We start from the raw sequence: 141,437 nt of genomic DNA, 5'->3' as shown, positions 1-141,437 counted from the left end.
TGATGGGAATAACGAAGACTACCCTGCTTCCTTTCCCTTCTCTGCTGCTTCATCACATTAGGCAGACCGTGCCTGGAAACACTCTGCTTTGGGCCAGACAAGGGTACGTTCTAGGCAGAGGGGATGTTCCTGAAAAATCTTGATTTCACATACAGGTTGGCTATTCTCTGTGGCCTCCGGCTTCCAGGGCTGTTGCTGACAAATGGCAAGTTGCTAAACATTTGCTCAGGAAATGAAGGATAGAGAATCAGGCACATAAAGAATCTGGTACAGCCTGCCAAGGAATGCAGTTAAATTAGCAAAGGCTGGCCCCGGGGACATGAAGGGACGGGATGGGGACCACTCAACTCACCACATCACCCTCTCGAGAGCTTTTATTTCGCCAGCCTATGATGCAAGGATACAGTTGGCCCGAGGAGAGCTTATTCTTTTTCCTTTTTTACAAGATTTTATTTATTCATTTTTTAGAGAGAGGGGAAGGGAGGGAGAAAGAAGGAGAAAGACGTTGCTATGCAAGAGTAACATCAACCAGCTGCCTCCCACACGCCCCAAACCAGGGACATGGGGATCTGGCCCACAGACCATCCACGTGCCCTGACTGAGAATTCAACCAGAGACCCTTCGATCCACAGAGCAGCGTTCAATCCACTGGGCCACCCCAGCCAGGAGAGCTCATTCTTTTGACACACTCGTCTAGAGGGATAACTGTGTGACAGTCATGGTACTAGGGCCACTGCGGCGATCCAGACAAGATCCCTGCCCTCTCAGAGTTTAGAACCCAGTGGGAGATACGGGTAAGTAACTATGAGGTAGCTTTGAAAGTGTGGGGAGACATATAACTGAGGCTCGAAGGAATCAGTAAGAGTAGCTGGGGTGGAGGGGGGGAGAAACAAAGAAGGGCACACTGTTCAACTTCCCTAGAGCACCAGAAATCAGAGGTGAAGAGTGAGAAGTAGTGCTGGAAAGGAAAGCAGGCAACAGACCAGAAGGAGTGCGTTAGCCAAGGTCAGATCATAAGCCTTATGCATAAGCCTTGATCTTGAGGAGTCGGAGGCCACTGAAGGGTTTTTCCATAAAGGAACTTGATCAGATTGTATTTTTAGAAAGCTCACCCTGGCTGCTGTCTGGGGAGTCCCTCAGAAGGGAGCAGTGGGAGCAGGGAAACCCACTGGGCAGTTGCTGCATGGGCTGCAGGGTGACCCAGATGGCAGCAGTGGAGATGGGAAGGACGAGGATTCGAGAGCTGCTTGGGCAGGAGAGTGGTGGGGGTTGGTGCTGGAATGTGGACTTTGAGGGAGAGAGGAGATGCAGAATGATGTTCGGGGTCCTGGTGTGAGCATTAGGCAAGTGATAGGAGGGAGAACTCGGTGCCTACAGCTTCCTGAAGCAAAGGAGGGCAGGGGGTGATACTACAGAGCCTGGACAGAGCTATAACAAGGATGGGGCAGGAGAAATAAGGCTCAAGGAAACTCAGCGCTATGCGTCTCACTGGCCCCCACTCTCAGAAGGGCCCCGTGCTTGGCTTAATGCTCTGCCAGCCATACTGAAATCTAGAATGGTTTTGTCTTTGAACTTGTGTTTGGTAAGCAAAAACAGTGGAGCCTGCCCATGAGCACTGCAGAGATGAGCAAACTGCGTGTCCTCTGTTCTTTGCTGCTCTGTCACACAGAGCATTGTGGATGACCCAGGAGCTCTCTATTCTGGTGGGCACACATGCGTGGAGGTTCAATGAGATGCAAAATGACTGCAACATAAGCATGTTACGGAAGCTAGCTGCTTTCAGCCTCACTGAGCCCCAGAATTCCCTATGCCTGTCCCATATCAATATGGCTCCCACTGAGTAATTGGGGCACTGACTGCCCTGGGAAACCACACTTTCCACTCAAATCAACTTGCTTTAAATGCAAAAAGAAGGTAGTGATGTTCTAACAGAACCAGCAAGGGACCCTTTTTACCCATGATGCTTCCCTCTATGAGCCAACCATTTATGCTGAAAAGGACAATGGGGCAAAGGGACAGGGCAACGCAGAGTTCCTTTTCTTCTGAGTCTTTTCTTCCTTACTAAATTGAAGGTGGAGAGTGTTGGTTGGATGTGCACATGTCAAATACACTAGAGTTAGTTTTGTCCAATGTTTCTGTGCTTTTGGTAGGAATGAAATATGTGTACATGCACGAGCTGCAAAATACAAATGGTGTAGTATTGGTGATTCTGCATGTGAATAGATGTTCTTCACGTTACATTTAATACTGGCATTGCACAATATAAGATGAACAATAAAATTCAGGCTAATAAAGTTAAAAATTTTCTTTACCTGGAGCAGCATTTATTTTTTTATTCCTTTTAAAGATTTTACCTATTTATTTGTAGACAGAAGGGAAGGGAGGGAGATAGGGAGAGAAAGATTGATCGGTGGTTGCCCTCCACGCACCCCCACAGGGGACCCGGCCCGCAACCTAGGCATGTGCCCTGACCGAGAATCAAACCAGCAACCCCCTGGTTCGCAGGCCAGCACTCAATCCAGTGCTGGAACAGCATTTAATAGCAAATTAAAATACTACAACAGTGGAAATATAAAATGGTGCAGCCACTTTGGAGAACAGTTTGGCAGTTTTTTACAAAACTGAACATAATCTCAGCATATGATCCAGCAGTCACACTCTAGGTTTTTACCCAAATGAGGAGAAAACCTGTGTCCATACAAAAACCACACAAAATGCATGAGCATTTATAGCCGCTTTATTCATATTGCCAAAATTTAGAAGTGACCAAGATATCCTTCAATAGGGAAATAGATTAGTAAACTGTGGCACATCCTACATCCACACAATGGAATATAATTCAGTGATAAAAAGAAATGAGCTCCCAAGCCATGACAAGACATGGAGAAAGCCTAAGTGCGCATTGCTAAGTGAAAGGAGCCAGGCTGAAGAGCCTACATGCTGTGTGAGTCCCACTGCATGACATTCTGGAAGAGACAAAGCTACAGAGTCAGTAAGAAGATCGGTGGTTGGCAGGAGCTGGGAAGCAGCAAGAGAGGGGAGGGATGAGTAAGTGGAATATTTACGGCAGCGAAAACATTCTGTGTGATGCTGCACTGGTGTCTATATGGCATTACATGTTTGTCAAAACTCATAAAATGTACACCACGAAGAGCAAGCCCTAATGGAAACTTTGGGTTTTAGTCAATAATAATGTGTCAGCATTGGCTCATCAATTATAACAAATGCACCGCACAAACGCAAGGGCAGAGAGAGGGTATATGGGAGCTCTCTGTACTTTCTGCCCAGTTTTCCTTTAAAAAATTAAGGTCTGTTACTGAGAAAAATCAAAGAAGGATGAAGAAACCCTGGTCCCACGCCATCCTGACTTGTGGGCTAAGAGGCTACAGGGCTGAGAAAATGATGTTCTCTCTAGAAAAGCCTCTGAATGACCAAGGGGCCTCTTTGCTTTGGCTTGGGTCCCTTTCTTTGTCAACATCAGGGACCCAGTCCTGGGTCAGCTTCTCCACTGGGCACTTCCTGGACTTCAGGTGGACTTGCTGAGAGCTGGCGCTCAGGTGTGCTTTGTGGATGGATGCTCACCCCTACTCTGCCCTGCCTTCCGCTTGCCCCTTTTCAGAATGTAGGAGCCATGTGTGCTCTAAATTAATGGAAGGTAGTGAGTGACATTTCTTCCTGGATAGCCAAATAATTGTCAGCATTATCAGGAAAGAGAGTTAGTATCATCTCTGCTGCTCATTGGGTAACCTTGACCAAGTTGCTTCAACCCTCTGGGACTTCGCTGATCTATGTATAAAAGGGACATGGTGGAGGGAGACAAGTTAGGCCAGTTTCCAATAAATAAGTGGGGCTTCTCTGATTGAAGACAGGGAAAGACAAGAGAGGGATAACCTAAGCCCCAAACCACCACTCACCTGTCCTCTTGACCCACTGGTGAGCTTGAAGCTCCAGAATGTCTAGAAACCTCAGGGCACTGCAGAACACAATTCAAAAATCCCTGTCTGGTCCATCTCTCTCTCGTGTGAGAAATAGAAGAGCAAGGGGCTTGTTCAAGGTCACACAAGGAGTAAGTGGTCATAATGGAATTTGGACCCAGGTCCCCTGACCTCTAGTTCAATGCTCTTTCCTCTCACTGTTTTGCCCCAATCCTGCCGTGGCCACTTTTTTGTTTATCAAGTGGAAAACACCCTACCAGCCCAAACATGAGCTCTGCCCTCTGGAAATGGAAACAGCGGCCCACGCACAAATCATTGCCACCTCCTGTGCAGTGGCACCCACACAGAGTGCCCGCAAGATGATCTCGGCTCTCACGGCTTGTTTATGTTTATAACAAAGTATGAGATTCCCGAGGTACCTAGAGCCTCTGATAACAGTGTGTCAGGGATTTGAATGAGCCGTTCGTTGAGTCTTCAGCAACATTAGCGTTTGTCCTCAGTGTCAGCAGAGAGCTGAGTCATGCAGTCCTGTATTCTTATGGCCTTGTTCTTTCATGAGTATTGGACACATTTCTTCAACTCGGTGCTCCACTCCATAATTAGACATTTCCCTCATACCTATCTTGGTGTTCTGGACTTAGTCAGTGTTTAGTTAACAGTGCTTCATCAATCATGCTTCTTCTCAAGGCCGATGTGTCTTTTTTTCCTGCTCACAAAATGGAAGGAGGAGCAATGTCAGAAGACAGTTCCTGAGGCAGAAAATTTTTGGACCTGTCAGCAAGGACATGGATGCACTGCACTTGGCATGGTATAGGTGAGAAGGAGCTAAGCTGCCCCCAGTCAGAGCTACTACAAAAACACAGCCACCTGTGGGGAGTTGACTGTGTGGCAGGTGCAGTGCTGAGCTCTGCAGTCGCGTGGTCTCCAGGAGTGTGGAAAGCAACCTTGGACGAACTTCTTCCTGTCTCCTTGTCCAGATAAGGGATCTGAGGCTCTGAGAGGGGAAATAACTCAGACAAGGCTTCAGGACTACAACTAAACCTGTGTCTAGTGGACTCCAAAGTTCAAGTTCATAATCGCCACGCCAAGGTGACCAAGGGCAATATAATTGGGTTTTGAAAGTTCCCGTGGGTTGAAAAAAGAGCTTGTGTATCACATATGCCTGGTCTTTGCCCTTCTACGCACCTTGCTGTCTACCCCTGACACAGTCTCTCTTTATTATTGATTTGAGAGAGAGAGAGAGAGACTGATTTGTTGTTCCAGTTACGTATACATTCATTGGTAGATTCCTCCACATACCTCTGACTGGTGATTGAACCCACAGCCCTGGTGTATTGGGATGACACTCTAACCAACTGAACTATCTGGCCAGGGCAGCCTCTTAAGGAATTTAAACAGGACACCAATGGAGACAGCTAGAGAATGTGGAGCCAACAAGTGTGTAAGCCAGACGTATTAACACGGCTCAGAGACCTTTGGGAACAAGGGAAGGGGGTGCTAACTGATACATTAACACAACCAGAGTTGGGGTCGTGAATACATAAAACTGAAAAGTTTATCCCAAAGGTCTTTAAACTGGGAACATTGTGATCCTGCTCAACAGTCCCTCAGGAGCAAACAAGATGAACTCAAGTTTTCCCAGAGTCCCCTGGGGCTCTGAGATTGTAGCGGGTGGTTACTCAGGAATCTCTTGGAGTCAGACAGACATGGCATTCCATCCAAGACCCATATCCTTCACTTAATAGCTGAGGGGTTTGGGGCAAGTTACTTAAGCCTTTAAACTTCAGTTTGCCCTCTGTGTCTTGGGAATCATAATGATGCCTACTTCAGAGGGTTGTAAAATTAAACGAGATTCTTGCCGAGTGCTTAGCACAGTATCTGGCATATTGTAAGCATTCAATAAATAGTTGCAATTATTGTGATTATATATTTAATATTCCCTGGGCTCTCATCAAGTTTAATAAAATTCTTTAGATAGCTGAAGTGACTAAACTCATCCCTTTAGGGACCAAACCAGTGCTTGGTCCAATGCACAACTTTGTTGTTGCTCTCTTTCACACTTACTTTGTAGCGTTGGTGTATCTGGAGGCCTTCCAGATGCCCCTGGTAAAAAGATAATATGTTGGCTCTTTCTAAGGGTGGATTGGGTGGTAGCTCAGAAGGAGAATTATCCAGCCCTGACTGCAGTTGCTCAGTTGGTTGGGTGTTGCCCCACAAAGCAAAAGGTCACCAGTTCAATTCCTGGACAGGGCATATGCCTGCGTTGTGGGTTTGGTCCCCAGGTTTGGTGTTTCTCTCCCTCCTTCTCTCTGTAAAAAAAATTAATAAAGTCTTTTTAAAAATGAAAGAAAATTATTCAGACCCAAGAATCTCTTTTTTTTTAATTGTCACCTGAGGATATGTGGATATGTTCATTGATTTTAGAGAGAGAAGGGGCGGGGGAGAGAGAAACGCTGATGTGAAGGAAAAACATTGGTCGGAGTTGCCTCCTGTATGCACCCTGACTGGGGATCAAACTCGCAACCTAGGTATATGCCCTGACCAGGGATCAAACCCACAACCTAGGTATGTACCCTGACCAGTGAGTGAACCTTCAACCTTCTGGCACATGGGATGATGCTCCAACCAACTGAGCCACCCAGTCAGGGCAGACCCCAGAATCTTTAACTCTCCTGAAAACTACTGAAGTTGCCAGAATATCCAAGACCATAAAATCATCTCTAAAGTCCTCATTCACCTTCCTACAACCATAGACTCAAAGTGTTTGAGCTAGATTACTTTATGGGAACTTGAAGTCATCCAGTCCAACCTCTGCATGTTACAGATCAAAACACTGAGTCCTAGACAGAGGGTGGAACTTTGACTAGAACCACAGATGATCAGGATTGTAAGGCAATCAGCAGCACCATGAAAGGCTGAGAGTGAGACCAGGTCAAGAGATCCTCTGGATCTAGTGACCTCTAGACATCCCGCACATCCACCACTGTGGCATTCAGTTCAGAAAGGCTCTGGGCTGTCAGTTTTTTCCATCTCCATCTCTCTTGGTGGAGCCTTCTCTCTGTCTGTCTGTCTGTCTGTCTCTCTTTTATCCTCACCCAAGGACATGCTTACTGATTTTAGAGAGGGGGGAATGGATGGGGGGGAGAAACATCACTCAGTTACCTGTCCTATGCACCTCGATGACCTCAGGTGGGGGCTGGAATGGCACCCTAGATATATGCTCTGACCAGAAATCAAACATGAAACCTTTCAGTTTATAGGATGAATCTCCGACAAACTGAGCCACATTAGGCAGGGTGAGCCTTCTCTGTTGCATGTGTGGCTCTGGAGCTAATTCTGGCATGGGCTCATGGTCAGAATAAAGTCAACTACTTTTCCACCCTCTTGTGCTCATTGGGCTCAGTGTCCCTGGAAAAGTTAAGTAGTAGCTTCCCCGGGTGAAAACAAGGGAGCTTTATTCCCTGGGCAGTTCTCATAGTTCTGTCAGAGGTGGTTGTTAGGGAAATGTTGAACAAATGAATCAGAATCAGGATGGAGAAAACAGGGATCCAAGTCAGCGAGAGGGGGACAGGTCTGTGGGGGAGGAAGGAAAAGGGCAGGGACCATATCTGCACTATCCACTGTGCTGTCTCTAGTGATCACACCTGGTGCTCAGTAGCTATACACTGCATGAACCAATGAAGGGAGGGAGTGAGGGAGAGATACGCAGCCTATTAGATCTCTTGGAGAACTAGACTAGGCAAGGTAATCTGGTCAAAGCGCCATGTAGGCATGTCCAGGAAAGAGGAAAGTAACTAACACACATGGCACCTCCAAGGTGGACCAGGTCCTGTGCCTGGCCCTTCTATGTGGCGCATCACAGAACCCTCAGTTCCACCCTACCCCACAGGCACTGACCATTTCACAACCAGGGATACTGATGCTCAGAATAACTTTAATGTTTAGACAGAGGGAAAGCCTTCTTGGAAAGAGGTTACACTGATGAACTCTTCTTCTCTAGATTTCTGGTGTGCTGATTCTCTTCCATTTGCCTCCACTCCCTGCCAGATTCATCTCATGCCCCTCTCATCTGCCCCATCACTTGGGATGCTGACTTCTAGGGAGTGTACCATCAAGACTCCCTTGCTCTGGCCTTCTGCTGGGAGGCACTGGTTAGAGATTTGAAGGCAAGTGTGAGAGAGAAGTTGGAGCATTTATTCTCCTGCTTTTTCTCTGCCTTGCAATCCTCTATGGCTACGACTCTTGTCAGGTAGCCCCTCTCTCACCACTTTGGTTCTGCCTGGGTTCTGGTAACACACTCCCTCCACTGCCCCCAGTAGCCCACCATTGCTTTCTCACTGTTGTGAAGTCTAAGATACTTCACTGTCTCTTTGCAGCTCCCTGAACTTTGCCTATATCTCTGTAAACAGTACTTTCATTTAACCCTCTTCAGTTAAACCCTTTTGAATGGCATGCCTTCCCCCTTCTCTGTGCCTTCATTCACTCAGTTTCCAAAATGTGTCATAGAGTCTCCTCCTTCTCTTCCAATCCAGAACTTTCCAAACTCCCACACCACTCCCTCCCCGCCCACCCCCCCCAGTCCTTCAAGAAGTCTTCTCTGACTGTTCCCATGCATCACAATCCCGCTTTTCCCACCTCTAGGCTGACTGCAGCTCAGAAAGCTCCTGTTCTATTGTCCTCGTGGTTCTAGGACCCAGTGACTTGTCACCCTGGTCATCTCTGCAGGATGGATAGTAAGCTTTTCAGCAATCAGAATCATAAAATCACAAACATGTTTTGTTGGCAGGAACCTTAGAGATTATCTCATTCCACTTCTTTATTCTACAGATGAGGAGATGGAAACTCAGACAGGGAAAAGGTCATGTTCATGGTCACATCACATAGAGCCAGCTCCAAAGCCTAGCCATCCGACTACTTCCCCATGTTCTGTTTTTGCATTTAGTAGGGCCTCAATATGCTGTTGACTCATCACTTGATTTTCATTTCTAGCCTAGTTCTTTTCCCAGAACTCCTAATTTGTAAATCTTACTTCCTACTCAACATCTCCACTTAGGGCAAGTAACAGACATCTCTATGTGTCCAAAGTTGAACTTGGAGAAGGTTGGGGCGTGTGAGTGTGTGTGGCTGGTGTCAGGGGCTGGGGAGCAAGTGCTCATCACACGTTAGCTCTCTATTCACTAGAAACGCTGTTCTACCTAATACTTGTGCTACATAGATTGCGTCCCATAAAAGAAGGCATGTGTGCCCTACAGTGTTCTTTTCTCCTTCTGAGGTGTAAAAGGACTTCATCCTACTGACATTGTCCATATGAAAGGATTGAGAAGTGCATCCCTAAGTGGGAGCATTACATATTATTGGCAGAGATCAGGTGTGCACATATGAAATACAAACAACCTTCAGTAATGTCAAATCCTCTCTCCAGCAAAGATAAGCAAGTTCAGCTGCTTTTAAATATGAATATGCGTGCACCAAGTCAGAAAAAACAAAACCAGGTCAATGGCAACAGGACTGTGGGAGCCCTTCAATTTGCTATGGCAGGAAATTACACACCCAGTGTCCTCAATAGCTATTCCAGCTTGTTCGGATGCCGACTCACCAGGGAGGTCCCTGTGATATGCAGTCTTTTCAAGTAATATCTTTGGAATTGGAGATTGCGTTTCTCATGAGACAACTCCTCCCTCTCTGATTTCTGCAACTGAGTTCTCTTGTGCATTACGAAGGAAAAGTGGTGCAATCGGGAACTATGCTGATGTTGTATGTGTCAGCCCCCTAAGCTTCTGTCTGTTGGACCGAAGACGGACCATCAGTTGATGAACAACTCAGAAAGTCTTCATGGCCTTTATCTGTTTTCCTTTATTGATCCTCAGGAAACAGGGTGTGTCAGAACAATTAGATTCTAAACTTCTTTGAATGGAAATCAGAGATGAAGCAGAGAAGAAAAGAAGGAAGGCAGAATGAAGAGTCAGTTTCTTACCGACCAGCTGTCACTACCCACTTTGCTGTCCTGCATTTCACACTGTTGATCATGCTCTCGGGGCAAGGCGTCTTCCTTCCTGAAGACATTTTCCACAGCAGCCTATACAAGTGTTAACTTTTTCTGAGATGAAAACTCTGTTTTTCACATTAGATGTGCTTCCCCTAGACCAGAGGCTAAATGGGATTTTTGCCTCATATCTACATTGTATCCCCACAGAACCTGGGCCAGTGGTGAGCATGGACATAGACAAGAAGACATTGTCTGTTGAACAGAGATAAGGGAAAAAGCCTGAAAGTCTATTCCAGTTTGAGAGAGAAGCTCAAACAATAGAATGTGTAACTAACCATTCTAAAACGTGGTGGCTTATACTCTGCTTTCTCTTCAGATCATATAAATCTTTCGCTTTTTTAAAAATGTAGTGGCTTGCCCTGGCTGGCATAGCTCAGTGGATTGAGTGCGGGCTGCGAAACAAAATGTCGCAGGTTCGATTCCCAGTCAGGGCACATGCCTGGGTTGCAGGCCACAGCCCCCAGCAACTGCACATTGATGTTTCTCTCTCTCTCTTTCTCCCTCTCTGCCCTCTCTAGAAATCAATAAATAAAATCTTTAAAAAAATGTAGTGGCTTAAACCCCAATAAATTCAATTAAAAATAAAAAAATAATAAAATAAAATAAAATAAAATAAAATGTAATGTAGTGGCTTAAAACTAGCAGCACTTATTGGTTCTCCCAGCTCTGTAAGTTTACTGGGTGGGTCTTCTGTTGGTCTTGCAGCAAAGTCCCAGGCAGCTACATTCAGCGGGCAGATCTGCAAAGCCCTGGACTTGGTCACAACAGCAGAAAAGGCTGGGTCCCTCTCTTGATGTCGTCTTCAGTCCTCAAGGAGACTGGTCTATGCTTCTTCACATGCCAATGGCATTACTTTACTCTGTAAAGGTAATACCTGCAAGGTTTCTTAAGAACTAACTAACCAAGAAGTTTTCACAGTATTACTTCTTGTACATTGTATTGGTCAATGCAAGTCATAGTGGCAGCCCAAGTTCAAGGGGTGCGAAAACAAACTAACTCCTGATGGGAACACTGTAAAGTGACACAGCAAAGAGAAATGAGCCCAGGGAAGGCGTGATTCATCAGGGGCCATTGTTGTAGCCATCTACCCCATGTAGCACTTGTCAGGTCCTAGAATGTTGGAGCCAAAAGGGACCAGAATAGGGACCCAGGGCTCTTGACTTCTAATCCAAGCCTCCTGCCACTGAACCAGTTACTCCAAGTAGTCGCTCTCAACGGTCAGGAGATTCGAGTACATCATGATGCTGAATGTGGCTCCCAGCACCGGCCTATCAGATGTGGAGGCCTGCCTTCTCCCCTCAGTGAGTCTGGCTTCCTCCAGCCTTTCCCCAAACTGTGCACACTATTTTTATACATGTTGTAGTCTCAACACATTCTCCATAAATTTTAACAATTGATGAAAGAAATTTTTTTCTGCAAAGACACTGAATAAGAGCAAAGACTTCAGCAGAGGGGGGCGTGTCTGGGAAAGCAGCCATTTTCAAAGAGTACATAAAGTCACAAACAGTCACAGCTAGTTTACTTAGGATGGTCATTCTTGCCTAACTAATTATGAGAACCCCAGGGAAAACATCCACTCTGCATCATGCTCCAGAAACTCACTTTGTAAATGGTCCTCTAAGATGTGCACATTTTGCATAGTTGATGTATGTAATATATATTTTCTTCCCTGCTCACCCAACCCTTAGCCCTACATTTAAACTCCTAGGGGAGAATCCATTTCCTGGTTCTTCTAGACTCTGGTGGCTGCTAGCATTCCTTGACTTGTGGTCATATCACTCCAGTCTTTGCTTTTACGGTCATATTTCCCCTTTTCTTCTGTTTGTGTAGTTTTCCTCCCCCTCCCTCCCATAAGAACATTTGTGGGGGCATTTAAGGCCCACTTGAATTATCCAGGATAATCTCATTGTAAGACCTTCAATTATATCTGCATAAATGCTTTTTTAAAAAAAGTAAATAAAGTAACATCTGCAAGTTCCAGGGACTAAGATGTGAATGACTTTTGAGAGGCCACTTTTCTGCCTGTTGTACCACCTCATTATACACAAGGGAAACCAGAGGCTCTGCAAGGTGAGACACCCCGCCCAGCACTTTGGAGAGAACAGAGGCAGAAGCAGGCTTCCAGCCACAGGGTCTGAACTCAATCCATTGCTCCTTCCGGCCCAGCAAGCTTCACCCCAGACAAAAGCAGGTTGAGAGAAGGACGCTGCTGAGCAGGATGCCCTCACCGAGAGGTTCCTCTTTAGGGAGACAGAGCACAGCATGTCAGCAAAGACTGTGTGGTGAGAGAGCCCTGTTATCATCTGTTGGGGGTGGCATCAGAGATTCATACTTGGAAGAGAGAAATGTGACATGAGTCTCAGACCCAGAGAATCCAAATTTGTTTTGGAAAATGTCTCAGATGCAAAGTCCGGGAGCTGCTGGAATAACTCCATGGTGATTCCACTCAACACAGAGATGGCTGGTTCCAGCGTTCACTCGAGTATAATGAGAGCCTCTAAATGTATTTCAGATGACGAGACCACAGCCGCCCCTCTGTGTCCTCGGGGAAGGGAAAGGGCTATCTCTCTAAACTGCCCCCAGATATGTAATATCAGAAAAGAAGCACTTGCTGCTTGTGAGTTTGGCTGCCCTAACAGAAACACCAAGCCCCAGTGGCTTTGGCATAATAGAAGGTTATTTTTCTTCCACTTAACAGCCTGGGCTCACCTGGGCTTCCCATGGAGCAGTGGGCCCACATTCTTTCCCTCTTACTGCTCCACCATCCCCAGATGTCGCCCTTGTTCACGTGAACCATCGTGTTCACATCCCTCGTTGTGTCCTGTCAGGCTTCTCAGCTCTCCCAGCCAATCCCCCGTGCACACAGTTCCCTACATGAAATTCCCTCCTACTAAGTGTCTAGGAGGTTTCTGCTCTCTTGATTGGATGCTGACTGGCACAGTCTGAGACCTGAAAATGGTGAGAGCTGCGGAGAGAGGAATGGGTAAGGGAGTGCCACCAACACAGCCACTGAGACACACCTCAAGAAGGGAGACAGGACACAGGGCCCTGGGCAGTCAAGGCGTGGATCCAGGAGCCTGGAATGTCTTGCCTGTGTTGCTCATGAGTAGGTCTTTGGAGCTGGGAAAAGCTGCAGAGTTTCAGCTTCGATGGAGGCTGCAGCACTGGGCTCTGAGTGGAGGCTCCCAGCTAGAAGTGGACTCAAGGGCGGTGGGCAGGGCTGAGCTGGGGTGAGGAGGAGGGGGAAGGAGGGTGTGGAGTACTCAGCTGGCTGGCTGGAGGAAACAGGAGTCGAGGCCAGGAAGGATCAAGAAGGGGCAGGCAGTGGGGCACGCAGGAAACCTGCCTGGATACCCAGGACATCGGAAAGAGCGCAGAAGAGCAGCAGAGTCTGTACATTTCGGGGAGTGACAGATGCCTGGGTGCTGAGGTAGGTCAGCAGGAGGCTTTGGTTAAGGTCCCTATTATGGTCTGAACCTCCAAAAGCATCTGTGGGAGTCCTAACCACCAGCATCTCAGAATGTTACTGCATTCGGAGACAGGACCTTCAAAGAGATGATTAAGGTAAAACAAGGTCATTAGTGACTGTTCTAATCCAATCAGCCTATTCCCATTATAAGAAGAGGAGATTGGAACATAGACACACTCAGAGAGAAGACCAGGTTAAGACGCAGTGAGAAGACAACCATCCACAAGCCAAAGAGAGAGGCCTCAGAGGAAACCAGACCTGCCAGCATCTTGATCTCTGACTCCAACTTCCAGAACTGTGAGAAAATAAATTTTTGTTGTTGAAACCTGTTAACATAGTATTTTATTAATGGCAGCCCTGGCAAACCAATATAGTCCCTTATATACCAAAGCATTTTCTCTTCTTTAAAAAAATTTTTTTTAAGATTTTATTTATTTATTTTTAGAGAGAGGGGAAGGGAGAAAGGGAAGGAGAGAGACATCATTGTGTAGTTGCCTCTCACATGCCCCCAGCTGGGGACCGGGCTCGCAACCCAGGCGTGCGCCCTGACTGGCACTCAAACTGGAATCTCCCAGTTCACGGGGCCAGCACTCAATCCGCTGAGCCACACCAGATAGGGCTTCACCAAGCATTTAAAATCCTTCCCAACAACTTTATCTGGGAGGACTTTACCTGATCAAACCTTTCTTTTTCTTTTAAATTTTAAGAAAATTAAGAACTACATAAGCCTGAAGAATATTAGGCCTGGCTGGTGTGGCTCAGTGGATTGATTGCTAGCCTGTGAACCAAAGGGTCACTGGTTCCATTCCCGGTCAGGGCACATGCCTGGGGTGTGAGCCAGGTCTCCAGCATGGGGCGTGTGAGAGGCAACCACACACTGATGTTCCTCTCTTTCTCCCCACCTTCCTCTCTCTCTAAAAATAATTAATTAACCAATTAATTATTTTAATTAAATTATTATTTTAATTAAATTTTAATTAATTAATTATTAACTAACTAGCTAACTAATTATTTTTTAAGTCTCAAGAATATTAAATACCCAGGCTCTCATTATGCAGAATTAGCAACTTTAAAAATATTTTTATTTGTTTCAAGCTTTTTTGATAACCCAGTCAAAATGTTACAAATATGGTGAAAGTCCCTTTTACCACAAGCCTTTCCTCTTCTCCCCTCTTCAGAGCCAATCACCACGAAGGAACTGATGCGCATCCCTTCAACCATGAGCCCATGAGAAACATTTGGAACTGGCTTGTGTGGCTTCTTCATTTTTTGCAGTCACACTACGTGCCTTGTGAACCTTGGCTCTACCGTTTCCTAACCTCATGTTTAGCATGTCCAGAGTGTAACAGGCAAACCAAGGCACAAAAAGTCATGAAAACTGGCACAGGGACCAGCAGGACACACAATACTCTAGAATAAAACAGTGACAGGAATGATTCCCTGTAGACCAGGTCAAAGAGAAGTCTCATGTTGGGGCTACATCTTTAATATTTGCTCCTTTCCCTCTTTAACACAGAGGAAAATACAAGCTCTAAATTGTCAGCATGCAAAGATATCAGGCTAGCTTTTCACACCACTGTCATTTTCCATGAGTTTGTTTTTATGATTACCTTCTATTTAAGGTGTGTGATACTGGTCTTTCATTTATGACACTAGAATAAAGTTATCCTATAAAATAAATTTAAGTGTAAAATGTGGATTTGAAATAAAACATATTAAGCCAGTCATGGTACACATGGCATGTGAATGTAGAACATTAGTGAAGGGTGTTCATGAATAGGGTTTTGGGAAAAGCCCTGAGACATCAATAAGCGCCTCTGTCTCCCATTCATGGAGCACTCGCAGTGTGTCGGGGGCCATGGGATGAGTTCTGTGCATTATTTGTTGTAACCCCACAGCGACCCTCAAGAAGAGGTGATTAGCTGCCCTTTGCAAATTAGGAAACGGAGGCCCAGACCGTATTTGAACTGACTCCAGAACTCATGTGCTTAAGCTGTGCTTACTGCCTTGGAGTTTTGTCTTGACCTGTGCAATGGGGCCTGAAGGTACCTAGTCTGATGGATTCAAGAGGCTGTTGGAGGTCAGGATGAAGGCAGGGATGAGAACATGCTTTGAAGCCTGTGAAATGCTGTCTGGATGCTTCATGGGCTTGTGGCTGGTGTGGAAGGACCCACCCTTGGTTTGATGCTCTACTCTTGCCACCTTGAAATCCTTACCACTTTCACCTGTGCTCATGTTTGTATGTGAAGTCCAGTGGGACAGTGAAGATGCACAGGAGGCCTGGACCTCTGCTTATGTGAGGTCTCCTCTCCACTCTCCAACTTCTGGTTCCTGGCCTTGTCTGGCCTTCTCTCCCCACGCTACCCCACCCCACCCCACCCCACCCCACCCCAGAACGGCTGCTGCCCTCTCCCCAGCATATCAGCGGGCCATGCCCTGCTGCTAATCTGCCCTGGCCTGGGAGGAGGCAAGGAGAGTTGGAGTAGGGAAAACTGGAGACAGCTTGTGTCTCACACAGGGTGAGGTGTGTCTGCCCTCCTGGGCTTGTTTGAACACGGCTGAGCATGGACCCCTCGCTCACCCTCCATGTACAGACCCAGGGTATCCCAGCACCAAGGTTGCAACCCCTGGGGCAGCTGGCCCAAAGCAAGGGGAGATAGACTTCCCCAGCCCTGGCCGGGCCTCATACATTATGTAGCCAACCTTGAGTTTTGAGTAAGTGTAAGGAAGCATTTGATGTGTGTGGCCATGTGGAAAAGCAAGAATCCGAAGATGAATCTAGGAGGGAGGAACAGTATTTATTTAGAGAAGCCTCAAGGGGCAGGAAAATCCACACAGACAGGCAGAGTGCAAGTGAGTCAGGCCAAACCTAACTCCCTGCTCACAGCCATGAAATCCCGATGTGTCCGGGTTTCTGCATTTGTGGAATGAGGAGGCTGGACCAGAGGAGAGGCCTGAGCCCCCTTCTCTTCTCTGGGGATGGAATCCATGGGTCTTCTCCTAGAAAAGTGCCCAGATCTTCAATAGTCTGTGTGACACTTCACAACACCACAGCTTGCGCAGAACCCTGTACATGGACCACAGGGACTCCGGGCGAGGAAGGCCTGCACTGGAGTCTCAGCAGCTCCTGCTAGTTTAGGTCCTGCCCCAGCACCTAAACCAGCAGGAAGGAGCACACTGCCTATGATGGCTCAGGGCACGCGAGGCTGGCTGAGGTTCTCAAGCACCAAATGAGACTGAGAAGAAAAAAACCCTGTAAAAATGGGCAAGAGGTCTGTGAGAAGGGGACAGTAAAGGAGATGGTGGAGTGTGTGCAGGCTACAAAAGCTTCCTGGGAAACCAGTCAGTGAGTTATGAGAGCAAGAGTGAGAGAGAGAGAGAGGAAGGAAGGAGAAAAGAAAGAAAAGAAAAGAAAAAAGAAAAGAAAAGAAAAGAAAAAAGAAAAGAACAGAAAAGAAAGAAACGCAAAGAAAACAGAGCCCATACTCCTAGAGTAGGAATTGATGACTTAGCAGAGACAGGCATGGACAAGACTTGGGGAGGCTGCAGGAAAGAGAATTCTGGAAACGGAGCTGACTCATGAAGTGTTTGCACTAACGGGTCTCTGGGGGGCTTACCTAAATTCCACAGTGGGAGTGACAGTGGCTAGCCTAGTCTCGGATGGGCCACTGATGGGTTTCTGGGGCCAGCTGGCCAAAGAACTGGAAAGACAGAGTGGGTACACACTGTCTCCAAAGAAAGCAACTCCAGGGCCTTGGGGAAAAGGAAAGAGGAGGAGGCGAAGAGACAGTGGAAGTGAGCGGAGCAGCCAAAGGCATGGCAGATATGCTCCAACTCATAAAGGGAGACCAGGGTCCAGGACGATGGGCAGAGGGCTGACGCATCCAGCGGGGAAGCCGGCGCCCACGGAGAGGGCAGAAAGAAAAATGGGAATTTCTGATGTTCACGATGGAGGTGATAAATGAACGGCTTTGTTTGTGGCAGAAGATGTAAACACTTGAGTTACCCATTTCACAATTTAATTGCATCATTTGTCAAAAATTAACAACCCGTACAAAACAAGACCGAATGTTATTCATGGACACCGGGGTTGAAAAAGAAGGCTCTTCGAGGAGCTGACCAGGCTGAACCCACGAGTGGAATTCCTTTTCCAGCGTGTGGGACCCCTGGGGGCGAGAACCACAGGCCTGGAAGAGCATTTAGAATCAGACCTGGGTTTAAGTCTATACTCTGCCACTATTAGCTCTGTGATTGCAGTGATTTAAGTTGTTTAAATTCCAGTTTCATTATTTGTTAAAGAAGAAAGTAACGTTTGTGGCGCCTGTGCACAGGGCGGTTTACTGGCTCTATGGAAAAAATGTGTGCGGAATAGCTCTGTAAACTGCAGACCACTTCCAATAGAAGAGTCTGTTTCTTTGTTCATTTATTTGTTTATTACTCATCCAATTACACCATTACCCCAGCTAAACAATAAGTGTTTGCACAAAGTTAAGGTCAAAATGCTATAATAATTCAGGCCACATTGTCCTTCGCTTTATTGCTGTTATCAGCGAAACAAGGGCTGGAACAAAGCCTCGCCCAGCCGTTCTTTCACTTGCTGATTCTTTTGTTGGATCCAGCCTTCATTCTACACGTGGTGGGGGGACTCTGCCGAGGGCCACACACCTTACAAGGCACCTGGTGACTGCATGTGGCATTTTCTGTCTCTAGGAAGCTCAGTGGAAGAAGAAACTTTCCCCACCTTCCTTGACCTCTGTTCACATTGGAACTCATCTAAGTTCAAGTTTTGACGAGCCACAGCGGGTTCTAGAGATTAATTTGAGTTCTGCCTGGGCCACTGCTGGCTTTCCTGGGACCCTTCTTTGTCTTCTGCTTAGGGTGTAAATTAACCTCATCCTTGGAAAAACCACCTTTTTGGTTAAATTTTTCACAGTTATAGACTATGATGCCTTCTCCTTGAGCTGCAAACTCCTGAAAGACGAAAGGGCCTTTGTCCCAAATTAACTTAGACTCTAAATCTCAGGCTTCCACGTGTGTGATGTGCTGGCCACAGAGGTCTGTCATCCCCCAGGGGGCGCACAGGGCATCAACGTTTCTCCCGAACCCTGCTCCTTCCTCTGGGCCACTGCCAGCGCCCACAAGTGAAAAGCTGAGGGAAGATCACAGTTGTGGGGTGGGTCGTGCCTTTTGGAGCTTGGTCACAGCTGGGAGGGGAAGGTCACAATGGGGGGAGGAACAGAGAAGTGAAGAGTGAGGACCTCTATCCCTGTGAGACATGAGTGCCACCTGCTGCGGAGACAACACTTAATCGCTCTTAATCGCGAAGTCTCGACGTTCCCTCCAAGCCTGGGAACTCCTTGCCAGGTCCTCCCCAGGGAGCACCTCATCCAACTCAGTCGTCCACTGCTCCGCAGTGCGGTTCCTCGCCCTTCCTAATCCTCCCATCACACCACATCGAGGCCTGACTGTGCTTTATTTCTAAGCCAAAGCTCTCCTGTGTCTGGTGCCTTCTGCAAGCAGCTCATGCCCATCTGCATATGCTTCAGCTTACCCCAAACAGGCTTGTCTCAGGGGCTCTCTCTCCCCTCTTTCCGAGACGGGACAACTGGTTTATGGCTTTTGCACAGCCTTTGCACTTGGGTTAGTGGCTTGCTCACACCACTAAATGTCACAGAGGCCACAAGCAGGAGAACGACAGTGTGGGACCAGGACTGAAGCACTCCACCCTTAGCATAGAGACGACGTACGCTAAGTGGTGATGGACCAGTTCCAAGCATGACTGTCATGTGACACCACGTGGGTAGTGTTTCACTCTGCCCCCATGCTTACGTGCTCCTCCGATCCCAGGCTAGAGACAAACCTGTTAGAGAGTCAGACTTGTGTCTTCTCGTCATGTCTTAACAGTGCAGGAACTTGTAGAAAGGGCACGTGGGCTTCTGGGATCCTGTAGAACTGAGCAGGTCAGCTTTCAAGACTCATGGGCCTTAGGCTTATTCTTAACAGAATGATCTTCATGTTTACTGTGTCTAACCAAACAAATTCCTCACCCTTTAGCGATCTACCTATTGCTTTGGTCTATGGCACTATCAAGGGGTGGTTTGTTGAAAGCAGGGATCTCATTCTCTGTAATCTTCACCAATACCTCCCCCAAATCTAAGGAAAAAGCATTGTTTTCTTTGCAAACACAGCTGTAAGATACATGGACAAGATCCCCTTCCCCCAGACTGCCCCCACACTCCCAGATGAGAGTGCCGGAGCCATGCTGCCCTGACGGCAAAGCCGCACCATCCCCTTCCACTCCCCCCTGGAGAGTGGCAGCGCCCACCGGGCCGCTGCCCCAGCTCCAGCCAGGCTCTGATTGCACTGTCTACCTGCTCTCTTCCCTCCATCTGCTGTTCCAACCTTTTATAACCGCTGGGATCCGTCTCAAGGGCAAGCAGCCCAAGGCCATGGTGGTGCATGTGGGAGGTAATCCTGGCACTGAAATTCTCTAGCTATGCCATGATTAGCTTGTCCAAGTCACGTCCCCTCTCTGTTCCTCTCAGCCCCTTCATCGGTTGAATGAGGGCAGTGAAGTCACTATCTTTTCATTTCCAGCTCTTGAGGTGACCAGGGGCGTTTGCTTTGTGTCTCCATATCATACCTAGATGCTGCAATGACCAGCCCTTTGCTGGGTCTCCAGCACACAGAGTGTTTTCATCCCCTGACTTTCTGCTGCACCCTTTTCTGCCTCTGCCTGGCCTGAGCTGATCCTGACTACCTGCATTCCCTGGTCTCATCTCTCAGAGAGTGAAGGGTTTCTGGAATCTGATGAGGTCCCAAGTTCTGCTTGGTTAGATCCTTACAGATTCACGCTCTTGAATCTGAGCTGAGTCTCGCTGTTGCAAAGAACTGCATTAATGTATCCTTAAAGAACCACTATTGCACACCTCACTCTGTCTCTTTCACACATTTCTTCTCCTTACCACAAGTTCCTGTCTCTAGCAGATGTTCTTGGTGCGGGAACCATATCTTCTCAGCTGGTATACTTTCCAGGCATGCTTCCAAAGGCCTGCACATCTGCTGATGGTGCCTTGTGGTCCAAACCCATTGATCGTTGCTTGTTCTTGTCATATTTTTCCTACTGTTCCTCTGCAGCCAGAGCCTGCTCTGCCCTCTTTGCCAGTGGACAGTGCCAGTGTGTGTGGCACTGTCCACTGAAGTGCCTGTAGGATGCATCCCTTGGAAAGAGCCCTAAACCAATGACTGAAAGAAGCTGGTACATAAATCCCCAGGCTCCCTCATTTCTCTTGCAGGATAATTCTGAGAACTGTGCCCTCCTGATGTTTCCCAGGGTTCTCCACTGCGTGAAGCTCCCACAGTGACCCTTGGCTGGAGAATGCATCCATTCCTGGCTACCTTTGCTTCCCCGTCTCACGTATCTGCTTCTTTACTGCCGTTTCCTGGAATCAGCTCCCAAGTAAACTACTTGTCTCAGATTCTGTCTCAGAATCTGCTTCTTGGAATTCCAACACCAAAACACCATCTCTCCTCCATCTACCTCCCTCATACCTGATCATCTCAAATCCTATCGTTTGGAGAACATGGAGGCCAGCTGAGTGTATCTGTGTACAGAGCTGTATAACCTCATCCACTTATCCCTATATGCAAACATTAACTCTTCCAAATCTATCCCTATACTTTAGCTTTGGACAGGAGAGGGTGAGGGAAAGTCCGGGTAAGCCCTGCCTACCTTTTTTGGGGAGTCCTTTCCACCAGAGTTCTTCTTCTAGTGCCCTTCTTCCTTCTCTCTACTGACTTCTTTCTGTCTTTAGCCTACTGGGAACAATAATACAACTCCCCTTGAACCTGTCCCATAACCTATTGACCTTCCCTTCACCCTGAAGCTTCTCATTAGGATTATAATACTCTTCATTTTCATTTCAGCACTGCCTACTTTTCCTCCCTGCTCTGGGACCTGGTTTCCACCTAGGTCACTGTGGGATGCCACTGCATGGTCATTGATGGTGCCTTGTGGTCCAAACCCATTGATCGTTGTTTGTCCTTGTCATATTTTTCCTACTGTTCCTCTTTTCTCGACTGTAACCTGTTTGTCCTACTTAGCTCCAGGTAATGTTGTAAAGCCCTGCTGGGATCACATTACTCCCTCCTCAAAATTATTTGAGGATAAAAAGATAAAAACATGTTTTCTAACTCTTATACCTCAAGTCTTCCACAACTGGCCTCTAACTTTTCAACTTATCTTGCAAATCCTCCACTATAGGCAACTGGCCTACTACTTAGCTCCAAAACAGGTTCATTTATGTCCATTATTGCCTTCCAGGATTTTCTCGGTCCAAGATGCTTCATTTCCTCTCCTTTCATACATGCGCCATTCCTTGAGTTTCAGACAGGGCCATTCCATTCTCATTTATAGAGTCTTTCTCATTTTTTCCCAGTCCTGCTGCTTTATCTAAAATCCCATCAGCATTGGCTTGTGCTTCCTTACTTGGCCCTTTCTCTCATGTGTTTGCCTTGTCTGTCCAGTGAGGCAGAGACTGTGATAAATGGCATTCCGTGAATGCTTGCTGGTGTTGACAACGATGAAACAATGTCTGAGTCAGTCCTAAAGACGTCATCTGCTTGCCGTCCTGGGCCTCCTTCTCTGGCAGACGGATGATTGCAGGTGCTTTACCACGGAGAGGGCCAGCACACTGTGTGGGACCTCCTCCCTCGTCCCTCGATGGGCACCCTAGGTTCCTGCCCGAGGTTTATTCCAGCAGAGTCTTGTCTCAGCCTATGTTTGAGGACACTCCTCTGGGGACTATGGGGACCCCAGTGGGAGCACTATGTTATCTCTTGATAGGTAAGCACAGGAAGGTCTTGAGAGGAAAGGCAAGGCCACCACGCTGATAAATGGCAGAGTCAGGATGAGAATTCATGTCTTCTACATCCTAATTTAGGATACATCCTTGCAGGGCCCTGGGTAAAAACTCCACTTGAACCCACACAGCAGGAAATGGGAGACCACCCATCATCTAGGAAAAGTCCAAAGCTTTGGAGGCACCTGGGTCTTTCACTTACTAACTCTTTGATCTTAGCCAAATCATTCAATTTTTTAAAAAACTAGTTTCCTCATCTATAAAAATAGGCACATTAGCATCTCTCTCAAAGAGTTACCATAAGAATAAAATTAGATGCTATATAGAATGTGGCATTGGGAATAGATATAGTGTAGTGTTGAGGGCAGAGGCTCGACTTTGAATCCCGACTGTAATTTCTGGGCTATATGATGGGGGGCAGAGAGGGTGGAGGATGAGGGGTTTGACAGGGACAGTTACTTGACCCCTGAGCTGAGGACCCTGACTTTCCTACGTGTAAAATGAGGGTAGTAACTGTGCTTGCTTCATAGGAGGATTAAAGGAACATACGCAGGTATGGAGCTCAGCAGTGTCTGGCATGCGGTGAGCCTTCTGCTGTTACAGGCGGTGCTCCTGCATCTGGCGCTCACCAGGCATCCAATGAATGGGCTTCCTTCTTTCCTTCACAAGCAAATACTATAAACATGATAATGGGAACCACATTTTAACTATGAGAGAGAAAGAGAGAGAGAATTGTTTCCTGGGACTTTAGAACATTTTAGGCAACCACCATTAGGAATTATCAGCCCTGTTCTGTTGCTGATGTTTGTGTTTCTCTTCTGCACTAACCTGTGAGCAGGTCCAGGGTGGGGTCCTGTGTTTTCCCCAAACAGAGGACAGTATTGGGTGCATAGTAGGTGATCAGAAATGTTTGCTGAATCCCATTGTTCATAGCAGCATTATTTACAATAGCCAAGTGCTGGAAACAACCGAAGTGCCCATCAGTAAATGAGTGGATCAGAAAACTGGTACACTTAGCCCTGCCTGGTGTAGCTTAGTGGATTGAGCTTGGGCTGTGAACCAAAGGGTTGCCAGTTCAATTCCCAGTCAGGGAGCATGCCTGGGTTGCAGGCCAGGTCTTCAGTGTGAGCCATGTGAGAGGCAACCACACATTGACTTTTCCTTCCCTCTCTTTCTCCCTCCCTCCCTCTCTCTCTAAATAAATAAATAAAATCTTAAAAAAAAAGAGTTGGAAAATTAAAAAAACGCCCCACAAACTGGTACATTTACACAATGGAATAATGTGCAGCAGAAAGAAAGAACTCCTATCCTTCACAGCAGCATGGATGGAACTGGAGGGCATTATGCTAAGTGAGATAAGCCAGGCAGTGAAAGACAAATAGCATATGATCTCACCTGTAAGTGGAACCTAATGAACAAAATAAAACAAATGAGCAAAATAGAACCAGAGACATGGAAACAGAGAACAAACCGGCAGTGAGGAGAGGGGAGGGGAGGAGAGGTAATGGGGGAAAGAAGTGGAAGGAAGGGTCAAGGCAAGGAACATATATAAAGGGCCCGTGGACAAAGACAATGGGGTGGGGGGTGGGGGGAGATTGAATGTGGGGGGTGGGTAGGTCAAGGGAGAGTAATAGGGGGGAAATGAGGACAACTGTAATTGAATAAAAAAATTTTTTTTAATGTTTGCTGAATCATTGTCACAAAGTATTTCTTTTAGGGAGAAAAAAATTGAAGCATTGCTTGGAAAAGGCAGTACAAAGTGGGATGAATATTTACTTGATGGGATAGAAATATAAAATAGTAAAATCCCAGGGTAGGTTCTGTGTCAGGTACTGTTTGTTCTATGCATACGATGATGTGTTTAGTGGTTGCCATGAGCTTTGTGAGCTGTGTACTATTATCATGCCCCTTTGATGGAGGAAGAAACTGAGGCCCAGAGAGGTTAAGAAACTTGCTGGATGTTCTCTAACTATCATATCATTAGTAGAATCAGCCCCCGGGCTTAGAATCTGTGAAACTTGGCTATAGAGTTTAGTTTTCCATCAGCTCTTCTCCCCTCCCCTGAGGGGCTGCGGTGAGGATCAAATGAATATAAAGAGGGATGCCCCCACTCAGCAGATGTCCCGTGACTCTCAGTTCCTTACCAGCCCCACCCACTCACAGAGCTCAGACCGTCAGAGGTCTATGCTTGGCAAGCTAGTAAAACAAGAGAGATTGCTTTTGTCAGAAGTGTTTGCAATAGTAATAGAATTTCCTTTTTTAAAAAAGCATTTTTTGCTGACTAATTAACTGAACTCCCCTTGCACCTTCTATTTCCTTCTCTGTGACCTTGACCTGCATGGATTGTGGGGCTTTGTTCTTTGCATCCACATGGGTCTCCCTGGCTGGTGGTTGAGCTACTTGAGAAAAGACCTGACCTGCTTCTTAAATGTCACCACTTCCTGCCGTGCCTAGGACAGTGCCTGGCACAGGACAAGCGTTCCATAAATAGTTGTGGAATTTTTGAACTAAATTAAGTTTTTACAGTGGAAAAACAAGAATGAAACAGTCCATGAAAAAGCAGTAATGTGTACCATCGTGGTGCAGTTGATTTGTAAGATTTTATGCCTCTTTTTCATTAGGCAAAAAATACATGTTCCTGGTGGAAAAATGAGAAATTATAGACAAGCAAAGAGATCAAATTGCCTATGATTCTATGATTAACATTATAATTTGTCCCTTCTACTCTCCTTTGTGCTTTGTCTGTATCTGCTCCTAATCTTACATACAGACAGTTTGTGTGGCAAGGGTGAGTGTAAATGACCTATCTTCTGGGCTTTTTTACACCTCATCTCAATTTTATATAGGTTTTACTTTGCACCTACTTTTTAATGGGGCATTTTTACTATTAATATTTATTATAGAAATTTTGGAGAGTTAAAAAGCTGGGAATAAAAAAAGAAATAAAACTTAATCTCAGCAGCCAGAGTTAAAGTCTGGGTTCTCTCTCTCTCTCTCTTTCATACACATACACACACACATACACTAAAATTGAAATTATATACACGCTTTTATATCCTTTTTTTAAAACAAATCTTTAACATTTATTCAGTGAATATTTGTTTTCTGATGGTTTCCAGTGTTCCTCAAAAGCATGAATCTCCATGGTTGTTATTCCATCAGTTGGATGTTACCTTATGTATTTTTAAAATGCTGTGAGCTACATAATGATAGGCAAACTCTTAAAAGCTTCAAGTTCAAATGATAATTCTCTTATGGGAAATTTTTTAAAAAACTGTATTGCAATAAGGTTTACATTCCATTACGTTCACTCCCTAGTTGATTCAATGACCTAGAACATTTGTGAAGTATGCAGCCATCCTCGCAATCCAGCTTTCAAATGTTTCCATCCCTCCAGGAGGAAAGTTTAAGCACTTTAGATGGGCTTAATTGGAGAGAGTTCTGGGAACTGAAACTATCCTGCTGCATATCCAAATCCAACAAAGGTCGTCACCCCTCTTCCCCGTGCCCTAGAGTAGGGCACTGTTGCCGAGATTGGGAGTCAGGGAACCTGGTTGGTTGTTGGATGTCCTTAGAAGTGGCTGTACCACCTCTCTTCCTACATCTTTCTGGGTCCCCATCAGGGAGACAGAATTTCCCATGCCCTGATTTGTCAGATAATTTTAATTTTTCCATCTGGCATTCATTTCTTTTCTCTCTCCTCTTTCTTATCCTTCAGCCACCTCCCATCCACCAAGACCAAGACAGGTCACAGCTGCTCATCTATCAGACATCTCTGGGCGTCTTGTCCCTTAGATACCAGCTCCAGCTTTCCTACTCCGGCCTCTCTGCTGTCCGGTCTTCACCCTGCAACCGGACAGATGTTGGTCTGTAACTAACCAGAGCGGGTTGCTCCCCTGCTCAAAACCCTGCTGTGGCCCATTCTTCTCAGCACCCTGGTTTTGCTGCTCCTAGAACACGCAACACGTGTTTCCACCCCAGAGCCTTTGCACTTGCTGTTCCTCCTTCCTCACTTCCTCACTTCCTCATTGTACTTAGTCTCTGTTCGGACATCACCTCCTTGGAGGGCTCTTTCCTGCTCTCCTCCCCACATCACTCCTTATCCCTTTGACTTGGTTGCTCTGTTTCTCGTTTTGGCTTGACTTGCAGTTATATTTTTAAGTGCAGACAGCCATTAAATGAATGAATGATTAACTAACACACAAGTAACTTTGACCTATAGAGACATCTCTATAACAAGTATGACCTAGAGGATTTGCATATGTGATTAAACGTATAAGAAGAAAGCTGGGAGTCCTGTTGGGAGAGGTGGTCCCTGGTGTCCCATTGTTTGGCTTCGGATTTATTATCTATTAGCTATTTTCATCATTAATTAGGGCCTATTTACAATGTCTTCCTTTGATGCCTCCGTGGATGCCTTTGATACCTAAAGGTCTTAATATGTATAAAGTACTTACCACATGTAGGACTTGTTCTGAGAAATTAGGTTGTTATTTTCATCACCATCACCACCTTCATCATATCATCATCATCATCATCATCATCATCATCATCACCATCACTCTACTTATCTAGAATACTGACAATGCCTCATGAGAAGCTGCTGCAACATCACCCAAGAGGTTGTTAGAAATTCAGTTCTGGCCCTGTCCAGGTAGCTCACTTGGTTGGAGTGATTCACCAAGCTTGTGGGTTCCGTCGTTGGTCAGAGCGTACCAACCAATGAAAAATCCACCAATGAACACATAAATGGGAGGAACAACAAACCTATCACTTAACCCAAAGCCTGCTTCCTTCTGTTCCTGCTCCTTGCTGTGATTATAAAGGCCAAACCTGCTTCCTTGCTGGCCCCTCTTCTCCTGCCGGTCCCGGGGGCTGCCCACATGTGTAGGCTACTCTGTTGCCTTCCACTTGTCTGGCACCCAGAGCACCTTCCTGGTATCCTGCTGTGGAAGGACCTGTAAAGGAGGGGAGGGCCACTTGGGGATCGGGGAGGGGGAGGAAGCCCAGGTCTCTGGAGTAGCAAGGAGCAAGGGAAGAGAAAGGAACGGGTGAATATATGTGTAAAGAAGAAAGTAAGCGGTGTTTGTTTGGGGGTCACAGGAGGACAGGTGTTGAAAAACATGAGGGTTGAATTTATGAGGAATGCGATTTAATCTAAAGCGTGGTTTCAACGTTTTTTGACCATGACCCACAGTAAGGAATACATTTTACAACTCTACATAGCACACACACTCACACACACACCCATTCAGCCCTTCACACACAACCGAAACCCTGGTTTTACCGGACTATACCCTTATTACATGTGGCATACTAATAGTTTCTATTTTCCTTCTTTTTTGTACATACTTGTTTTTGTTGTTAGGTTATAATAAAGTGCTGTTGTGGTTGGTGGAAATCAGGCTCTTCCATGGGATTGTGAGGAAGGCATTGCAAGGACCCATGCACAGGAGACTGCAATGTAGCAAGGTTTATTCAGGTGGAAATAGAAGCTGACCCCTGGGTTTCCAATGTCCCATCTCTGCCCATCATGCCATGAAAAAAATCCAACCGTGTCCTCAGCAAGGCCAAAACAAAAGCCAGTGCCCAGTTTCTGCTTCATATTAAAGCTTAGTCTTTGGAGCCCACGCCATCTGCTGCAGGCCTGCCTGGTAGCTGCTAGACACACATGGTGTGTGTTTCCGGGTGAGAGGGCTAGAGCGAGAGCTTCTTTGTTCCCCTGGGATTGTATCAGCTGGGGTTGGGATGGACCAGGTGCTTTTTCAAAATAACCAATCAACTTCCCAAGCTTTTGTGGGCTTTTGATAGGCCCACCCCCTAGTCAGACTGGCAGGACTCTGTGGTCATGCGATCTCTCCCTTCACCCCGCGACAGACTGGTACCTGAGCGGGGAAGGGAGGAGTGTAAATCCCCTTGGCGGAGCAATGCTATGATCCGCCGGGGTGTGAGGCTGTAGCTTCCTGGTGAAGCAAACAGGCTCATGCTCCCCAGTTCATTAAACTCCATGTCTAATTCCCTTTGCTGTGTTTCCTATGAATAACTAGTTAACTATGTACAGTGACACTGTGATATTGCAATTTATAAGAAATATACATTTGGTCATTCAGATAAATATATTTCTCATATGTATTTAGTCTTCTGGCTTACAGCTCCAGAAATCCTAGGAATTTCCCAAGTGAGAACAGGGATAAAGGTGACTCTTGGTATGCAAATGAGGTAGGGAACTACCTAAGGATGAGAGCTGGTTCTGAGGAGAACCAACCACATAATTCAAGAGGTGAAACTTCTAGTCTTGCCCCCTTCCACACACACACACACACCTCTGAGAAGGGGAGGAAAGCTAGAGACTGAATCACTCACCCAGGGCCAGTGATTGAATCGATCGTGTCCAGGTCACGCATCCTCCAGAAGAACCCAGGAGAGTGGGTTGAGAGCTCCTGGGTTGGTGAGAACGTGGAGGTGCTGGAGGCAGCGTGCCTGGAGAGGGCATGGGAGCTCCACACCCCTTTGGCCTACCTCGCCCTATGCGTCTCTTCATCTGGCTGTTCTTGAGCTATACCCTTTTCCAGTAAGCCAGTGGTCTAATAGGTGACATGCTTCTCTGAATTCTGTGAGCCATTGTAGCACATTAATCAAACCCAAGAAGGGGGTCGTAAGAACCTCTATTCGTAGACAGTTGTTCAGAAGGACAGGTAATGACCTGGACTTGTGATTGGCTTTCTGAGTGGGATGGGCTCACTGCAACCTCTGGTCTGTAGCTGCTGAGTCAGAGGCACAGGTGAGAGCCTGGGCTTGCAGCTGGTGCCTGAAGCATGTGTGCCGGAGGGGGGAGGGGGGAGAGTGAAGGACTGAACCCTTGACTTGAGGAGTCTGATGCTATCTCCAGGTAGATAGTGTCAGAACTGAACTGTGTTCTTGGGTGCCTTGCTGGTGCCCTAGAATTGTCCGTTAGTGTGGGGGTCCCACATGTTGGAATAGGGTCCAGGAAACCCTTTCCAAATGCATAATATTACACCTATTACACTGACTTCACGACACACTCATTGTTTATAACCCATAGATTGTAAAACAATGACCTGAAGATAGGCAGTTTTCTCTCAATTTTGAGAGAAAATTTATTATTGGTTTCTAAATCTGTGAAGGGCAATTAATGAATAATGACAATAAATAATAATAGCTAACGGGCACAGGTCTAAGCACTTTTATAGGCATTGTCTTATTCAGCCTTACAAATCCACGAAGGTACTATTATTTCCATTTTACGAATAAAGAAATGGACACACTGAGAGTTTACATAACTTCATTCAAGCTGGTTATTGGCAGAGCGAGGATTCAACCCTGGCAGCCTGACGCTGAAACTGGAAGAGACGCTGGTGTTGGGGCTGCCTGTCACTACCAGACCCAGTGAGCAGAGACAGAGGCTGGATCCTTATGGGCACTTTATACCGATGGCCGGTGTTCTGAGAAGACAGCGGGTTCATACCCTGACAGACCATCTTCCATTGTCTTTCCAGGCCAGACTTTTATAACAGAGAACAAAGTGTGGTGAGAGGTTTTGAAATTCAGGGGAAATTAGATAAAAAAAAAAACTGCAGTAACCTCGCCCTGGGCAGTTAGCTGTTCCCAGGGGCAGGTGGTTGTCTGTCTGTTTGTCTGTCTGTCTGTCTCTCGCTAGAACACAATGGCTGGAACACAAAGGCCCAGATGCCTCCATCGTCCCCAGGAGGTATCTTTAACAGTGCCCCAGGAGGCCGGCTGTCTCTCCCAGGAGCCAGAATGGGCCTTATCTGTAGTTTCTGAAACAAAAGCTGTAACATATGCATGACTTACTAGGTTTGTAACAATTTACCTTAAACTAAAACTTTCGAACTCTTGAGTCCCCTATTAACGCCAGAAGCACGTGCCAATTTTCTGCTACTTCTGCCCAGGGTGAGGGGTAGATGTACGAGTCACCGGTTCATAGCTTCAGGCTCAGTGCTCTAGGGTCACAAGTGACTGGATGCAGCTCCTGTCAGTTTGGGGGGAGGGATGGTCAGAGGTGATCCCATGTGAAACAGAGAAGTACTGACATGACGGGACAGGAGGAGTCACAGAGCAGAGGCAGAGGTCACTAAGGGCAGACGCTTGCTTCACTACGGGGCTCTGAGGCCCCAGGACCCACAGAGCTGGTGGCAGAGCTTGGTAGGGAACCAAGAGCTCCGGGCAACTAAATCCGCTCTGTCCCTCCATCGGCCTCCCTGCGGGGGTATGAGAAGCCAAGACAAGTGAGCAAATATTTGTGGTTGCCTCTGGGGATTTCTGTGGGCGACCTCATGAGTTCCTGGAGAAGGAAGGGGGCATGTGTCCAGTTGCATTCTGCAGTCCCCCAGCACCAGGCTGGGCACACTCTACACCTCCTGGAGGTATCCCCTACCAAAGGGGTCCAACCTGCGGCCTGCGGGCTGTGTGCAGCCCAGGAAGGTTATGAATGCGGCCCAACACCAAATGGTAAATTTACTTAAAACCTTTGTTTCGCTCATCTGTTTTCATTAGTGTTTATGTATGAATGTGTGGCCCAAGACAACTCTCCTTTCTTCAGTGTGGCCCAGAGACGCCAAAACGTTGGACACTGCAATAAGACCATCCATTTCGTATTCATTGTGAGCTGCCTTGCCATTTCTCTGCTAGCCTTGTTTCACGTTTGTCATTTACATCTGTGTTTTGTTTAATTTTCATTGAATCTTATACCCACCCTCCCCCCGCAACCAACCAGAACGATAGGCACCTTGAGAATGTGGAACGTGTCTGTTGAAATTACTACCGTACACTTGCCTGTCTCACAAGAAGATGTTGGGTGTGGGTATGAATAGATGGGGGTGGGGGGCAGCTGCAAGGCGGGAACCACAGCCTTCACTTCCTGAATCACTCCGTCTTGACTCCTCGCTTGAAGAGGAGCACGAACATGCTCCCCCGTCTGCCGCCTTAGCAGCGTGCAGCAACTCCTCACCCCGTGGACCGGGAGAGCGAGAGCGGGGAGTTCAGAACAGGCCTCCCCGAGGTGTGCCACTGTGGCACGTGGACTATTTTGACCTGAAGGCAACTGAGACCCTGTGGGTTCAAAAAACTTTTACCTGTCCCTTCAAAAATTTAAACTGGGAGTAAGGAGAAGGAACACACTTTCCGCTACGCTCAAGCTTCTGCTGGCTAGTCTGAAATGGAATAGACACAAGACAGATTAACAAGAGAAAATAACCAAGTTTGATGCATACGTATACACGGGAACCTCACATACATGAGAGGTTCAGAGATAGAAAGGGAACATGGGTAGACAAGACACCCTGAGCTGGGCAGGGATGAGGGGCGGTGCCTTGGGGGCTTCAACAGGTGTTGCAGGATGTTAAGAAGAGCAGGCCTTTAGTAAATAGAAGTTTGCCCTGCTATTCAGGTGGGTGGAAAAGGTTATCGCTGATCATTTCTCATGGGTGAGGCCTCCGATTCAGATTCTTCTAGGCTCTTCCAGGAGGTGAAGGGTGGGTGGCAGAAGTTTCTCCTGAGCCTGCGGCTAAATTTGCCTTTAGCGCCAAACAATCCGCATACCACAGAGGCGCACTTTGGAGTGACTTGTTCTGGGCTCTCTCAGGAGCTCTGCCCATAATAAGAGTTCTTACGAAAAAGTACATTTTTATGACCTGTGTTTGCAAGGCAAACATCGAATTGCTGAACTTCTGCTCTTCTTATTCTATGAATGGCCCTCCTCCCCTCTGAAGTCACAGGTGCCTCACCTCACTCCTTAGCTCAGAATGCCGTAGACACTTCATTTTACCTGCCTCTGAACCTCTCGTGTATGTGGGCTCTCTGACTTTCTCACGCACGTGGGGACCCTGTGTGTGTGTGCATGTGTGTGTGTGTGTGTGTGTATACATATATAAAATTAAATTTGGTTATTTTATCTCGTTAGTCTGTCTCATGTTGATTTAATCATTAGACAAGCCAGCAACACCTATAACAGTAGAGGAAACTTTCTTCTGCCCCAGCAAGAGCAAGGACTTTTGGAGGGAGGGGACTTGATTGAGTCTTGGGACTTCATTTCAGCCCAGGGTCATCGGGGCCGGCAAGTCTGGCCATCCTGTGTCATTTAAAATAACTGCATATTTGCTCTTGGGTCTTTTCCCTGCCCTTCCATCTTTCTTCTCCTTTCCTCTTTCTTTCTTTCTCTCTTTTCTTGCTTCCTTCCTTTCTCTCTCCCTCCCTTCCTTTCTTCTCTCTCTTTCTTCATAATGCTTCATTGTTTATGTTGTTACAGTTATCCCAATGACTCCCCTTTTGTCTCCCTGTCACCTCCCAACAGCCCATCCTGCCCCCCATTTCCACAGTCAGTCTGCACGCCGTTGTCCATTTCCAGGGGTCCTTCAAACATGTTTCTTGACTAACTCCATCACCTCCTTGGTTTGCCCTCTGGCTTCTAGCAGCTCTGGCTGGTGAGAGGACCTGGTGGGTCTTTGGAGGGGGGAGGGGGGCGGAGCCAGACATGTCCCCTGTGTTCCCTCCAGTGTGTGCTGTGTCCCCAGCAGCAGCAGCAGCAGCAGCAGCAGCAAACCCTGTCACCTCCGTGGCCCCAGACCCTTCTGAGCAAGCCCCTGATGTTCAAGCTCCTGCTGGGTGTAGGGCGGCCAGATTTAATAAACAAAACACAGAACACTGGTTAAATTTGAATTTCCAATAAATGAAAGAAAACATTATATTCCATTTTTATTATGGTAAAATACAAATAGCAGAATTTATCATTCGTATCACTTTAAAAAGTGCAATTCTCTGGCTAAATGTAACACATTATATACTAAATTTTTATACCAAAAACTGTATAGTTATCTAAAATTCAAATTCAACCAGCGTCTTTCATTTTATGTGGCAACCTGGTGGGAGGAGAATCCTTGCTCCTAAGCGTCCCTGGCTCCCTCTAGCCCAAAGGAGCTCTCCGAGACCTCTGTAACGGATTTCCTTCTTTTCGAATAAAAGACCTAGAATGCGTCCTTCCCCTCCCCCCCCCCCCCCCCCCCGTCCTGCTGAAATACTATGAGAAATGTCCACCCACCCCCGCCCTCAGTCACCAAGGGATCAGAGTACGGTTCCCAGGAGAGTTCGCCGAGCAGTTATTAGAGGGTCCTCACATCTCACCCAGCCCTGCTGTATCATCACCCTCATTTTCCTCAGCAGCTCTTAATCCTCCTGTGTTCCAGAAACTGCCAGGTGTTTTTTTTTAATTCTCACGTGCACCCCCACCCCATTGCCCGGGGTAATTGGATCCTTGCATCAGCCTTTGTCACACGGCCCCTCCCCCGCCCCTCCGCCGGGCGGCGCCTGCCACCCGCCCACCTGCCTTTCTTCCTCACAGTCTCCATCTCGCGGGGGCCCTTCCTGTGGCACGTAGGGCACGTCCCCTGCGTCTGCAGGCTGTCCTGCTCCCGCCCTGCCCCCTTTCAGGGCATGACAAAGGAAAGAAAAGAGTGGCTATTGTTGCATTCACCACTTTATTAATGAGTGCACGAACAAAACCAGCTGTGCCTGCAAACATTTCTGCTGAGCTGGGGTGTTGCAAAAGAAGGCGGAATCCTCGTGTTTCAGTTTTGGAGGGGCCTTTGGAGCTAATTAATTTCACTCTTGTACAACACAGGGGACCTCCCCCTAAATCACCCAAACCAGGAACACAGTGCTCTCAGGAATCCTTAATGCTGGGGTGAGCCTCGGAGGTTAACCGTTCAGACTTTGGAGTTCAGACAAGTGCATTTTTTTTCCCAGTGCCCAGCCCCGTCCTTCACATCCTCAGGCCTGAGGAAGGCTGGTGAAGTGGATCATTGCCACGCAGTGCAAGTGTGACCCCTGCTGCACTGCACCTGACCGGATTGATACAGAAACTGAGAATAAGCGTGTTGAAACCTTTAGAACAATTCTGCATTACTGTGCCATACAAGCACACGATCGTTTTTCTAGTGGTTGATTTTATTATATTTTACCAAAGTGGTGGCCTGTGATGAGTCGGGAGGGGGTGGTGAACCAGTCTGTCACTGAGATGATTCGAGAGACACTCTTTCTGTGTTCCACCTCCTGGACTCTGGGTGGGAAATGAGGTCACCTGTCCTAAGGCACATGGCTTCACCCTCCGTGTGTCTCTCCATCTCTGCTCCGTAACTGGGGATAACAGCCGCTGCTGCCTTGTGCAATTGTTGGGGAAGTTCCGTAAGTTCTGGATAGGAGGACTGGGGAATGAGTGCCTGGCACCGTGAGCGCTGGCATAGGGACTCTCTCATCCTTGGGGGCGTACTGCTTTGAGTTGGCTGAACCACCGTCTCTGTCCACTGACCCTCTTTCTGGAGGTCTCTGAGGACGTACCTTCTCTTCCTACGCTTCATTTGCTATTAGAGTAATTACTGATATTACAGTTCTCTCCCTAAGTGTGGAGCCATTCCCATGCCCACTGCCTATCTTAAATCATGGGCTACGTGATGAAACCTGGGGTTGCAGGGCCAGACCCAAGCAGTGGGTCAGCCCTGGGGACGGCCTGGGAGGTCAGGATGGCGTGGAGGAGGAAAGCCGAGGGCAGTTTCCGGGGTCTGAAGAGGAAGGGTCAGGCTGGGAGTGGGGATTACAGAGCCCCAGTCGCAGAACAGGGACTGGACAGGGAACTCTGCAAGGGCAGCAAGGGTTGGAATGGGAGCCGGTGGGTGTGACTCCAGCAGACACTCCACCAACTCACAGCTACCTTTCAGGTGCTGAGCATGTAGCTTCCAGCTTGAGCTTCTGGAATGCTAAAGGTGTTCTTGATGCCTGACAGCCCCTGCTCCCACCTCAACAGCTCTCGCTGGCGCCAGGAGGGGGTGTCCTGGCAGGTCCCGTCACTTGGTGGGGAGGGAATATCACCACACCTGTTCTGTCCCTCAGATGGTGCGTTTTCTTCTGCCAGCAGGCTGGCAAGTCTCTGCGACGCTGCGTCTTTGGTCCCGGCTGCACTTCCGTGCGCCAGCCTGGTTCTCCCTCTCCTTCGTGTGACTCAGCTGCTGGAAGCAGCCTCGGCGGGAGCCCTCCCGTCGCCAGCCCTCAGCTCCCATCTAAGCTCACAGGTGTGCTGCTTGCATTCTGTACCACGTTTTTCTTTTCTTTGCTAAACTTTGAATCAGTTGCCAACATTTTCAAATGGGCCGAATTCATGCAAAAGTCTGGAGAACTGGTTTTACTCTGACAGTCACCCAGTCTGGCGACCTTGAGTCCTCATTCTTCAAGGCCACAGTCCTCTGGAGCAGAGCAGAGACTGGCCTGTCCTGACGGCATGTGCCTTGCCACCGTCCCCACCACTCACACTGGCCTTTTGCCTGTTTCACTTACTTACGTTTGCCTTCTGGTGCACACGAAGCAGTTGGGCAGATAAACCCTGGTCTAAACTGGGGACTCTCACAAAGCCCCCAATTAAAATCTTCCCTTAACAAATCGTTGGAACATTGTCTTTGTCATTTCCACTCTCTACTCTATCCCCTCCTCCATTCCTCACCCCTAATCTCAGCTCAGCTGGCATTAGTACATCTGCACAGCATTGCCAAGACAGATCCTGCCTAGAGGGTCCCAGGGCCTCCAAGCTGGCACTCATCTGGGCCCCCTACCTACCTGGATGAATGTTAAAACTTAGAGTTATGTAGAAAAGGCTCTCCAGAGTGTCTGGCATGAAGAAGGAGTTCAGAAAATGGAAACTTTCATTACTGCTTTTATCCTACTCGAGCTCTCTGGGTGCAGATTCCTGAATCTTTCTTGAATCCCTCCTCCCTTTGCCTCCCCTACAACTCAAGACCATGCTCTCGTCTTATCTCCATGGACATGGCCCACAGCTTTCTAACTGGCTTCTCTGCCCTTCCTTGGTCCCTTTCAAACCCTCTTTCCCCCACCTCGGCATCTATCTAAAATGTAGTTTTGTCCATGTTACTCCTCTGATTAAAACCTTCAGTGCAGGCTCACTCTTTCAACAGGAAAGGGTTCAACGCTCTTCGTAGGACTCGCTCCAAGACCAGGCCCCTCCCTACTGCTCCAGCTCCATTCCCGCCCTTCCCAGTCTTACACATGCCCTCCCAGCAACACTAACAGGTAGTGGTCCTGTAGCACCCCTGGCTTGTCTACCTCCATACCTTTGTCTGTGCTGACACAATAGCCTAGGAAGCCCTTTCCAACCCAACCGACTCTTACCTGTCTCTAAACTTAGTTCTAAGTCTCACCCTCCAAGAATCCCTTCTCCTGCTGAGGTTAGTGCCCTGCAACATTGCCCCAGAGACCTTCACTTAAATTTGTTTTATTTTATTGATTCCAGAAAGAGGGGATGGGAAGGAGGGAGAGAGGGAGAGACATATTGATGTGAGAGAGAAACATTGATCGGTTACCTCTTGTACATGCCCCGACTGGGGACCGAACCTGTAACTCAGGCATGTGCCCTGACTGGGAATCGAACCCATGACCTTTCAGACAATGCCCAACCAACTGAGCTACACCAGCCAGGGGAGCCCGGGAGATCTTTAGCACAGCACTGCCCCCATACCCCTCATCCCACAGCCTGCCTGCTTTGTTAGTGTGGCAGGACTCAGGACAAGAACTGCAGAGTCTAGTTCATTCTCATATCCCCAAAGCACGGTAGGGGTTCCCTCAATGTCTGCTGAATGGATGAGTAAATGAAGGAATGCCTCTCATGCCTCCAATCAGAGAGTAACTTGTGCAGCGCAGTCTTGCGCATTTCCAATGAACAGGTGAGTAGGTGACAGGGAGCAGAGCTCTCAGGGGCACAACTCCCAGCTCTGTGGGGCTGGAGGGTTTCTGCTCAGCATTTTTCTAGAAACAGGATTGGCTAGTGAACTCACCTCGTACCCATTTCCTCTCCAGGATTTCACTTTGCAGTGGCTGTTTTCAACACAGGCGCAGTGATTATACGACCTGGACTGAGGTCGAACATTTCGTCTTTGTCCTTGTTGTATGCACCCATGGTTCTCAGTTTGAGGTTTAGGTGCCAAGGGCACCCTGCCCACAGCTCTCGATCCCCTGGCCTTTCACCTTTTAGAAAAGGGAGGTTCACACAGGTCAGATGAGGAGATCATTAGAAGGAAGGGGTGCAGGGGTGGTGGTGTGAAAGTCACTCATTCAGCAAACGGTGTTGGGCCAGGCCCTGCAGAGGCCCTGAGCACACAGTGGTGAGCGCTGCAGTCAGTCCTTGTGCAAGGAGCTTGGGGAGCTTGTTAGAGAGAGAATGAGGCGGGAGAGGCGCAGAGAGCCCATGTAGATCCTGGAAGGCAGGTCTGAAGCTTTGGGTCTTCATCCTAAAAACAAAAGGGAAGCCGCTGAAAGGTTTTGAGTGGAATCTGAGTTGAGCATATTTGTGTTTGGAGGGAATCCTCTCTGGGTGCTATGTGGATTGCAGACTGGAGCTCAGTGGAGCTTTCTTAAGAGGAAAGCTCTGAGTGGAAAGCTCTTTCGGTGTCTGCCAGTCATTCCTGCGTTCCCTCCCCTGGAAGCTCCACCGGGGCAGGTAGACTTGTCAGTGTCCTTCACTGATCCATCCCAAACAGTGCCTGGCACGTAGCAAGTGCCCCCCAAATTCCTGAGTGCCTCCAAACTCCCCAGGTGCTTCAGGGAAGGTTGAAGTCTATTTCAGATTCTTTTCTGGCTAAAAAAGGTATCATCTATCTGAACTTATCTGACCAACTTGTCCTGGGGCCCAGCACACGCTGGTGCCAAGGACACAAAGGGTCCTCGCAGTGACTCAAAGGGAAGAGAGACAAGCACCAAGAACGTGGACATGGCAGGATGATAAGGGCTGGGCTGTCTACAGCACAGAAGGGTGAGTTTCTCAAAAATGAGCTTGTTGGGCCCTGGCTGGTGTGGCTCAGTGGGTTGGGCACTGTTCCACAAAAGGAAAGGGCGCTGGTTTGATTTCTGGTCAGGATGCATGTCTCAGTTGAGGGTTCGGTCCCTGGTCGGGTGCGTATAAGAGGCAACTGATCGATATTTCTCTCGCGTGGATGTTTCTCTCCTTCTCCTTCTCTCTCTGTTCCCCTCTCTCTAAAAGTAAAATAAATAAAATCTTTTTTTTTTTTAAACGGACCTGTTCGAATTCCTTTGATCAAGCTGTATGACCTTGGGCAAGTTGCTTTCCCCTCTCAGAACCTCGCTTCCCTTGCTAGGGTTGCCGTGAGAATGAACTAAGATAATTCAACGAGATTATTTTTGCAAGTGGCTTTGCTAAGAGACTGGCACAGAGCAGACCGCCCAGCTACGCCACTGCTCTCCCGCTCCTCCTTCCTTCTCCTTCTCTTCCCTTTGCTTCCTCCTCTCTTGTTGTTATTATTATTGGCTGGCCGGCCTGCCTGGTGTCTCTCCAGAAAACCATTAACCACGTTTAAATAAATCACTCCCTGCTTCTACTCCCTCATAATTACATAGAGCTGCCCACTTGTGAAGCAGCTCAATTGCAACCCTGACAGCAGGTCCTCATGACTTGGGTTTGGGGCTTTATTTGAAACAGGTTTGTTTTCTCTGTCTTCAATGGCTTCCTGAGTGCAGCATGTCCCGCCTCCTGGGATGTCGCTCCGGCCTCCCACTGCATCCCATGCAGAGCTGCACAGGAGGGTGGCTCCCTATCCAGGCCTCGGGGGTGACTTCCTGTCCAGGCCACTTCAAAGGAAATTTTGCATCCCCCTCAAAACCTGTATTTTAAGTCAAATCTTTTGAAAGAAGCCCTCCAGACCAGGTGGAAAATTTCTCCAGGCATTTTTATGTGAAGTGGAAACAGGAAATCTTATTTTTATTAAAAAAAAATAGACCATTCCAGAACCTTGCACTCTCATGGGGAAGGCTGGGGTCAGCTCAGGATGCGTGCTGCAGAAAAGGCCTGCAGGGACAGGAGTCCAGGCTGCCGGCTGCCCGGAAGGTCACGTTAAATTCTCATCTAGCATCCCCGGCCCAGGGGGCTGAGAGCACCTTTAGGGACACGTGAGGCCTGACCGTGTCCTCACCGAGGCAGTTCGGGTGAGGAACAAGACGGACCGAGGTTGAAATACACCCACCCCCTGCCTCCCACTGTGGCCCTGAGGGACTGGGACCCAGTGGGATGGGGCCGAGTCATAAACATCTCCACTGGCTACACGACACTGTGCTTATCTCCACAAATATTGACTCTAGAGGATCAAACGGGTGTCCCAAAAACAATAATATTTTCCCTCAGAGAGAAGGTCCTGTTCCAGAAGGCCAGGACCAAGTAGGCAGACAGGCAGTGGCAGGTAGTACACCTGCAAGGTGAAGGTCTCCCGCAGGGGCACTGCTGTGGCTCGGTGGGTCCCTCAGCCCGGGAGGAGGGCTGGGGTTCAGGTGCCGACAGGTGTTCCTGAAGAATCTCGGGCACCTCCTATTCTGGGCTAGAGTTTTTCAAAGTCTGAGGGCCGGTCTGAGAGACCAGAGTCCCACAGGGAAAACCCAGCTCGGGGTCAGTGGACTTTGACTTGAACCCCTTCTTTTTCTTCTTCTTCTTTTTAAAGATTGATTCATTTATTTTTAGAGAGGGAAGGGAGGGGGGGGAGAGAGAAAGAGAGAGACATCAATGTGCAGTTGCTGGGGGCCGTGGCCTGCAACCCAGGCATGTACCCTGGCTGGGAATCAAACCTGCGACACTTTGGTTCGCAGCCCGCGCTCAATCCACTGAGCCACGCCAGCCAGGGGGTTGGCTGAACCCCTTCCTCGGACCAGACATCCCTCCAGAGACCTTCATGAGTGATTCCACTGGACCCTCATAGCAGCCTCCTGAGCTAGGTATTCTTTCTCCGTCTTGCAGAGGGGGAAACAAAGCTCCAAGCAGTTTGGAGATTTTCAAAGAGTCACCACCTCGTGGGTTCGAGGAAAAGCTGGCATTGGGACCCCCAAATAACTGCCTTAAAATATGTTGTCCTCATGCTGGTCGTTTCAAGCGCTGAAGTCCTCAGTGCTACAACTCGAACGTCCCTTTATGCACTGGAGGTCCAGAGACCAGGGTTCGGGACCAAGAGCAGGCGCTGAGGTCATCCACTTGGCAGAGCCTCAGGGTTGTTTACTGTTTTGTCGAGGTCTGGATGGAAAAAATAATAATTTTTTTTACATTTCATATTTTTAACATTTTTTCCATTGCATTTTACACTCAATATTCTTTTGTATTAGTTCCAGGTGTACCGCATAGTGGTTAGTCAATCATACACCTTCAAAGGTGTTCCCCCTGATATTTCTGGTGCCCACCTGTCACCATACATGGTTATTGCAACATTCCTGATGTATTCCCCATGCTGTACTTTACATCCCCGTGACTATTTTATAACTGCCAATCCGTACTGCTCAATCCCTTCACCTTCCTCACCCAGTCCCCAAATCCCCTCCCCTCGGGCAGCCACCACTCTGTTCTCCGTGTCTGTGAATCTGTTTCTGTTTTGTTTGTTCATTTATTTTGTGTTTGAGGTTCCACGTATAAATGAAATCCTATGGTATTTGTCTTTCTCTGGTGGACTTATTTCATTTAGTATAACACCCTCTAAGTCTGTCCAAGCTATTGCAAAAGATAAGATTTCCTTCTTTTTTATGGCCGAGTAATATTCCACGTACATATGTACCACAGCTTTTTGATTGGATGGAAATGATGGCTGATTCGTCATTCTGGCTTGTAGCCAAAGGCACAGTTTGGAGATTATTGGCCAGGTGCCCAGTGCTGCACCACGGCCATGAGTGTGTACATGTGCACACATGTGACGGTGAGGGAGGGCTCGCTGTGGCTCTTAACACTCCCTTCTCCCCAAACGCAATGACACCTTTGAGTCCTGTGGCCTCCTGCCATGAAGCAGAGTCCTCAGGACCCTTTTCTGTAGAAGGAAAGGGCTGGGGCAAAGAAAGAGGCTTCTAGCTGGGGGTGGCCTGGAGATAAAAAGATAATATCCCTCATGAAGACAACAATGATGGAGAAAAAGGGGCAGAAAATGCACAGAGAAAGTGGAGAAGAGACCTACCCGAGGAAAGCCACACTGTGACAGAGAACAGCAACAAAACAGAGGGTAGAAACAACTGCACCGTGAGGAACTGCAGAGAGGAGGGAGGAATACTCTGCAGACAGAGAGGAAGCCTGGAGGGGGCAGGCAGACAGGACCCCATGGGCAGAACACGCACACGGAGGCTCTGGGCCTCGAGAGGAGGTAAATGGGGGCCTGTGGAAGGGACTCAGAGTAGCAGAGGGTGCTGAGTGCTGGGAGACGCCCCAGAGAGACGGGTGCGCTGTCTCTGATGGCCCCGATGCCGTACTCTACTGACTACCAGTCCCCAGAAAAGCAATCTCCACCAGGTAGGTACCTGCTGTCCACAGCCGAAACCCAAGGGGAATGTAGAGGCGAGATGTGGGAGGGGGGAAAAGAAACACTCTCACACCAAGGAGCCAGAGCTCTGACGTGTAACACCATCTCCAGGAAGCCTTCCCACTCCACTGTTAAGGCTGCTCAGCTCCCCGAGAGCCATTCAGAGGCTCATGGTCCCCTTGCTTTGCCTGTACAGCGGAACAGAATTATAATCGGAGCTATAATTCCCATAGGCTCTCTTATTTGTGTATTTCATGTGGGTGGGTATTGTTTCTTTTAATAGACTGTACATTTCTCTGCTGTTTCTGTTACATCTTTGCAGTACCTGGTGCAGGGCTCCTGTTCTTCTGAGTTCTACTCCTTCATCTTTCAGTAACTTACACTTAAAAAAAAAAAACAAAACCCATGCTTACTCAACGTTATGCCATTGCTCCTGGCCATGTCTTCTATTAAAAATTCCCTTTCTGCTTGTTAGCTCTTTAAACTGCCCATCGTCTTTCATGTCCCTCGTGGGGCTTTATTATGTCACGAAGGTAGAGCAGGCATTTTGTTCCCGTTTTGTCGGGGAGGGGACTGAACCTCGGGGACGTGCCTAAAATACTGAACTTGCAAGAGATGAAAAAACTTTGTACATTTTGTAATGGCACATAAGCCGATGCTAGGTGCTATGCCAAAGGTCATCTTTTATTTGACAAGTTATGTATTTTGTTGTCGTGTGTAAAGAAAAAGTAGTATATTAAACAGGGGCTTTCAGACACATTCTTGCTTGCAATATTTTATTTAAATAAAGCGAGTGAGTCAGTCTAAAGATAAATATTAAGGAAATAATCACGCAGGTGGTTCAAAGATACAGCAAAAATGAGAAGCAGGTTCCTGCATGACTGACGTTTGGGAAATGCCGCTGGGAGGGCCCTCGGTCTGCGGGGTTTTGCTGCCTGCCCACAGCTCGGGTTAAGAGCAGGGAGTGTCAGGTGGAGTGACCAGCGCTCTGAGTGTGAAATCATAGGTTTTTCCAATGACCTTGAGCAAAGAGGAGCTTTGTTTCTTCAGGCCCAAGTCCTTCCGTTTGTGCGAAGAGGACTCATGAGGTTGTCCACAGGCAGGCACGTCGGGGAGTCCGGTCATCTCTGAGTGCTGTGGGCAGAGCCAGGCCGAAGCCCGGTGTGTGAGCCGGGAGGGGGCCCCGCCCTCACCCAGCTTTGGGGGTCACGGGGAGTGACGGAGCTGGATGGAGGACACACAAAAGAAACACAGAGCAGTATAAGCTGAGACCTCAGGACAGTTTGCACAGAGCTCCATCCTGGGTGGTGGAGTCAGGAGCCACGGATGGGGACACAGGAGGTGTGCCTCACCTCCAGACAGGTGCTCCACCAGGAGAGAAGCAAGAAAGGTATTAGAAGAGAGGCTCCCAGTGATGGGGAGCCTCCTTCACCCTCACCCTGGTGTGCAAAGAATCTCCACATTGAGGGTCACATCCTCTTCCTCTCAGGGACAGACTCTTTGATGCTGCCCCCTCACCCCAGTGACTTAGTTTCCAAATGGGATGACCTCGTCATCTCCTCCCATACTCGGGTCTGTCTCCCTTCCTCCTCGGTCTGGGCAGAGTACTGCAGTCTCCCTGGCTGGCTTCTGATTGGAGGGGGGAGGCCGAGTCTTAACTCCAGAGCAAAGGAGAAACAGGGCTGCCTGTGAACCTGTGGTGTGCGGTCGATCCCCACGCTACAGCCTTCCCCGGGGGGTGGGGGTGGGGGGGGAAAGAGGTGGGGATGCAGGAGGGTGCTGTGCAAACCCACTTTTTACCACCACCACCAGGCAGCAATTTTGCAGGAGACCCAACTGCCTACGTGCCTACAGCAACTTCTTGCTCTCCCCAAGTCTCTGCTGAAACAACACATTTCCTGCAAAGGGGCGTTAGTTAGGGCAATAATGTATGTGTGCCTTGGAAGGAAAGGAGTGAGAGGATGGGGAGGGGGGCGCTCTGTGTGCTCAGCTGGACACACAGATCCTGGAGCCTGCATTGCAGAACGCCTGTGCAGGGGACTTGGGTTTCACCTGTAGGAAGGGTTGGCTTTTTTTTTGTTCTTGGGACTCTGGGGGGAGGCTGGTGCCCCTGGGGCGTAGGAGGCAAGCTGAACCAGCGAGCTTGTGATCTCACGTTGCCAGTGCCTTGCAAAAGCTGGCTGGGTCTCTTCCCGTCCTTTATTTGTTTGTCTTTGCCTGCTTCTCAGTGGCCTCAAGGGGATGAGGGTGGGGGGAATGGGGAGATGAGATAATTGTGGGGGCCTGAGCAAGTTTGCTCAGACAGTATTGTGTGCCTGAGATCCATTGAGCAAGCAAGAGAGAGCGAGAGAGACCCCCTGGGAGGAAAGGGGAGAGAGGGAGAAAAACCAAGTGCAGCAATTCTAAAAGTGAACCAAAAGTCACCAGAAGGAGACTCAAAACCAAGAGTCTGGAGAAAGGGGCCTGCGGTGTCAAGTGGGAGCTGTTGGTCTCCCCCAGCGGAGGGCCAGGGAGTGGGGCCAGCGGGGATCTCCTGGGGGGTGGGGGTGCCTGCAGACAGATTTAGGATTAAGAAGTCCGCTGTTGCAGGGGTTCCCCCTTCAGAATAAGATGGGCCATTGTTTGCCAGGGTCTGAAAGGTTTATTTAACAATTCCAGATAGAGCATCGCCAAACAGATGTAGTCTTGTTCCTAGAAAGAAAGAAAGCAAGCCTCAGCAGGGAGGGGTGGGGGGCAGACCCGTCCAGTGGGGGCAGCAGCCCCACTCGGATCTTCCACAGATGCTGTGCCCCGCTTGAGACCTCTTCAGGAAACAGCCAGTTCTCTCCGCTCTGATCCGCAGCATCTGCCTAGCCTTCTTGCGCCTGCCTCCTCCCCTGCCTTCCTTCCCCAAGGACTCTCGGGAAGTGCCCTGTCAGGCTCTGCGTCTGGTCCAGAAGCACCAGGAGGGTCTGCTGGGACCTGGCCAAATGCTGGGTTGAGACTGTCTACTGGTGACACTGGGGACCCAGACACTTCACTGTACCGAGAGGGAAGCCGTGGAGGCTGGGGCACTCCTGTTTATGAGGCTGGCCTTTCCAACGGGCATTCTGTTGCTCCCTCGAGGTCACGTGTGGGGATGCTAAGATAAGTGGCCAGTTGGATGCAGGCTGGGAGGTCATCCTCCAGGGTCTGTGTTATCTCCTGGGCCTGAGGGTCTTTGCAAGCCTGCTCTCTATAATTGAGGAGGCCCCAGTGTGGGGGTCGGCCCATGGCAAACCTCGGGCCAGTTCTGGCCTCCATCTGTTCTTGGAAGTGAAATGTTATTGGAACGCAGCCTCGCTCGTTTGTTTGAGTATCAGCCTCAGCCGCTCTGAGGCTGTGCAGACAGAGCGAGGGGTCGTGACAGAGACCCCGTGAAGCTCACAAGACCTAGACCTCTGACTGAACGGATGTGCCAACCCCTCATCTGGAGAATTCCAGCGGAGGGATATTCTTTGTTTAACACTCTTCCTTCAGAGGCAAGGAGTCCCAGGGTCTTGGACCCCTCAAGGATTTCCACAGCACCTTAACCTCAACCACCTTTCAAAAGGGGAGGGGGAAATGGGTGATGTGTTTAATGGTTAGCCCCTCCACCCCAGGCCTGAAGTGCTTTGTAAAACTGAGGCTCAGAGGCTGGGAGGGAGTGGGTGACCCAGTGGAGGGAAGAGGGTTCATTTATTTCATTCCTGCCGGCCTGCCTTGGAGGGCAGCAGACACCAGGGGCTCCCCAGGGCAGGGCCAGCAGTCTGAATGGTGATGGCCTGGCCTGTATACAGGCGTTCTCACCGAGGCTGTGCCGATCGTGCCGTCCAGAGGTGGCCTCTGCAGCATCTTCTGACCCCTACGCCGCTTCTGCACCCCCGTGAAGACGGGCTGGCCTGGTGACTGTCTGGCCGGTAGAGGGGAAGTGATGCTGCGGGAGTTTTTTCTGGATGCCAAGGAGCCTTGCCACTTCCACCTGGCCTCCTGGGACACTCCTGGTGCTCCCTCTCCAAACCCTCCACCAGGCTCTGAGAAACCCGGCTGTGAGGAGGAGCCGCAGGGTGCCATTGTTGGCCCGGCTCAGCAGATAGCCGGCACCCGGCAGCCAGTCTCAACTGCTGGCCAAGGGAATGAGCAACGCTCTTGGGTATTGAGCTAAGTCAGGTCTTCAGATGACCCAAGTCCCTGTCTACTATGACCACATGGAAGAGTCTGTGTGAAAATTACCCAGCTGAGCCCAGTCCGTCCACAGAACCACGAAAAATGATACAGATGGTGGCTTCAAGACATAAGCTTTGGGATGGTTACCCAGCGAGAGATAAGCAGAACAAGGTCAATGGCAGTGTGGGCCACGAGGGACACGGGGGACACACAACTGTGGCCACACACCTGGAAGTCAGCGGCAGGTCTTGAACTAGAGCTCTGCTCCCTTGGCTCCCCTGGGGTGGTGGCAAGGGCAGGGGTTGACATCTGACTGTGTAACATACTTGTGGGCAACCTCCCTACCCTCATTTGACACTTACCAGTATTCCATGAAACACCACTCGTGAAAGTGTTTGCACAGACTTACTGCTCTTAGCATGGTTCCTTTTTTCCTCTTGTTATTGCCCTCGGCTGCCTGTTGCTATGGCCACCGCATCAGTTGGAGCTCCTTATAGCAGGGAGAGGTTCTGGACCCCCGTGGCCAGTTCTAGGCCTCTGAGGGCCACTGTGCTCTGATGTCTTCTCCTGTGTCTTCTCTGATCACCTTCAGTGCAGTTCCCCGAGGCTCCGTGTACCCAGTCCTCCCCTTTCTGTTTCACCACGCACAGGGGAACAACTCTCTGCCCTTCCCGTCCAGCTTGGTGAAGTCCTCCTCCTGCAAACACCTTCCCGGCTTCATTAGAGGAAGGGCTGGCTGTGGTGCTCTCCTGACCTCCATCGGAGGTGCGCAGCCTCACGCTCGCCTCGTGCACTGAGCCACAGCGCACGGGCTGCGTGCCAGGCAGCGTGCTAAGGCCTTTACCTTGATAGTTTCATTTACTCCTCCCAGCAACCTTCTAAAATAGCTGCCATTATTATCCTCCTCTCCTCCAAGATGGGGAAACGAGGCCCGAAGTCCCTTGACCCAAATGCCACAGCCAGTGAGCCGAGAAAGCCGACGCGGATCCGACTGCTGGCCTCCACGCCCTTTCTCTGAAGTCCTCCGCCGGCCCGCGGAGCTCACGTTCTCGTTGCGATCCTTTCTGTGTTGTCTCTGCTGGGTCACTGTGGAGTCGTTCAAACGGATTCAGTAACTGCTGGAGGGCAGGGCCACGCAGAAGCCCCAGCTAGCATCTGGGATGAGGCATTTGGTGGAGACGTTCTGGAGACGGAAGAGGGCGATGGGTCAAGCTGCTGGCCCGGCACTTGAGGCTTGTTGGAGACATCAGCCCGAAGCCCGCAGCCCTAACCTCTTAGTTACTCCGGAGCCTGTTCTTCATCTTTTCCATGATTATGTTCCTCGGATTTTCATTACGGAGTTTCCAAATAAGGAATCAGATCACAAGAGCCAGAGGCCCTCGCGCCTGTTTATTTTGCTTCAGGACTCAGCGAGGAGGAGGTGGGTGGGGGCGATCCCAGGGGCGCGGGCCGAGAGAGGAGAGCACTCTGCCCTGGTCCAGCAACACTCATTCTTTCCACCTCTTCCCATCTTCCTGAGACACCGACGAACGAAAACAGAACCCCCGTAATATATTTTAGGTGTTACTCAACAAGCTTAATCAGGATACAAGGGCATGATGTTATATAACATTATATGACATGATTCCCTTTTAAAACTCCTCCTCTTCTGTCTTTCAGAAGGCGCTCACTTCGACAGTCATCAGGGAAATAAAAAATGAAGCCACAATAAGATACAACTACACATCCATCAGAATGGGTACACTGCAAAAGAATGGAAAATGCCAAGTGTTGGCAAGAACAGGGAGCAAGTGGAACTCTCTGCAGGGATTCAGAACCAGGCCCCCCAAGATGTGCCTCTGTGGTATATGGATTATTTTGAGCTAGGCCTTTGGGCTTAAGACAGACTCCCCCCACCACCACCCCCTTCCTTAACTACTTAGAAGAATTTAAATTAGGGGCCTTGTCCATAATAAGAGTTATTACCAGAAATAACTTTTTATGAACTATTTATAGGGCAGGGCAGACATCTAATTACTGAGCATCTGCTTTCTTATAGTTCTTAGTGAATTACCTCATTTTAATTATTCAAGCAGTCCAAAGAACCAGAGGAAGGAAGGGGGGCAGTTCCCCTCCCCAGCACCTCATATATTGTGATACGAGTGTAGATTCCTACATCCACTTGGCAAAAACTGTCTGACTGCCTCTCCTGAAGCTGAACACACGCAGGCCCCATGGCCCAGAAATTCCCCGTCTAGGTACAGACCCAATGGAAGTGGCACGCACGTGCTCTATGAAGGACGCCCTCCGGGAAGTTCATGGCAGCTGTGCTCCACAGCGTCAAAACCCGGACACCCCGCCAGTGGTGAACAAGGATGAGCAAGCTGTGGCGGAGCCCCACCTCGGGCCGCTACCCACCAGCGAGAAGGAACCCACAACTACATGCAAGAATATGGCTGAGTGGCACAAGCCTAACGGTGAGCAAAGAAAGCCAGAGAGAAAAAGACTGCACGCTGTAGGTTCTCACTGATCTGAAATGCAGCAACAGGCAAAATGCACCCCCGCTGTGGAAGTCTGGCCACGGTGGTCATCCGGTCGGGGGGCGGGTCACGACTGCACAGGGGGCAGGAGAGGGGCTTCTGAGCGTGCTGAGGTTCTTTCTTCATCTGGGTTCTGGTGGTGTGGGATGGCCCGCTCGGGACATTGATCAAGTTTACAGCATGTGTACTTTTTGTCGTGTATGTCATATTTCACTAAGATGTTTTCAAAACGATTCCTCTCCTTCTGATGGTGTCATGGAGAAAATCTCAGCTGGGGTCTGGCTTGCCTTACTGCCTCCCTGAGACTGGCCCATCTCTTGGGGACCAGGGAGAGGGAGTGTGCCAGGCTCAGGCACTTCAGTAAGCCTCACGCTGAATGACTTTTGTTTCCTTGTGTTTATTTTTATGGAGGCTATCTATATATGGCCATCAGTACAGGTTTGCCATTTATGGTAGTGATATAAAGTTTCTTTTAAAAGTAGCTTTAAGAAACAAAGAAATGAACTGACTTACATTAAAACATTGTGTAAATAACAGTGCAGGTGGTACTTAGTTACAGTAAACCTTGGGAGGGTGGAGTTGGTGAAACACTTTTCAAGTGGGGCAGGCAGGGGTTAGGGGGAGGGGGGGGGAAACCAGTTTCGGCCTGTCTCCATCTTTCAATGAGTCCTCCGTGCACAGCACAGACAGACTCTCAGGCCTAAGGACATGCATGAACTTTACAGAGGACTCATGAGGAATGTAAAGCAAGGTGTGCTCTGGGATCAGGAGCAGAGAACCTCGGTTCACTCAACAAAGCTCCACCGAGCCCCTGGGTCCCAGGCACTGCTGCTCCAGGCCACCAGAAGGGACCTGGCTGGGGGCCTTGGTTGAGCCCCGCCACCTCTCTAAGCTTCCGCTGATAGAGGGTGTGCTGTGATTCGAGCCTTTCTGGAGTAGAGCTCTGAGCTGCGTGGCACTTAGAAAAGAACTTAAAAAGGTGAGGCTGTCGGTGGTGGTGGTGTGTATGTGTGTGAGACTATTAACCGGGAAGCTAGGAGAATAGACCTGGGGAGTGGTCTTCAGCCTCATTGACAAGAGAAAGCCCACTGAAACTTTGCATCGGTCAAGCTAGCCTCACTTTGCCTGCTTATCTGCAGGGTCCCTGGCTAAGAGGTCAAGAACTTTATACAAAGGTGGAGGGAGAATCTCAAAAGTTACGTGAGGAGCTGAATGAACAAATGTCTATCCTGTCCTCACAATGCATTCATTACAACTTCTCACCCCCAGCTGCTGGGCATTGCCATGGAGACTGAGAGTGAAGGGCCCTGCCAGGAGTGTTTTCGGAGATGCTACTTTTCATTCATCGATTCACTCACTCAGCACAGGTAGTGAGTGCCTACTAAGTGCCAGGCACTTCATTTTAGACCCGAGCCCCATCTAATGTGGTAGCTACTGGCCACATGTGGCCACGGAGCGTTTGAATTTGGGCTAGTTCAACCTGAAATGTGTTGTAAGTATGAAATATCCATCAGAGCTTCAGGATCCAGTATTTTTAAAGAAAGAAGGTTAAATCTCTCAGTAATAATTTTTAACATTGATTCCACATTGAAATGATAATAATCAACTATATTGGGTTAAATGAAGTATATTATTAAAATGGGTTCCGTCTATTTCTCTTTAAAAAAAAAAGATTTCATTTATTCATTTTTCAGAGAGAAGGGGAGGGAGGGAGAAAGAGAGGGAGAAACATCAATGTGTGGTTGCCTCTCATGCACCCCCTACTGGAGACCTGGCCTGCAACCCAGGCATGTGCCCTGACTGGGACTCGAACCAGAGACCCTTTGGTTCACAGGCTGGCACTCAATCCACTGAGCTACACCAGTCAGGGCTGTCTATTTCTCTTTTCATCTATTTTAGTGTGGCTGCTGGAAAATGGAAAATTGCACATGGGGCTCACCTTTGTGGTTTGCACTAGGTTTCCACTGGGGTGTCATGCTGGCCACTGTCCTACTCTGAAGGTGCTCAGACTCCAGGGGGTGAGGCCAACAGGAACAAATGTCACCAGGCAGGCACAAGGGCACACCAAAGAGGAGGTACCAGCAACTTCCCCGTGCCGGCCAATTTTCACTGCTCTCAGATCTGCACTGGACACTGCCCTAGTGGTTTGCAGAAGTCCAGCTCCGCCTGTTTCACTACTCGCCCATGGACGCTGTACCCCTCTGCCCACCAGGTGAAGCCAGACCTCCACACAAGTCCACTGGATTCTGCTCCGCAGCATTCTGCTTCCTTTTCCAATCTCACTTTCCTGCTTTCACGTCCCGGCTCTGGCTGGTCTTCCTGTTTGGAGTGCCCTCGCTATCCCGACATTTCTCCCGGGAGACTTCCAAGCTTCAGTTTCAAGTCCGATTTCCCCATGACCCCCCATCGCATCTCCACCTAGACATTTCTCCTCCTCAAAGCCTCTGACAACCAGTTATTTGTTCATTTTATTACATTCTCCCCCATAACATCGTCAGTTTCTGAAGATCAGGAGCTTGCCTTCCTGAGCACCTAGCCCATCGTCAGGGCCAGGGGGCCACCTGGTAAGTAGCTGGTGAGTTGAATCACTTGGTTCTGGGCTAGAAAATGCTCGCCCTCTGGAGTGGAGGGCTCTGGTGGGGGGAGTGCGGTGCAGAGGTGAGTCCCTGCTGAGCGACAGGGATCCATTCTGAGAAACATGTCATTGGGTGATTTCTTCATTGTGGGACCCTCACAGGGTGCACTTAACCTGCTGCTACTATTGCACAAGCCTGTATGGCATGTCACTGCACAAAACAACACAAGACATAACAAAGCCCGAGAGAAAAGGAGGCAACCAAGACGCTCGGTGAGCAGGAGATGGGTGAGGCCGCTGCCAGCGGAGCACCACGTGTTGTTGCACAGAACACTCTACACCGACGGTAAAAGGTAGTGTAATAAACACATGCACCAGTACCAGTTGTTTACCGCCATTCTCCTGTGTTACGAGCGATGCTTTTGCACAGCTGGCAGCCGAGGTTTGTTTATGCCCAGATCGCCACAAACACATGAGTAATGTGTTGGGCAACGAAATTATAATGGCTATGACATCACTAGGTGATAGGAGTGTTTCAGCTCCATTATAATTTTAGGGAACTGCTTCCGTACATGCAGTGCCTGGCTGACAGCAATGTCCTTATGTGGTGCATGACCGTACTGAGAAATTAAACCTGGGCTGGAGGCAGCTTAATGGTCCATCCCTCACCGAGAGAATCTCCCTGACCAGGGGGGTCTCTCTGATAGCGTCACCACCCTGGGAGACGGCGGGCCCAGCCCGGAATGCTGGGAGGTTGGGGACAACTTGGACAGACGACTCAGTAAATCAAACAGAACAAGGAAGGGGGGCCCTCCTTCCCCATCGGTCTGCATTCCTGGAGAGGACGATAGCTGACCTCACTCCAGGGGGTTCTCTCACACCTGGAAGGCTGATCTGACCTCCCCCCGACCCCTGAAGGTTGTTCTGGGATCAGCCCTGCAGCAAATGCCTCCAGATTTACGGGTGGGGGTCCCTGGTGGCTAAGGGATTAGTTTTATGGAGGGAGGTGGGCAGAGCAGGTGGCGAGGAAGGGAGCAGGTTTCTCCGTGCCCGGTAACTGCATTTCCGGTCCTTACATGTTACCATGTGCTCTGCAGGGCTGGGAAACTGACATGGTTGCTAAGGGGGGCTAGGCTGGTCTAGAGGATGTGAACCTCCTCCCGAGTCTCTCAACACCGAAATTATTGTCCCAATCAACTTATCAGCGGGTTGTGAAAACTGAGGATGAAGGGAGTCCTTGGGGTTGGGAGTGAAATCTACTTGAAGGTCAAGACCATGCCTTTTGTTTTCTGCATTCCCCCAGCAGTCAGCCCAGTGCCAGCCACATGGGAAGCGCGCAAATGAACTCACTGTGGACTGAACCGAAAAGGTTCAGGAGGGAAAAAGCACCCCCTCTTCCTCACTCCTACTCCGATCCCACTCAAGCCCCCGAGTGATTCTTACTTTCCAGGAGTGAGGGAGCCCGGGCTGAAGGGTGGGGGAGAGGCGGGGTGGGCGGGTAGAGGACTTACAGAACCGAGAACAAAGTGAGGGTGGACAAGTGGGCGTGCGCGCACGCACTGGCCGGCGCGCGGGAGTGTTGGGGAAAGGGGGTGGTCTCCAAAAGGGGGAGGGGAGAAGGCAGGGGGCGGGGAGAAGCAGGGCCCTTTAGGACCCGGCTGCAGCGGCTGGGGAGGAGAAAGCCCAGGAGGCGGCTCCTGAGCTCTCAAGGCAGTGCCACCTGCCCGCTCTCTTCGCTCCGGTCGCGCTCCCCATCGCCAGCATGCTGCCGAGACTGAGCGGCCCCGCGCTGCTGCTGCTCCTGCCGCCGCTGCTGCTGCTGCTGGACGCTGGCGTATGCGCCGAGGTGCTGTTCCGCTGCCCGCCCTGCACGCCGGATCGCCTGGCCTCCTGCCGGACCCCGTCGGCCGGGTCCGGGCGGCCCTGCGCCGAGCTGGTCCGGGAGCCGGGCTGCGGCTGCTGCTCCGTGTGCGCCCGTCTGGAGGGCGAGACGTGCGGCGTCTACACCCCACGCTGCGCCCAGGGGCTGCGCTGCTATCCCAACCCGGGCTCCGAGCTGCCCCTGCAGGCACTGGTCCAGGGCGCAGGCACTTGCGAGAAGCGCCGCGACTCCGACAATCCGGAACAGGCTGCAGGTACGGGCGGGCTGGGACGACTAGTTGGGAGAAACTTGGAGGGCGGGCAGCGCGGGGCCTGGCGGGCGGCTGTTCTGCGGGGAAGGCGTGTGCGGCAGGACCTCAGAGACGCTGTTAGCGGAACCTTGGCCAGCTTCGGGATACTGCTGGGAGGAGGACGCAAAAGTCAAGCCTGCGAGTGGGCTGGAGTTAGAGCGCGTGGAGGAGCCTGGCTACTTAAGGTGGGGATACATGGGGAGAGGGAAGACACCCCTGTCACCACGGTTTCCCCGGGTGGAACTTACCCTGACTTACAGTTCGGAGGGAGTGTTACTGGGGTGCAGCGGGTGGTCAGATCTGTGGGAGTAGGCACCGAAGGGTCTTGGGAAGGTCCTGGTGGAGGGCGCTGTGGGGGGGGGGCGGAGGTGGCGGGTGCTGGTGACACTGGGGACTGCTGGTGAAAAAAAAGGGGTGCAAGGAAAAGGCAGCGGCGCGTTGAGGGACTCTTTCCCTGGGATTGTGAGGTGAGAAGAAAGGACTCGTTGGTACCGGCAGGGTGGGCTGCTTAGGGAAAAAATAAAAACAGACGCCGCTGCTTTTTTTTTTTTTTTTAAACATAGAGGATGGAAAAGGATCTTGCTATTACGTGGGATGGAAAAATAAATAAAAGAGGGGTATTTGGGAGGCAAGGAAGAGACCCCAGGAGTTGAGTCAGTGTCACGCACGCTGGGTCGCCGGCTGCAGCAGTCCTGGGGCAGCCTCTGGGCCCCAGGACGGAAGCTGGAGATGCCTGGGCGCTGGACGCCGCTCCCCTGGCGGGACGAGGTGTATCCTCCTGCCCCATCTTAATTTGAGGGAACTCTTCCTATCCGACAGAATGGAGACCCTGAGATCCTTCGTAAGGGACCTTTATCCCCTCCTCCTCCCCCCCAAAGTTTTTTGAGGAACACAGCCAAACTGTAAGGACCTCACTTGTTTTTCGTATTGTTGTAAAATGACAAAAGCCTCCTGTCTCAGTGGTCTGGAGGAGGCTGTGATTGTTTTCTTTCCTCTTGGAGACAGGGGTGAAATGTGTCCGCTGCCTGCCGTTGTTTAAAAAGTGAGTCTGACCAAGTTTCTCAAACTTGGACGAAAAAAGGAAGGGAGAAAGAAAAGAAAAAGCGAGACCACTCTGGCTTCTCAGCTTCTGTGGTCATTGTACAGCCAACCCCCAGACGCCCCGACACCCCCTCTCTCTACCTGTTCATGTTTTTTCCCTGTTCTCCTTGAGAATGGAATTAAGGGTGCGAGTTGCCGTCTTTTTCTGTTTCTCCAGCACATTCTGACCTTGAGTACAGAGCAAGTTAGGGCTTCCTCGGAGCAGCAGACTCGGAGCGGGGACACCTCGAGTCCAGCGTTCTGCCTCCTGCTGGCTGCGCCCACCCCACCCCCAGCCTGCCTCCGAGTTAACCCTACCATCCTGCTTCTCCTAGAAAGTAGTGCTCAGGCTGCCAGTCCCTTAGCCCACGTCCCTCCCCCATCGCCCCCTGGAACCCTCTGGTCCACCAGGGAGACTCTGCGGTTTCCGAGCTGAACTCTGACACACTAAACATCTTCCTCAGCAGGGTGCACTTTTCAAAAGGCCTCCAGCTTCACAGGTCATTTGGATGTTGATGGTTTGTAATGAAGTACGTGGTATGCGGCCTTCCTAAATGTTTTACAACTTTTTTTTTTTACTCTTCATACCTCTCCCTGTGGGCCGGAAAACCAGCTGCCCTGCTTCCGGAACCCCAGCGGCAGGTTAGGGTCCTCAGAAGAGAACGTACTCAGAGGTTCCCCGTGCTCGCCGTCCTGGGGCCAGAAAGGGGGGTTGTCGGGGGAGCCTGGGGACAATGGGGCCAGTTCACGAGAAGAATGCCACTCAGGCTTTTCTTCCTGATTATGGGGCTTCGTTCCACCCGCTAGCCCCAGCTGCCTCCTGAGCTTTTGGCACTTCTCTCTTGTGCTCCTGACTGGTAAGAGGGAACAGCAAGGTGGGGTGGGGTGGAAGTTCAATGTGGAAGCCTAGTGAGCATATTGGAAAGCAGTGACCCCAAGCAGGGTGCCTGAGGCATGAGCAGGGTGGGGGGTGGGTGCAGTTGCACTGTGGAGAGAAGCCTGGGCTTTTGGGGTGTCAGGAGGGAAGAGGCAAGCTTTGAGGCTTCTGTGCAGAAGAGGGTCTTGGGCTGGAGCAGGGAGGGGGTGCTGCATGGAGATTGCTGGGGTCAAAATTGGGCGGGGGCAGGGACTGACCCAGGCCCAGAAGAGACCTTAGCACTGAGTAGTCCTGCCTCCTACTCCTCTCCTATCCCTTCTCCTCCCTGCTCTGAAGAGTGAGCCTCCACCCCTCCACCCCCCATCTCAGCCTGCATTCCTCTTTGAGCAGGTTGCTTTTGAGAATTTTAAACATACCCTCTCATTTCGAGGCAGCAAACCCCAGCAGTTCCGGCTTCACTGTTAGCTCTTTTGTCTTTGTTCCCAGGGCTCAGGGGCTGTGTCGCTGGCTTCCTGGGGATGGCTGGGATGCAGGGGGGTGGGGTGGGCACTTCGGCCGGTGCTAAACCCGCATCCCCTGGGGGTGGTGGGCTGGGACTTGTCGCCAGTTCCAAGAAACCCAGAAGTCAGCCTGGAGGTTGGAGTGGGTGGGTCTGGAAGAAAGATGAGAGGAAGACTGAGGTCTGCGTGTGAAGTGTGGACCTGCAAAGTGTGTGGCTGTGTCTGGTGGTGGAGTGGGCAGTAAGTGCCTAGAAATGTTGGGGAAGAGGATTTGGGCCAGTTTGGGTCTTTTCAGAATTCAGGGCCTCCCTGAGCAGTGTGCTGCTTCCTTCTCTGCCATGTGTAATGCCTGGGATTATGCAGGGGGGATGGGAGGGGGTCAGACAGAGCTGCCCAAGTGGTGTCTGGCCCGCTGCACATATAAAGGTACTATAGGACTGTGCAGTTATTCAAAGTGCCAGGGCAAGCAGGCAGGCCGGCAGGCGGGTAGGCTGGTGGGGTGCACAGGCTTTGCTTCTGCAGTTGCTGGGGGGAGGAGGAAGGGGGCAGAGGCAAGCACTGATTTACAGTGGTTCAGTGCAGTTTCAAAAAAAAAGGGGAGAAAAGCAATGGGACTTCTGGCTCAAAGTGCTGCTTTGCATCTTGTCTTGCATAAATTTGCATACTGAGTTCAAAGTCATAAAATAGACTTGGGGAATGAGTGGGACCCACTCTCACGGATAACTAGCACCACTATCTTCCGCTCCCTCCCCTTTTCTGGACAGAACATGCAGAACTCACGCTGCTAAGCTGCTTCCCCTGAGTCACCGCCCCATTGGAAGGACATGGGGGAGCTGAGGGCTGCTGCTTCTGGATCCCCTTTCTCGGAGACTCGGCATTTCCTTGACTCTGGAGACCTAGCAGGGGTGGCTCTGTGCAATCTGGCCATGGAGTGGGGCTCATCTGCAGGGTGTGGCTCCATAGGTCCTGAACCTGCTAGGCAGGCAGTGGCCTGGGGCTGTCATTCTGCTGGACGCCTGAGATTGGAGGAAGTTGCAGAATCAGGGTCTTTGCCTGCAGTCCCACTACCCACCTTACACCTTTGTCCAAAGTGTTCAAGGAAGGCAGTTCCCTTCGTGTGGTAACAATGACCCCATCCATTCCCTTGACTAGGTATTTCAGGAAGCTTTGAGAAAAAAAGCAAATCCTGTATAACAATATCAAAAGACTTTGCAAAAACAAAAACGGGGCTAAGGACCCTAAGTTAGAATAGGTGACAGAGTCTTGGGGGAAAGAAGGAGTCATCTGGTGTGGTCACATGAAGATCTATCTATGCAGTGGTTCTTGGCCAAATTGGACTACCGAGCTCCCTGGCGGGCAAAGGGAAAAGGAAGAGTTTACTTTAGCATTGAGCTTTAAAATAAAAATTTCAGGCAAATCAGTCCTTTGGATGACAGGGGGCAACATGGAAATTAGTTCTATAAACGTGCCCTTGGGTTGCCTGCAAGCAGAAGCATTTTCAGTCACCCACTGTCAAACATTTGAGGGCTTGTTTGAGAGCATCACTGTTCTCTAGCCAGTGTCAGGTTGGATTCTAGCTGGCTCTCAGATTAGGTGTTCTCTGCCATAGAAAACGGGACACACAACTCGTAAGTTTTGATATGAGGAAGTTCCGAAAATTCTTGGCTCTAAAGAAAGGCAGAATAGAAACTTCATTTTCAGTGGAGGGAGGTGGGTGGACGGTGGTGGCCGGGCAGGCCAGGGGCTGCTAACGGGAAGGAGCAGAAAATAAACAGGTTATGCCCACGTTTGGTTTGGTTGTTGGCTCTCTTCACGTTCTATAACACGGTACAAAGAAGTTATTGTTGTTATTATTTTTAAAGAGACTCCATATCCAGGGACTACATTTAGTTCCAATCTGTCCTCCGTGTCCCCAGCTGCCGTTTTCCTCCCCTGCTTTCTCCATCCCGTCTTCTCAATGGCCTCTTGACCCTCGTCTCCCACTGGGACCTGGTCTAGGTCACCTGGCTGGATGTGGAAAATGGCATGGAAAATGTATATGCCCCGGCCTTCCTGAGGGATCCAATTAGAGGGAGACCACATAGGTGATTGGAGACTGGAATGTTTGAAACAAATCTAATCCTTAAATGAGGCGGGTGGTTGGCAGGCAGTGCTGGGGCCAGCCTTGGTCGGTGGGGGGCATGGCCATTGCTCCCTAAAAGAGTGTTAGTCCTAGGGCTGCTTCTGCTGAAACCAAGGCTCAGAGGAGTGAGGTTATCCTTGCGATTCACCAGAGGAGCTGGTGATCTGGTTGGCAGGTATTCTGGGCCCCTCTGCGTCTCCTTGCTATCTCTGGCCAGCATTGTGCTGAGGTGGCAGGCGGCCGCCGGGAGATGGGTCGTCCTCCCCTCTGTCCTTATCCTGTTGTGAACCGGCTTCTTTGCCTGTTTTGTCTTCTGTCTACGACATCCCTGAGAGGGAGGCTTTTTGCCTCCATTTCATAGATGTGAACTTGGGCTTTGTCAAGGGACATTTTAGCTGGTAAGTAAAGTATGAGAGACTCACCTGGCTGGACACATGAGGGAGTGGAATGTTGGCAGAAGAAGCCTTTGGTCCTACCAGCCAGAAAGGTTTGTTCCTGGACACCTGGTGATGTAGGTTCACGTTCAGTTATTTGCGTTCCCTCTCCTCCTTTGAGATGCCCAAGTCCTGGGGCTTGGGGACTTCCATTCAGAGATGGAAGTGGCCAGGGTGCAGCAGACAGGAGAGACAGTGCGTCCCCGGGCAGGGCTTCTGGAGCCGAGAAGCAGAGGGCGCCAGGGGACTGAGCAGAGACGAAGGTGGAAGCAGCCTCGCCTCCACCGTCCGCAGACCTGGGTTCCAGTGCAGGCCTGTCTCTGGGCACCTGAGTGGTGATGGCGTGAGCGTAGGTCTTTTTTTCCCCATTTTAAAATTTCTATTTGAAACATTTATGCTTAGAGATAGTCACTTGCTTACCCCAACTTTTTTTTTTAACTTTTCCATTACAGATTACCTTCAATATTATGTCGTGTTGGCCTCAGGTGTGCGGCACAGTGGTGAGCCAGCCGCACACTGTGCGGTGTGCTCCCCCGTGTTTCCAGCACCCACCCGGCCCCGTACTTAGTTACCACAATGTCATTGACTGTATTGTGTCCCTCAGATGGGGTGCGTGTGAGGGCCACTGTGGTCATGGGGAGCAGCTTCTTGTACATGGTGTTGCCTTAGTCTTGGTGATGTCTCCTTTCCGGTCCTTAGCTAGCTGGCCTGAAGAAAGAAGGCAGAAAGGGCAGACACTATGTCAGGCAAGCTGCCCCTCTCCAAGGTTTTATTACCATGGTGTGTAGGAGCCTCATCAGAAATATATTTTCTCTGAGCCTCCGTGTCCACATCTGCAAATCAGGAATTGACAGAAGCAGCTCCATGCGGTTGTGCCCACACACATGTGTGCATGTGTGTGCGTGTGTAAAAAGAGAGAATGCATATAAAACTTAAGCATTTGGTTTTTTTCCTGTTTAGTAATAGGTCACTGATTTCTATCTCTTCACCTATAACATGGAAATGTCCATACCTCTGACCTACTTTCACAGGCGCTGGTGAAGCCCTTTGCAGAAAGGGTAAGGAAACTACTTTAAATGCAGTATGAACCCAGCTGGCAATAGACAATGGTCTGAAGTCAGCAGGCCGGTACCCTCAATGCATGAGTGAGGCAGTGCTCTTTGGGGGTGATGTTCTGATGTCTGGGACTGGCCATTCTTGGTATGGGGGCTTTACTCTGTTGTGCCTAGATGGGGGTGTAGGACTGGGGGTCAGAGGGGGCCCCAGAGTTGGGGTACTGGATACTTGTGCTGGTGGCCCTGTGGCTCACAGGGGACAAAGGGCTGAGTCCTGCCTGCCTTCACCTGGCCAGCCAACCTGTAAGACCCAGCCCTCCAGCTGCGTGTGTTAGGAGGACTGGAGGATTGCTGAGGCCACATCTTGAGTAAGAAGCCCCTTCCTCCATGGGTGACTCTCCACGGGAAACCTGCGGGGACCCGGACTTCAGAACAGTGGGGTCCTGCTCGGACGCAGCCGGCCCTAACACACTTAGGACACGGGGCGTGTGCGAGGGGGAACTTTTTTTTTGAGTTGTCAGAACCAGCAAAGACCCCATGGTGCCCGTTTCCTGCTTCAGGAAAATGGGCTTTCAGATCCATCCTGTCTGAGCCGAGGGAGCCAGAAAGTTGAACGTGATCCTGGCAAAGAAGCTGGATGTTCCATCCAAAAAAAGTGACGTTTCCTTGCTGTGGGCCTCCAGAGTTTACCTCACTCTTAGCGGGGAGCAGCATTGCCTTTCCCGGGGCGGGGGGGTGGGGTGGGGGCGGTGAAGAGTCTCCACAGGCGCGCTGGAGTTTTTCCTGGTGCCTGATTGCATCTGTGGTCCCAGGGAGCCCTTGGAGTGACAGCCCGTCTGCGCACAGCGGCGACTGTTCTCAGGCATCGGATGCAGCTGAGGCCTCAGGAAGCAGAGCAGATGGGTGCTCGAGCCTTCATGGTCAGCACAGGCTTGCGGGGAGACCCGGGGCAGTGGGTCAAAGCACAGGATTTGCCGCTGGGAAGCTGGGGTGGCTGGCCCCTTTAGACTCTGGGCCTCCCTGGTGTGCGCGGTGGGGCAGCAAAGCCCATGCTACAGGTGGGTAGTCAGTACAGAGAAATTCTTGCCTTTCAGGTTCCAGAGTAACTGCCCCCGCCCTCACCTCACCTCCACTATGAGTAGAGTGTATGGACTGTGGGCGATTTTTTCTTTCTGCTGGAAAACGGACCCTCCCCCTATGCCTCTCTGCCTACTTGGCTCCTAACCCTCGACCCACTCCTGCTCCTTCACAAAGCCAGGGAAGATCTGGGCTGGCGCAGCTCCTGCGTGTCAGTCAGCATGCAGGGGGAAACCTTGCTTAGAAAGCTGCTCCTCCGGAAAGAAATACAAAGTGGACTGTAGTCAGGAATTGCTTCCCTTCCCCCTACCCCCCCCCCTTTTTTTTTGCAGCGGGGGAGGGGAACTTTTGGCAGCCCTTTGGCCCCTTCTGGCCGCCGGCCCCACATCTCTTCCTGGCTTTGGGGAGGCGAGCGGGAGTGAAGGTTGGGGAGTAGGGGGCAGGGGCTGGCAGGCCTCCAGCTGCTGGGCAGGAGAACTGGCCCACAGGCTCTGATTAAGTTGGCCCGAGAAGAGCCTGGGGAGGTTTCTAATTAGTGGACGGGTGTAGGTGTGTCAGCCTGTGTTCATTCAAGGAACTGAGCTCCCGGGAGCCAGGAGGCCGAGGAGGGGAGGGCACTGAGCCCAGGAAGGCCTTGGTGATGTGGGCAGGTGGGGGTGGAGGCGAGGCCAGAGGGGGATGCTCCACGTGGTCCCATCCTGACAGGACTTGAAGAGATGGGGACCTTCCGGCTGGAGGGGTCCGAGTCGGATTGTGGGGGTGCAGTGAGCAAAGGGGCAACCTCAAAGGGTAAACGATGAAACAACGGTAACGAAAACTGTTTTATTTTTTCCAGGACACTGTCCATCTCTACCAAAGTGCCTGTAGGGTTTTTTTGTTTGTTTGTTTGTTTGGTTGGTTTTTAGTTTTCATCTCTGTTTTAGTCCCAGGATTCTCCCCACTTGACAGGTAAAGGAATTAGGGCTGCATTCGTGTTCAAACGCCAAGGCAAGCACAGACCGTAATGGATGGCCCAGAATGGAGTCCGGCTCTCCAGCTCCTCATTCCAGGGCTCCAGTCCATCAGACACACGCATGCAAAGAAGCAGTGAATTATATACTGCTGCTTGGAAAAGCTCCTTTTCCCTGGGAGGTAGTAATTAAGGCATAACTTCTCAAAAATGTTCCTTTATGCAACTTCCCAGGAAACTTCTTTCAGGTCTATTGTCTTGACTTCTGGGTGGTGGTGCCAAGTTGCCTCTGGAGGGTGACCTTGCTTTTCTAAGTGCCTGAGGCCAAGATAAAATGCAAATGGAAATTCTTTTGTGCCCTGCCCCAGTCATTGCCTGATAAGGCTGGGTAGTTTCTATAGCAACAGTGGCAGGGGGCGGGTGGGGCAGGAGAAAGCTGGGTGGGGGTGGGATGGGCTGACTAGATCCTAAGGGCTTTTGAGGTGGGTAAGGGACAGCCTCCTTCCCGGGAAGGTGGGGGTACTCTGGAGATGGGGTGGGGGCGCAGTGAGGGGGAACCGAAGAACGGAAGTGCTGGGGTTAAAAGGCCTGGTTGAGAGTCTTTCTTGAGGAGATGCCAGTCACCAGATGCTGTTGGGGGTGGGTAAGTGCTGTGAGGCTAAACACCCCGGGCTTGGTTTTTGGCTCTGCCATTGCCTACGTGACTTTGTACAAGTGGCCTCAGACCCCATGGCTTCTTTGTCGTGTGTGAGAGGGGATAAGAAATTATCAACCTCGTGTGATTGATATTAAAGCAAAGTTATGTACACAAACCACTCAACACGGAAACTGGGTGTTGGTGCCTTGGGTAGTCAGATGTGTCCATGCGGGTTCTGGTCCCCTCCTTCCTTCTCCCCCTGGTCTGGGCACCCAAGGTAGGAGGCGAATGGCAAATGCCTGGTTTCAGATGTTTTCTGATTGTCCAAGTTTACTGAGAAGAGATATTTAAGAATCCTGTTCGGGCGCGGCTTACCTGGACGGCCGCCCTTTGCTTGCAAGTCCGGACTGAAGTCGGAGGGGGGGAGTTCTCCAGTGGGCAGACGTGGCCTTTGCCCTGGTCAGTCGTCACGGTTCTCCCGGCCGCGGCCGTGGCCCACGTGTGCCCCAGAGGCGAGGAGTCTCACCTGGCTCTGCTGGTTGTCTCTGGTCCAGTTTGCTGCCTCCAAACCAGGAGAGGATAACCAGGGGAGACAGCTGATGGAACGCAGCATTATATCAGACAAAATTAGTGAACTTTTAGTTGAAGCAAAAGAAAAGCATGGTGACCCATTTAAAGATACTTATTTATATTCAGGACGCTTCTTGTGCTGGTTTGAGACTGTGGCCGGCAATCCTGGGCATCTCTGCAGGTTTTTAGTGTTTTTTTTTTCTTTTTTCTTTTTATCCTCGGAGTTCAGTTTGTCAGTATCTGAGAACAGTCTTATTGGCATGGAGAACAGGTGGCCGGAAGAGGAAGGGTGGGAGCGGAGAGATGAGTAGGGCCCAGCCTTTATTCCTCTGTGAGAGCTGGTTTGCTGGGTCACGTCATTGAAACTGAGCGGAGGGACAGTCACTTGTGTCCCAGCAGAGGGAAGTGTCCTTCCTGCCCCAGCCCTTGCTTCCGTTGGCTAGCTGCATTTCTGTACTCCTAACCACTTCTGCTGCTCTGGGGCCTCGATGGTACGGGCAATGGCCAGGAATGTGAGACAAAGAAGTGATACAATGTGAGACTCCAGGTGGGAGGTGGTGAGATGCTCTCTGGATAGTCCGCTTTCCCAGTGTCTTGAGCACATTCGTGTGCCAGCTCTGAGACTAACTACACGAAAAAGCAGCTGTTGGTACCACCTGTGACACATGCTTTTTGACCCTCGAGGGGAGCAGGAAAAGTGCTGGAAAAAGTCGAATACTGTCTAAAAAGAAACCAAATAAGTGGAGATGCATATAAAAAGCTAATGCAAACAAATGGGTGGCTCCTTCTGCCACCTTTCAGCCAGGACGTCTGTGCACTTCGTCACTTGCTTTGGTTCTTTCCCCTGAAACTCTCGGGTGGCTTCTGACCTGGATCGCTCTTGTCTCAGTGTAAGGCTGCTTTCTCGCTTGTCCTCCAGGAACCCAATGGGTGTCTCCCTTCTATTGGGCAAGACTGGCCCTTGGGTGCCCCCACCAGTCGGCCCCTGTGGGCACCCCAGAGCCCTTCTGTGCTGCACCAGGAAGAGCCTGTCCCTCTGTTTTCCATTCTTTGGCCTGGCCTCTTGATTCCTTCATCTTCCCCTCCTTGACCTCGTGACTGTGTTCCGTTGTCTTCAGTCTTTCCTCTGACTCATTTCCCAGTTCTTCGTGCCACACGGACCTGACCAGGAGCCATGTTCCGGGTCTGACTGGCAGCACCGGCCTCTGAGGGTACAGCCAAGTTGGCCATGTTACTGTTGTTGGGTCTTCTTCCAGTCAGTGGGGTGCCAAGTGCACCCCAAGGTTACTAGTACACCTTGACAAGGAGGGTGAGGAATGGATGGAGTGAGAGGTGACTTTTTAAAAGCAAATGATAAAGAATGCAGAAAAGTACCAAGAGTAGTATAATAACACCAATTTACCACCCAGAACTGGGAGTGGTTGATATTTTCTCATATTTGTTTCAAGGGGTTTTTTTTTATTCATTCAAATATTTCTTGAACAGTTAGGGAGATATAAAGGCATTTAATACACTGTCAGAGAGGTGAGGCAAATGAACAAATAGAAAAGTCCGCTGAATCACAGCATTCAAAAGAAAATGCGATCAGAGACCGAGGGTGCCTCCAGCCCAGAAGGGGGCGTGGGTGAGCGGTCCATGGGGACAGGGGACTGAGATGAAGACAGAAGGCACCCCCTGGACTGCTGACGGTCCTCAGGAAGGACTAGGTTTGTGGCTCCTCTCCCTCTTTCCTCCTCTGTGGGCTTTGTTCCTCACTTGTGCCCAGGATGTGCAATGCACTTTTTCTGTACCTGCTTGCAATTTCGCTTCAATGTCTCCTACAGAATGAGGTCCTTTCGGTGTTTCAGGAGTTTTTTTCTGTTATTTGAAGGACTCCTGACCTTTTGATTTTTGTATTGATGGTTTTTCCATTCTGGTTTGATGTTTGTGCATTTTTGGCCGGAGTGTCTCGTTAGATCTCTTCACTGGAGCTTTTTCCTCAGTTTCCTCATCCTCAAAATTGTCATCATTGTCATCCTCTTCCTCTTCATCTTCATCATCATCATCGTCCCCCTCAGCAGCAAGTTTTACTTTCTTCTGCGGACACTTGCTATACCACTTCCAGGGGCAGAAGGCTTTCCAGACACACTTAGGAGTTTCACCTCCTCCTCCTCATCTCCTGACCCTGCGTCTTCCTGCACAGTGACGAAGGGCTGTCCACTGATACACACAGGCCCTGAACCACACTTCGACCGGAAGAGCACTAGTGGTGTTATTTCAAAGCCACCAGTGGCAACCGTTGCTGTACGGACATTTTCAGAGTTGCCAGTGTCACTTAAGGTGGACTGCCTTTGTGGTTCATGGCCTCTGCTTCAACATGGCACTGTTCATCTTTTGTAACAGCCCCTGAACTGACCATTTGTAAAGACCATGGGCGCTCATTTTCATCACTGTCCACCTTAAAGAGATGATCTTTGTTGGCTTTTGGTTCACAGCCGTCCTGGAGGCTGGGAGTCCAAGATCAGCGGGCCGGCGTGGTCAGGTGAGGGCTGTCCCCCCGGGCTGCAGACTGCCTGGTTGTCTCCTCACAGGGTGGGAGGGGCTCTTCATGTCTTTTTGTTTTTAAAGATTTTTAAAAAAGATTTTATTTACTTATATTTAGAGAGGGAAGGGAGGGAGAAAGAGAGAGAGAGGGAAACATCAATGTGAGGTTGCTGGGGGCCATGGCCTGCAACCCAGGCATGTGCCCTGACTGGGAATCGAACTTGTGACACTTTGGTTCGAAGCCCGCACTCAATCCACTGAGCTACGCTAGCCAGGGCCATGTCTTATTTTTTAAAGCTTCCCCTGATGGGCCTCCCTACCAGCCTCCTGTTTGCTGTCCCTTCTCCCCAGAGGTGACCACCCACGTGCATTCTTTAATGTTTCTCTTTCTTATCTAAACAGATTTGGTAATGGGTGGGCCTTGTTAGGCTTGTTCTCTGAAAGCAAATTGCAAATGTACATAAAAACTTCCATTCGGCAGCTTTTCTTCCCTGTCAGCCTCAGGTTTTTGAGATCGATTCATGTTGAGTGGATCGCAGGAGTGAGCACAGGTCAGAGTTGTCCTTTCTAACTGCTGTATATCATTCCAGCATATTATTCTACAGATTTACGTATCCGCTCACCTACTGAGGGATGTTTGCTTCCAGTTGCTGGTAGTTTTTTTTATCAGTGTGAATAATGCTGTGGTGGACACTGTGGTGTGTGTGCCCTTGCACACACGTCGCAGAGAAGCAGAATTGCTGGATCAGGCACATTCTCCCGCTCCCACAGCCCCTGGTCCAAGTTTGCATCAAAGGAAGCGCTACATTCATTCCCTTGGGCCTTCGGCAGATAGGTCGCCTTGCTGGGTGCATGGATGGCTTTAGTTGAACCGGAGGAGAAGTGTTTGGGGATTGTGGAAAGGAGAAAGCCGACAGTGCTGTTTGCCATCTTGGTATCAATTTCTCTGGCTCTTCAAGGGCAGCCTGGCTCACAGAGTCCCAGAGGACCTTGGCTGAATTTGAGCTTGTTTTTGTTTTTTCAAACTGTCTGCCTTAGCCCTGACCCTCCTCAGGCCTCTGTGATTCCAGGAATGACCCTAGTGTTTATAGAGCAGCGCTTTGAGAGTGCTTAGGCAGCGAGGCCCTGGAGGGGCTGTGGTGCCGTTTCTGCTCACTCAGGAGACGGCAACGTGCGGGCTCACTCCAGAAACTGCCACGAGGCCTGGCCAAGAAAGCCTCCCCCGTGTGCATCCAAGCACGCGTGTGTCTGTTTGTGAACCCATGCGTTGAGTGGGAAGAGCTTACTCAACCGCACCTTCACATAGTGGACACGTGAAGCTGTATCTCTTGAAAAGAAGAGGCATCTTTTTCCCATCGCCAAGAAGTTCTTCAAGAAACTGAGTCAGGAGAGAGGACCACATAGGGATAGGGCCCTAGAAATGCCCAAGCTTGAAGGGGATTGTTAAAAATACAGATCCTTTGACCTTTGTCCAGACTGCTGTCTTTGAACTTCTGGGGCTGGAGTTCAGGATGTTATTTTTAGAGAGCTTTTCAGTTGGTTTCCAGTGAACAGCTATGTTTGCGAACCAGTCACCTGGTCGAACTCCCCTGATTTACAGATGAGCACACTGAAGCTTACACATCTGAGCTTCCTGCTGGCCTCGCTCAGAGCCTGGGGCCGTAGCATCAGGATCAGGGCCTTGGGCCTCCAGGCCAGCGCCGATCTTCCTGCCACCCTAGAACCAGCTGGCCAAGGCTTTTGAGTCCAAGAGCTGGTGTTCCAAAGGAAACTTAGGAAGGATTCAGGGTGCCTTGGCAGGCAGTCGGCTCTCTGCCCTGTATGATGGCGGGGGCCTCTGTCTACTGGCCATTCCACTCCGAGTTCACTGAGCTCTTCAACACTTGGCTGGGTGACAGGCCTGTCATAGCTGCGGTACAGAGAGATGATCCCCAGATGGGAAAGGCCAGTTCCTGTCCTTATGTGGTGTGACCTGGAGGACTTGGGAATCGGAAAGGTCTGAAGAAGGCTGCCTGTGGCCATTGCCTCCCACGAGGGGAATTCAGAGAGAAGGAGCCACCTTTTTTTGTTTGAAAACAATGCTGAGGGGCCACTGGTCTGTTCCCACATGATTTCTCCAGATCATGGTGGCATCTGAGAGATGCCAGGTTTGCTTAGCTGGCTCCCTTGCGGGGAGCAGGGGCTCAGAGTGGGAGAGAAGGGGAAGGGAGTTTGGGAGGAAGCTGGCTGTCGGCAGGGGGTGGATGGACCGAGCTGGAGAGCGCAGTGAAGTAAGCTGGGCTGTGTCCTTGGTGCCAGCCGGCCCCTATGTGCACGCACTGTTTATGCCCCGCCACCTGCTGCCTCTGACCTTCTGAAAACCAGGTGTCACTCACCCAGAGACACTGAGGACCTCAGGTTCAACTTTAGCGGAAAAATAACAAATAGGCCCCCCTGCCCACCCATTTCTGACTTCTGCCTCCCTTTCCACCTCCCAGCGTGGCCCTAAATATCCGCCCAGCCTCCTGGTGGGCTGTGTCATTGAACATAGTGGCCACACGCGAGAAAGAGTTAGGTGACCACAGTCAGCCGTCCAAAGAGCCTGGCTTCAAATTCTCTCCAACAAAAGCCGTTTCCCTTGAGTGTCGGTGAGTTTACTTTGAGCCCTGTCCCCACTGTGCATGCACGGCAGTTGTGAGCCACCACCCGCCCCCTGCCTCCCAGACTCTTTCCCTCCTTCCCCCCTTCCTTTCCTCTAAATTCTGTCCACAAAGTTAATTTAGGCAAATCCATACTTGCCCAAAGACTTCCATCAAATGGCAGAGATTTAGCAACATACAGGATTTATATCATCAGTAAAATCAGGGTTTAGAAGAAATAAGCAAATAGGCAGAACTCTCTTATAGCTTTTTTCCTCATTCATTCGGTCATTTTACAGAGCCCATACCACCCCCCACGGCCCGCCCACCCGCTGTCTGTCAAATATAGCTTTCCTTTACCCATCCAAGAAATAGCGTACTTCTCCTAAAGCTTGATTGTTTCCACATTGAGAGTTTGGGTGATAATCATTTTGCATCCTATTTAAGTAGCAGCCTTCACTTTATGTAGGATTTATTATTCCCATTTTCCAGACTTGAGAAATAAGAGCTCAGGAAAGTTACAGGGTTTGGCCAGAATGACCGTTGGTGTATAAGTGGCCAAACCAGGACTGGAATTCCGGGCTCTTGACTCGTAGAGCTCTTGGCGCCATTGGGTTTGTTAATGGATGTCCACCGCCATGGGCGTCGATAGAGAAGTTGTCCCGCAGGGAGGAAGAGAATGATAGTTTCATTCTTTTGCTCCACATACGTTAAGGGTAAGTGCTTTCTTTGGGAGAAATCACCAAGGAAGGCTGGGACCAGGAAGGCAGCCAGCACGCTCCTGGCCTATCAGCTGGAACCCATTGGCGAAGGGCTGTTGCCTGTTGAAGGAGATAAATCCATTGGAGGGAATGGGAGATGCGTGGCTGGATTAGGTCATCTCTCTGGTGCCCCCAGCTCTTGGATTTCCAAGCAACCGTGAGATAGACTAAGGAGGAGGTTAGAAGATGACCAGGGTTTTTTTCAGAAGAAAGGAGACGCATTAACTTGTTGTGAAGATGCGTGGTGGTTCTGGAAAAAGGCCCCCCTTTCTCACCAGGCTGGAACAGGGACGGATGCCTTACACTCTAAGCAGGAAGGACCCTGAGGTGTCTCCTTTAGGTCAGGAGTCGCCAGCCCTCCGATGGAGCACAGAGGTCAGAGTGTCGCATGAGGAGAAAATGAAGTTTCATGAGTGCAAGGATCTGCTGGACACAAGAGTTTTCATTCACTGAGGAAGGTTGTCAGGCTACAATGAAAAAGATCACAGCTGGGGGTGGGGAGGGCTAGGCTGAAATGAAGTAATAAAACCAGGGTAAGATGTGAGTGCATGGAAGTACACCAAGCTCTTGAACCTGGAGTGTCAGCTCCCAGCTGCCCTGCTCAGCTAGATTAGCAAAGCTGGGTCAGAGGATGATGTGGGGACCACATGCCACTTGGGAAGCATCTGGTGGTGGCAGAGAGGTCGTGTGTGCTCCTGTACACCCCGATGGTGGTCCTTCCGGGTTTGCTGTCTATAAAATGGGACCCTTTGTCCATTTCCTGTCATCCCACCACCCTTTCAGGATGGGACTCCTGCCAGCTCTCCCTGCCCTCCCCAGAGGAGACTGGTGCTCTCCACTCTCCTCTGATGTCTTTGGAAAAGCTTGACCTTCTGCATATAACCAAGAAGCGCCCTGCTTCAGCATCAACCCATTTCCTGGGTCTCTACGCAGAGAACAGCTAATGCTTCCTAATCTTCAGGAACATCTCTTCCCAGGCCTTGGAGGTCCCCAGCGGTCATCTCCAAGCCCGAAGCCTTTTCCAGCTATGTGATTTGGCTTTAAGCACTGTGACTTGGAGTGACTTTTGTACTGCATCCCACGGAGCTGCATACATAAGCGGTTGCTTAATAAATATTATTCTGAACCTAACTCTCTTAGGCAGAAAAAATGCATCTTGGTATTTTTGTCCTGAGGGTAAATTCCATCTCTAGCTGGAGTTCTACATCTGGAATGTTCCCCTGAGGATGGCTTCTGTCACCTCATGTGACAGATGTGTGGGAGGGACGCGCCAATGTGCGATCAGGCCCTGTCTGACTGAGTGTGAGGGGCTGTGGGGGTCCTCCCTCCCCTGGAGGGGGGGAGGGAGGAAGCCACTGACCGTCTGCTGGAATCCCCCTGGCCATCGATGGGAGGTGGCTGCTGTTTGTCCGTTTGCACGGTGCAGATGGGCAACGGAGGCACCGAGAGCCTAAGCCACGTATCGAGCGCAGCACAGCTACGGGGTGAGGCGGGGATCCAGTCAGGGGTGAGACTCGGGAGCCTGAAGTCTTGCACCTCTTTGGTGGGGGATAGTAACGGTCAAGGAGCCAAGGCTTCTCCCAGCCGACAGCCCTGTCTGACCTCCACCCCATGAATGACTTCCTTCCCCTGCCCGGGGCTTTACTTTGGCACGTGGAGTGCCAGCAACCCAGGCCCGTGGGTTTCCTCACCTGATGGGCATGCTCGTGGCAGTGACGACATCAATAAAGGAGTGGAATGAAATGCATCTTTGAATCCGGGTGGCCTCCATGTGGGTGGACAAACTGACCTTCACCTCAGACAGGTCGGGGGCATCTCGGGACAGGAAGCCAGCTTCTCCTGGAAGAAGCCTGCCTGAGAAACCCCCGTCTCCTGTGCCTGGATCGGAGCTTCGTTACTAACTTTTGGGGGCCCCTTCCTCGGTCAAAAAAATATTCTAAAATCCTATTTTATGACTGGGCCTTATAACTGGGAAGCTATCAGTCTTTGTACAGTACGTTAAGACAGCTTCTGGGACCTCATTTTTCCTTCTGCTTTTACAAGAAGTCGAGACATTTTGCTAGACCCCTCGGCACAGAGCCTGCCGTGCCAGGGGAAGGAGCGCCCGGCCCAGCCCGGAGCCCGCAGGCCCGGCTCCCACTCGTCCCTGTGCCTCTCTTTTCCGTCCGACCTGTGTCCAGGGCTTGTGGAGGGCCTCGCCTTGCTCTGAGCACTGACCTCTAGGGCTCGGCCGAGGAGGGCACCTTGGGCTCCGTCAGGGGTACGTGTGTCCATGGGAGAGCTCAGAGAAGAGGGGGCAGCAGGCCGGGCCCTCTGGGGTGCCCGGGGGAGGTCCCACCCACACCAAGAAGGCAGATGGGTGGGCCAGGGCTGAAGCGGCGGGGTCCCGGCTGCGGGTGGGGAGCAGAGTGGAGCCCAGATCTGCTCCGTGTGGGGCCTGGGGTCTGCAGCCCTGGGCTGGAACATTTTTAGGCCTCCGGATGAAGTTGAACTCCTCCACAGTGGTTATTCACCTGGGCAGTTTTTCCTCCCAGGGGCCGCGGGACAGCGTAGGGAGACGTTTTCGATTGTTACAACGAGGGAGGGTGCTGCTGGAGCATGGTGGGTACAGGCCCAGGAGGCTGCTCAGTGTCCTGCAATGCACAGGGCAGCCCCTGTGAAGAGTCATCTGGCCCCAGCATCAGTAGTGATGGGTCGGGAGACCCTGGTCCAGAGGGTGTTCCAGGCATTGGGTTCAGGCGAGTGGAGCCTCCCCTTCTTCAACCAGAGAATGTGTGATCACAGCCACAGTGAAGACCAGCAGTCCTCACTGGGCCTGGGGGCGGGCAGGCAAGCCTCCCCCGCAAAAGAGAGGAGCCAGGTGTGCTTCTGAGAGTCACAGGTTTCTGAGAGCAGAGTGGATGGTTCCAGAAATGGTGGCAGTGTGTTGTACCAGCCGAGTCCCAGAGCCGTGTCTTGTCTGATTTCCACATGAGCAGAACACAAGGTCTCGAGTGCTGCATGTGGTGTTGAGGTCTCTGGAAATTCTCTTTGCCACTGTCGGCAGGAAGCCAGCTGGTCAGGGGGCCGTGAGGATGGGGTCGTGCCAAGGGTGGCCTCAGGTACAGGGGTTCGGGCAACCAGGAGGTTCCCACTGGATCCTGGGTGGTTCCAGTGCAGAGTGGAGAAAGGATTTTCTGGGTACCTGCCTGTCCTCATTCTGTGATCCCTGGGCCAGCGCCTGCAGGGATGGGGACAGGAAGCCTGAGACTGTCACACCAGGTCCAGTGCAGAGAAGGCTGTGAATGGCAGGGGAACTGAGATGGTGGGAATGGGGTGGACCACCCCCCTTACTTGTGCCAACAACTGGCTTGTGATTTAAAGATTAGTGTGAAGGAGGGGAGTTACTGAGTCAGACCATCATACTTATTTTCCAAGTTGTTCTCAGACTCACCCAAGCCTCTGTCCCCCAGCCTCCTGCCCTCCACCTCTGTTATCTGAAGGGAGAAGGGGGACAGTCTTCTTTGCGGTTGGCCCCACCTGCCTCACCAGCCCCAGAGGACACCCCTGTGCAGACCCAGTGGGGCAGAGAAAGCCTGTGCAGCCAGGCAGGGCTCCTCCGTGTCTCCATGCCGGTGGGCAGCTGAGCACAGGAACCGTGACCACTCCTGTGGCCTCTGGATTTCTGCCGTTCTAGCTGCGGGGAGCCGAGAGGGGAGGGCGCGGTGGGAGAGGAAAGTTGGGATGGATTGATGGGCCTGGTTGATTGGGAGGGAACAGGACTCACGCCCGGTTTGGTGGCAATTGCTTCAAACCAGCCTTCCCCTGCGTGTGGTGTTGGGACTTTTGGAACAGGATTTAGTCTGTGCTTGGTTTGTGTATGGTAAAACCCAGGCTACCCAGAGCCCCTGGGGAAATAGCCATTCTAAAGAGAAAAGTTTTCCAGGTTTCAGGGGACTTATTTAAATATTTCAATTTTTATTTTTCTAAAGTTTAATGATTTTGGTGTAGAAATCTTTTTTTTTTTAATGTTGAATTTTTTAGCATGTTAACCCCTTTCCCATTTTGGACACTATTACAAGGTCATCGTCATCATCATCATCATCATCATCATCATCACGACTCTGGTTGGGGGCTACACAGTATGGACATCCTCAGGGTCACGATGGGTGCAGAGTTGTTGGCTATGCCCTAGATGTCCCTGAAGTTCTTACGTTTCTTTTTTTTAAGTGTGGGTGTGTCCCCTTTCCTCCCTGCCATCTGATACTTCTTGCCTCCATCTGCGTGCCTTGCTTTTTTCCCTCCTTTTAATTTTGTTGATTTTATTCTGCGGTGGCCTCAGAAACGGGGCTGTGGCTGGGAACCGTCGGGCCTGGCACCCACTCGTTCCCCCGAGTCTTGTGAGGGAGGCACCCCCACACCCCCTCCCGATGAGGCACGACGTGGTGATGGCTCTTCTGCTGCTCAGAGGCTTATCCTCTGCTTCCCGGACTTGGTCGGGTTCCACATTGTGTAGGCAGCGAGAATTGAGGCCGTTGTCCTCTTCATCATCATCACCGTCATCATCATCATCGTCGTCGTCAATGTGGTCTCTACCACCAACCTGACGTAGAGCCACTGTGTTCCAGGCCGTAGCTTAACTTCTTTATCAATAACACAGGCTCAACCGTTCCGAGAAGTAGGAACTGTTGTTATCTATGAATGCATGGTCAAGAAAACAGGCATGGTGAGGTTCTGCGCAGGAGAAATGCTGCTGGTACAGACAGTGGCAGGGCTGGCTTGTCACCCGAGGGTGCCCACTTCCCTAGCGCATCTAGTCTGGAGGTAATGGGCCAGCCTGGAAAGGAATCTGTGGGAGCTGGTGGGCTCCGACCCGGCATCGGGCCCTGAGCAGAGGAACGAGGTGGGAGCCAACCTCTACTGGACGTTCTGTGTGCTGGTGCCTGGTCCCTGGAATCAAGTGCCAGCTCCCCCTGGCACGGAGGCAGGCCCCATCCCTTAGCTCGTGAGCGAGTGGATGCCACCACCCACAACAACCTTGTCCTTTACACGAAGGGGCTGGCTCCTCCCACCACCCACAACACTGCCCCAGGCAGTGCCCACCTGAGCCCCCCACACTGTGCCTGAATTCTAAAGGGACTGCCCCACACTGGGAACTTAGCCTGAAACCTGTGTGTAGAGACACTTCAAGAGCCACTCAGTTGTGTTTGGGGCTGTGAGTTTCTGAAGGTGTGTAGAAAGGGAAGAGGAAATGTGCTCACTCTGCACCCCCGGGTCTTGTTGGGACCTGCGGGGTGGCTGCTCTGGGCGGGTTGGTCTGAGGCCATGTTTACTCTGCTGTGTTTACAAGGGGCCGTTTGAATCCCTGCCCTCTTAGCGTTCAGGGGACTTGTCTCCCCGGTTCCCACCCGTGCACAGCATTCTGATCTTCTGGCTCATGGCCGTCTGGACGTGCCTGAGCCAGTGGGAGACCTCAGGAGCTGGGGGCTGCTCTCAGGCCCCCCCCCACCCCCGAGCTGTGCACACAATAGGAGTGCACACTTTTCCCTTGTTATTGACTTACTGATGGTTTTAGAAGGTCAAAGGAGCTCTGACCAGTGTGGCTCAGTGAGTTGGGCATCATTTTTCAAAGGGAAAGGTCACTGGTTCGATTCCCATTAGGGCATATGCCTGGGTTGTGGGTTCAGTCCCCAGTTGAGGTACGTGCGAGAGGCAACCAATTGATGTTTCTCTCAGTCTATTTCTCCCTCCTTTCCCTGCTCTCTAAAAATAAATAAGTAAATATTAGAAGAGACTTCATGGGTGTTCTTGGGCCAAATGTCTAGATGTGATAAGATGAAACTTCGAAGTTGAACAGGTCACCATTCCCGTTCTTGGGGTTCCTGGTGTCCTAGGGTTGTCAGTGGGATGCATAGCAGCCGTGGGGACAAGTCTGGTCACCGGGGTAGTGCTGCAGTGGCCGAAGGGGAACTCGAGAAGGGGCAGACGGGCAAATGAAGCGTCACAGCAGGGGGTGCTGGGAACTGTAGGTTCTGGTGGCGACGTGCCTCCCCACCTTCTTCATGTTTTAAAATTTCACCCAACCCATGCCTTTTCAGACCACGAATGATGAGTCCCTTAAACTGCGGGTTAGTGGCGGGCGACGCTGGGAGGTCCTCCTAGGGGGAGAGTGAAGGACCCCAGAAGGGACTTACTCCCATTGCAGGGTGAGGGCCTGCAGGCAGACAGAGTCACCCTCTGCTCCTCTGCTCAGCTCCCCACTCCTGGGATGGAGGCAGAATGAGCAGGCGCCCCAGGCAGGCATCTAAGGGGGGGTGCAGACAGGGCCCCCTAAGAGCTGCCGTGAAACTGACACTGCCAAGCCACGCATGTCACCCCCAGGATTGCTTAGATGCTAGTTGTCTCCGTCGTCCTCCCTATCAGAGGCCCAGACAGTCCCTGGAGGGCCCATCTCTCTGGAATTCCTTCGCTTCTTCCCCACAGACAATGGCGATGACCGTGCTGAGGTGGATGACCACGGGGACGGGACCGTCCTGGGAGGTGGAGGCAGTGCTGGCCGGAAGGCCTTCACGTCAGGCATGAAGGAGATGGCCGTGTTACGGGAGAAGGTCACTGACCAGCAGCGCCAGATGGGCAAAGGTGGCAAGCATCAACCCGGCGCCGAGGACTCCAAGAAGCTTCGGCCGCCGTCTGCCAGGGTCAGAGGGGGTCGGGTCCAGCTGGAGGGGGGTGGGAGGACACGCGGAGGGAGTCTTACAGTGGGGGAGGGCACCCCCCCCATAGGATGCACGTGAAGGCAAAGCACTTTCCGGGTTTGCCCTCAACATATTCAGTGACCTGGAGGCCAAACAGACAATGAGCATCTCTTCTGGGGGTCCGCAGTGTCTCTGGCTGCGAAGTGCACTGGACATTTGGTTTCTTGCAGTGCTTTCCTTCCATGGCCTCCGAGTTTCTGCTCGGCTTTGGAACCAGGCGCTAGCCATGGAGACGGAGCCACTGATGCTGCCCACTCGGGCTGCGATGCGCTCCCCCTCCTTGGCTTCCCCTCTTCCTCTCCCCAGCCTGCCTCCGCTGTCTTGGGTCTTGGCCCCAGCTGGGTTTATGGAAGAGAGTGGAGCTTGGGCCATGTGGCCGGGGTAGGGATATCCAGAGACAACCACTTGAATTCAGGATTTGCAAGTGGATTCTGTCTTGACCCCTGAAAGCCATCAGCACAGCAAGGAGAGGAGTGAAAACTCGCAGCCATATGACCTTCTTCTGGGGGGGGGGGGCACACTGACAGGGTAGTGAGCCCACTGGGCTGGGGGTCAGAAGTCCCTCGTTCCACCAGCTACTGTTTTTTAAAGGTAGCCCCTTAAAAAATATTTTAATTAATTTACTGTTTGAGAGAAGGGAAGGGAAGGAGAAGGAGGGAGAGAAACATTGATGTGCGAGAGAAACATCGATTGGCTGCCTCTTGCACACCTCCAATCGGGGACCTGGCCGGCAGCCCAGGCCTGTGCCCTGACCAGGAAGCAAACCAGCAACCTTTCCATCCCACCTTTGGGTTTGTGGGACGATGCCTAGCCCACTGACCCACACCAGTCAGGGCTGAGTTCTCCCTGGGGTTGTTCCCACGGCCACTCTCCCAGCATTCTCTGTGCCTGTCTGTGCCCACAGACCCCCTGCCAGCAGGAACTGGACCAGGTCCTGGAGCGGATCTCCACCATGCGCCTTCCGGATGAGCGGGGCCCTCTGGAGCACCTCTATTCCTTGCACATCCCCAACTGTGACAAGAACGGCCTGTACAACCTCAAACAGGTGAGAGGGGATCTACCTGGGCCCCTGGGATGTGTTGTTCCTGCCCCGCCCACCCGTAACCGCCAGAGGTCTGAGAGCTGCATGCTGGGGAGCTAGGCTTCCCTTCCTGGCTGCAAGCCTGGCAGGGGCTGATTCCACTGGCCCAGCCACCCGCCAGTGGGGGCGGTTGGTGCCCAGGTTGGGAGGGAGCCTCCTGGAGAAGAGATGGGGGCTGACACCAACTAGTGCGTCTCGGCCTTCACTGAGCGTTAGAATCACCTGGAGCTCATCCCCAAGGCTGACCCCCAGAGACTGCCATTCAGAAGGTTGGGTGGGACCAAGTGTTGGCATTTCCAGCATGCTCCCAGGGCATGCTGATGGCCCCTGGGCCACGCTTCCAGAATCACTGATTTAAACCACTGACCAGCTGCTCTGGGTTCCCAGGATCTCAGGGGAGGGAGGATCTGAGAAGCAGAGAAAGGCCACTTAAAATAGTTGTAGAAGACGCTACTGGAACAGCACCATAAGGCCACTAGAGAGCATGAGGGAAGTGTAAGTGAACCACCCAGAAACCACCCCCCCAACTCTGTTCCAGTGCCTTCTGATCATCAGTGTGTACGGGCACTATTTCCCTTTAACAGCATCAGTGTTTTCACACGGCCACGTGGAGTTTGCAGTGATGGTTGGCTGTTCAGTGCTGGTCACTTGTCTTTTGAGCAGCCCACCCCTCACCTCCTCCCACTCGTTGGCTGCATCGGAGGGCAAGCGTATGCAAATAAATGCCTTTCACTTAAAGCGGAGCGAGGGCCTGGGAGGGAGAAAGGGGCGAGGAGTGTGGGTCCCCCGACATCCTGTTTTCAGGCAGCGGCTGCACATGGGAACCCGTGGGGCGGCTTTAACTGTCACGGATGCCAGGGCTGCACCCGGGGAGTTTCAGTTTATGAGTCCGGGCGGTTGCCGGGCACTGGGATTTTCAGAGTTCCCCTGGTGGGCCCAGCGGGCGGTCAGGGTGGAGGTAGAAGGTGGGCTTGCGGAGCCGGAGGTGGGGGGCGGGGCTCTGCTGATCCTGGGGCAGAGGTGTCTCTCTTCCCCACGTCCTTCACAGCGCACCTTGCCCCTCTTGATGTACGTCTAGCAGTAAAGGCTGTTTGTGCACGTGCCCTCTGAACATAAGCCAGCTACCTTATTTGGAGCTCAAAAGGGGAAATAGTGATCTTTTCTAATACAGACAAACCAGCAGACCAACAGCATGGGCTGTGTGCCGTATCACACGGGTAACTAAAGGGGTTTGCGAGAGTCATTTGTTTATGCGTAGAGCAGGCACCTGGGAGGGGTGGGCATCTCAGCTCTGGCTCTTCCTGTCTGTGGGACACTGGGCAGGTTACTAAAGCCACCTACCTGTGCTGCTGTGTCACCCTCTATAAAGTGGTGACAGAATGGGAATTCCCAAGGTGGCCGCGAGGGTTAAAGGAATGTGAGTGTTAGATATAAATTGTAACCAAGCGGCATATAGATTGCTCACATAGTGCCTGGCCCATGGTAACACCTGTGCTAGTGTTGGCTTTTACCATTACGTGCATTTTTCGTCTCATGCTGTGACTGAACTCCAGTGTGCCCGGTCCCCACTGGCTGGGACCCCCTGCAGCTGGCGGCTGAGTCTTTTCATCTTCGGGCACCTCCACAGCGGGTGCACATCAGAGTGTGTGTGGTCCCTGGCCAGCAGCTTCAGGGTTAACTGTGCCCAGTTCCAGGCTCACCCCTGACCCACTGACGGGAATCTGACTTTTAGCAAGTTCCCCTGGCACACGTTTAGGGCTGAGAGGCGCCGCCCTGCAGCCCTGGCTCAGTGCGCGGGGCGCTGCTCAGGAAACGCTTGGGTTGATGGCGGAACGAAAGCAGGCAGCTGCCGGGTGGCTTCCACGGTCTCTTCTTCTCTCCCTCCAGTGCAAGATGGCTGTGAATGGGCAGCGCGGGGAGTGCTGGTGTGTGAACCCCAACACCGGGAAGCTGCTTCAGGGATCCCCGACAGTCCGTGGGGACCCGGAGTGCCATCGCTTCTACAATGAGCGGATGCAGTAAACCACAGCTGGCCGGTGCCTGGCACCCCCCCACCACCTCTCCAAACATGGGCAGGGAGAGGAGAGAGCTTGTGTGGTGGGCGGGGGAGGATTTCCCAGGAGTTCTGACACATGTATTTATATTTGGAAAGAGACCAGCACCGAGCTCCGCACACCCGCCGCCTTGCCCCTCCCCGCGGGAGAGGCCACACCCCCCTTCTGGAGTCCCTGCTGGGAGGGAGGGGTGCATGCAGATGCAGAGGCAGGGCTGGGGTCCAGGTTTGGGAGGGGGAAAAAGAAATTTTATTTTTAAACCCCTGTGTCTCTTTTGCTTAAAATTAAAGAAAGGAAAAATAAAGTGTGTGTCTTGCCTGAGTCTTTGGGGTCCCCCTGACTCCCCCGGAAGCGGGAAAGGCACAGCCTCGGCTTTCCGTCCTGAAATAGGAAGGAGACGGAGGGGGCAGGAGGAAGGCAGATCTCCCTCCAGTGGCCTTGGCCGGTGGGAACTTGAGGTCCCTGATCCAGGTGGGACCTTCCCTCGCAGCCCAGAACCTGGTGTCTCCAGCCTGGACCCCTAGCCAAGGCCCCGGCCTCCACCAGCGCCCCGCGGGGTGGGGTGGGGGGGACACTGGAGAAGACGGGGAGGGGACCCCCCGTCTCACCCACTTTCAGGTGATACTCCAAAGGGAGACACACAGGGATCGGGGGCCTCTCGCCCCTGAAAGAAAAGCTTCCTTCTGTGCAGGGAGACGTCCACTCAGCCCCCAAGGACAGGGAGTGGGGCTGCTGAGGGCCGGTGTGCTCCCGGAGGTGCGGCCTCAGACTTGCGGGGCGGGGCTCTGAGGGCCCAGGTCTCTGGGCCCAGAACAGTCAGCATTACAGGGACTGGAAGGCCGCGAGGCTGCACAGGTGCGTTTGCCGCTTCCGAAGCCGAATTCCGTGCAAGAGCTCTCCCCCCTGTGTTCCGCGGGGCCCTCAACCCCTGGTGAATTACAGGGGCTCAGGAGTTTGCAATGGGTCACCGGGGGAGGAAGGCTCACTGTCCACCCTCTTCCCCTCTTCCCCTCGCCAACAGGAGGTGCAGAGCCCCACCTATCGTGACACCCCCCTCTTCTGTGTCAGGAGTCTGAATCCTTCCTGCCACAGGACACCTGGGGGAGAGGAGCTTCTCTCCTGGGAGTAGAAGAAAACTAGGTCCCCAGAAACAGACAGCCCCCTGCCCACCTGTGGCCCCTTAGCTAGTGGCCGGCCACCTGGGAAGTACATTAATTCAGTCAGTCTTCATGAATCCACACACGAGGTGTTATTACTAGCTCCACTTTACAGATGAGGAGAAGGCCTCTGTAGCAGTGCCCAAACTCCAGCCCGCGCCTGGAAGCCCCTAGCCTCAGAGTGTGGGTGCTGCTCAGCCTTAAGTTAAACCACCCCTGTGAGATGAATGGAGAGGCTGCAGTGCTCTGGGCCCCCGGCTTGGATCTCCGGGTCTGATTTTCTTTTCTCCACTGCGGGGTGCTCTGCGCCCCTCTCCTGTCCGCTTAGCTGTAGTCAGCTGCTGTCCTGGGGTGGGGCGGCCCCTGCTGGCTCTCCGGGGAAGTGCAGGGCTCAGCCTTGACTGACATTCGAGTGAATAACCGAGGGCACTGAAAAAAAAAAAAAAAGAAAAGAAAAAAGTACGCCCTAGCCTCACATTTAAATATTCTCACCTGATTGGTCTGGAGTGGAGCCCAGAAGGGGGTTTTATTTTTTTAAAGTTTTCCCAGGTGATTTTAATGCAGAGCCAGAGGGGAGGCAAGAAGAACACTGGAGTCAGGATGCCTGGATTTGAATCCAGTCTCTGTCACTTTTTATGCCAGTACTCTGCAGCTCTGTCACCTACCTTCTCTGAGCCTCAGTTTCCTTCATCTGTCCAATGGGGATGATTTCAGCCTCAAATAACAGGGTGGTATCAATGTGAGGTGGTGGATGTGAACGTGCTGTGCACACTGGAGGGCTGTATAAAATGGAAGGGATTGTCACGGGGTTATCGCTGGGGTCAGCCCTCCCGCCAGCCCCTACACCCCGTGGTTGCCCGCTTGCTCGGGCCATTTCTGGAACACTTTTGTAGAATGCTCCTGAGGATGCCGCGCTCTGCCTGCCCAGTTCTGTGTCACTTGCCGGGTCTCCAGGTAGATGCTCTGAACCCTGGGCAGAAAGGGATTTTATGGGTGGGTGAGCAGCATCGCCGCGGCGGCTCTAGCTACAGGAGTCACACTGATGTGTGAATGACTAGAAGCCTTTGCTGAGGGAAAGCATAATCGCCCCCATGTAGCAAGATGGTTGACTGGGCAGGGATCTTGGAGATGTCAAGCCTATTGCTCGCCTTCTCGAACTACCTACCTTCTAAAAGTTTAAAACCTGGCAGTTGACATACTGGGGTTATACTGCCCCTGTGTGGCACCACAGGAAACTGCAGCTGAGCTTCCGTGGCCTCAGTCTATTTTGCTTAAGATGTGGTCCCAGGGGTCCAGAATGAGTCAGCTGGGAACGCTTGTTAAACTTGGGGAATTATAGGACCTATACCAGGGCTAGCACCTTAGGGAGGGACTGGGAAATATGCGTTAAAATCTGCTTCCTGGGTGATTCTAATTTGTAGACTCACCTGACTTCTAGGTGACCTCATTTGCAGGATTCAGGGTACACTGAAAATCCAGAGTCCCTCATTCAGAAAGTGTCATGAATTTGAAGACAGCAACAGCAGAGCATTAAGTAAAGCACAGGCCCTGGGTGACTGCACAGGTTGTGTGCCCAGGAAGCTGGCCCTGGGCTGGTGCTCTCTGAATGCAGGGACTCTTTCCTGTTGTGACCACATTTGTCTGATGTATCTTGAAAATTAGCTACGTATGATGTGGTAGTTGAGAGCATCGGCTTGGAGGGGAGGTGTTCTTGGAACAGAACTTGGACTCTTGTGTAACTCCACATTGACCACAGGTGTAATGGAGGTGTGCCCAGGTGCAAGTAGGAAGACTAGCTGTGCCTCAGAGGGGTGCAAAGACAGAGTTGTAAGGAGGAAGTAGGAATTCAGGGAAAGGAGGTGTGTGTGTGTATGTATGTGTATGTGTGCACGAGCGCGAGTGGGCGTGTGTGTGTGGGGGGGAGCTTAGGCAGAGGGAAGAGCATGAGCTATGCCATGAACACGACCACCATGAGCCTGTGGTGAAGGGAGGGTGCACGTAGAGGAGGAGCTAGAGAGGGGGCCAGCGGAAAGCTCACCAGGAAGGACATTGGATGTCTACCTGAGTGGCTTCAAATTTGGCTCGAAAGTTCTCAAGAGCCAAGGAAGGAGTTGAGGCTGAGGATGGGCATGATGGGATCTGGTTTAGACAGTGAACTCCAGCTTTGGCAGTACTTTTGCGACTGACGTTTCCCCAAAGCACAATTATTGCTAACTGAAAAAGAAAAGAAAAGGAAAGAAAAGAAAGTGAGCTCCAACTGAGATGTCTAGGCTGGAAGCTAAGATGCAGAAAGGGAAGGGACAGAAGGTCCGGGCAGGAGGAAATTGCTGTGGTCCAGGTGAGGAGTGACTGTGGTCCGACCAGGCGGGGGAGGTGGAGAGAAGGGTCACGTTCCAGAGGTGTCAGTGAGGCAGCTTATTCCTGGGACTCACTGGACGTAGGGGGTAAATGGAGGCAAGAATAATGTCTGGGACAGCCCTGGCTGGGTCTCAGATGGTTAGAGCGTCATTCTGCTACACCAAGGCTGTGGGTTCGGTCCCCATCAGGGCACATACAAGAATCAACCAATGAACGCACATATCAGTTAATCGATGGTTGCCTCTCTCTCTCTCCCCCCTTTTCTTCCTCTTTCTCTCTAAAATCAACAAAGGAAAACTAAAAATGTTTTTAGAAAGAATGGTGGCTGAGGGTCAGGCTGTGGTGACTGCATGGTTGGTGGCACCTTTCCCTGGGACAGCAAATAGAGGAGGAAGATGAAGACCGGGGTTGGAGGAGGAGGAGGAGGAGAAGGGAGATGGAGTGGGGATGGTTTAGGGGAAGGAAGAGCTCAAATTTCTCTTTGTTGTTGAACTTGCACTCCTAAGGGTAAGATATAATGATAAGACAGGCAAAGTACCTGAGCTTAAGGGATGAGCCCAGGTCGGGCCTGCTGGGTGTGGGTTGCCTGGGTTTTGGGTGGAGAAGACATCCTGACTTCCTGCTCATCCTGATCCCGACACCCAGCCGCCGGGAGAGTCCCATTGGCTCCACCTCCGGGACATTGTTCATAGCCTCCCCCTTCTCTCCCTCTCCTTTGCCACCTGCAGAGTGAGAGAGGAGATGGCTGGCTGACGGAGGAGGTGGGGGAGCAGCAGGTGGGGGGAGCAAAGGAAGGGAGCTGTCCTTGGAAACAGGGGGGCTGGCTGGGGAGGGAAGGGGACGTGATGGCGGTTTTGCAGCTAACTCTGGGGGATCTGGGAGGGGAGGATGAGGGGGGTCTCACAGGCAGCTCTTGGTTTTCTCTGACGGGGGAAGGCAGTGTGGGGAGAAGCATGTGGGTGTGCTGTAGACCTGAGGGGAGCATGGGAGGGAGACAGTGCAGGTAGGGGTCCCAGGTGGGTTCCCCAGGCGGATGTTGAGGCTCGGGTGCTGGGGTGGTGTCTGCTCACAGGACGGTGGGACGACTTTCTCATCAGGACTCCACAGGGCTGTGCAGGGGCCACAAGGTTGGCTGGTGAGGTGTACCCAGGGCATGGGAGACCCAGACATGTGGCAGCTGTCAGTGGGGCCATGGGCCCGGTCTCGGGGAAGGAAGCAGAGCCAGAGAGGGTTGATGGATCAAAACTCGGCATGGCGAGACCAAAGACTCCATTGTCCCTTCCGTAAAATGCCGATGTTGCTGCCCCATCACTCTGTTCCGGTCGCTGTGATAGTAACTGTGAGTGGAACAGGAGAGTGGGCTTTTCCGATTGTCCCCGTGGGAACGTTGGGTCCTAGGGCTCAGAGTGTGGCTTTGATGGACACAGAGAGACTCGGTCGAGCTGGCGAGTGGAATAGAACAGTGTTTCTGAAAGTGTCCTAAAAGTGACACGAAACTCCAGCCCGTCTTACTGGACCCCAGAGACCGCAGTGAATGCGTGATCACTAAGGTGCTCTGTGGGTTCCAGGGTAGGGGTGGGACAAAAGGGTGGGGCAGCTGCGAGCCAGAATCCTGAGTGTTTAGGTGAGGGATGTGGGTGTGGGGGGAGGCTCGGGGGGCACAGGAACACGGTGGGGTGGGGGCGGAGGAGCCCTGAAGGAGGAGCAGCAGGTGAAGAGAGTCCTGCTCACACCCCCTTCAGGCGGAGTGTGCGTGACACAGGGTGGGTGAGCCGCCGCGGGTGGAGAGGCCAGCAGACGGTCCCAGGGCAGGCGGTGTCCTGTGGGCTGACGTGGCCCAACAAGGCCTTCCTGCATGGCACGGCACTCTTCTTGTCCCCTCGGCGCCCCCACCCCTGCAAAAGGAGGTGGGCAAGGCACCCAGCCCCTCTGCGCCTCCTGGCAATGCTTTCACATCCTCCACTGTTGTCTTCGCTGCGTAAGATTGCACGTTTGCAGCGCTGTGCACAGACAGGGGAGAGGTCTCAGGGAAGTTTCAGTGACCCAGGGACCCTTCGGAAGGAGTGTGCCCGATGACTGGCCAAGCCCCTGGCCAGGCGGGGGCTTTCCCAACTAGTCCAATGACCCGCAGGGGGCCGGGCGGAGAGGAGATGCCGCCAGCTCTGCCTCCCGGCTGTGCCCACGGGCTGGGGGGACCTCATAAGGTACGCTCACAAGGACGCATAAAGGACAGTGTGCTGCTGTGGGCCCCCCAAAGGAAGCGGGGACACGGGGATTGGGAGAAGAGCCCGAGAGAAGAGGCTGAGGATGCACTGCAGCGGAGTGACTGAGGCAGAAAGGACAATGTGGGAACCGGGCTCTTTAAGCCCCTGAAAGCTTAAACCCAGAGTCACCAGCTGTTTCATCACTTCCATCCTCACTGGGCAGACACAGCAGAGGGGCTGGGTAGTTTGCAGGAGGTAGTTTGCCCTGGCCAGAGGTTCCCAGCAGTGACTGAGGAACATTCTAGAAGTGTCTTCCATAAAATCCTCTCCAAAGAGAAGAGAGCCATCATTTGCTTAAGGGTAGATTAAGGCCACTTTATTTAATAGCAGGGGCTGAGGTTAAATGATAAGAATATAACAGTAATAACAGTAGCTGAACATGCATTGACTACTCGCTGTTCTAAGCACACGGTGTACATGAGCTCACTGACAGTTCTGAAGGGATGGAGAAGGGGGCACCCAAGTTCTGGATGGGAGGGCAGGTTTGGGGGGTCCCCTGGGCCCAGCCTCCACCTTGACCTTTGTCCTTCCCTCTGGAGCGTGGCCTGAGGAGGGTCCTGGGTCCAGGAGGAAGCTGACGCAGGCTAACTGAACGCATAACTTTATTAAATAAAGGCTTTGTCATGACACAAGACAAAGATCAAGGAGTAACATAAATTATACGTTGAATAAATAGTATACAGAAATCTTCACCTTTTTAATAAAACGTGAGATCCTCTGTATTTTTTTTCTCGTTTTTATTTCTGTAGGTACAAAATGCTAAACAGGAGGCGAGTTCTTCCGCATTCGGGTGATTTTTTTCCCCCCGCATTTTTTTTTTTTACCACAAACTGGTTTTGTTTGCTGGTTTGCTTATCCATCCTTTTTTACCAGTAAAGATTATGAGCATTTATTTTCTTTAAAAAAGTTGAAAACAAAAAAGAGGAGAAAATAGAGCTATGGTATGTAGGTATGTATGTATGTATGTATGTATGCAAAACTATCAAGAACTACAGTAATATGTGCTGTGGTTATTGCTGTCTTAAAAAGAAAAAAAACCAAAAACACAAACCGGTAGGCAACTCGGAATCTGAAGGATCTTGTCTGACAACTGTCTATCCATGTGGGCTACTGTGTGACGGCGGCGGTGGCGGCGGCGGGAGGTGAGACTCAGGCTGGCGTCCGGGGACCAGAGACCTGGGGGGGGAGGGTGGGCGCAGGCAGGGAGGTGGCCCTCCCACCTCCCTTTCCCCTCCGGAAGGAGTTAAGGAGAGGAGGCCAGAGTCTGTGGAGATGGCTAAACTATATACTCCATTAGAAAACCAAGAAAGTATGTTTAAAAAAAGACACAAAAACCGAAGAGAAAGAAAAAGCGGAGAAAAGTGCAAGACACGCCTTGCGCTTCAGTGGTTTCAAAAACAGACAGCACGACGCCCGGGCTGCTGGCAGGTCGGGCCCCACCCCTCGTCCCACCAAGCCCTGAAGCTTAGCCTCCTCTCTCTCGGAAGCCCAGGGTCCTCGCTGAGGCCAGAGGGCTGTTGCTTCTCCTGGGCCTGCTCCTCTCTGACGTTCCCACTCTGGGCTGGAGCCCTCTGGGCAGCTGAGCAGATGGAGAGGGAGAACAGTGCCCACTCCTAGGGGGCTGGGCAGTTGCCATGGCAGCCCTGTGGCTGCGAGAGAAGGGAGGTTGAGGCCCGCCTCCCGCAGACCTTAGAGGAGGCTGACCCTGCAGGGGTTACCGTGGAGACCACCAAGGTAGTAATGGGAAAATGGGCGAGGGGAGGAGGGGGGACCCTGTAGGGCCTCCCAGGCCTCCCTTCCTTCCCGCTGTGAGGGTTGGATGTCTCCAGGCCTGCCTGTCCAGGCCTGGCTGTCTGAGAAAGTCTGGATTCTCTTCCTCCCCAAACACCCTCCCTTGCCGGGGCGGGCAGGGCAGCTCCTGGGGGGAGGAGTGGGATCGGTCCTGGCTGGGCCTGCCTCCGTCACTGGGCAGCGGTCGTGGGCCACACAGCTGGAGTGAGGCGCGAGTCAAAAGGGAGATGAGGAGAGACCTCCTGTCGAGGGCTGCAACACTGAGACTGGAGGCCACGGAACGGTGGGAGCCTGAGGCCTCCAGGTGAGCAGTCGGTGGCCAGCGGGAAGCCTGGGGGCCAGGAGAAGCTGGCCGGGACTTCGCTGCCAACAGCACCCCACCCCTGCCCAGGGCCTGGGCCCCGTTGCCCCCCGCGACTCTCTCCCCATGGTCTCTCCACTCTGGGTTCAGGCCAGACCTCCCCTTGGAGAGGTTTAGTTCCACCTGTCATGAAGGTCCAGTGTCCTCTAGGGAGTGGCCAGGTGACCAGAATCACCCCCTGCAAGCACTGGAGACTCACAGGTATGCATTAGTTGCCACGAACTCTGGGAATCTGAAGAGACTGGTGGAGTTACAGGCCCTGGCCCCCGTCTCGTGGCTGACAGCAAAGAGTCAGTGTAAGGGGCAGAGGCCCATTCAAAGTCCAGTAAACATCGGCGGGGCGTGGAGAGAACCCCTCTCAGGAGCCAGGTCCAAGCCTGGGGAGGGGTAGGGGTGGGGTATGCAGTGCCTGGCTCAGTCTTTTCTTAGGGGGAATGGTACCCCAGTATCCACCTGGCAGGTCCCAGTTAGATGGCTGCTCAAGATCCAAAGGGAGCGTGGGCAGAAAGGGGCAAGCGGGGAAGGTTCACGATACTGGCCTATGGCGTTGAATGGGGGCTGGGGGCTGGGGGCTATTGCACAGAGAGACGGGGCAGGTCCAGTGAGTCCTTGCGGTTGCCATTCCATTCCCATCAGGCCCTTTGTCCTGTGAAAATCCACCACCTCTCCCATCCCCAGCCAACCGTCCTGTCTCGGGGAGCAGAAGCCATCCCCCAAGTTCCGCAGCTGCAAATTTTCTGCTAGCTGGAAGAGATCTGCTTCTTCGTTGCCCCTCTTCATTGCCCCCAGTTCAGTGTTGGAGGGGTCTCCACGGTGCCGTGCCGTCGAGAGAGCGTAGAGAGAGCTGGGTTCACAGTGAGAAAGGGTCTCCTTGCCAGTGTCCAAACCCCCTTTCCTGGCGGGCCATCTCCAGCCTCAGGGGGCAGCCCCAAAGCCACCCATTTGTCGAGGAAAGTCAGTGGAGAATGGGAGTCTCCTGGGGTCAAAGTGTGGCTGCCAAAGGACAGCACTTCCGAGCATCCGTTTCCTGGTTGGCCTGGGCCTTTCTTCCATCCCCCACCCCAGGGAGGGAGCCTGAACTGGCCAGAGTTCACTCAGGAAGAGCTTAGAAGACTCTCTGACCTCAGCCCCTCACTGCAGGGGGAAGACGGGCGTCTGAGCACAAAGTCTCGTCCCTTCAAAACATGGCCAGTCTCCGTGGATCCTCTCTCTGGGCTAGCTGCTGAGTCTAGAGCCCACCTAAGTGACCCACCTTCCCTGGCTCTAAGGCCTGGAGTTAGCTCATTTCTCTGTTACAACCTGTCCCTGCATTTTCCTCTCTACTTCTTCTCGAATCCCAGAGGGGTTATCGGGTGGGAAGCCACGGACGTGGCCCTTGGCTTTGTCCCCTTTTCTTTTGCTTTGCTTCAAGGCTAGAGTGGGGCTGTCCACCCCCATTCCCCTAGCCCCCTGTCACCTCCCTCCATCTCTCTGGCCTGAACAATCACCTTTACTGCCTCCCTGCTCTGCAACCTGTTCGCCTCTATCTCCCTCTCCACCACCTCTCATGTCCGGCTCTCTCCTGCTTTGCCAGCGTGAAGAGTAAGAGAGGCGTTCAAAGCACAGGCTCTGCCCGGGTGACGTGGAAAGGCTGCATGGGAGCGCTAGGTCACACCTGGGCCTGTCGGGCTCTCAGTGTGGGCTCCGGAGACGGTTACTTCCGGAGGGTCTGCAGGGACCTGCTGGGAGAGCACGGCCACCCGGCTGGGACGTGTGTGTGAACACGTGTGCCTGTGGGAAATCAGGAAAAAGTCCAACACTGTGCCCCACAAAGGGGGCCGCTGCTCACGGGAGGCAGGCAACTCTGGTGTTATGGGTCGTGTTAGGAGAATGTGAATTTTCTTGGTTTTCCCAGAATGAGGAAGCTCCTCAATGCCCCCATAAGAACTACTTTAGAAAGTTAATGCAAACCTTTGAAAGGAAGGAAGGAAGGAAGGAACAAAAGAAAAAAATAGATTTATATGCCTATATATGACTACATGGAGCCTTGTAGATAAATACAAGCCCACTTTTTTTTCAGCCTATCCTCCCCCACAGAGGCTGTGCTAGGTGCGAATTGAATGCGTGGAGGGGCCGAGACCGCACGCTTCCTTGCGCGTCTCAGTCTCCCCGGAGGAACGAGTCCTCCCACTGCTGGGGTCTGTGCTGATTCCTAAGAGTTTGCACAGGGAAATCTGCACACACATTGAACACTTATGTGTCTGCTTAGGAAATCCTATCTATCTAATATCCCTCGGTTGTTCATTTGTTTTGTTTCGAGAGGAATGGAATGCATTTAGTGTCTATAAATTTGGGGGGAGAGAACACTCTACTGGGGTGGACAGAGGAAGGAGGGTTCGAGCCACCCACATTGCTGGCTGGAGGAGGAGATAGATACAGGAGAGGCAATGACACCCTTTTGTCTAGTCCTTTCTCCCCTTGTGACCAATCTAAACTGCAAACTGCGAAAGCTCCAAGCGTGCCATCAAATACAGGTTGGGCCACAACTTCTAGTGCCCAACGTGTCCCCAGCTCGGGCCGGGGCTGCTCGTGGAAGGTGGATCCAGCCACGGTGCCTGGTCTTTCCTTCCTGCCCACATGCCTCCTGCCTTTTCCTGACCCTGTTCATCGTTCCCTCTCTCCTACACCCATGCCTCTTCCCTTCGCTTCCTCCTGTGCTTCCTCTCTTCCTTTCCTCGTTCATTCAACTTGCTTCAAAAAGAAAACCATTTAAAGGGGGGGGGGTCTCCTTAGCTTTTTTCATCTCCGCTGTTGCCATTTTCAAAGTTGAGACCTTGCTAGAGATTCCGAGGTCCTCAGTTTCCTCAATTAGATAGATATATGCATTTTTTCCCTTAAATGAGATGAAATGAGTGGCGTCCTAGGGTGGAGGGAGGCACTGGCTGGAGTTGGGGCTGGGGGTGGGAGGGGGTGCGGGAAGGGTGGGGAGGGGACGCATCACTCAACGTTGCTGCTGTCGAAGGTGTGGCACTGAAAGTCCCCGTCGACATACTCCATGCTGGGCAGCTTCATGCCGTACTTGTCCACGCACCAGCAGATGCCACGTTTGCGGCCACGGGAAGGCTTGCACTGTGGTGGGGAGAGAGACAGGTGGTGAGGATGGCCGTGCCCCGAGCAGGCTCTGCTCTGGCCTGGCCCTTCGTCTTCCCTCCCGAAGACAGACTCTCACCCCCAGGGAGCTGAGGGGGCTGTATCCAGCCCTTGGGGTTCTGGTGTCCCCACAGCACGGGAGGGCCTGGGGAAAAGGTAATTTAGGCAGCCTGCCCTTGGCTACCTCCTATAACTTCTGTTTTATGCCACCCCTGCAGGATCTTCCAACTTGGTATTCTCTGAAGAGCTTCATGATTTAATGATATAATAATAATAATAATAATAATAATAATAAATAGCAGGCATCACTTCTGCAGTTTATGTCAATAATAATAATAAATAGGAGGCATCATTTCTGCTATTTAATACTTACAGTATAGTAGGTACTGTTCTAAGTGCTTTACAGAGATTAACCCATTCTTCTTCATAATTGCATGAAAATAATAAGTATGACCATTCTCCATTTGACATGAGAAACTGGAGACGGAGACATTAAATAACCGGGGCAATAGGACACAGCTAGTAAGTGGCAGAGCCAAGCATTGACCCAAGGCCACCTGGCTCTTGACCTCTAACTTGGATGAGGATGCCCTCATGGAGCATGGGGTCACATGGGAGGGAACTTGTTAGAAAAGCAAAATTCTCAGAGTCTACCCGTACCCACCCATCAGACACTCTGGGGAGTGGGTGGGGAAAGTAATTAGTGTTTTAAGAAGCCTGCTGGGTGATTCTGATGCCCCAGGGAGGCTGAAGACCAGTGCCTGAAGGTAACGCAGACCCAGTTTAACAGCCAAGTACCACCAGTTAACCCACAGTGGGGCTGCCCAGAAGGAAGTCTGGCTGTGAATGGGACCCAAAACGGCTTCAGGTGGTGCATGGTGAAAATCTGTTTTAAAGACATATATATGTGTGTGTATTCCTGTGTATCAGAAAGTAGCATACAACACACGTTGTCACACAGAGATATACATTTTCCTTTCAAAATTCATGTAAATAAGGTAAATCATTAAAACTTAAGTGGATTGGCATAGTATAGCAAGGGATGGGAAAAATCACAATTGTGGTAAGGATATGTGAGGTTCGAGAAACATCATTGTTAATAACAGAAATTTTAGGCATTTAGAGCTAGAGGTTCCCTGGTAGAGGTTTTCCTTTGAACTTGGGGGCATGGGACAGGGGCGTACCTGCTTTCTCTTGTAGAATCCTTTGCGGTCACAGTTGGGCAGGTACACGGCACGAGGCACCATGCGAGGGCTGGCTTTGAGCTCCTGCAGGGAAGCCTCCATGTGTCTGCGGCAGGGGCCCTGCGGGTGGACAGGAGGGGTGAGTGGCGTGGCGGGATCCAGGGGGAAGCCACCTACCTGTGCAGAACGTGTGGCCCCAGGGTGGGGGGACTAAAGGGTCTGCGGGAAAAGGGGTCCACCTTTTGTTCCAATTAGTTGCTACCAAAGATCTTTCCTCTTTTTTCCTCGTTATGCAACCTGGGCATATAAAGTGTGCAAGGCGTGCATTGTGACCAGGTCCAGAGGCACGCTGTCCCCCCTGTCTCTATACGACCCACCGACGTTTCCATGACGCTGAGTAGTTGCGCCCAGGGGTGGGCTCTGCGGGTGCTCTAGGGCAGTGGTGTTCAAGTGTCGTGCGCAAGAATTTCTAAAACACGCGACGCCTGCCTGTTCAGTCAGGGGCACCGGCCTCTTTTCCCTTGATGGTCAAATAAAAAAGCGGCAACAGCCATCTGGTGTGAATGAATCAAAATTATACCCACTTTTTGGTCAGAGAGGCAACAATTATATATTTTTTGGCATGCCACAGTATTTTAGTGATTCATTTATGTGTGCCATGAGATAGGTGAAAAAGGTGGAAAATCGCTGCTGTGGGAGCATGTCCAGCGTCTGCCCCAGTGAGGACGCAGCTCCAGGGCGGGGGTGCTCGCTGCGGCTGCTGGCACTTCCGGCGAGAGCCGGCACCTCCCTCGAGCGCTGCCTTTGCTCCTGCTGCTGCTCAGACAGGCCCTCGGCCCTGACGACTGCAGGCTCTCCAAACTCTCCACTGCCAGCGGCAGGTCCTGCACTAGGTCTACCCCAAGCACCTCCCGCTGCCACGAATGCTCATTTAGACGCAAATCAGGGTGGCGGCAGAGGCTGCGGCGTGTGGGTGCAGAGGGAGGCAGAGGAGAACCCTCGGGACTCACCTGCTCGGATTCCTGTCTCATCTCAGGCGCAGAGATGACCCGGGGGTGGGCGGTGTTCTCCGCTCCTCCCACAAACTTGGACTGGGTCAGCTTCTTCCTGCGGTCCTTCTTCACGGCCTCGGCCTTCAGCTCGGAGATGCGAGTGTGCTTGGGCCGGAAGATCTTGGGGGAGTAGGTCTCCTCTGCCATCTCGGAGGTGGTGGGGTCCTCGTGCTCCTGGGAGTCTCGCTCTGCGGGGAGAAGGGAGCGGAGGGTCAGCCTCTGCAGCCGAGACACGGATGTGCAGAGCCCGAGGCTCTGAGGTTGGGGTGCAGAGACGGGGGTCTCTGCCCTCCTGGAGCTGAAATAAGGACCAGGGCCCGAGTCAAACTCACAGAAGTAGTAGGAAGTTGCTGGAAGGATCGGAGTCCTGCGGAGTGAAGCTAGGATGACTTCATGGAGTTGGGGGATGTTGAAAAAGTCAGGCTGATAAGCGAGAGAAGTTTGGCAGGAGGGAGAAGACATTCTGGGGGCAGGAAAGGGGAAGTGGGGGGGAAGTGGGAGCGAAGTGGCCTGTGGGAGGACTCGAGGTCAAGGGCTTGCTCACTGGGGCGGGATAAGCAGTGGCTGGGGGTGCAGCTCTGATGTAAGCACACAACCTGGAGATCTTGGTTGTTGGTGGAAAACAAGGGCAGCAGGGTGTGGACAGGGGGGCCCCCCGTCTAACCTCTTGTGAAGTATTTGGATTTGGGGCACTGGGTGGGCAGGAGGGCCCTGGGGGTCTGAACTAGCCGGGTGTGGGGAGCCATCGTGAAGAACGGGAGGAGGGGACCTGGGAAGCCCGAGATGTGGGGCTTGGAGGGGACCGGTGTTGGCAGGTCGCTGTGGGGGATGAGGAACCCCAAGGCCGGACTCCCAGCTCTGGCTCAGAGCCGGCTCTGTGCTCTGGGCCCTGGGCGGGCTGCAGCTCTGGGCGAGAGAGGCTGACAGCTGGCTGGGGCTGGCACAGTTATATATAGGGGCGACATGGTGACAGTCTATACTTAGCTGACTTATGACCTTTGAAGAAGTAGGACCTTGTTCATTTATTTGTTGATCTGTTAATTCTGCCCGCCCGGCCTTTTCTCGGCCCACAGAATTTCCATTTACTTCTGATCCCACAGGCACCCTCCTGGGTCGCTGTTTCTCCTCTCAGCTCTGTGGCCCCACCCGTGGACGCACAGCCAGATCGGGGAGGTCTGGGCTGCCCTGCCCTGCCCAGGGGGCAGGGTGTGGCCAGGATGCCCATGGAGAGACCAGGTGCCTGGGTCGGGGCAGGGAGGCCCTGTCTTCGTTGCTCTCTTTTCAAATTCCAGAGAAAGAAAACAGGGCCTGGAGGGGACCCCAAATAACTCACATGGCGTGCAGGGGGAAGCTATTCTGCACCCATTTGGCTGTCGCTGGGCGACCGGGGAGCGAGGTGCTCTGGTGGGAAGGAGAAGGAAAGGCTTAGGCAGCAGGTGGGAAAGGGGGGCGCAGGGAGAGGGAATCTGGGTGAGAAGATGCTGTTTTGTGTCCCCGGGGCGGCCGCTCTGGGCCCAGGAGAAGTTACAGGTGTGTGTTAAGGAAGGCGTCCAAACCCGGTCAGGGTGGCAGGTGTCAGGAAGCGCCCGAGCACCTGCTTGTCTGTTGGCTCTGGATTTGTCACTTTTCCTTGAACAGGCATCCGGCCTTTAAGACCCTGGCAGGGAAGTTCCCGGCCCTGAAGAAGCCTCCACAGGTTTGCAAGGCTCTGCAGTGGGGGTGGGGGGGTGGGGTGGGGTGTTGATTTGGGTTATTTATCCACAGCAGAGGAAGGGATGTAGCCCCGGGAGGGGAAGATGACAGGGAGAGAGCAAGGAGCCAAGCCAGAGGCACGCTCTCTCTGAACCCGGTTCAACACCAGGCTGGGGAGGGGGGCAGTGGGAGGGAAATGGAGACTACGGCACTCAATGATTCACACACACACACTCGCACACACACTCGCACACACACACACACACACACACACACACACACACACACACACACACACGCCCCAGGATCCCCACTCTCTACTCTTGGCCTTTCACTCTGTCTTCCCACCGTGACCTGACTCACTGCTCCGACTCCACTTATCGGGACCTGCTGTGTTGACTCATCCACACGTGATGTGCCTGGACTGTGGAATGTGGCCTTCTAGGAATTAGCTCATAGAGTGGTGCTTTGTGGTAAACCTACTTTTCTTTTCTTTCTTTTTTTAAAAAAATTTTTAAAGGATTTTATTTGTATTTAGAGAGAGGGGAAGGGAGAAAGAGAGGGAGAAAAAAAGCCAATGTGTGGATGCCTCTTGTGTGCCCCCTACTGGGGACCTGGCTCACAACCTAGGCATGTGTCCTGACTGGGAATTGAACTGGCGACCCCTTGGTTCGCAGGCTGGCACCCAAACCACTGAGACACACCAGCCAGCACTAACCCTACTTTTCTTGGTTGTGGGATGAGCTAGAATGGGGCTGGGATGCAGGGACATGCATAGCTCGTTTGGGGGGACTCTGTGCAAGCTGAGAAGCTAGGGCTCTGTTATCTAGTGACTCACGCCCAAACCCGACACTGGGGGTGTGTGGTGGAGGGAAAGTGGTGGGGAGAGGAAAAGCCGACCATGGCGAGGGCGGGTTGCTGAGCCCGTCTTCCTGAGCGACTTGAGACTTTTCACTCAGCCTCTGTGGGCATCACCAAGCACTCTAATTCTCAAAAAGCATTTGACCACCGGGATAGGGCACAGAGCGGGACATGGTTGCCCCTGAAAGGCTGGGGGCATTGTGGGGGTGCATGGCCATACCCCTCTCCCACTTCCCCAATCAGGATTGGAACCAGATGAAGTGAGGGGAGGTGGGAGAGGGGGCCGGGGGCTGACCTGTGCAGGGAAGACAGATGAGTGTTTCCTTCAGGGCCTGCTCTGGCTTGGCCTGGAGGGCCAGCAAACTGTCCTCAGGGACACCTGTGAACCCAGGTGGCAGCAGTTGCCTGGCCAGTGGGAGAAACCCCATGAAGCTGCTCCCCTCCGGGGGTCTGGCCCAGCCCCTGGCGTCCTTCCAACAGACCACCTAGTGCCTCCCCTGTGTCCGAGCGGAAATAAGTGCATGCACCTACCCCAATGGTCCTTTTTCTACCTCTTAAAGCCATCTGGGATGGGTATGCCTCCCCTCCTTCTCTGGCCACCTGTTCTGGGGGGACCCCTCTGGTCCCTTTGGTCAGAGGGTGTCATCTGCCGGGTGTCATTTCACAGGGCATTTCCCTCTGGTCTTGGTGGACATAGAAGCCCATTGGCTCACAGCCCTGAGTGCTGTCAACAGCTCTTCTCAAGTCTCCTCACTTGTAGCTTCTTCTGAGAAGGGCTCCCCCTTCCTGGGAGTAGGGTGGGGCTGTTAATGGTTTGAAAAAACTCCGGGGCAAACTAACCTTGACGTTTCTCAGACTTTTCTCTGAAAGCGTTCAAGTATCGCCTTGGGGCTAAGCAACGATGACCTTGGGAAACAAAATGTCGATTCCCGTACCCTCTCCCCTTCCCTTCCCTTCCCTAGCGGTAGCAGGGCGGGGCTCCTGAGGGTACACCCTCCCCAGGCTACCGGCTCTTTGGCTGCTCTGACGAGAAGACTTAGAACTTTGATGCGCCCCCTGGTTTTTGGTGCCACTTAACCCCATGGGACCTATTACTTAGGCGGGGTCGGGGGGCGGTGGTGAGTCAAGTATCAAAGATACTGATCAGGGTCTTGTGGTCACCTGTAGGCTCCAGAGAGACAGTGGAAACTTGGAACAAAGCCAGGGCAGAGCCACTGAGATTAAAGGGCTGGAATGCTACAGCCAGCAAGCCCTACTCAGCTGCTTTGTGGATGAGTCATAAATAGGCTTTCGATTTGGGAAGGGTTTAAGTTTGGTATAAAACTAGAAGGCACCAGTAGACTAGCAGCTCCTGAGCTATTTGATCGCGGGAAAGTGGACCGAGGTGGTGGGAGGGATTTAAGTGAAACTGAAGGGAGGACCTCCCCCTTAGGTTGCCTGGTACACAAACAACCACTGAAGGAACAGAACAGCGCAGGGGGTTCTGGAACCTGTTCAACAGACAGGTCAATACCTCCCCATGGCCAGTAGGTGGCGTAGGAGACTGATGACCATGCAAGGTGTCCCTGGTGCTTATTGCTAGGGGCTGTAAGTCATTTTAAAATCTGGAATTTGTGCGCCTGTTTCTCTGACAACCACTCAAACCCTCTCCTTTTCTCTGTGTGTCTGCAGCATGTGGAGAGTCAGGGAGCTGGACAAGGGAAGGCTGGAAAGGACCCACAGGAGGGGAGGGTGGAGAAGGCAGGTGTGGGAACTGGAGGTGAGGGGAGAGGGCAAGGCTTTATCAGTGCATAACCATGCCGTTCCCAGCCCCCCCCGAGCTGTTTCTCTCATCTGCAATTAAACAATGGTCAGGGAAAGAAGTGAAGCATATCCAGAACCTCCTTTCCCATCTCCAGGTGCCATTTTGAAAGGATTCTGCAGGGGATGGAAAATGTGGACGGTTCACTATCATTTCCTCCCCCTTTAATTCTGTGATCCTGCCTGACGGCCGGCTGAGGCTGGGGGAGCGAGAGCCCTCACACTGTCCTGACCGTCACCTCTGGGGCGAGTTGTTATTCTGCTCTGGCTCCTATCCCCCTCCCCACCAGCCCTGCCGGGTCATGCGGGCCAGCTCAGCTCCCCCTTCCTTCCCAAGGGCTGCCCGTCCACACTGGTGCAGTAACATTCACTGAGGCACAGACGGGTACACGAGCCTTCCCCGCGCCAACGTGCACACCTGCTGGAGGACTGTACCCTTCTCATGTCCCAGCAAACACAGAGAACCCAGGGGCACCGCAGGGTGGGCGGACCCACTCACGGTGCAGGTGCACAATGCATACCCGCCACCCAGGCTCCACCACCATTTCCCACACGCCCTCTCGCTGCTGCTGTTGTCCTGCAGGGGCAGGAAGCTTTAGCAACAGTAACAGGCAAAACAGGCACGTGCTCTTAAGAAACGTTTGATCCCACCCTGCTCCCCAGTTACAGAGACAGATGGATGGGTCCAGCCAGGGACCTGCTGCTCCCTGCACTCTGACCTCCCACCCCTGGGTTCTGGGTCCCACCCTGGCGCCATTAACAGCCCGCTCGTGGGCGGTTGGTAGGTCTCATTCTTTCTTAACCTCATAATCAAACCTCAGAGGAAACTGGGTGGCCCAGGTCTTGTGACTCTGCGTACGACGGAAACGGAAGAAACCGAGGCGTCCTTGGAATTCGCAGCTCAGGAAGCATGGAGGGCTGCGCCAGGCCACCTGGACCTGGAGAGAGGAAAGTCTCTTTTTCTAGCCAGAAGACAAGATGGCTTTGCCCAGAACCTCTGTACAGGAATGAAAAAGGGAGCTGGGTTTCCACTGGCTCTCATTCTAGCTCCCTGTGTGGAATTTAAACACTAATCTTCTTAAGGGCAAAGGCTCCTTATTTATCTTTGTCTCTGTGATGCAGGGTACTCAGCGAACACTTTTTAAATGCAGAGATGCATGGATCTACACAGGAGACAAAGTGAAGTGGGTCTGGGGGCTTTTCTGGTCCTAACCTGGGGTCCCGTGGTGCTCAGTGGGTGCCCCCAGAGGTCAGCTCACTGGTGCCACTGTCTTTGAGCATAGTGGCTGCCACAGAGGGAGCAAGGAAGCAGAGGAATGAGCCCCACAGGACAGGGACAGAAGGAGGAAGGGTCCTCTGGATTTGCTGGGCTTCTCTTTGATCTGAGGCTTTACTGTCCAACACAGTAGCCACTAGCCACACATGGCTATTTAAATTAATGAACAATAAATCAAATTACAAATTCAACTCTAGCCACATTTCAAGTACTTAATAGCCACATCTGTCACTGCGGAAAATTCTGCTGGACAGCTGGTCAGAGGGCACGGATCCGTGCCGGGGTGTGGCTGGATGCCTCATGTCCTCTGTCCACCTTGCCATGTTTCCTAGCCAGCCTGCAGCCTCCTCCTCTTTGCACAACACAGGGCTCATAGGAGAAGGATGGGCTGGCGCTCCCTGTTTAAGAAACCATAAGGCACGTCTCAGTCTCTTGAAGTCTGACGGTTCCCCAGCTGTAGACGCCAAATGACTCAATTACACTGCGTGTGCGTGCGTGCCTTTGCAGGGAGAGCCGGGGCTGGCGCGGCAGGGAGGGGCTGCGGGGCCTTCCAGGGGAGGTGCAGCGTCCCTCCTCTGGCCCATCCCACCCCCCAGCCAGCGTCTGCCTTGTCCCGGTCTCTCTCGGAAGACACTGTTTTCGTTTCCTCTGTGGTCAGTCACAGACGTGCCTGCTCTGGGTTCTTTTTAACCCGAATTATGGGCTGAGAAGGAAAAAAAGTAGACTTTCCAAGAGGAAAACAAACCCAAACAATCATCATCCTCAGCTGCAAGATGGGAAGAGTTGCAAGAACACACAGAAGGGGAGTCCTGCTGTCTTGGGGTGAGTGGCGGAGGAAGGGGCAAGTTCAGGGTCGGTGACGAGACAGTGAGGGCAACAGGCTTACCCTGCTGAGCTCCTTGCCAGCCCCCACCCCAATCCAGGCCAAGAGAACTAATGTGGTTAGGCGCCGTAACCCAACAGCAAAGTTGGCCAATGTAGCCATGTCGCGTCTCTATTCTGAGCAGAGACATAAAAACATCATCTAGCAAAGTAAACAAATATAGCCAGACCACCCACCCATGACCTTCAGTTACCCTTCTTGGGAGGAAGATGGGGCTGCTGACAATGGTTCAATAAACCTCGGTGCAGGTTTCCTCTGACAACACTTAGTCTCTTCCTCCCCTCTCTTTGCCTCGGTTTTCTCATCTGAGTTACGGGAGGATGACAACAGCCCCTTTCCTGCAGGGTTCTTAAGGGCACTGAGTTGACGTGTGAATTACCTCCCAGCACAGGTCTCTGTTGCCTCTCACCTTGCTCGCTCCGATCATCAACTAAAAATTTGGTTGCTTGGCACCTGATTGACAGATATGGACATGTACGTCACAAGATCTAAGGCTCCCTGGACGCAGAAAGTTCTGCTGGAGATGGCTCTCTCCTTGTCTCTGGGGAGCCTGTCTGCCAGCCCCGGGTGAGAGGGACTTTGCACAAGTGCTTCTGGGAAGCGGTTCCCACAGAGAGAACTCACCCTGCAGTTCTTCCCTCAGTCTAACCCCATTCCTTCACGCTGCATGCACGAAGGCAGCTGGTCTCCTTCCCTACGGATGGAGAGAGAAAAGGTGGCCAAACCGTGATTCAGGGCCGTGACCCTGGTACATATTTCTTGACCCCGGGGAGACAGTCGGTAATCAATTGGCACATAAATACACACTGATGCAGAACTCCCAAGATGAGTGTCTCCAGCCAGGTTTCTCTGGAGGTGGGGAAAGCGAGCAGGCTCAGTAGAAATGTCTTCTTCCCTAACACCCCAAACCAGAAAGTAACGGAGGGGCTAGGTAGGAAGCAGCCTCTGAATGGAAGAATGGGAGATGAGGACGTGGCGGAAGCTCTGGTCCATTTTCCTGAGCTGGCAACACTCCCACTCATGACTCATCACAGCCCATTCAGAACGTTACAATCAGGCAGCCACATTCCCTGCATGACCAGCATGACCAGAAGGGGGCGATAGGGAGCACGTGGTTTGAAATCTTCCCTGGTCCCCTTGAGAAGAGAGGCCCTGGTATGAGCCAAAGAAGGGAACCATCTCCTGTGTGGCAATCCAAGCTCAGACTCTTTTTCCTCTTGATGCTTTGGGTGCAGGAGGAGAGAGTGGAGATGGCAGTCCCCTCTCAGTGTGGGAGGGGCTCGCTGGTGGCCACCTGCCACCTGTGGCTCTTGACACTTGAAAGGTGGTCGTGGGTCTGGATTTAAAAAATTTATTTCACTGACAATGAATTTAAATTTAAACACTGACGCTTGATTTGGTTATTGGGCCATTTTTGAGTACGTGTGGAACCACGCCAGCACACACATCGACTTTTCAGCTAAACGGCCAGTCAAGTGTTCCCAGTGACACTTCGGTGTCTGAAGGGAGAGGTGCTGTACATGTAAAAGGCACCTCGGGGTTCAGAGACTGCAGATGGGAGAAATCATGCAACATGTCTTATAATTGTTTATTTTGGGTATATTACGATAGATGACTAGAATTAATGTCACCTGCTTCTCTTTACCTTTTTAAGAGATGTGGCTGCTAGAGAACTTGACAGATGGAGTTTGGTTATGGTTCAGTTGGGCGGTGCTATTGTTCTAGAGGGCCGGGGGTGAGTGTCGCCTCCACAGGGGTGACAGACAGACATTACAGCTGTGATGAAACGATCCAGGCTCAGTATGCCTGCAGCCCACGTAAAACCCTGGGCAGCTGGCAGGGGTCCTACGGGGCTCGGTTCTGAGTGCAGGGTCCATCTAGGTCTTGTTTTAGGCTTTGGCAAGGGAAAGCGTGAGCCATCAAAAATGAGATGGCCTTTATTTTAGGAATCCCCGTGGGCTCACCTGGCGGTCTAACCTGCTGCAAATCGGGGTGTGTCTTATTGGCCTCCTTCTTGAAGATCCCTCGGGGGAGCAGCTGCCAGGGCCTCCAGGGTGCGTCAGGAGGCTCTTAGAAATAGCTCAGATCAACTCCAATAACCTGGAAGCCTCTCTCTTCTACTGCAAGATCTCCTACAAGTCTGAATGCGTTCAAAAGCCCTGTGGCCCTCTTGCCCTCTTCCTTATCAGCTCTGTGGTGTGCATTTTTCTGTTTTTCCTGACGTAGAAATCTCCCAACCACTCTCTCATCCCACCCTGGCCCACCCCAGCTCAGTTCTCATCATCCCCTTGCCTGGCTCCATGAAAGGCCTGCGCTGGCGGAGGCTGCTGGCCCCGAGAAGCAGGCCACTCTGTGCAACGTTCTCCCGAGAGACCACTGCCCGGCCAAGGCGCAGCGAGGGCCTGCCTGCCTTCCCACATCAGGAGCGTCCCCAGGGGAGTGAGGTTTGGCACATGAACCTGAAGTCCCTTCCTTCCCCGCTGCCCCCTGTCCCTCACCAGATCACTGGCCGAAGCCAGCCTTTTTTGCACGACTGGGTAGAAAAAGGGACGGAACAGAGAGTGATGGAAAAATAACAGGGGTGTTGCATTCTCTACGTTGGGGCTATTTTGCCTCTTCCCCTAAAATGGAGCACACTCCCCCTCCCCCCAAGTTCTGAGCTCTTATTTCATCTTCACAAGCCTCGCTGTGGGATGAGAGCATCAGGTGATATTTTGCCAAAAACCTCATCGCAAGTTAGACTGGACCCAGGCAAGAGTCCTGGTGACTAGTGAAGAGAGCCAGGACTAGCAGCAGCATGGAGCCCTACACTCAAGAGGGAAGTGCTGAGTTCTAGTCCCGGTTCTGCCACTAACCCTGCATCTGATTTCGGGCAAGTGACTCTGCACTCTGGGCCTCAGTATCCCCATCCGTAACAGGAGGGCCCTGACCTCACGATTGCAGGGGTCCCTTTCAGCTTTAGCATTCTTGGGCCAATCCCCGGACAATTCCTGGAGAGATGTCAGGGCCTTGTTAAGCCAAGTGGCCAGGCAGGAAAGACCACTTTGCCCTTTACAGAGATCTCCAGTCACTCCTTTGAATTAAAAAAAAAAAAAGACATTGTAACAGAACTCATGGACAGAAATGGAACTGGAAAAATGAGGGGGATTCTTTGGATATAGAGGAAAGGGGAGTAGAAGCTTAGAACTGGCTTCCTTGTTTATTTGCTTATTTATTTTTGCAAGTATTGAATAAATCGTTGTTTTGAAAAACTTATCCAGATGAAAAACAGTTCTCTGGGGATCGCAACTTCTGGACCAACTGTAGTAAAAATGCAAAACAAAAACTCAGACAAAACCCCTTCAAATGGTCTCCTTGTCTCTCGCCACAACCATCCTACTTCTTGGTCTGTTCCTCCTTGGTACCTGGACCCTGTAGGGTGTTCTTCCAGTTTCTGGATGCAGTGGGCCCGGAGTGTGGTGATCTCATCTTCAAAGTTTTATTTTTCTCACATTAAATAACTCCAAGTTTCAAAGGTATTGCTCAGGTACAAAGTAAAATCTTTAGACAAAAGTCACCTTTTCTTCCCCCTATTCCCTCCCCCCCCCACCTCCCCCCATTAAGGGGACCAGGGCTTCTGCTGGGATTCCTGCTCCCATGCCCTTTGCCATAACCCTCATGATGACCTCTGGCTCCCGGGGTCGGGCCTGACCTCCCCGTACAGCTGCAAGCCCACCTGCCCGCTCGAATCCGGCCCAAGCCCTGGACTAACACACAGCTGCTCTGACTTAAAAACTCAAGCCCTCAGGGGACGCCTTGGCAGTTGGGGGGGGGTGTGGTGGGGAAAGGGAGGGAGGGACAATGTGGGGGAAAATTTAAATGGAAAGAAAATGGGGCCAACTGTGCTGGCTCTCGCAGCCTGAGCTGACGCAGAGGACAGGGGCAGGCTGTGGGTGGGGTTGGGGGGGGTGGGGGGTGGTGGTGGTGAGGGGGCAGGAAGAAAAGTCAAGGTAAAAGCATCATCGCTTGTCTTCCCACCTCGGTTTTGGTTGGCACAGGGTGCAGCCAGCCTCTCAAAGACCCATTTCAAAGGGAGGGCGTGCGGGTGGGAACAGCATCTGCCCCCTTCAGTTTTCCATGATCTTGTTCAACCCAGACACAAATTTGGCCACTAAACCTAACTCTGGAACTTGACTTCAACATGGCATTTGGACCAGGTCTGGAGTGGAAGCCAGGGTTGATGGAGGCCAAACCCCTAAAAGAGGCAAAGGCCGGATTCATTTTTATTGAGGTACTGTTTTCCTTTCTTTCCCAGAGCACATTTTGACTTTCTTTCTCTCTTTATTTTTCAATGAAACGGCACTGAAGCCCAGAAGCCACTTCTCCCTGCATCCCCAGCTGAACGTCTCCCAGGCACCGGAGAGACTTCCCAGACTAGGGCAAAGATGCGGGCTCTGCTGCCCTCCCGCCCACAAAGCCACAAGGCTGCTGCAAACAATGCCCAGAGCAAAGCAGGGAGCTTCCACGGCTTGATCCAGCTCACCGATCTTTATTGGGCTTGGTCCAATAAATAACTCGTCTCCCGCCTCCTTCCAGTCTCCTGCGCACTGCCCTCTGTTTCTATATCTATCTTGGCCCCTGAACTCGCCGAAATAAAATGCAGGGCCCCGCGCTCTCCCAGTCCCAAGCTCTCTGGCCGACTCCCTCTCCTGTTGCGCAGCAACGCGCACAGCAAAACACCAGCCTCAGCCTGCCCTCCCGCCCTCCGCCCTTCTTCCCAGAAGCTTTGGCTGCCTGCCACCTCACAATCCTCAGCTCCCCAATACCAATTCAAATGCATTCCTTTTTGGGGGGATTGAAAAAAGATATTGATCTATCTCTACGTATGCACATATATTTTGTGTGTGTGTGTGTGTGATCTATACCTGTAGTACCTATGCTGATATGGAAACCGCGGTAGAGAGAGCACACCCAAGTTCACACTGCTGGTTTTGGTGGGTGGGTGGGGTGGTGAGTGTGTGTTGGGGAACAGGAATTTTGGTTAAAGGAGCTGACACTCTCCTCCACTCTCTGTTCAATTTCCACTCCTTGAGAAGTGCCTCTGTGCCATCTTCAACTTTTGGGGTGCCCACTGAACGGTTTTCGAGTTGAAAAACTATAGTCAGGAATGCCCACTCCCATCCTATCTGTCCTGGAGAAAGGCTTCAGCCCTGGCCACCGGTGGAGCGTAGCCGTCGGTGACTGCAGATGGTTAGGCACCTGCCTAAGGCGGAGTGGAATCCAAGAGCAGGACTGGGGCCGGAGAGGGGAGGGGACGGAGAGGCCGCTAGGTATTGGCCCAGAGGTACCTTGAAGGCTGAGGTTGAGGAAAGGGCTGCAGAGAAATCTAAAGGGCACGTTGCTTGGGACAAAAGCTGCTCTGTGTGTGTGTGTGTGTGTGTGTGTGTGTGTGTGTGTGTGTGTGTGGGTTGAACTGGAAAGTTGGATGCGCCTGTGGTAGTTTGCTCTACCACCAATTGCGCACGCGCGCGCACACACACACACACACACACACACACACACACAGACACGCACACACCCTACACCTACCACATCACACCAACCACACAGTTGGGCAAATAAAAGCGGGGCCGGAATGTGGCTGATACCTGGCGTACTTTCGATGTGACCGGATTCTTAATCAGAGCGCTCGCTCTTCCAAGCCAGGAAATCGATTCATACCTCTTACCCGCTCCACGCACCCACACCCCCCCCCCAACTTTTTCCAAATCCACAACCCCCACGACGAAAGCGGGCGGGACTGCTTTTAAAAAGTGATTCTTAATAAAAATAACACACTGGCCTCTGGGGCCTCCGGGGTCTGCACGTTGCTCTCCGTCTCTTTTTTGCAGGCAGCGATCTGGAGTGAGACTACCTCTTGCAAAGCCGGAGGGGCGGCCGCCTGTAAGAGGCAAAACCTGCAGGTTTTGGGACATCTAGTTTGAACCTAGAACAACTCTCCTGGCTCTTCTTAGGCGCCAACACACTTCTCTCTACGTGGTAGTTCTGTAGTTTGCAGTTTTAAGACAACTCAGGTTGGGGTGCTCACAGTGGGAGGGGATAGGAGAGAAGAGCATTGTCCCAGGAGGTGACTACGGAGAGTAAACATTTATTTAGCCAACTCTTAATGCCTTTTGAAAAGAATCAACAACCAGTTTGACGTTTCGGAATGCAGATTTGTATGTATAGTTCTTTAAACCATTAAAAAAATTTTAAGATCAGTTACCTCTAAAAAGAAACCCCGTCTAAAGGGGGCAGAACTGTTCTCATGAAACACGTAGCTCAGTCAACCTTTTAAACCCGGACTCCCGGCGCTGAGAATTTGGGGGCAGGGCAGCCTGGGGGCGGGGCTACTTGGAGGCGGTTGCGGAGCAACGGGGCGTGGCTTTTCCAGCCTCGTCCCCTTTATTTTGTGTTTCCAGGGCTTCTTTTACAGTTATACCACACCCACTTGTGATCAGGTTTGAGAGATGCGGGCGCGAGGGTGGGGGCGGGGATTAGTACTGAGGGGGAAGTCTTGAGGTCTGAATTTCACATCCCCTCGTGCCTCCCAACCCTATATATCCACCTTTCGCCCTAGGTAAAGATCTGAATTGGGGCGGGGGAAAAAGTAATTAAGTTCAGGGATGAACATCCAACACAGAACACCAAACCCTTCTTTCCTACGCACCCCCCCCCCCCGCCCCCACCACTACCCGACTGACCTCCCCTCCTCCGCCGTGCGTGTCTAAAGTAATCTTTCCCTTCCAGGGAGAAAAAAAGGGTATTTTGCATTCTAATCTGTTTTACCGTCTACCACAATCAATCATATCGAGTCAAAAGTAATGGGTGTGCACGTGGGAGGGGCATGGAAGCCCGCACCCAAAAGGCAATAGCTACCAAGGGTGCGTGCCGGTGTGTGTGTGTGTGCGCGCGCGCGCGTGCGCGAGTGTGTTGGGGTAGATGAATAGAAACATCAGAAGGGACGGGTACCGCGTCAGGGTCTGGGAGGGACAAAGGTGGAAAGAGCACAGAAAGCCCCTCTTTCCAGGTCCCCAGTTAAAGCAATATTTTAACAAAGAGATTTATTTTTTCAAGTTCAGGAAAAAAATAAAATCGTGTTGGGTCGCTAGGAGGTGGTGGAGGAGGGAGTTGATAAGGAAACATGCACCCTTTCAGACTGGAGATTGAGTACCTGGGGACTTGGACCTTGAGACTGAATAGGAGCTCGGAGTCAGTATTCGGACGAGGGGGGAGGGGCGGGGTGGAGTAGGGTGGGGGCGGGGGCGAGGAGCAGAAGGGAAGACCCCGAGAGACTCCGAGAGACAGCAGCCTAGGGTAGCTGGATCAGCCTGGGTAAAGACCCTCCCCGCCCCCGCTCCCGTCACCCCGGGTTGCATCACGGCTTTAAGCCGCTTTCTGGGCAAAGCGCGCTTGGCCGGCCTGTCCCCTGTCCCCTGTCCCCTGCCCGTGCGCCGTGTAACTGGCACACTGAGCGCGCTCACCGATCTTGACTTGCTCGCGGTAGCTCTTTTCGTTCAGGCAAACCCCGCGGCCGTGCAGCAGGGCGTGCAGCGGTTTCTCCTCATCCTGCCGCGGGAGGCAGCGCAGCCCCTGGGCGCAGCGCTCGGTGTAGACGCCGCACGACTGCCCCTCCGCCAGGGCGCAAGTCATGCAGCAGCCGCAGCCCGGCTCCTTGACTAGCTCGCAGCCCAGGGGGCTGGGGGGGCACATGGACAGGGCTTTCTCGTCGCAGGGCTCGCAGTGCACGAAGGAGCCCAGGCCCTGGGCCGGTCCCGCACAGGCGGCCAGCAGCAGTAGGACCGCGGTGAGCACCATCTTCTCCGAGTCTCTCCCTTTACCTTGGGGCGGGGCAGGAGAGTGAGAGTGCAGGGACAAAGGGGCCAGGAGGGTGCCGGAGAAAATTAAAAAAAAAATTTTTTTTTTCTGGCAGGTAGAGCAGGTGCCCTTCCCCAGACAATTGCAAAATGTGGGGAGAGTTGGAGGGCTGGGGTGCTTGCAAGCAAGTCCCAGTTACCAGGACTAAAGATTTGCAACAGGTTGGGGGGAAAGAGCAGCGCCAGGTGCACGCACTGGGACTGGGGCTGGACAAACAACCCCCAAGCCCGACCTGGTCAGAAGTGCAGGGGGACAAGCCAAAAACTGTCCACCCCAAAGCAACCACCGGAATAGAGAGCTCGGAGGCTGTGGGGAAGACGGGGTGGGTGGAGAAAAATGGATTTGTCTTCAAAAATTTTGTTTAAAATCTAAAGTACACCCTACTCCTTTCTAACCCTCAGCTGCTAGCGGCGCGCGGCTGCGCGGAACAGGTAGGAGGCGGCGGCTGCAGCCGCAAGGGTAAGGGAAAATGTTGAAATCAAGAAATAAAAAAAAAAAGATCCAAAACCCTAACACCTCTTTTCTCCCGCTCTGCAACCACCTCTTCGAAATTCGCAGGTTCTGCGTGAAGTCGGGAGAAGGGTGCAAACGGAAGAGAGGGTAATTAGAAGGAGCGAAAAAGAGGAAAAGCCCCACACCGCTTTGCAGCTCTTCCTAGCTCTTTCCCCGCAGAAGTTTCCAAAGAGACTACCGGCTCTGGTCGAACAGGCGCTTTTAAATAGACGGCCCTGGCTGCCAGCCAGTTTGTAGCTGCAATTTGAGCTCCCCAACACCCAACCCAGGCAAGGATGCCAAGGAGCTTTGCAGTACGAACTCACACGGGGTGGGGGTGGGGAGAGGCCTTCGAGACACACGGGGGCTCCCCTTCGCTCCGTGAACAGCGCCCTCCTCCCCCCGGAATGTAAGAGAGGGGCATGGGGGACTGGGCTGGGGCTGCACGAGGGAGGAGGTGGTCGGGGGCGTGTGGACGAGGGAGTTCTTCGATGCACGGTGGACACAATGAGGAGTAACTCAGTCTCCCCCTCCCTCCCACCCCTTAACTAGCCCAGGCCCAGGCTGGAGGCAGAAGCTTTTTCTTAATTGCCAACTGGATATATACAGTGCCCAAGAAATTCTTCCCAAGCTTTGGGAAATGGCTGTCTGCTGGTGTCTCAGTTACCATGTAAGGTGTGTGTGTGTGTGTGTGTGTGTGTGTGTGCACACGCGCGCTTGGGGGGGGGGTGTTAGTGTGGGATGGCCAGAGATGGATGGTGAACTGAATTAAAAAGAAAGAGAAGAAAAACTGGATTCACTGCCAAAAGCCCGGGGAAGGGGATTTAATCAAGAGTTTCTGTTGCTGGTGGAGTGGCTCTCTACGGGCACATGGTGAAGAGAGGGTGGCAGCTTTCTCCCAGGTACACTGTTGACCCTGGGGGTGAGGGGGGTGTGTGTGTGTCAGTGTTGCGTGTAATCGCAGAAGGAACACTCAGACCACGGCATTGTAGGGACAGTGAGACAGACACTGGCAGTTGGAGGAAGCGCTCAGTCTGAAAACCTCGCCTGGCCATCTCTGATGTCCTGGGGTGGGACTTTCAAATGGAAGGAAGGCAGGTTGGACTAATACTTTTCCTTCATGTTCTTTTGAAGGGACATTTCTATTGGGCAGGTCCACATCTTTGGAGGGAACGGATGGGAGTCCAGAAGGACACCCAGTTATCAGGTTAATTGTCACACACAGGTACACCCCAAGGGTCTAAGCTGGCTGACAGCTCCTGGGGCTGGCCGTGAAGAGATTCTGACCAGGAACATGATTACCCCATCTGAAACCTCAGATAATCTAGTCAGACACTGTGGACTCCTTTTCTCCTTAGAAATTAAAAGAAAGCTCAAGTCTTAAGAGAAGGAAAGTGACGATTTTATTTTTTTTTCCTGAAATTGACAGGACGGGCTGTGGCCCTCACAGCTGGGTCGGAGAGACATGACCGGTCTCTGCTGACCTATTTGGGAGAAACGGGGGTGGCACTGTTACCTCTTACATTTCCCTTCGTCCCCTTGGAAATGCTCTAACTGCCTTGGGAGCAGGGGCTGCATTTCACGAAGTTTGCCACTAGACTGCACCCTTATCTATGATAAGAATTCTTTCTGCAGCACTGCTTTGGAGAAAATGTTTCTCTTGCTGGTTTGGTTCAGGAGTGATTCTCTCTACGCTGTTAACACTCCCTGATTCTGATCTGTCCTCTCACTTATCTACTTGCTGAAAGGCACATCTTTGAAAAAAAAATGAGTTTAAAGTCCTGCTTTTGCTTGTATTGCCAGAGGTGTTGGCTGGGAGAGGGAGGAGGAGCTGTGTGTAATGATGGAAAGAAAAAAAAAAAGGAGCGAGGCTCCTCATCGTTTCTTCTCCCCTCTGTCTGGGGCTTGGTAAGTTAGGGGGCGAAATTAATATTTAAAAAATCTCGTTGAAGTGTCTGAGGAGTGAGGGTGATCGTGTGTTATTTTCTCCTTTGTGTCAAGTTCAGACCAGAAGAGTGGCCGGACAGTGTGCCCTGTGTGCTCCGGCCCCTGCTCCTGTTTCTGCACCAGCCCAGCAGCCCGGCCGACCCCAGGCACGCTGGGAGCCTGTGGGATGAATGGGGAGATTGTGGTGCTCCTTCCAGAGAAACACGAGTTGCCTGGTTCCAGCCACTCTCCATTCTGAGAGAGACGGCCTCCAGTGACATGTCTTTTTGTCCAGCTGACTTCCAGTGGCTGGAAAGTAGAATGTATGAGGACAGGTAAAAGGGAGCGGGGATGATTCATAGGGAAGACGGAAAGGGTAGGGAGACAGCGGAAGGGGAGGTTGTGGCAGGAGCCCCCCCTTGGGGTAGGGGGCGCTGCAGAGGGGGCCTCGGAGAGAGGGGACGCTGCAGGAATGTAAATCAGGGACCCGCTCTCTTCCTGCTTAGAAATGGGCTTAGTCACTAGGGGTGGAGAGCGGGTGGGGTATGAGTTGCCCTCCAGGGGGCCCTCAGGTGGGCTCCCTGGAAGGGCATGGGAAAGAATTCTCAGTTGCCTGGGGTTGTCTAAAGTAATTGTGTCCAGAGATGGGGATACTGGCCAGACGGGTTCGCCTCTACAAGTCCCTAGTGAATGGTTGATGGTGGTGGAGAGGAAGTTCTGTTCTGGGAAGCTGGATCAGGGGGCTGCCCATGAGCTTTTCCTGATTCCATCCCCCACTTCCATTCCGAAGGCCTAGATCGGTTCACAGTCACCCGCAGAAGATTGCATCTGGAAAAAAAACACAAAAAAACAACAACAAAAAAACCCCAAAAAACACATTAGCTCTGGTGAACGTAATTGGGAAGGGCTCATTTATTCCTGCCGGATGGATACATGCGTCTGAGGCCAGGTTCGCTTCCCCTCTTTATGGCCACGAGCTTCTCCACCCTCTGCTTCTTAACTCAACTTTTGATGCCTTTCAACCACATCCTTCTTGGAGGAGTAAGAAGTTAAATATCATCTGCTTGTGTGCCGTTCCCCAGAGATTACCCCTCCCCATTCCTTTGAAAGATTAACTGGATATCAAAACCAAATTTCAAGAAATGCAACCAAGTAAAAATTGATGCTTTTACATGCACAACGTTTCGAAGGGTGCGTGGCACTTGTGCTTTATAAAGCTTGCAGCCTTCCCTCTGATCATTGTCAAGGCAAGGGTGATGCCTGACACCATGGGTTGGGAACGTTAGACATTTAGTAGTTCATAAAATATCATGAATTTCTCCGGTTGGAAAGGAAAAATGTCAGCAACGGATCTTGTCTTCATTTGCTCTTGTCTTCATTGCTCTTACCATGCTCTCAGGCATTTGCCTACCGTTTTCCACAGCGAGTAACTGTTCTGGTTTAAAGACCCTATGAGACCGACATCAGTCCCTTTCTCAGAAGCCAGGACACACCAGGCATACTAATGCTGCCGCCGCATCCTGGTGTGGTGACCTTCAAGAAATCAAGTACCTAGCCTCTCAGGTCCCTCCGCAGACCAGGGAAATTCAGCGAGATTGAGAGAGAAGCAGTTGGAGGCAGCTTGGTTGCAGTGGCGCGGCTGAAGGCTAGGTGGCAGAATGGATACATCATTTAAAACACGCCTCTTTTGCAAAAGGGCTGGGAGCCGAGACTGATGGAAGTCTAACAACGGGGGTGGGGTGTGGGAGCAAACGCTGGGATGGAGGGCCACTTCCACGCTCTGTGGGTCCACTGTGTGCACCCCCAGCCCGGTCACTGCCCTTGGCCATGATGGCACCAATCCAGCGGGCGGTGCAGGGCCTCCGAGGACCACCAAGTGGCTTTATTCATGGCCACTTCCCCTGCGAGTTGAGGCCTGGCCAGGTCACAACGCCATCACTTTGGGTTCATCTTAGAATGCCCTAAAGCTTCTCTGATAAATAATTAGGACATGAACTTTGCCACAATGCATAAGCAAATGACCTTTTTACATTTCAAAATATAAATTATGGAATATTTCAAACCTTCAAAGAGCAGAAGATAACAAAATAGATATCCTCTACTCACCACACACATTCGACACATGTTAACATTTTGCCCTTCTTGTTTGAGATTTTGTTAAAAAGAAACACAGGGGTGCAGGGAACGGCTCACGTCCTGCTCAGGCCCCTGCTCCGCCTCCCTCCGCGGGGGGAGGGGGCTTTGCGTCCTTTCTGCACAACCTGTTGGGAGATTTCGCATGAAGCTTCTCACAGAACAGAGTTAGGACCGTTTTGAGGGTGAAACCACACGCTACTTGAGAGTTAATTTTGTAGTGGTGCTTGCTATGGTGGCAATTTAATTAGAGTCTAAATTGACCCTCTGGCTGACTTTTGAAGGAGCCGGAGCCAACTATGACTCAGAGTGATTTATATTTCTGTGTGAGCAATATATAAGTTAATCGTTTTAAGAACTGATGTTTAGGAGGCTTCTGGAGCCGTTCCAGGGAGATATGGCAGGATAGGGGTGGGCGGGGGAAGGCTCTAGAAATAGTTTCTGGTTGCAGGCTTCCTTATCTTCTTGGTTCATGGGATTCTGGGGTCTTTCAAACCCCAGAGGTGTGTTTGAACTTTGAAGAAATAAGATGAACCAGGAAAAAGGATTCCCTGTGACTTAGAGGAAGTGTTGGTAGAACCCTATCTAGGAGGAGAGCGACAGGCCAGGTGGGGAAGGTGGAAGCGCACGGGAGAGGGGAAAATAGAAAGCGTTAACCGCTTGGAGTAGGTTTAACAGAATGCAGTGGAGCCCTGAAGAAGCCAAGGACAGTTACGGCGCATGGCTGGAGTCTAGGTTTCGTTACGGTTCAGGAGGGAGAGGCGGTGAGAGCCAGCTCGCCGCCTCTAGCCCTTAGGGCAAATCTGTGTGAACAGGAAACGGTGCCCTTCCTCAAGACTCTTTACTTCTAATCGCCAGACAATGGTTGTAAAATACAGATTTTGTCAGAACAAAACACTTGACTGCCCCTTCCAGGAAACGGCCCTCCTGCACGTGCGTGCCCCCCGATGCGTGCCGTGTGACAGTGCCACTCAGAGGTGGCTTTCCCTGTGCGGTGCACCACCTGCCCAGCTCTGCGTGCCCGCCTGGTCTGAAAGAGTTGAGCCTGGTTTTCCGAGCCACCAGGAAACGCTGCTTTTCTGCTTACGTGGAAAGGATTCGCCCAGGGACAGGGTTTGATTCATCACCAGGGTTGAGGGATGGGCTTGAGCCCCTTCAAAGCAGCCAGCTCTGGCCACGTTCGCAGCCGGGTTGATCTACACCTTCGTGCCACTCTTTAGAGAAACCGTGCTCTTCCATGCCCCCACGTCTTTGCACGTATTGTTTATTCTGATAGGAATGCCTTTCCCCTTTGCGCCAACTAGTGAACTCAGGCATCCTTCAAGACCCAAATGAAATCATGCCTACTTTGGGAGGGCTTCCTAACTCCCATGTGTGATTCTCTGAGGTCACGTAGCTGGGTAGCTGCATTTATCCCACGTGGTCCTCTGTGTCCTCATCAGTAAAGTAACGGATGAGTTGTTTACTGCATAGTGGTGTTGTGAGCCTTGAATGAGGCAGTCTAGGTGAACCTCATTGGTGCTTAATCAGTTTTACCTACTGTAGCCCTACCTTCCCATTCAACTGAAAGTCTTGAAGGACCCAAGATCTTACTTACTCTCTTGGGATCTTATTTCCACTTTTCCTTCTTTCCCTACCTCTTGCCCATGAGTCCTTGGTACAGTTCCTAGCACAGAAGGCACTTAAGTTATTTTTGACTGAAAAACATTTACCATCCCCTAAGCAACCCAACATCTTCCTGAACACCCAGTTATTTTCCTGCATCCTTCCGACTGGTGGTAATGTCCACACTGATGCGTTTCTATTTTGTCCCTTTATGTACTAGTCTGGTCAACCCTTTATGTTTCAAATGTAAGTATTTATAGACTCTTTTAAAGTAACAGTAAATTCCAATATAGTCCTATTGTCGGACTTAAAATATGTTAATTGTAGTGTAACCTAAAAATGTACAAACATATTAAGGTATAAACTCCATAAACTTATCTCGGTGTAAAATTCAACAAGTACATAAATAAATTCAATGAAAACTACAAACCCAACAAAATGCAAAATGACAATATTCACTTAGTGTGTTGGTTGATGTTGGGCTGCTGTTTTACTGGAAAGAAATCACTACTCATGTTGTGATTATGGTTTAACTATTACAGTGCAAGTTTTGTGAGCTGGCATGTACGTTTGATGTCCTGTTTGATGAATTCATTCCTCCACTATTTTTTTTAAACTACAGCAGAGTCATGGCTTATACAGTGGTTAAAGCCAGATTGAAATACAAAAATTAAGTATAATCAAAATTACCCCTGAAAACCCCTTAAATCACAGCAAAACAAAACAGCACTGCAAAACCTTCACTTTTGCCACATAGCATCATGTCGTCCAGCTTTCGCTCAGCTCCCACATGTTGTCTCAGGATCAAGTCCATGTCTACTCTTTAGACCATTTGCAAATGACAACGAAAATTGTGTTACTTGGACCCCATGTCTTTGAAAATGGAAAATGTCTTCTAGACCTAGACAGAAGGCTGAGACAAGGAACTTGCATACAACTGAGTGACAAGTCTTGGACAAAACCACAAATGAAGCAAATGGATAACATGGACAGTCTGTACTGTTATGGCTGGCGTTTGCATGTGTGTGTCTGATTGTGTAAATGTCTGATTGTGTGTGTGTTTGGGGGTGTACTGGAGGTTGCTGACAGAGATGGCATGAGTCCGGGAGAGTTGGCTCCCACTCTGCTGGTGAATGAAGAGGTAGGAATTAGATACTGCATACAGCATGACCACCACAACTCACTGGTCCTGCTGCTTGTGTAGACCTACCAAGAAAAGGCGCCAATTTGACCTCCAAACACGGAATGGAAGCATTTTAACCATAAGCCAACCACAGGCAACCTCTGTTCAAAGCAAGGTTTGAAATTCTGAGTGGACATAGATGTGGGATTTACCCTGTGAGGATCGACTGGACACGGAGGGCAGGTGCCTCTGAGCCCCGGGCTTTGAATACCACTGCCCTTTCCCATGAAAGCAGCTTCACCTTGAGCAAGTCGCTTAGCCTTCCTCAGGTCCAATGTATTCTTCTGTAAAATGGACTGCGGTACCTTTCAATGGGTAGTTGTGAGACTTAAATGAGATAATTTGTGTAAATCACTTAGCACAGCACCTAGTAGGTAGTGTGTTACTTTGCTAGGGCTGTTGGAACAAAGAACCATACACTGAGAGGCTTACACAACAGAAATGTATTGTTTCACAGCTTGGAGGCGGGAAGTCTGAGATCAAGGTGCCGGCGAGCCCCAGCGCAGCCTGGTCCAGGCCTCTCTCCCAGCTCCCGGTCGTTCCTTGGCTGTGGCAGCGAAACCCAGTCTTCACACCGTGTTCTCTCTGAGTGTGAGTCTGTCTCCAGTTCTTTTTTTTTTTTTTTAAGGGTGTGGTCCTACTGGATTCAGGGTATACTCTACTCCAGTATGACCTCATCTTAACTAATTATGTCTTCAATGACCCAATTTCCAAATAAGATCCCATTGGGGAAGGGGCCGGGGGGCAATTAGGACTTCAACCTATGGATTTTGGAGGGACACAGTTCAATTCCAACAACACTCAAGTGGTAGCTATTGTGATTCATAATACCTTCTTCAGTTGCCTTTCAGTGGGATGTGTTCATAGCCAGAATGGTCAGAGCCCTATTCTCATTGTCCTTCCAGGCCTGTTTCTGTCTAGAAAGAAAGTGCCGCGAGAGCCAGAGCCTTCATGTTGGGCTCACAGTCCTTTCCCGGTTCCTGGAACAGCAGTGGCCACACAGCCGACGCTCCGTGAGTGACTGTGGATAAATGAACAAAGCCTATTTCTTTCTTCCTTTCCCCTTTCTATTTTTTCCTTTTTGATTTCTCAGTAGCCAGCCTCTCTACCTCATTATCTTTTCTAGATTGCCAAAGTATTAAAGGCACAAGAAATAAAACCACACAAATTGTAATTTCCTTTGTTGATCATTATTCAATTCTTCCCAAGCACTCGCTCCTGCAGCCAGTTAGAGACTCAGGCAGATGGCAAAGGGCAGAGCGAGGGGAGCTGCTGGTGGGGGTTGGGGTGAAGGGGCTTGTGTGGGAGATCGCCGGAGCCCACTCCCGACGTTTTCTGGGGCCTAGCCAAGGCTAGGACTTCGGAGTGAATGGGACCCAATTCTGCTCTGAGACACTGGGAAGACACCAGTGAGGTCAATATTGATCTAGAAGTTGAAAGCCAAATTCTAAAGGAGGAGCCGCAGACCTGGGAAGATACAAGGACTTTGTTGGGTCCTCAGAAAAGTGTGATGCATGCGTCTTTCATTTGGCGTGACAGTCCCTGGTCCACAAACCACACATGCAGGCCCCCAAAATGTGACTACCTTCATCATAGAGCTCCTGGTTTGAAAACAAGTCACAAGTTGTAGCGATCTTGGGCCTGGGCAGGGATGGGAGAGTGAAAAATATGGAGACAGTGCTCTGTGTTCTAGGGACCCACGACTGAATTGTTATTGACTAAAAAGAAAGGACTGCAAATAGGAAACACACTTGTAATTTACCGATTGACTGGTATCATCTATGTACATATGTGTCTGTGTATCTGCCAATACTTAGCTATTTTCTCACAGCTGTAGAACAGACGCTACACACGCACAGCCCCTGAAAAGACAGGAAGGATGCGGGCCAGTGGGCGCTGGGGAGAGACGTGGGTTCAAGAGGGGCAGTAACAATTTACTTTCAGCCTAATGTTACTATCGGGACTATGAAAACCATGTCGGCTCACCCTCATCTGAACTTTTCTTTCTCTCTCTCTCTCTTTTCCTTCCTTCCTTCCTCCCTTCCTTCCTTCTTTTTTTTTTTTTAAAGATCTGATTGGATATCTATTTAATTTTATTAAAAACCCTTTTTTTGTGTGTGGAGAATACTCTCAAACATACATAAAAGTAGGCAGAATAGTACCATAACTTCTTATATATGAGGGGGGATCCCAAGAAAACCAGAATTTATTTATAAAATATTGTGCATTTATTCTTACATGTTCAAACTTCAGTCACTTTCAAAGTACTCTCCATTTGATGCAATATATCTATTGATACCTTTTCCGCTGCTCAAAACAGTTTTTGAGCTCGTCAGTTTTGATGCCTTTTAAGGTGCTTCTGCTGTTTTTTGTTTTGCCTCTTCCACATCAGCAAAATGTTTCTCTCTGAGGACTTTTTTCATCGGGGTAAACAAAAAAAGTCTCTCGGGATGAGATCTGGTGAATAGGGAGGGTGAGTATGGGGGCCATGCTGTTTCTGGTCAAAAATTGCTGAACACTCAGTGCAAAGTGAGCAGGTGTGCTCGTAAATCACCCATCATGCAACATGTTGAAACAGTCTTCAAAAAAAAAAAATTCACTGAAGCCCAATGCAACCTCTCACAACAATACCAGCTGGCACACTGATACAGATGGGTTCCTAGAATACTCACTGAGTGGGGGAAGCCTGTACTGCAAGGGGCCTGGCTGCCAGAAGATAATTCCATTTTTTTTAGGTTCTCTTGTCTTAGGTCTATCCTTGAACCTGAACAACCATTATGCCCTGGCCATCTTGCCCCATACACAGCTCTGTCCATGTTCTCCATTTCCATGGACTGAATTTTAAAATATAATAAAAACATAACTCTTCAGCTTTGGGTACACTATTATGTTTATGGAGCTTCTTTCTCATCACACTCTGAACATTCACTCAGACATTTCCCAATAATAAGTAGGAAGATAGATGATTCCCTTTCATATTATGGAGGAAGAATTAGATGACCAATACAAGAATATTTGAGGAAAGTGGATGATAAAGGACTGAATTTCCAGGTCTGCACATCTGAGAGGACGGAGTGGGAGGCAGGTTATCTGGGCAGAGGAAGCACTGAACAGAGGTGGAGAGAAGGAGGTGGGACATCCCGGGAAGCTCCGCTGAGCACAGACAATACAGCAGGTCTGCAAAGAGCAGGGCTAGTGCTGGAGATCCAGAGATTGTCCCTCCAGCTTTGGCGCTATAGGCACGGAATCCCAGAGGGAAGACACTGTGCAGAGATCACCTCAGTTACTCAAGTTATTGCCAGGAAACATACTCAGTTTCCCAGGAAGGCAGAGAGGTGGTACTGGAAAGGGATGGAGGGCATCTGTTTGATTTGACCCTGGAGAAGAAGGTCAAGAGCTGGTCATCAGGACAAGGAGGAAAGAGACTGGGATATGTGGAGAGAAATGAGCGTTTGAAAGAGCTGGAATGGTCTGGACGGGAGGGAGGACTCCTGGGCAAGTCAGAGGAGGGGGTGGCTGCCTGCCCACCCAGAAACCAAACCCCTGTACCCACACCAGAATGTATCTGTACCTTCAGGGGACATCTAGATTCTTTTTAAAATAGCTCCACTAATTAGGTGAGACTTACCCAGAGTGATTTACTTTTGATTAACTCAAAGTCAACTTCAAACTAATTACATCTGCAAAATCCCTTCACCTTTGCCCTACAGGGTAACATAATCACAAGAGCAATATCTTATCCCTTTTGCCATATTTTAGTGATTAAAAGCAAATTACAGGTCCCACCCACACTCAGGGGGCAGAGATTATATAAGAACGTGGATCACTGGGGTTGTTTTAAAATTCTGCATACCATGATGCTTGACAGGTTGATGATGCCCTTATTGTCCGGTGTGAAATAATAGGACTGCAATTCCTTGGATTCATGGATAGACTCAGTTGTCAAGAGAGAAAGGACTTAGGAAAAGAAGAAACATCAAGTTGTTTTCATGCTTCTCAAGTTCTGTACTGTTTTAAAAGAGTCAGAGGAGGCTACCAGTGAGTGAACTCAAGTCAGCAGACATTTAATGAGAGCACTTCAGCTTTAGGCATTGTCCTTCACTTTGTGTCACTAGGGTCACAAAAATGAGTGCGTTTCCTGGCCACAGAGATCTTTACAGCTTTCTACGGGAGATTGGACACATACGGTTAGTAAAAGACCGGTCAAAGGCAATGCCTGAAGAGAGGTAGGCAACCAGCCTGAGGGCCATAAGATCTACACCTGGGGCATCCCTACAATACACACACCTGGAGAGGTGTCCCATGGTTTCTGCTCAGGTAAGCAACTCCTTGTCTGTCTGAGTGCCCTAGGGAGGGCTCTGACCAACTCCAGAGAAGAACACACAGACTGTTATTGCCAGGCTATGCTGCTCAGCATTGGCTGACATCTGGTCAACCCCACAGTACTAAAGCCACACAGACCCACCATGCAGAAGGGGCTGACAGCCCCACTCCAGCTCTAACTTCCAGGGGTTACTCAAAGTGTCAGGGATGTGAGAGGAGGGAAAGACATTCAAGAAAACTGACAAAGAGTGTTTGGGTTGGGAGTGGAATCTGGTCCCATCCTGAGGCTGGCCGAATGTACCCCATCTCTCCCCAAGTCTTTGAAGTGTGTTACCTGGACGGTGAGCTAAGCCACGCTTGGCAGGAAGAGGGAGGGAGGTTGTGTGGTCTGGCAAAGAGGAGAGCAGAGGGGCAGAGGGACTGGGCTTGACTCTGTGGCTGACTCACAGCACCTCTCGTGCCAGGCGTTTCACCATTCAGTCCAGCTGGAAAATGCGGAAAATACCCAAGTCAGGATCTCGCAGAGAAATCCAGATGCCTTTCACGAGAATAAACAAGGCAACTGTCCTCTCGCTCTGGTCTCCATTTCTCTGTTTTGGTGTGAGTGTGTGTATGTATCTGTTTCTGGGTGTTTGGGGTGTGTGTGTTTTCTCTTTGATCATTTCTCTGTTAGCTGTAGGACTTGATTTTTTTGTCTCGACTTAGGTCTCTGTCTTCAGGTCTGATTGGGCAGAGCCCACAGTGTCCCCCTCCAGCCCTATGCCTCCCTTTGGCTTCCTTTCTAGTTCATGTGAGGTCTTGGTTTCTGCCACATCTCCTGAGTGGTGTGTCTTGGCAAGATTCTGTCCCTCTTCTTGACAATGGGAATGTTGGGGGTCGGGGCAATAGGAAGCGCTCTTGACCTGGCACAGCCTTGCAGGGCTCTGGTCCTGTCTGTTGCTGGAGCAACGGCAAGGATTTTTTTTTAATAGCCACTTCTGGTACAGGAACAAAGAACAACAACAACAAAAATCATTCCTTTAAAGCAAGTACTTTTCTATGTCCTTGGATTTCATTTTTCTCTGCTACTTTCCACCTCACTCCCGGGGTTCCCAGTCAGGCCAAATGTTTTCCCTTTTTCTATTGTTTCTTCTTTCCCGTTTACCCATAAAGTAGCAAATCCATTTTTTTTCCTCCTGGCCTTTCTCTCCCTCCCCATTCTTCCTCATTTAGGGTGATTTTGAGAGAAGATTGCCTTTTGTTGTCTGCATCTCATTTGACTCCATTTGCAGAGGGAAAACTTTGTTCAGTGGCTTCCTGGGTCTGAAAACATCCTGGTTAAAAGTCACACAGACTTAAGTTGGACCACAGTGCTTCCGTCAATCAGCTGTGACTTTGGTGAGTTACCTCGCTGGCCTTCAGTTTTCCTTGCCTGTAAAATAGAAATAATTTAGCCTACTGTACAGGATTGATGGGAATACTACATGGGTTAATAAATGTGAAATTCTTAGCATACTGCCCACTAGATGGATGGGTTCTGATCTGAAGTTCTCGTTTTTCATACTCATTGTGAATAGCGAGAGTGTTTCCTCTGTTGAAGATAGCTTTGGTTCCCCTCTCAATGTATCCCTTTTTCCATTCTCTATGAAGCATAACGATGACGGTCCCACCTCTGCTCATGGGTAGTGAGGCTTGAACCCTCCCTACCTCATCACATTGACCAGCTCAGGGTAGGACATCTGACACCATCAGGGCTCACACATCAGTAAAGCTGAGCCCATTAGATCCTCTTTCTTTTTTAAAAAAATTATTGAATTTATTGGGGGTGACATTGGTTAATAAAAGTATTTGTTTCAAGTGTACAGTTCTACAGTACATCATCTGCATATTGTGTGTTCACCACCCAAAGTTACGTTTTCTTCCATCACCATTTTACAAATGAGAAAGACACAGAAGGAAGAACAATTTGGTGGTGATTGTGGGCACTGAGAAGGCTTGGAAGGTGGGATATCGGGACAACAAGATGAACACATATTCAGTAGCAAGTGAACCAATAAGCTAGAGATGAGCGAATGACCCTGGATCACCAAGGCTATTTGTTTTCTTGTTCCAAGATCCCACAATACTTTCCCCACAATTCCACTGACATTCCTGATATCCTTTTAATAACCCCTCCCTCCCCTTGAACTGGTTGGAGAGGGTTTCCGTTCTTTGCAAACCAAAGAGGTTTTATTAAAACTTCTTCATGGATTTTAAAATTTTGTGTGGTCCTAGGCTGTCACTGAAGTCCTTGTCTCCCATCTTGAAGAGTGTTGGGATTGTGTGTCTTTATGGAATGTTGACTTTGCAAGACACCGCGTGATAAGAGTCTATTATTTTGCCAATTCTCACACATGGAAGTCTTGTACTCTTAGGAAACTCCTGAGCTGTCAAACACTGGACCTCTTGCTGAAGTCTGACTTCTTTTTCCCATCATTCTTTATATTCCCTCTGGGAGTCTTGTAGCTCTTGATTTTCTCCAAATTATTTGTGTTCTAGGAGACCACAGTTCTTTTATCTGCATCCTAAAGACAGAGTTTCTTAGGGGAGAGGTCCTGAAGACATAAATCTCTTTTGAAAGCTTTAAACCCTATCTTACCCTTGAAAGATGCCTGATGTTTCAGATCTAGCCCCTAACCTTCTGAAAATTTATAAAAATCACAGATACCATCTTCTTGGTCCTCTGGACCATACCTGGCTGGGTAAGTGAACCTGTTCTACTAACCCAGAAATAGAAGCTCAGAGGAAGGCTGGTTGACAGTGTGTGTTTCTGAAATAAGTCAGCTTTGGAAACCTAGGGAGAATGCCTCCTTCCCCACTCTCCCAGGCTCACTTCCAAGCTCCCAGCTAGAGACCCGAGCCTTGGGCAGAGCTCATTTCAGGCTGAGTCAAAAGCCTGAGGGAGTCTTGTCCACATGGGCACAGTAAGGGAAAGGACCCCAAAGGAGATATTTCAAGGAGCATCCTCAAGGACTTGGAAGATGTTGCTCTTTTCCACTAGAAGAAAGAGCCCACCAACCTGGAGGGTGCTCAGCTTTCCAGGCTGTGAGGAGGGAAAGAACTTTGAGATATTTTGAGATCCTGTCTCCAAGGCCATGGTCAGTCTCTATGGGGGCCATTCCCAATAGGCACGAAACATACCTCAAGCCTTTTAATGACAGATCTGCTAAGACAGCCCCATTGCTGTCCTGGACCTCTCTGTGATGTTACCTTAGAAACCAGCTCATTCACTTCTTTGACTTTCTCTAGCACCTGGGAGTTAAACTCTTCACATAAGCTGATGTTTTCAGCCTTTTCTCAGCCCTAACTAGCGCTGTTGTGGAGGAAAACTTTAGAATGAGTGAGCTAAGACTTGTTTGGGATAGTAAAGGTCTTTCACATTTGATGACTTTGGACACCTGTGTGTCCCCATCTTTGAGTCCCTGACCACATTCCTGATTGAGATCGAGAGTAAGGCACATGGTAGAGGGCCTGCAAAGAGCCTGCCACTCCCCAGAGCCTCAGCCTTGGTATTTTCCAGATGACTATATAAAAACCGGATTAAATTCACAGAGGATCCAGGTTCATGTTCATGGTAGAGTGTCTATATGGGGCCAGGTGAAAGTACTTCAGTGTGGGACCTAAAAGAACATGCCTTAGGATTAGGGATGCCAAATAAAATATAAACTGGCCAGTTAAATTGGAATTTCAGATGAACAATGAATAACTTTAGTGAAAGTGTGTCCCATGCAGTATTTGAGACATACTTACACTAAAACTTGTCATCTACCTGAAATTTAAATTTAACTCAGTGTTCTGGATTTATGAACTCTGACAGCTCAACTTGGAGAGGGCACAATCCCAGGTAGCTTCAGGGACTGTGTGGGGATGGTAGGTGCATTCCTTTGCCTGCAGGAGGCATGGGTACTCAAGCAAATAAGAAGGGTGTATGTGTTAAAAGTGGATCTGTGAAGGAAATAATATCTTGGTCGGAGGTCATTTCAGTGTTTTTTGTGTTTTTTTTTTTAATAATTGCAAAATTAAATTTTTATTTCTAAACATATCTTAAGAGCTTGGAGATCATTGGAGAATTCAAAAGGCCCTCCTGAAACTTGAACAATTGATCTTCTAAGTTAAACATCCCCAGTAAGTAATTTGGAAGAACGAGTAGCTAGGATTTATGGAGGAGGTCTTTCTTTCCCTTTTAAACAGAATCGTGGATACGGAAAGTGTTTTGAGGGTAGCCAGATGGGAGGGGGGAGGTAGAGAATGGGTGAAGAAGTGAGGGGATTGTACAAATTGATAGTTACAGAGTAGGCATGGGGATGTAAAGTAGAGGACACAGGAAATGGGGTGGCCAAAGAACTTACATGCATTGATCACTGGACATAAACAAAGGTGTGGGAATTACTTGAGGGAGTAGGGGATTCTAGGTAGAGGGAGGTAAAAGGAGAAAAAATTGGGACAACTATAATAGCATAATCATACAATATAACTTAAAAATGTCAAAAAAAGAAAAATTATTATTTAGAGGTGTTCTCATCACATTCCTCTTCTCTTTGATGAGCCACAGAGGAGATAAAATATGAAGACAGAAGCTGTAGGAGCTTAGGTGTGGTTGGGAAAAATAAATCATCTCTTAGAGATTCCAGCGTAAGGGAGAGGGGCGTCCAATGGGGGCTCTGTGGGTGGGGTGAGAACAGGCCCTGGGCTAGGACTCAGGGAAATCTGGCAGCTGATGAGTCAGTTGGGGCAGGTCTAGGAATGGAAGACTCTACACAGCTGGCTCCAGGCTGTGCAAAGGGTGTGGCAAATGAGGCCTTTTAGCCCCAAGCTAAATCTTGCAGGAGGAAGGGGAGGGTCAGACAGCAATACAGGTTGCTGCAAACTCCGAAGCATTGCCCAGGGCTCTTTGGTTGCCCTGGAATGGAGGTGTTAGCTCAACCGCCAGGCTGGGGTGTCTGGATCTTTTTGTTCAAGGCAGAGAGTTGCCACTGCTTGATGGTGGTTGTCAGAGGGCTTGACCAGGATTAAGCAGTGTTAAGTGCAGGGCAGGGGTGAGGAGGCGGGCTGGTCCCAGGTTTCTAGTTCTGGCAAGCTCTCCCTGTTTGCCTGGGTGAGACACACACTGGAACCGAGTGTTCCCGCAGCATCCAGGGCGAGCCTCCGCTCCTCTCCTTGGCGTCTTTTCTCTGGGGAGACGTGGGTTCCAGCTCTAATACCTGGGAGCACAGATCCTGTCTCAGTGAGGGGCCACCTGGGAAGGGGGTGGGAGTGGGGAGGCTGTTCAGCCCACCAGTGTCTCATACCCCAGACCCAGAAATAACACCTGGCTGCAGATCCTGGAAAACTTGGGGTTGGTCAAGCTGGAGACTCAACCTGTTACTGTAAGCAGGAGGACAGGATTTCCGCTGGCTTCCTGGTGCCTCCAAGTTCCTGGCCAATGCCAGCACCAGTGTGCGTCCCACCCAGGCAAACCGGGAGAGCTTGCCAGAGTTGGAAGCCTGGAACCAGCTGCCTCTCCAACGCTGCGCTGCAGTTAACACTGCTTAATCCTGGTCAAGTCCTCTGACCACCAGTTCTGTGCAAACCCTGCCGGGGCATTCCCTTCTTGGTGCCATATCTTTGACTCCCATTGAGCTGAGGGTCACAAACTAACCTTTCAATTTGGCCTCAGTTTCCTCATCTGTAAAATAGTTGCCAGTTCATCCATCCCCAGCCTCAAACCAGGATATCCCTTCTGTAAACGTTTAATGATGTACAATAGACTAGAGGTTGAGGTAAAAAAAAAAAACAACTCTTTGTAAAGGCTCTAGGGGTTGCCTTTATTCTTAAATTTGGAGATTCATGAACTTGAGATGAAATTGTTGGGAATGTCAAGGGTTTCCTGTGCCTCAAAATGTTGCTGGTGTGTTATCTCTTATAGATCTTCAGTGTCTTTTCTTTTTGCACCTCGTGCATGAGTATGCATTACTTGCATAAGAAATAAACATCATCACTTTTGAAGGCTCTCTTGAGAGAGAGGAGTCCAGGCCATTTGCTAACATTTTGCTGGGGGATGCTGGCAGGTAAGCAGTGACTTTAGTGTAGGGAGACAGGGATTCAATTCCATGACCTCTGGAAGGTACTTTCAGAATGTACTTCTATGCGCAGTGCCCACAGCCTACTCTGTGGACACGTGTTGCCAGGACCCAGAGCAGGAGGAAGACACAGAGAGAGAGAGAGTGGGGAAAGGAGAGTGGAGGAGGAGAGAGAACAGAGAGTGAAAGAGAAAACTGCACCGTCATGAAAGCTTGAAGCTGCCCTTTCAACTTTCCCTTATAATTAGTTGGTGCAGCTGGAGGGGCAGAGCTGTTGTTGAGTTGCAACTTGTTGGGCTCCAGTCCTCAGGATGTTTCAGGCTTGCTCAGTGTTTGAGGAAAGCTTAGTTCTCAGAGGGCTCCTCCTCCCTCTGTCTGTCTATCTTTCTATTTTAATTCCTTGCCTGGAGGGAATGGTGTGAAGGGTTGGAAACTTTCTAGCGTTCTGGCCAAAGCAGACTTCCCACCAGGGCTGGTCTGCAGATGCTGACAAGAAATTGGTTGAAAGACGTTTCTCTTCACCAGTGATTTGGGGGCCAACTCTGTAACAGTATGGGGGGAGCCATGCAGAAGAAGGGGGTCCAGGGTCCAGGAGGGGCAAGGGCAGGCAGGTTGGTTTCCCCCAGGCAGGGAGCCCCTTGTGGTCCCAGAACGGCCACAGAGGCCTTTGCCTCCTGTCCTCATTACAGATACCACGCCTTCATTGAGAGCAGTTGTCATGCCCAGGCCCCAGGGCAGCCTGGTGGGGAAGAGAAGGGTCTCTAAGGTCAGACAAGGGCACTTGAGTCCTGAGTCTCTGCTTACCACTTGAGTAACCTGTGGCCACTTAATTTCTCTGTGTCTCAGTTTCCTCATCTGTCTAATGGTAAATAAAGTACCTCCTTAAGCAGGTTGCTTTGCACAGCCCCTGGCACACAATCAACATAGATACAAGCTTTTTATTATGTCTGCTTTTGCAGGAGACCACATGGACACACCTACTTTCTCACCCCACCCAGGGCCTAGTCCTCTCAGAAAGGATTGAGATTTTGTGCTGGTGAGAACTTCCACCTGTAACCAGTCGGTGTGGCCCCTGGAGACGAAGGCATTGCCTTCATGTTGGGCCAGGGCAGGCTGCTGGTGAGGCTGCCTGGAGGTGGCTGCCCAGGGAACAGAGTGCCCTGTGGTACTCTGGCTGGCACCACTCCTGGCTCAGTAACTGCTCCTCTCCTACTTCTCCAGTTGGCTGTGTCTGGCACAAAGCCAAAGCTCAGCACTTTTGTCATTGCTCTTGAGCAGGGTCAGCCAGGTGAGTGGCAAAGGTCATAGGGGATAGAGGTGCTTTTACCAATTTCCACCCAATGTGAGGGATTTCTCCCTGCACATGTGCCAGGCCAGTAACCACAGTAGCCACCCTCATGTACTGAGCAGTAGATTACATGCGGGCACACTAACTACATTTAGTGTCTTCTCTCTGCTGAGCAACTCTGTACATAGGGGATAACCATCCTTATTGCATGGATAATCCATGATGCTTACTGAACTGAAACCACACACTAACTTTACATAGTAAAGTTAAGTTTACCGACTGCCTGCTTACAAGTATGCCCCTGGGGTTGGGATGAGGAATTGTGAAGCTGAAGCTTGGGTTCTTCACAGTAGTATGGGTAACTGATGTCAATGAGGCCATTGCCAGGTAGATTATTTTACTGAAAGTTTTGCACCAACCATAGGGCATTTGCTCTCTTATGAATGGAACGTTGCGGGTGGGGAGCTGAGACCAGACTTTCTCCTGCAGTTCTTCTGATTGGCCGATTCACAGTGGCCAAGCAGAGGAAGTCTGCTTTGGCGGCAGCCCTTTGTGTATCTTTCAGAGGGCCGGAAAAGTCTCGGGAGTCTCCAGCCTGTCCTAGGTGCCACACTAGGGTCCCATGGGGGTCTGCCTGTGTCCTCCACCAGACCACAGGCTCATTAAGAGCTGAGACTGCATCTTATTTAGCATCTGTACTAGCTCATGCATAGTAATCACTTAATAAATGCTTTTTAAATAAATTTGGTCTGCATACTGTTAGCTAACATTTACCAATTGCTTGCTATATGCCTATTGTGTAGAATATACTATATGCCTTCACCTATGTAACCCTCATCACAATCTCAGCCAATAAATGATGAAACTGAGGCTCAGAGAAGTGGAACTGACTTCCTTGGTGTCACTAAGCAGAAAGGGGCAGAGTCTGGAACTGAAGAACATTTTCTGCCTCCAAACCCTGTGCTTGTTTTTCTTTAGGATCTGTCTATGGCAGGCCTGTCTCTGGAGCCTCCTTCTTTTCCCCTCTCCATTCATTTCCCCAAGGTTTCAGGAGATGGTTTCTCCCCGTCCTTTTTCTGGGAGAGAAAGAAGCTTGCACAATAGTCATCATGGAGCAGGGCCACTGAGGTCATCAGGAACTGACCGATGCAATTGTCAAGCAAAAGACAATTAATTAAAATTAATTTATTTTTAGAGAAAGGAGAATAGAGGGAGAAAGGGAGAGAAACATTGATGTGAGAGAGAAACATTGATTGGCTGCCTCTTGTACACGCCCCGACCAGGGAAGAAAACCGCAACCCAGACATGTGCCCTGGCCAGGAATCAAACTGGCAACCTTTTGCTTTGTGGGATGTGCCCAATCAACTGAGCCACACTGATCAGGGCAAACAAGAGGCACTATAAACGGCCAGGCCAGTCATCTTCAGACCTGCCCTGTCTCCCTTGGCTTTCTCTCTCTCCCTGCCTCTGCTCAGGTCCTGAATCCGTGCCTCCTGCTCAGGTAGCACCAGAGCCTGCAGAATCGGGATGTCACTTTCTTGGGAGAGGACAATGGGTTTCCCTCAATGCAGTTCAGTCATGTGTGCCTGTCATAACGTGTCACAACGAGATCCCCTCAAAGTATATATTAGTTTTCTCTTACTACTGTAACAAATTGCCACACATTTATTTAGTAGATGAAGGCAACACAAATTTATTCTCTTACAGTTCTGGAGGTCAGAAGTTAGAAGTGAGCCTTGAAGGGACCAAAATCAGAGGATGGCAGGAGGCCCCAGGGTGGAATCCATTTCTTGCCTCTTTCAGCTTCAAGCTGCTGGCATACCTTGGCTTCTTGACTTGCAGTCGTATCATTCTAGTTTCTGCTTCTTCTTCATGTAGCCTTCTGCTTATGTTGCTACTGCTTGCCTCTTACAAGGACCCTTTTGATTGTATCATTGTCCCACTCAGATAATCCAGGACAATTTTCCCATCTCAGATCCTTTGGCTTCCTTCTATAAAATCTATTTTGCCCTGTAAAGTAAACTGATTACAGGTTCCAGGGATCAGGACATGGACATCCTTGGGGAGCATTATTCAACTGACCACAGGGATTGTTTGTGCTTCCAGAACAGTCCTCTACCTACCTGCCTGTGCATCACACCAGTACACAAAGCTACCATTTAGCAAACATGGACTCGGTGCTTGGAGCTGGACCAAGCCCTCCCTGTGCAGTGCCCTGCTGACTCCTCACGACCCTTTCTGACACTGGCACTACTATTTCTATTCTCAGGCTTACAGAGAGAAGCAAAAGCTTGAGATTTAAGTGACGTGAGTTTACACAGGGAATAAGGCAAGGACCTGAGCTTTGAATCCAGGTCTGTTTGGTTCTGAGATCTTTCTTTTAAACATCCCACTCTCCCTGCTGTGCTAGCTAGACCCTAAGAAGGCCCTCAGGGATCTTTGATCACTCCTTTACGTGGACCCCTCCCGTACTGTAGCAGGGTTGGTCAGCGTGAGAGTGAGGGGTTGTGTCTTCTGAGGCCTGGCATCAAAGAATAGCAGTTGCTCTCTCTGATGCTCGCTTTGGGGAGCTAGACACTGCATCACAAGCATTCTCCAGCAGCCCTATGAAGAGTTTCATATGGTGAATAACTGAGCCCTCTACCAGCTACCAGCACCAATCTGCCAGTCACACGACTGAGCCATCATGGAAGTGGATCCCTGCCCCCTGGCCCTCAGATGACTGCAATTCCTGCTACATCTTGGCTGCAACTTCATGAGAGACACAAAGTCTAAACCACGCGGCTAGGACATGCTCAGAAACTGTGAGATAATATACATTTATTTTTTTTGTTTTTAGACACTATGTCTTGAAGTAATTTTTTATGCAGCTATACATGACTAATACAAGGCCCAAGTTCTAGAAAGCTGGGATTTTGCTCTGAGCTCTAGCTTCGTCGAAGGAGGTACTGGTCAGGCTCTGGCCCTCTGAGGTCTGTGTTCCATTCCAGCAGGTTAGCTGACCAGCCCTCGAGGTGGGGACCCCACAATTCCAGAATTCTCCCCATCCCTGAACCACTTCCCACAAAACACAGAAATACTTTTCATCAATGATTCCCCCGCTCTAAAATTATCAATGGCTCCTTAATGCCCATAAATGCTTTTCTCAAACCCAGAATCCTTAGTCTGGCATCCCTCCTCCCCTTCTCCTCGTCATAGCTCTCCAGGGGCATTTCTCCTGGCTCCTCAGTGGGCCCTTCAAGCCTTGTCAGACTAAGGTGCTCACTGCTGTTATCTTGTTTGCTCGCACTGTCCTCTCCTTGTCAGCTGCAAATGATTGAACAAATATGCCCCAAGGACCTGCTAGGTATCAGGAGCTAATGATGGAGGCTTTTACTCACAGTGTCTTCATTTGCACAACAGTCATTTTTACAGAGAAGGAAACTGTGGTTCAGTGACCTGTCCAAATTCCCAGGGGAAGTGAGTGATGAAGTCAGCACTGATAGAGTCATGTCTGCCAACCCTGTGGCTGTAAGTTCAGTGATTTTCCACTATCCCATACTGCATTTGACTCACGTTTCTATGGAATTTTACAGTTTATAAAGCCCCTGCTTATTACAATTTTTATTGAGCTTCACAACAGCCCCATGTGATAGGTGGAACCAGAACTGCTCGCCCCATTTCACAGATGACAATTCCGCCATGAGGAAGAGAACTTGTCCTTATGGGGTCAAGTGTCAGAGATGTGAACCCAACTTAATATCTATCTCCAGGCCCACCACCCTTTCCTTCTCCTTCTCTTTGTACCTTCTCTAAGCCTACCATAGACTTTTGCATATAATTGATGTCCAGTGCATCAGTTTGTTGGCTGGTTGATTTTTAATGTATTCTTTAGTAAATGGTGCAAAAGGGTGTCTAGTATCTGGAGAATTATCTCTGGTGACAGTGACTAACTTTAAAAAACAACATAGAAAGGTGTAGCAGCAAATGTGAGGGCAGACTTCAGAAGGACCTTTGCGATGGAAAGGGCTGGTAGTGGTCACTGACTACTGAACAAAGGAGGCAGTGGAATTAACTGTGCTGGGGAATCTCCAAAGTCATCTACCAGTGCCTTGGTCCAAGGAAGCACTGTTTATTCTTAGGTGCAAGGGGAAGGACCAAATGAGCTCCAGAGAACCCAGGTAGCTCAACATCAGCATCCGTGACTCTGTGATATGGCTATCATTGTTATCTGAGCCACTGAAGCAGAGCCAAGGGAGAGGAAGATGGTGTCCCTCTGTTGGAAATTTCTTGTCCCCATTGCTCAGGACTTGAACTGATGAAGGAGCTGTCCTTCAAAGAGGCTCTTTAAGGATAAAGCCATACAGATTCAGGCTCCTTGGGCTTGTGAGGCCTCACAGGTCATCCTGCCTGTTCTTAGATATCCTAAAATACTCTAGTAGGCACTCATAAATATTTGCTAAATGATTGAATGAATGTTACATAAATTGATAGCTGTGGCTTTCTCCTGTTTCTGCAGGGTTCTAATAATATTTCACCCTGTCTTGGAAGCCCATTCCAATTCTGATTGTCTTCTGTTGTTAGGGATTCCTCTTGCTCTCGAACCCCACCCCAATCAAATCCAGTGGACTGTTGTCTCTCCTTCTGTGCACATAGTCCATGACTGGTCACCTCCAGACTGTGGTCATCTTGACTTGGGTTCTTAAAACAACTTTACATTGAGATTCAGAGCTTGTTTGGAATAAGAGATGCAAAGACACTCTGGTACAGCACGGGAAACAAGCTGGGTGCATGGTGCTTTCCCTGTGCCCTGGGCTCTATTTGGCTAAGCCTTCCTTCCAGAGCCCACCCTGCTGTGTATGCATGGATGAATAGTGGGGGTGAGTGAGTCATGCCCCAGATTACAGTGTGGAGTGGCACTAAAGCCTCCATCTGACAACAAGGAGAAATGGGTTGAATTCAGGATCTGATACATACTGGCCAGTGAGTATGACCTTGAACAAGTTCTTCCTCCTCTGGGTCTTCACTGTGAATGAGAGGGCTGGAATCTGTCATTTTGCCATCTACTCAACAACTGTTTCTGAGCACTTACTATGTGCCAGGCGCTTCAATGATACAGTGGTGAACAACATACAAGTTCTGCAATCACCGAGCATGTGTACTGGGGAGAGAGGCAGACCAAATAAAGCAGCAAGCAAGTGACAGTTGTCACACCAGGTGAGATGAGGGTGATGGAGGTATGTACAGCAAGGTACATGGGAGCAAATGGAAGGGGCCTACCTTTGATAAGGTGGTCATGGATGATGTCTCCGAAGTGGTGATATCTGAGCAGGGCCCTGAATAAGGGGACGGGGCAGGCCCTGCATGTATCTGGAAGAGTGGAGCAGTAAGTGCAAAGGCCTTTAGAGGGAACCGAGCAAAGAGGCCATGGGGGGAGAGAGGGCAGAGAAGTAGTCAGGGCTGAGCCATGGTAAGGACACTGGATGGTATGCTGAGTGATTAAGTAAGCCATCAGGGCACAGAAAGCAAGGGACAGGCATGGTCTGACTTGTGTGTTAAAAGGATAGGCTGATCCCAAGTTATGTGGAATTGGGCTTCTTCCAGCCTGAGGCTAAGCAGATCTGGCTTGGTTAGGTAGGGGCGGGACAGTCTCAAAGCCAGGTCCTGCCCTAGAGGCAGACTTTGTGAGCAGTGCCAGCAAAGACTGATGGAACCTGCCCGTTCACGTCTCATCCTGCCGAGGCTCTCAAGCCTCAGCTCAGCTCCAGACCTTGCTGGTGTGCGGGAGCTCAGGGCTCGCTGACAAGCTACCTCCAACCCCCAAACCAAAGGCCAGAGCGGCTGCTAGGCTGGGGTGTGGGAGACTAACTTAGGGGCCATGACATGTTCTTTTCTCATTAGAAAAATCCTTCCTTTTTTCCTGCCTCTTCCCTCTAACTCCCCCAGTTGCTGTCTTTATTTATTCTTCTGTTTAGTTCCTTTTTCTTCTTTGTCTATCCATCCTGCAAGCATTGCATAGCATGTCCTAGAAGCCAGAAGCTCACCGCTTGCTTCCTGTCCCCTGATGCCTTCCCCAATCACTCAGTTTGTGATGTGGGGTTCCTGGTCCGTAGAAAAACGAAGACACTGAACTTGTGTCTCAGAACTAGAGAGTCATAGAGTCTGTATTAGAAGTCAGGAAGCATGACTATCGTCCTGCAGGGACATCTCCATTTTATCATCTCCTGGGAGGTCCCGGAGGATCGCACGCTGTGATAAGTAAGATCAAAGATGCAGGTGTATGCAAGGCTCTCTGGGGACAGAGAAGAGAGCGCCAGCCTTGTGGCCAAGGTGGAAGGGGCTGTCAGGGGTGTTTCCTGGAAGAAGGGGTATTTGAAATAAGTCTTGAAACATGAGTGGGATTTTTTAAAAAAATTATTTTTAAATTACTGCTGACATTCAATATTAGTTTATATTAGTTTTAGGTATATATCATATAGTTTATGAAGTGACGATCCCCCTGATATTTTCAGTGCACCTGACACCATGCGTAGTTATTGCAGTGTTATTGACTCTATTCTCTATATTGTATTCTACATCCTCCCCGTGAGTGTTTAGTGACTACCAGTTTGTACTTCTCAATCCCTTCACCTTTTCATTCAGCCCCTTAACCCCTCTCCCCTCTGGCAACCATCAGTCTGTTCTCTGTATCTATGAGTCTGTTTCTATTTTTTTTTAAGAGTTTTTTTTAGCATCTTTTTTTAAAGATTTTTTATTTATTTATTTTTATAGAGAGAAGGGAGGGAGAAAGAGAGAGAGAGAGAGAGAAACATCAATGTGCGGTTGCTGGGGTTCATAGCCTGCAACCCAGGCAGGTACCCTGACTGGGAATCGAACCTGCGACACTTTGGTTCGCAGCCCGCGCTCAATCCACTGAGCTATGCCAGCCAGGGCGAGTCTGTTTCTATTTTGTTTATTCATTCATTAGCAGCTACTGTAAAAAACAGCATGGAGACTCCTCAAAAAATTGAAAACAGAACTGCCTGATGACCCAGTGATTCCATTCCTGTGTATATAGTTGAAGAAACTAATTTGAAAGGATTATATGAATGCTTATGTCCACTGCGGTGTCATTTACATTGGCCAAGCTATGGAAAGGCTCATAAATAGAGGAATGGATAAAAAAGCAGTGAGACATACAATGGAATATTACTCAGCTGTGAAAATAATACAGTTTTACCATTTGCAACGGCATGAATTGACCTAGAGGTTATCATGTTCATTAAAATACGTCAGTCAGAAAGACAAATACCATAGGATTTCACGTACACGTGGAATCTAAAGTGGAGGGGGTTTTCCCCAGCAGAGAAGGGATGTAGAAGTGGGGGCAAGGAAGGACTGAAGGCAACAGAGGAGGGAAAATCCCTGGTGTGTCTTTGGGAAGCAGTCAGCCAATTATCTATATTAAATACCCAATGGGATTGGTACCTCAGTGGAAAAATCAGACACAGTGGTTGTTTGACCCAAGCCTGGAGTTTTTGTTTTGTTTTTATGTAATCGTCACTAAGCAAACAGAATGAATACAGATAATTTCCAGGTAATAAATTAGATTAAACATTTATATTATGTTCAGGTCAAGGGGTAAAGAAGATGTGGGGGAGGACGGAAGGAGAAGGTGGAGGTCAGGGTTGGGAATTTCCTGTTTAGACAGGATGGTATCTGGTCAGTTGGTGATGTTTGATCCTGAGAAGAAAAAAATAAAAGATTGTGAAACCCTATTGAAAGGATCCAAAATACTCCACTCAGCTGGAAAACCACCTCTCAAGTCTCCAGCTCCTTTTTCCTAGAGATGGTTTTATTGCTAAGAGTGGTAAGTGGAAAAGGGATTTAAAGAAAAGAAATTCTGATTTGTAATCATAGTATCTGGTATTCACGCCACACTTTCTCCCAAGATGCCCAGATCATTGCAGGGAAGTGATGTCATTCACTTCTTACAGCCTCATCCATGCCTCCCTTACCCCCCTAAGCCTGCCCAGCCTGGACGGAGGCGGGTAGCCCCGGACACGGCTTCCCCCGTGGTCCGCATGGAGACCCAGTGGGCTCTGCCGTGACTCTGAGACCTCTGTCTCAGCTCCTGTCACTCAAGAACACTAGACATCTGCCTACTTGTTCACAGCGAGCCCCTCACATGCCAGCCACACTGGACATTAAGCGGTGTCCACCTTTTCTAAAAAGTTCCAAAAAAAGGAAACACCCCGACCTTCTTGGAAGGTGTGTCCGAGCCCCAGCAGAGCGAGGAAGCTCCTCTTGACTGTAACGCAGCTCTCGTCGGCTGCAGTGCAGCACTGGTCTTTCCAGGCCTGTTTGCCGTTGGCACCACGGACAGGTATCGTGCCCACCACCTCAAGGAGCTGCCTGTGTGCAGATGTGAGATTAGTGTTATTTCAGTGAATGAATGTGACCACCACACTACAAGACTTGTAGATAGTGTTTAAACACATAGGCATCAATAGTGTTTCTAGCAGTAAGACAAAACAAGGAGCTCGGGATTAACCTCTCTGCTTTACTCCTCACCAGCCACATCATCTTGAACATGTACCTTTATTTCCTCTATTAGTGTTTTCTTAGCTTCGAAGCGAAATAAGGCCACCTGCCTATTTCACAGGGCCAGTGTGACAACCAGATGGGATTGCATTAGGTATAACGCTTTTCAATCTGATCAGGACGATGTACCTGAAAGGAATTGCTGCTATTTCTTTTAAAAATTGGGGAGAAGTGTCTATGGGCTTTAGCATCTTCAACGCCTATTACGTGAGTTTCGTCTAGATTTTAAATAGGAAACAGAGGGATGGGAAGTGGAAGGAAAGAGAAACTGGGCAGGGTGATTTAGGAAGGTCATGAAAAGGTGCTTGAACTTTAAAAATTAGGAGGAAGGTGAGTGGTATCACAGCTGAAGAATAGAATTGCTCGTCAAAACAATAGTTGCAAAGGAAAATCATCCCAGTTTCTTACTGACCTTCAAAATCACCTTTTGGTCTTTCCCATGGGGTCTCTGCCCCATCATCTCCCTCGCCCTCTCTGTGCTCCCCTCTCTCTCTCTTCTCCGCACCCCTCCAAGAATTTTGAGCTGTTTTTACTACTTTTGCAATCACTTCTCTCGTACCTTGGAAGGCATCACCCATCACTGGTCCTTGATAAAGCTGAGGATAAAGAGAATGGAATTAAGTTCCAACAGGTTCCCAGAGCTCAGGCCTCTCATTTATGCCTTTCTTCTACCTGAGATTTCAGCATCCATCATTCCTGACAGTCTCTTGCACGGGGAGGCCCCTTCTAAATCTGTACATCGCAGGTGCTCCAACAGGGAGGGCAGCTTGCCTGCAGCATCTCAACAAGTCTAGATGTCTATCTTGACATCTAGGCCTGCAACACTGAACGCACAGCACACGTAAATTAGACATTACCCATGTAGCCTAGAGTTGGTTACTCCAGCAGCTCACCTGTCATGGCCCCTCGCCCCCAGTCCTGCCACCATGACGCCAAAAGTGAAACGCCACAATTTCATACTATCTCACAGAGAAAGGATGCACTAACAGACGACATCGAACCTTCCAGCCTCCTTCAGTTGTCCTAAAATGTTGATCCTCGTAGATCTGGAAACAACTAAAGATATGGCCTTGCTTATTCTATTTCCAGTCAATGCTCCATTCGAATCCTCTCAGGAAGGGGTTTGTACATGATTTTTCTTAGAAGTTCCACAGGCAGAAACTTTGCAGTGTCCTCGGGTCACTCGTTCAAATGCTTTGCATTCTGACATCTCGGCCAAGCGTTATAATTATTAAGACACTTGAGTACTGACTGCTAAGCATACATTTCCTTTTCTTTTCCCTGATAATGCCACTCTGTTTTCATCTAGCAGAAATACCCCTTGGTCTCAATAAAGTCCTGTTCTGGTCCAACCACGAGGCAGGTCTGTGCCCCAAAGGATCCTGGTAGCTTTCTTCTCCTGGGACTTAGGAGAATCGAATGACCCTGGAGTGAGCTTCTTTCTTGCTCCACAAATATCCTGACCTGTTCTGCAGCTGGCCTTTGTGAACCTGGCCCCCCCAGCTCTCCTCTGACTCATGGAGCCTCCTATGTCGGCCCCCCAAAATAATCCCTAGTCCCCAAGTGGGTTTTGTTTTTGTTTGTGTGGTTTGGCTTTTTCTTTTCCTTCAAGACTACCAGTGTTCATTTTGTTTGCTCCTAATGAAAGAACCTAATTTAACTTTATTATAATTATTCTTTTCCTAAACAAGAATATTCCCACCCAGGGCCCCCGACATACCATCCTTATATTAGAATTTAAAAATCTGATTTGTATCCCCCTGACCCCCTTTCCCATTTTCAGATTCATAAATCCAGTGGACTAGGCCTCCCCATCAAAATGTACACAGTCGTGCTGCGTGTACCAAACCCTCGCAGTTCTGCAACAGATCACTTTTTTAAGCATGTACGAGGCCGTGATCACTACCCTGAGTGTTGGAGACCTCATAGTGGTCCATTTCCTTCAGAGACCCACAGTCTTGTGTGACCCGTAGAGAGGTAAACACTCTATTCCACAAGGTGTGCTAAGTGCTGTGCTGGGAAAACCAAGCCCCAGCTTCAGGAAAGGCTTCCTCAAGGAGACACTATCCAGGTAGGCCTGGAGTTAGCCGGGTAAATGTGGGAGTCCGGCGAGGTCTGGCTCTTTGCGGCTCTCATCGCTTTCCTTACTTGTTTGTTGTCTGAAATGCCCTCACTTCCTGCTAGAAGTCAGTGACGGTCTGGGTGCCGCCGTGAGCTCCTCTCTGTTCACCTCAGTATCCCAGGAAGAGAGCCTGGCACATAGTAGGCGCTGAAACAGTTCTGCATAAACATGCTTGGAGCAAGGGTCACCTCCTGAGTGGGTGCCCAGGCCCTCCCCGAGAAGCCCTCCTCTCCCTGCCTCGGACCTCCCTGGAGGACACCGTGCTGTTCCCGACTGCGGCCCTTTGTGCACGAGGCCCTACGCTCCCTCTTCCTTCCCCTGCCTGACCCGCCCCTGTTATCTCTCGCCGCCTAAGCATCAGGTTCTCATCAACCCCTCCTGGACACACTCCCGACCCTGATCTTCTCCCCGCCCTCCCCACCCCCCCCAGGCTGGGTCCCCCTCCCTTCTCCCCACCCCACAGGACCCTCGCCAGCACGCTGTCATGGTGCTTCCTGCCAAGGCTGCCAGATTTAGCAAATAAAAACACAGGACATCTAGTAAAATTTGAACTTCTGATAAACAACATTTTTTTTTTAGTATAAGTATTCCCCATGCAATATTTGGACAAATTTGTACTTAAAAATTATTCCTTGTTTATCTGAAATTCAGATTTTACTGGGTGTCCTGTGTTTTATCTGACAACCCTACTCTCCGCACTGGGTTTTGGCTTCTGATTTTCCCTGTTTCTCCCCATTCACACACATCCTTGCAAAACGTTTCTTCTTTTGCCTCTCCTCCAAGGGCTGTGACTTACTCAGATCAGACCCTTAGGCCCCTGAATGCTACGCGTGAGGTTAGCCTCTCGGCCGCTCCGCAGACCCAGATGGGAGCCCACATCACCTGTGGGCATCCCTGATGCCTCCCCACGGGCCGGTAGCCAAAAGTGATGGGGACGCAGCTGGGTGTGGGGCACGCAGAGAAGAAAATAACTCTTCTAGCTTACCACTGGGATAAATTTTTTCTTCCTACTGGCCAATGCTCCCTCCCATCATCTTCTCCAAAGCCGGCAATCTCAGGAACCAACGGTAGCTCTGTTGTTGGGAGGGGCTGGTCAGGTGACAAGATGCAGTGACCGCAGAGACGACCATCATGACTGTGTGTCTCCAGTTCTGGGCATTTACTGAGTGCTCCTTAAAATCATCTCATGCAACCCTCATAAGAACTTATGAGGGAGGGAAATAGTCTCCCTATTATACAGATCATCATCACCCCCATTGTACAGAAGAGGAAGCTGAGCTGAGAAAGTTTAAACACTGGATCCAAGGAGCGTAGCGGTGAACCAGGGGTGGGGTGGGGGCCGGGCACTCTCCGCTCACACCCCCGTCTGTCCTGACGCTGTGCTGGGACAGGGCCGAGGAACGTGGTGGGTGCATCTGGGTGCCACCCCATCTTATCCATACGAAGGGTGAGCGTTTTCTGGGACGTGACTCTGGATATATACATTCTAATTCTCACCAGCCTTTCCCGTGCTGTCTCACCTCTTATACACTTCATCCCCCCTCCCCCCACTCAGTTACGACCTGCCCGGTGGTTCCCCAAGCTCTGCAAAGACGTTTTTGAAGCCTCACCTGGAATAGACCCGGCCTTCCCAGGCCCCTGAGGGGCCCAGGGCCATGCTGAGTGGATGTGTTTCCTGAAGCTGCAGCGTGAGTGGGAGCTCTGCCCACCCTCTCCCTTAGCCTGGCAGCTGCTGAGCAGGTGGGCCCCTCCCCTGGTGGCTTGGAACCTAGCCTTGTTCTGTGTACCTGGAGCCTTGGGCAGCCATCCAGGTCTTAATTGCAAATACACCCACTTTTCACGGTTTCAGCCTTTGCTAATTGCCAAGGCCGTTTGACCTGGAGCTCAGGTTTGACTCCCACGTAAATCCTGAGTACCTTCTCCCTCTCCCCCCCCGCCCCCCCCGCCCCCCCGCCCCCCGCCACCTTACCAGCAAGTGTAATCACAGGATCACAGGGAGAGCCTTGGAGCTGATGTCAGGCAGAGATTGTCTCATCTCATTTCTCATTTTCCAGATGAGGAAATAGAGGGCTAAGAAAGGTTAGAGATTTAATCAAGCTCAAGGAGTTAGCAGTGATTTGTCTTATTTGGAAATAAGGCTTGAAGACATGAATCAAGCACCGCAGAGAGCACTGGCTGGTGGGTCTGGGCTATTCTGATGACAGGCTGTAGCCCCAGTGGATACGAAAGAGGACACAGTTGGGTCTCATGAACCTTCTGGCTTGGCTATCAACCAGGCTCTACATAGTAGGATAATTCAAGGTCTCTGTCCCTCATGTGACTGAGACTTTCGGAGAGGTTTGTTTATTAACTTTCTGAGGATCGTTCCTAGAATGGGCTCTTTGGGGAACCAGGGAGATGTGGGCAGATGGAGGTTGGAGGATTGCCAGATGGCGAGACTGTACGAGGAGTTTGCATGTGGGCTGGAGACAGCAATGGGAAAACCCTCAGAATCCTACCAAGCCCCCAGAGTTTAGAAACCTCTGTAAGCCGGGACTCAAACCCAGGCCCGAAAGTGTTTTGTTATTTGCTCGTTTTCTTTCCAGTTAAGGCTCAGGCCTCTGCTCAGGCCACAAGGGCCATGAAAGGTCACTGTGGCCACCCCTACACCTCTTCACCCCTCCAATCTGACCGGAGTCCACCACGGCGGGAAACACCTCCAGGGACGCACATCCAGCCTCTCTGGGAGCCCGAGCTCTGGTTTAACGTGCTTTGGAGTTAGAAAGTTCCCCCAAACTTCCTCCTTGGGGGCAGTTCTCATTCTTTTCTTCTTTGGAAAGGAACACTATAGTAATTAACTAAGCAAACATTTCCTGAGCACTTACCAGGTGACGCTGTGCCAAATTAAGGGGGTGCTGAGGTGGACACATCACACCTTCTCTGAGCTCCGACTGTCCGCAGGCTGCCGGGCCACGACACAGGTTCCTGATTCAGCGGGCCACTTGGCCCCACCTTCCCGCTCACCCGACCCCAGGGTTCAGTTACAGTTCTGAGCCCCTGACAGGGTTTGATTCCATTTGGAGGGTACTATCCCCCAACATTGCCTTCCTTCTGGGGACTGTCCTGGGGAGCACAGGTACGCCCAGGTGGTGGTGGGCAGTGGGGTGACTCCACAGTCCGAGAGATTTCTCCCTCCCTTCTAACAGTTCCCAGCCCACTTGCTGATGCAAAATCTCCTTCCTTCTGCTCAGAGATTTGCTACTTATTTTAAATGGAAACCCTTCTAAAGAGGTCTCATTCAGGCTCTGATCAGTTGTAATGATGTTTATGTAATTGATGATGTAATAGGATCCTTTTCTTACTTTCATACAATTATGAAAGTCATACCTAATCACTGTAGAAAATTTATAATATATACATAAGGATTTTATTGTGTCCTTTTGTATGTGCTTACATAAGGAAATAGAAATCACCCATATTCTTATAACCCAGAGACAACTGTGGGTGAGGTTTTGTTCTAGTTTCTAACAGGCAGAGTGGTCAGTTTACTGAAAAGCACAGTGGTGTGTGGAGCTCAAAGCAAAATCTCTGAGCCAGGTGCTGGGCTGGTTGCTATCTCTGTGGTCTTACACAAGCGAGTGCTCTCTGCCTCACCTGCTTCATCTGTACAATGGGGATAACCATGGTGCCTGGGCTACCGGCTGTTGTGAAGATTTAGCGAGTTGACACAGGTGAAGTGCCTGGAGTGCTGCCTGGCTCACGCAATGGTAGGTGTGAGTGTTATCGCTGCTGTTGTTATTGTTTGTCGTTATTGTTATAGCGAAGTCCCCTGGGCTGACTCAGTGGCTCTTGTCCCTGCTCTCTGGAGGCCAATCACTGTGGTCCCCAGCCCTACCCATTTCCAGTTCCCAAAGCATTCATACATTTGTCTAGACTATTTTGGGAGATGGCAGAAATCTTTATATCACTGTATGCAAAAAAAAAAAAGCATCTCCCCTCATATACTTTCAAACATCTGCATGCTTTTGCCAAAGTTTTACCTCTAATGGGAATCATCTCATTCTCTCTTCTGTCTCTATCCTAAGAATCTCTTCCTTGGCCTCTCCAGCCCCCTGGCACTTAAGTCCTCCCACACTCCCCGAAGCTCTCCTCAGCTTACGACGCCGGCAGCTGCACCCAGAAGAACTGAAGGGCCAAGGCCCGACCACGCACACCCTGGGCCTCATTTTATCCAGCCGTGTATGGATCAGTTTACACGTGTGCACATACATGCTCATGGCAGTGCACCTAGATGGACACCCCCCGCCTGCCAAACTGGAACAGTACAGGAACACTTCATATGCTGTCTGGTGATTTGCTTCTTTCATTTGGCAGTATAGGTGATCACTCACCATGACACTGTGGCACAGCCATTAGAAATCTGTTAAGAGGTTCTTTGCTGAAAGTTGTTTTTTATTTTTTTTGCGTGATTGTTTTGTGTTTTAACAGAGAGGAAGCTCAAGGCTGCAGGCACTGGGGGCAAGAGGCGGACCTGAAGGCCGCCCGTAAATCAGCTTGCGTGCTCACACCCACAGCCCTCTGGAATGTGGCTGTCACCGGTCTGCTTCACTGTCATTATTCCTTTCTGACAAGACCGTGCATCGGAACATGCCTTCCCAGCTTTCTGGCAATTCTTCTTCATTGTCATCTGCCTGTCTTCTCCCACCCCCCGCCCTTTAAAAATGGGTGCCCCTCAGGGTTCTCCATAGACCCCCAGGGCTTCTCCCCAACCACAGGGCCTTCACTCATCACTCACATCCCCAAGGCTCCCCAAACTTTTCCTCTCCCGACCTCTCCGCTTGGCTGTCTCCCAAGCTTCAGTCAAGCTGAGCATGTCCAAGGGGGGATTCGCCGTTTCGGAACCCAGCCTGCTCCCCCGTCCAGGTCTCTGTTTCAGCAAATGTCATCCTCTTCCATTTACTATTCAAGCCAGAGACGATCGTATGTTTCCCTTCCCTTCTTCAGTAGCCAATCCGTATAGTAAGCTTTTCATTACATTTTATGTGTTCAATCAAAACTACTGTGCTTTATTCTGAAATTGTGTGCACCCAGTGTCTTTGATATCAAAATGCTTTTTTTCCCCCCCTAAAGAAATGTGGGATGCGGTAGATGGCAGCTGCTTTTGGCTGTGTGCATGTTGTTAGTGTCAGCGAAGGAGACTCTGTTGATTGCCACCGAAACCCAGACCCCTTTCCCTCCTCCACCAGGGTCCAGTTCTGTTCAGACCTTCTCCCCACCCCCTGCTTCCGAGGGTAATGCTGAGCAGACTAAGCCAGCGGTTTTCAACACGTGTCTGCGAGGCCCTTCCACGGCATCTGGGAGGTCAGAACTATTTTCATACTAAAGCATTATTTGCCTTTCTCACTTTCCTTCTTTTATGAGTATACACTGGGTTTTTCCAGAGGCTAACCGTCATGTGATATTGCAACAGATTGAATGCAGAGACAGATATGAGAACGCAGCTGTCTTTCATTAAGCCAGACATTAAAGAGATTTGCAAAAATATGGAACAATGCCACACTTGTCACTAAACTTTAAAAGATAGTTATTTTTCATAACAAATTGGTTACTTATGCTAACATGCAATGAGTTTATTATTGTTATTTTATAACAAGTCAATTAATAAATATTACAAAATTTCCCCATACTAGTTTATAATATAATACATATCAAGAGATATAACCCACCTGAACTAAAGCTCTCCGGGGTTTTCAATGATTTTTTAGAATTTTAAAGGGGTCCCAAGATGCAAAAGTTTGAGAACCACTGGTCTGCCCTGGTAACAGCTCTTGGTTATGTAAGTGACCCAAATTAGTCCAATCAGACTAGATCAT

At 50.6% G+C, this 141,437-nt stretch overlaps 2 protein-coding genes, 1 long non-coding RNA gene and 1 pseudogene across 4 annotated transcripts; 1 reads left to right on the top strand and 3 right to left on the bottom strand.

Annotated features, from left to right (window-relative positions):
- Positions 1–52,585: 52,585 nt before the first annotated feature.
- On the top strand, positions 52,586–78,468 carry IGFBP2 (insulin like growth factor binding protein 2). Its single transcript, XM_045855877.1, has 4 exons — positions 52,586–53,062; positions 74,764–74,978; positions 75,940–76,080; positions 78,004–78,468. Exons 1-4 carry the CDS (start codon positions 52,690–52,692, stop codon positions 78,136–78,138), a joined length of 864 nt encoding a protein of 287 aa, XP_045711833.1. The 5' UTR covers positions 52,586–52,689; the 3' UTR covers positions 78,139–78,468.
- LOC123827724 lies at positions 53,083–70,003 on the bottom strand (annotated as a pseudogene).
- A 6,066-nt stretch (positions 78,469–84,534) lies between the features above and the next one.
- IGFBP5 (insulin like growth factor binding protein 5) lies at positions 84,535–106,569 on the bottom strand. Its single transcript, XM_045852716.1, has 4 exons — positions 105,481–106,569; positions 91,425–91,654; positions 90,415–90,534; positions 84,535–89,209 (listed from the first exon to the last, which is right to left on the bottom strand). Exons 1-4 carry the CDS (start codon positions 105,812–105,814, stop codon positions 89,078–89,080), a joined length of 816 nt encoding a protein of 271 aa, XP_045708672.1. The 5' UTR covers positions 105,815–106,569; the 3' UTR covers positions 84,535–89,077.
- Positions 106,570–132,493: 25,924 nt separating this feature from the next.
- LOC123827068 lies at positions 132,494–137,302 on the bottom strand. Of its 2 annotated transcripts, XR_006787169.1 has the most exons (4): positions 137,196–137,289; positions 134,023–134,059; positions 133,120–133,274; positions 132,494–132,602 (listed from the first exon to the last, which is right to left on the bottom strand). It is a non-coding gene; the product is annotated as an uncharacterized LOC123827068 (long non-coding RNA). The 2 variants fall into 2 exon arrangements; XR_006787168.1 differs by lacking the exon at positions 134,023–134,059 and having other exon boundaries at positions 137,196–137,302.
- Between the last annotated feature and the right edge of the window lie 4,135 nt (positions 137,303–141,437).

Source organism: Phyllostomus hastatus, unplaced genomic scaffold (genome assembly GCF_019186645.2).
Source record: "Phyllostomus hastatus isolate PE091 unplaced genomic scaffold, TTU_PhHast_1.1 phas_contig_137, whole genome shotgun sequence".
Taxonomy (NCBI): domain Eukaryota; kingdom Metazoa; phylum Chordata; class Mammalia; order Chiroptera; family Phyllostomidae; genus Phyllostomus; species Phyllostomus hastatus.
This window is presented reverse-complemented; position numbering and strand designations above follow the sequence as displayed.

Bases quoted from the DNA above. Each gene is read 5' to 3' on its own strand.
- IGFBP5 (XM_045852716.1), bottom strand. From the start codon at position 105,814: ATGGTGCTCACCGCGGTCCTACTGCTGCTGGCCGCCTGTGCGGGACCG. The intron at 90,535-91,424 runs GTGAGTCCCGAG...GTCCACCCGCAG, and splicing joins TGAGACAGGAATCCGAGCAG to GGCCCCTGCCGCAGACACAT. The intron at 89,210-90,414 runs GTACGCCCCTGT...TCCCCACCACAG, and splicing joins GATTCTACAAGAGAAAGCAG to TGCAAGCCTTCCCGTGGCCG.
- IGFBP2 (XM_045855877.1), top strand. From the start codon at position 52,690: ATGCTGCCGAGACTGAGCGGCCCCGCGCTGCTGCTGCTCCTGCCGCCG. The intron at 53,063-74,763 runs GTACGGGCGGGC...TCTTCCCCACAG, and splicing joins CAATCCGGAACAGGCTGCAG to ACAATGGCGATGACCGTGCT. The intron at 74,979-75,939 runs GTCAGAGGGGGT...CTGTGCCCACAG, and splicing joins TTCGGCCGCCGTCTGCCAGG to ACCCCCTGCCAGCAGGAACT.